Source organism: Aquarana catesbeiana, linkage group LG03 (genome assembly GCF_042186555.1).
Source record: "Aquarana catesbeiana isolate 2022-GZ linkage group LG03, ASM4218655v1, whole genome shotgun sequence".
NCBI classification, from domain to species: domain Eukaryota; kingdom Metazoa; phylum Chordata; class Amphibia; order Anura; family Ranidae; genus Aquarana; species Aquarana catesbeiana.
Genome location: NC_133326.1, coordinates 613644156 through 613788334, shown reverse-complemented (window position 1 = coordinate 613788334; position 144179 = coordinate 613644156).

Below are 144179 nucleotides of genomic sequence, written 5' to 3'. Positions count from 1 at the left end.
AGACGACGGTCTGAACACCAGGCAGCTACCAGCAGTGCCAGCGGCGGTAGACCCCAGGAGGAGGGGCCCAGTACAAGCGCTACTAGACCCCAGGAGGAAAGGCCCAGCACAAGTGCACGCCAAAGAATTAGGGCCCAAACCCAGCTTCCAGATGCCTTGGCGAACCCATTGTGGCTGTCTTCTACCACAGGGTCAGCCACAATCCCCCCCTTTTACAGCACAGCCAGGTGTGCAGGTCAACACTGCAGGTTTTTCCCAAATTGTTTTTTTTAAATTTATTTTTCCCTAACGAATTGATTCAAGGCATCGTGGACCAAACCAATCTCTTTGCCCAACAATTTATTGCAACCAACCCCAGCTCCAGCTATGCCCGCCCTTTTGAATGGAGACCCCTAACAGTAGTGGAGCTAAAATTGTTTTTAGGCCTAACCCTCAACATGGGGCTTACAAAAAAAATGAAATGCATAAATATTGGTCGACCAAACCCATCCACCATATGCCAATTTTTTCATCGGCCATGTCCAGGTCCCGATACAAAATCATAATGCGCTTCTTGCATTTCAGTGACAACTCACAGTGCCCCCCCCCCCCCCCGAAATCACCCAAACTTTGACAAACTATATAAAGTTCACCCCCTAATTAATTTTTTTTCCCAGAAGTATGCCGAACTTTATGTCCCTGACAAAAATATATCTGTGTACGAATCCCTGGTGCATTTCACAGGCCGGCTGGGAGTCAAACAATATATCCCCAGTAAGAGGGCGAGGTACGGCTTGAAGCCTAACAAGCTTTGTGAAAGCGCCACCGGTTATGTGCACTCATTCCGCGTGTACGAAGGCAAAGATTCCCAGCTCCAGCCCCCTGAGTGTCCCTCGTACATGGGAATAAGTGGAAAAATTATTTGTGAGTTGGCATTCCCACTCCTCCAAAAGGGGTACCATATTTACATGGACAACTATTATACTAGTTTGCCCCTTCTCTGCCACCTATATCTAAAACAAACTTTGGCCTGTGGTACAACAAGAAAAAACCGAAAGGGCTTCCCACAGCGTCTTGTCACCACAACCATTCAAAGGGGGGAATCGACAAGCTTGAGAAACGAAGAAGTGTTGGCTGTGAAGTGGAGGGATAGGAAAGATGTGTACATCATGTCCACCATCCACGATGACACCTCGGTGGAACTTCACAGAAGACGCGGTACCGTTCGCAAGCCTTCCTGTATCACTGAGTACAATAAATACATGGGGGGGTGGATTTAAATCTATCTTTCAACAAGAAAATCCCTCTTCTGGTACAAAAAAGTCGCAATTTACTTTTTTCATTTGGCCCTTTTAAATTCTTTCATCATCTACCAAAAATCAACAGAAACACCCACCACCTTCATAAAGTTTATTGAAGACATTGTCACTGCCCTGATTTATCAGCAAGTATCTCCCCAGAAAGCATTCGCTCTGATTCTGTCAGCAGACTACATGAGCGCCATTTCCCGGACCATATTCCACCAACAGGATCCGGAAGATGACGCCAAAAAAAATGTCAGGTGTGCACCAAAAGAGGAATTAGGAAAGATACCAGCTTCCATTGTCCCGACTGTCCCTCCCAACCTGGCCTTTGCATCGGAGAATGCTTCAAGAGATATCACACTCTGGAAAATTATTAGTCCATATTTCTACTACTGCCATTTCCCCGTTTTCAAATTCTGTCCTGAATATTTCCCTTTCTCAACCAACCATATCATTGCCTTTCATGTGAACCGACCCTGGTTTCTCGACTATGCCTCTGCCTACCGTCTGCATTGTTTTTCCGCCATGTTTTTGCCTTTTACGTGAACTGACCCTGGACTGTATCGACTATGCCTCTGCCTACCGTCTATTTCTGCCTTTTACCTGCACTGACCTCGGCCTGTTAACCATGTTTTTGCCTGCCCCTTGGATTGATCTTTCACCCTGCTACACAGGGGTCTCACATATGTGAGGGGCTCCAGAATAGTGTTCGGAGTTCAGAAAAACAGTTTTTGGTTTTCTGTGTTCCCAGAACAGGGTCTGGTTGCCCGGAGGCTTCAAAGCGACTTGGGTGGGAGAAGCCTCTACCCCTGTCCCCATTCTTTCCTGACCGATGCCCTAAGCTTGATGGTACTGCCTGCTCCCTGGACAAATACTCTGACTGTGCTGACCATACCTCTGCCTGCTGCATGTACTAACTATGGACAGTATTCCTGCCTGCTGCATGGACGATCCTTTGATCCTTTTGCTGCTGCTGACCACATCTCTGCCTGCTATCTGAACCAATGCTTTGGCTGTGCTGACATCTCTACCTGTACTGACTATTCCTGCCTGCTGCCTGTTTTGCTGTTGCTGTCCATGTTCCTGCCTGCTGCCTGGACCGATATCTCATAAACAGACAACTTTGTGTAAAAAAAATGCGTTTTCATTTTTTTTTCCACATTTTCCAAAAACTTCTGTAAAAAAATGAACCATTCAAAATGCTAATTATGCCTCATAGCTTATACGTTGGGGTGTTAGCTCTCCAAAATGGGGTCATTTTGTGGGCATTTCCATTGTCCTGGTGCTCCAGGGTCTTCAAAATTGTAATAGGTGGTTGAGAAATGAGATGTGTAATTTATGCTTGTAGAACGCCTGACGGTGCTACTTGGATGTTGGGCCTCTGTATGTGGCCAGGCTGTGTAAAAGTCTCACACATGTGGATTCGCCATACTCGGGAGGAGTAGCAGAATGTATTTTGGGGTGTCAGTTTTGCTATGTACATGCTATGTGTTGGTAATATCTTATAAATGGACAACTTTGTATAAAAAAAATGCGTTTTCATTTTGTTCCACATATTCCAAAAACTTTGGGAAAAAAATGAACCGTTAAAAAGACTCATTATGCCTCATAGATTATACATTGGGGTGTTAGCTTTCCAAAATGGGGTCATTTTGTGGGCATTTCCATTGACCTGGTGCTCCAGGGCCTTCAAAAGTGTGATAGGTTGTCATCAAATGAGATGTGCAATTTATGCTCGTAAAGCGCCTGACGGTGCTAGTTGGATGTTAGACCTCTGTATGTGGCCAGACTGTGTAAAAGTCTCACACATGTGGTATCACTATACTCAGGAGGAGTAGCAGAATGTATTTTGGGGTGTCATTGCAAGTATGCATGTGCTGTGTGAGAGAAATAACTTGTTATTATGACAATTTTGTGCAAAAAAAAAAATTTCCAAGAATTGTTGGAAAAAAAATTACAACTTCAAAAAACTCATCATTCCTCTTACTAAATACCTTGGAATGTCTGCTTTCCAAAAGGAGGTAATTTGGGGGGTATTTGTACTTTCTTGGCTTGTTAGGACCTCAAGAAATGAGATAGGCCTTCAGTACATCAGGTGTGATCAGATGTGATCATTTTTCAATGATTTGCACCATAGCTTTTAGACTCTATAACTTTCACAAAGACCAAATAATATACACTAATTTGGGTTATTTTTACTAAAGATATGTAGCAGTATACATTTTGGCCCAAATTTATGAAGAAAAATTACTTATTTGCAAAATTTTACAATAGAAACGAAAAAAGTGTTTTTTTTCAAAAATTTCTCTCTTTTTTCGCTTATATTGCAAAACATAAAAAAAAAAAAAAACAGCGGTGATTAAATACCACCAAAAGAAAGCTATGTTTGTGAGAAAAAAATGATAACAATTTGGTTTGGGTACAGTGTAGCATGACTGAGTAATTGTCACTCAAAGTGTGAGAGCGCTGAAAGCTAAAAATTGGTCTGGGAAGGAAGGGTGTATAAAAACCCTGTATTGAAGTGGTTAAGCTGCACTATATTACATTTTTGGTTCTGGGTTTAATATTGCTTTAAATTAATATTAGATGGCCATTCTGTGGACAACTAGATTTGTTTAACTGCATTCTAAGTAAAAACATTAAACTGGTATATATGGCTCATTGTGTGGCTTAGTGGGAATCCCTCTTCCTATGCTGCACAGATCTTCTTGTAAAGGGGCACTGTAAACTAAAGGGGACTACACTGGAATCATTACAGTGCAGCCCCCTTTACATCACAGTTCCCCTCTTTACATTACAGTGCCCCTCTTTACATTACAGTGCCCCCTTTACAGTGCAGTTCCCTTTACATCACAGCCCCCCTTTACAATACAGTGCCCCCTTTACAGAGCAGTCCCCATTATATTAATGTAAAGGGGCACTGTGTGGTAAAGGTGCTGCACTGTAAAAGGGCACTCTATTGTAAAGGGGGGCTGTGATGTGAAGGAGGGCTGAGGACAGACTTGTGAATGTCCTATCCCTTGACCCATCCACCAAACAATCCCCCTCCCCCGGTCCTTGGGAAAATTGGCTGCCACAAAACCGGTCCTTGGTGCCGAAAAAGTTGTATAGAACATGCCGCAGCAGTGACGTGTACGGGACAGGTAACAGCCGCACGACGCATGTGCGGGCGTCCATATAAAATCACAAGCAGACGCGTCTGCAAGATGCAGTTGCCGCTGATCTGGAGGTCTGTGTGTACACGGGATTCTTTGCATCCAGGACATATGAACCAGGTAGGCTTTTCTAAACCCTTATTGGACTTTTATTGGTAGGCATATCTTATAGGCAGTATACATATCTACATAACTGACCAATGGAACGTTCTGCACACCACGATGGCTCTATTATGACTCTACTTTTAAGCCAATCGCCAGTATATCTGAACGCAAGTATAAAAAAATTCTCCCCAGAACAAGCCTCTGTACAGGGCACTTTTGGAATAGATATATACTTTTATCATACAGTATTGCAGTCATTTATTGGTCATCTTGGTGTCTTTTTTCAGATTGCTTCCATAGTCTACCCCTATGTATTTATATTCTTTCTAGGTTGAGCCATTCACCTACCTATTTATCTATCCTTAAGATCTCCTGTTGGCAACCTTAGGTTCCATTTGTGAAGCCTTTACCTCTCGCTGCTTGGGGTGGCTGCTACCTTTTTGTGGATCCTTGTGAGGGCCTTAGGGGTTCCCCATTCACTTGGGTGGTATACCCATAAGGAAACCGTGCGGGGTACACAGTACAGTAACTGGAAATACTTCAAAGAGCCTACACAAGCACCTGGCTGCAGGTAGCTATACTGTAGGTGCAACTGTGCGGGGTACACAGTATGGTAACTGGAAATACTTCAAGAGCCTACACAAACACCTGGCTGTAGGTAGCTATACTGTAGGTGCAACTGTGTGGGGTACACAGTACAGTAACTGGAAATACTGTAAAAACACATGCCTGCCTGTCAGTATATTAGGAAGAGAAGAACAGGATCTAGCTAAACTGAATACAGTGTATATATATATATATATATATATATATATATATATATATATACAACACCTGGGATGCATATATATACACGATACACTGTTAGTGCAGCTAACGGACTTGACCTGCCTACTCTATCTAACTTAAATCAAATGACTGTCAGGAAAAGCCCTCTTGCAAATATCCCAGCAAACTAAAGTTTAAAGGAATGCCTGTGCACAGAAGCGCCATCCGGCGCTCGCGCGCGCGCAATAGCGCCAATAGCGCCAATTGCGCTAACGTGCGTACGCGCATGCGCAATAGTGCCACTAGCGCGAACGTGCGTACGCGCAATAGCGCCAATAGCGGCGCCCTGTGACAGCACTTGGCGCCAAAGGGGCTATTTAAAGAGGACTGTTCCACTGCTGCCTTGCTGTCTGGTCTACAGCGTTCCTGAAGATCCCTTGTGCCCTGTTACTTGCATTTGCTACCTGATACCTGTTGGACTGTTCCTGACTACTCTGTTTGCTGCCTGCCCTGATCCCGGCTTTTGGACTTTGACTACTCTGTTTCTGCCTGCCCTGATTCCGGCTTTGGACTTTGACTATTCTCCCGGATTTACCTTCTGTACCTGATCTGCCCGTCTGTGTTTGACCCGGCTTGCCTGCACCCTGCTGTCTACATCCTGCTGCTGGACTACAAGACACCTCCCTGCTGTCTGCATCCTGCTGCTGGACTACAAGACACCTCCCTGCTGTCTGCATCCTGCTGCTGGACTACAAGACACCTCCCTGCTGTCTGCATCCTGCTGCTGGACTACAAGACACCTCCCAGCTGTCTACATCCTGCTGCTGGACTACAAGACACCTCCCTGCTGTCCACATCCTGCTGCCGGACTACAGGACACCTCCCAGCTGACTACCTGATTCAGCTCTCTGCTCCAGCCTTCCAGTCAGGCACTTGTGCCCCTTCGCACTCCCGAGCCCCTTTCATCACTACCAGGGGTTCCCGAGTCGGAGGTATACGAGAGGCCGTTCCCTGCATTCCGGGCTCTACCTACCAGGTACGTGACAGTACCAGACAGCCATGTCCGAGCCCATGCAGGGGACGTCGCCCATGGAGGACTTATGCCGTCATCTAGCCGGACTTACACAAGCTGTCAAAGACTTACAAGACGGTTATAAGCAACTAGAGGAGCGTGTCCAAGTTCTCTCTAATCCAGCTCCGGGTCCATCTACTGCTCCCTCTGTGGTCATGCTGCCGCCTGAACCCAAAGTACCTACACCAGAAAGGTTTTCTGGGGACCGCAGCAAGTTTAGAGCATTTCGTAATGCCTGTGAACTCTTCTTTGCATTACAACCCAGGACTTTTTCTTTGGAAACCACTAAAGTAGGGTTTGTCATCTCCCTCCTACTAGGCGAACCTCAGGCATGGGCCCATCGACTTCTGGAGCAGAAGAACAATTGTCTCGACCACTTGGGAACCTTCTTCCAAGCCATGGCGCTCTTGTATGAAGACCCACAACAGGCAGCCACCGCAGAAGCAGCACTGTTTTCACTTTAGCAGGGCCGTAGGGCGGCGGAGGACTATGCCTCTGAATTCCGACGTTGGAGTTCCGACACAAACTGGAACGACGCCGCCCTACGCTACCAGTTTCGCATGGGACTTTCTGAACCATTAAAAGATGAATTAGCCCGGGTAGGCATTCCTGCCACACTTGAAGACCTTATCAACCTGTCAATTCAAATTGATAGACGTTTAAGAGAACGCAGGGCTGAACGCGCAACTGGTCCCTCTCGCCCAGTGTGGATGTTACCACGTGTACCTAACCCTCCTGCACACTCCTCTACCGATACTTCTGAACCAATGCAACTCGGCCTGATCCGTCCTTCTCTCACCCCTGAAGAAAGACAGCGCCGGCGGGCTAACAACTTCTGCCTGTATTGCGGGGAATCTGGACATTACGTGAGGACTTGTCCGGCAAAGACCTGTAAGCATACTACCCTCTATTCAACTTCCTTATCTGCTATGTTTAACAATGCCACTCACCTGGCTGTTCCCATTTCTCTGCAGCTTCCAGGGAACATCCGGGCAACCGCTATAATTGATTCCGGGGCCTGTAGCGGATTTATGGACTTATCATTTGCTCACAAGTTCCAGATCCCCCTACGACCCAGAGCACAGGGACTGTCTGTACACCTGGCCGACGGATCGGCCATCAAATCTGGGCCCGTAACACAAGAGACAGTTCCTCTAGACACCATCATTTCTGGCAACCACCGAGAAGTACTCCGCCTGGACATCATTGAGTCACCCCTGTTTCCCATCATACTGGGTATGCCCTGGCTCAAAGCTCATAACCCACAAATTGACTGGTCTACTGGAAACATCAGCTTTTCCTCTCCTTACTGCCGTCAACATTGTCTACAAGGATTTACTACTGCTCCATCTCCCCTACTTTGTCTTGAAATCGATGTTGAAAACTGCCAAACCGTTCCAGAAGCATACCATGACTTTCTGGATGTGTTCAGTCAGAAAGGGGCAGAAACACTTCCCCCACATAGACCCTATGACTGCCCAATCGAACTTCTTCCCGGGGCAGAGGTCCCCTTTGGGCGAATCTTTCCCTTAACCGAGATGGAGCTTGCCACACTTAAGAAATACATCGATGAGAATCTGGAAAAGGGGTTCATACGGCCTTCCACTTCACCAGCTGGGGCAGGAATCTTCTTTGTGGAGAAAAAGGACCATTCCCTACGCCCTTGCGTAGACTACCGGGATCTTAATAAGATTACAATCAAAAACCGGTACCCTTTACCCTTGGTACCCGAACTATTCCAGAGGTTGGGAAGTGCAGCCGTATTCACCAAACTTGATCTTCGGGGAGCATACAACTTAGTCCGGATCCGAAGCGGGGACGAATGGAAGACTGCCTTCCGCACCCGCTTCGGACACTTTGAATATCTGGTGATGCCTTTTGGGTTATGCAATGCTCCCGCCACTTTCCAGCACTTCGTGAATGACATTTTCAGAGACTATCTTGACCTGTTCGTCATAGTATATCTGGACGATATCCTGATCTTTTCCTCTTCTCTGCCTGTCCACCAAGAGCATGTCAAGAAAGTTCTAGCCCGGCTCCGCCAACATGGCCTATACGCCAAACCCGAAAAGTGTGAATTCGAACGCCAAAGCATTCCGTTTCTGGGTCTAATTATTTCCATAGATGGCATCAAGATGGACCCGCAGAAGGTCTCTGCCATCTTGGAATGGCCAGCTCCGACAGACAAGAAGGGAATACAGCGCTTTGTGGGATTTGCAAATTTTTACCGTAAATTCATTAAGGGATTCTCTTCCATCATCGCTCCCATCACAAAACTGACTCGTCAAGGCACCCGGTTCCAATGGTCTCCTGAAGCTCAAGCTGCTTTTACTTCCCTGAAAGACCAATTCGTGTCGGCCTCTGTCCTGAAGCACCCCGATCCGGCCTTACCCTACATATTGGAAGTAGATGCCTCCGAGATAGCGGTGGGAGCAGTACTCTCGCAGAGACAGGGCCCCAAGGCCTTATTGCACCCAGTGGCATTCTTCTCCCGCAGGTTAACAGAACCCGAAAGAAATTACGATGTTGGGGACAGGGAGCTACTAGCAATCAAGGCCGCACTTGAGGAGTGGCGCTACCTCCTGGAGGGAGCGGCTCATCCTATTCTTGTATACACCGATCATAAGAACCTGGAATACCTTAAAGTTGCCTAAAGGTTGAAACCACGCCAGGCCAGGTGGGCACTTTTCTTCACCAGGTTCACTTTCCACATCACTTACAGACCAGGATCAAAAAATACCAAACCTGATGCCCTGTCCCGGATGTTCAGTGAACCTGAAGTTCCTCCTTCTCCAGACACCATCCTTGCTCCTGGTAATTTTCTGATGCTCCAAGGAGACTTGCTGTCTCAAATTAGACAGGCGTCTTCAGCAACTCCCCTTCCAGCAGATGTCACCCTAGAGTCCAGAGATGAATTACTATGGTACAAGGATAAAATCTTTGTACCCCAACAAACACGGGTTGCTGTTCTTAAATCTTGCCATGATCACAAATTAGCTGGCCACTTCGGGATACACAAGACCTCCGAACTGCTCCAACGCACATTTTGGTGGCCTCAGCTAGGGGAGGATTGTAAACTCTACGTGGAATCATGCACTACCTGCATCCAAAACAAAGGCAGCAAGACCAGGACGTGGGGGTTGCTAAGGCCTCTTCCTGTTCCAGAAAGACCATGGAGGATGATCTCCATGGATTTTATCGTTGAATTACCACCATCTGAAGGCTACACCACTATTTTCGTAGTGGTCGACAGACTTTCCAAGATGAGCCACTTCTTACCCATGAAAGGTACCCCCTCTGCTTCAGAGACTGCAAGAGTTTTTATTAAAGAAATCGTAAGGCTCCATGGCATACCAGCAAACATTGTGTCTGATCGAGGGGTACAATTTACCTCCAAGTTCTGGAAAGCTCTATGTGGATCTCTAGAAATTGACCTCTCCTACTCTTCTGCTTACCATCCTCAGACTAATGGTCAGACTGAACGAACTAACCAGACTTTGGAGCAATACTTACGGTGCTATTCCTGTTTTTCACAAGATGACTGGGTTTCTCTATTACCTCTGGCTGAATTCGCCTACAATAACTCGGTTCACTCTGCAATTAATCAGTCTCCATTTTTTGCAAATTATGGTTTTCATCCTTTATTTTTGTCCAACAATGTTCCGGAATGTTCGGTGCCAGCTGTCCAGGAAACCTTGAGTTTTTTCAGTACTAACAACAAGCTACTCCAAGAGACCATGTCAAAGACCCAGGAACGGAACAAGGCGACTTTTGATAAGAAGAGGAGAGGGGAGCTTAATCTGAAGATAGGGGATCATGTCTGGCTGTCTACCTTGAATCTGAAGTTGGCTTGCCCTTCCAGGAAATTGGGCCCTAAGTTTGTGGGTCCCTTCCCAGTGATAAGGAAGATCAACGATGTGGCCTACGAATTAAAATTACCGGAGTCATTTCATATCCATCCAGTCTTTCATGTGGCCCTTCTTAAACCTTCAGTCCCGGATCCTTTCCTTCACCGAAACACTGGTCCTCCTGAACCTGTACTCATTGACGGTGAGCAGGAATTTGAAGTGGAATCAATCATAAATTGCCGGAAAAGACGCAACCAGATTCAATATCTGGTCAAATGGAAAGGGTATGGGCCTGAGGATAACTCTTGGGAACCAGAGACTAACATCCATGCCAAAAGATTAATTCTAGCCTTTAAGAGAGCCCATCCTAGTAAAATGGCCCAGTTGGGCATCCGGAGGCTGCCCATTGGAGGGGGGCAATGTCAGGAAAAGCCCTCTTGCAAATATCCCAGCAAACTAAAGTTTAAAGGAATGCCTGTGCACAGAAGCGCCATCCGGCGCTCGCGCGCGCGCAATAGCGCCAATAGCGCCAATTGCGCTAACGTGCATACGCGCATGCGCAATAGTGCCACTAGCGCGAACGTGCGTATGCGCAATAGCGCCAATAGCGGCGCCCTGTGACAGCACTTGGCGCCAAAGGGGCTATTTAAAGAGGACTGTTCCACTGCTGCCTTGCTTTCTGGTCTACAGCGTTCCTGAAGACCCCTTGTGCCCTGTTACTTGCATTTGCTACCTGATACCTGTTGGACTGTTCCTGACTACTCTGTTTGCTGCCTGCCCTGATCCCGGCTTTTGGACTTTGACTACTCTGTTTCTGCCTGCCCTGATTCCGGCTTTGGACTTTGACTATTCTCCCGGATTTACCTTCTGTACCTGATCTGCCCGTCTGTGTTTGACCCGGCTTGCCTGCACCCTGCTGTCTACATCCTGCTGCTGGACTACAAGACACCTCCCTGCTGTCTGCATCCTGCTGCTGGACTACAAGACACCTCCCTGCTGTCTGCATCCTGCTGCTGGACTACAAGACACCTCCCTGCTGTCTGCATCCTGCTGCTGGACTACAAGACACCTCCCAGCTGTCTACATCCTGCTGCTGGACTACAAGACACCTCCCTGCTGTCCACATCCTGCTGCCGGACTACAGGACACCTCCCAGCTGACTACCTGATTCAGCTCTCTGCTCCAGCCTTCCAGTCAGGCACTTGTGCCCCTTCGCACTCCCGAGCCCCTGTCATCACTACCAGGGGTTCCCGAGTCGGAGGTATACGAGAGGCCGTTCCCTGCATTCCGGGCTCTACCTACCAGGTACGTGACAATGACACTGTCTCTCTCTCTGTCTATCTCTCTTTCAAGCTGGAACACACTACACAGGGCCGACGTGCAGGCGGCCTTATATAGTGTGGGGCGTGTACTAAACCCCCTGAGCCATAATTGGCCAAAGCCTTCTTGGCTTTAGCCAGTTACGGCTCTCTGTACACACAGCGCTGTGATTGGCCAAGCATGAGGGTCAGAGTGCATGCTTGGCCAATCATCAGCCAGCAATGCACTGCGATGCCGCAGTGAATTATGGGCCATGACGCGCCACTCGAATTTGGCGCGAACGGCCCATATCATTCGTAATTTGGCGAACGACCGAACACACGATGTTCGAGTCGAACATGGGTTTGACTCGAACACGAAGCTCATCCCTACTCAGGAGATTGATGTCCACTCCATTAACGACACCCATCCCAGCTCCTATTCCCCCTAATATAGTGCTGAATATATCCCTCCTCTTTCGGTTACTCCTCAGAAATAATCGTCCTGCATGGACCTCATTCTGCGTCCGCCCATCTCTGGGAGCAAGCCATTGATATACTGACCGCACTTGATTCAGTGTATATTTAGCACATATCGGGTAATAGGATTTTACCAACCATTGCGAGACATTGAAGTGCCATGTGGTGAAGGCATACTGTACCCTGGTAGCCAGCGTTTGGGACGAGCTCAGATCTATTTGTAGTGGTTCCCTTTTCTCTAACGGAGCATGCCCCCGTGTGTAGTCACTGGCATTACCTGTACAGGGTTTCAACCTCTCAGGTGAGACATCAACCAGGAGTATCTCCCCCATGTCCAATTCTGGTATCCCACATGTCCAGTAACCGAGAGCTTCTCTGTAGGACTGACAAGACTGAGATACCGCCCCCACAAGGAAGTTTTTACCCGTTGATGTATCACCTGGCACCCTCTAGTCTGGCCAACCGACACCTTATTATGTATAAGTGTCAGTCTCCTGGGTACCTGCACCATATTACTTCCATTACGTCAATACATGCCATACATTAAAAACCTTTTCTTCTTTCATTTCCTCCCTCCAACAAAAAACATATTTTACATTTCATGTTCCGACAGATTGGATATGTTATATTCCCTCCCCCAACCTCCAACCCATCGCATATGTATTAATAGCACATTTGCATTCATCAGGAGAGATTCCGGCAAAAATGTTTCACAAGTCTTGTTGATAGGCACAGTCTTTCATATTCAGCATCAGCCATAAATTGTCCATAAGAAAAAGTATTAAACTGAATCTTTTCGTTTGTCCCTTCTCTCCTGATGTTTATCAGAACAAATTTGCGTTGTGGTATGGAACAGACAAACTGCCAACCTGATGAACATCTGTTATCTATGTTCCAGAGACCTCTCCAATCTCGCTCCACCAGGACTCTGGAAGTGAAACACAAGAGCAGAATCAAATTCTTATCCATAATATCTGCTCACTTGCTACGTTTATTTATAGTTCCTTCCTTGGAACCCAGGAACTTAGTATTCCTGGCTTCTACAACTCTGACCAAACTATCAAAACAACCATGCTTCTTAAAAATTCTCAATTTAAACACTAAAAAAAAACAATGCATTTATCTGTATATTAAGACCTATGCACTAACACCCCCTTTCAGGTGGACAAAGCGTGAACCTTTTGGAACTCTTTGCACCTGAATGAAAATAAAAACAACGAAAGAGGCTACCAACTCTTGTCTTAAACAAACAAAATGTATCCAGCTGGAGGACATAACCCATGACCATCTATTCAGCTGCTAATTGACGGAATAGCCAATTACCCCCCTTTCAGGTGGACTAAACAATAATTTTTCCACCTGAACAAAACAAAAATAAAATAGATGACTAAACAAATACCAAAAAAAAAAAAAAAAAAAAAAAAAATTCATAACAAAAAAAAAAAATTAAAATTCTGGCCATTATCACACAAAGACAACATGACAAGACAACCACCATAAAACAATGACAAACACTCAACTTTTAACTAAAGACATCCATGGACTTTCCTCCTGAGAAGAGTAAGTGCTCATTTCCATCTGAAAGAGAATTAGTTAATGGAAAAAACAAAAAAACAAAACATCTGTACCTCATCACAACATTTGTAACTTCATTTGTAACACTTGAATCCATTAATGCCTGACTATTGTTTATCTTATTTTTTCATTGTTTGCAAACAATTACTAATTAATGAGCTTATGGTACCATATGATAATCGATTATGCCTTTACAATAACCTAACCCCTGTTTTGCTAAATTTGCCCACTGTTGTTCTCACTTTGAAGGACATGGAAACAAAACACAGACATTAGTATCCAAACCAGTTTTAAAGCGGGGTTCCACCCAAATTTTGGACAATATCTGTATGTATTCTCTTCCTTGCCTAGATGCTGACATGCCGTTTAAAAAAATTTAAATCGCCGTAATTACCTTTTATTTTTCTATTCTTCTTTGCACTTCCTGGTTCTCCTCCCGTGGGAGTAGGTGTGTTTCTAGCCTCTCCCAGACTCCTGGGAGCTAGTCTCAGGCTTCCCAGGATGCCACTGAGCATGTGCGGGAATGAGCAGTGAATGCTGGGAGCACAGCATTCACCACATCCAGGAAATAAATGCTTGTGGGCTTCAAATGCCCACAATGAAGATGGAAACCGCCTGCAGTGAATAATATAAGTTATTCTTTCCGACGACATCTGACACAGGCGGACATATTACACACAATATATGAGTATGTAATGCTGAGAAGAAAAGTTTGTGAATGAACTCAAAAAAAAAAAGAAAAACGATAGATAGGTGGACCCCCCGCTTTAACTTCTTCCAAGGTCTCTGGAAAAGGAACACAAAGACAGTGATTAAACACAATTATCGTGACATTTGACTTTTTGAGTCCCCAAGCCTTTTCCCATTAATTGCAATGCTAGGGGAACAATTTCCATATTTTATTTAAACATGAAGCTCACATATAAACCTTATTCATAGCAAGGAAACATTGACCAGAAAATTCTTAGCATCCATGCAGCTCACTAAGTGCTGCTAACATTGTTTCCCCCACTGCTACATTTGAATAACCATGCGGCTACCTCCATTTTGACTTCACATAACTGTTCTACATATTGATGATTTTCAGTTTGTAGTCTCCGCATTTGGGTCTTAAAAGGGAAATGGGTTTGATTACTATGGCCTCCATGCTTTGGATTGCTACCCCATTGGGCAGAATACACTTCATAATGCTTTGGGGTCGTTTTCGGGTGGTGCGATCTTCTTTTGATAACATTATTCACCGCCCAACAATATTTTGCGATGTGACCCCACCTTTTACACACAAAAACATTTGAGCTCTGGTCTCCTTGCATAGGCCCTTCTTTAAGCATATGGCGCCAGAAACTCACATTGCTGGACATTATTGCTGCGATTACTATGATTGGAATAAACAGACTTTACACTTTCATCGTCTGAGGAGTCATCAGAAGTTTCCATTGTTTCAACTCCTGAATCAATTTCAAGCGCAGTTATTGTACTTTTATTTAAATCTCCAACATTGATTTCTATCATAGCAACATCACTTGCAGCAATAAGAGCGTCTGGTTTTTCTGCATGTTGTTTCACTTCTATCTTTGCTGAGCACTGCGCATGTGTGGAGAGTACCTCCACCATTACACATTCGGCTTTTGCATGTTTGGAGGATAACTCCATTATGGCTGCCTATGCACCCTGTAATTCCTCCCTAAGCAGTGTGATAGCATGCAAATTCTCAGCCTCTTTTTGATTCAAAGAGGCAATGCAACTTTCTCTTAATTTACACGTTTGTTATAAATCATCTAATCTCTGTTCCAATACACATCTCTCAGTCACTAATTGTTGAATGTGATCAGCAACATTTGCATCTGCTTTTGCAACTACTGCTAATATATTTTCAGTGACACTTTGTACCTGTTCCAAAAATTGTTTTCTCTCACTATACCATTCTAATTCTTTTTGTTCCGCAATGTCTTTAATTTTCAACAACATGCATACAGCATTGGCCATTCTCTGTTTCTTGCCTCTTTTGGAAGACTTTTTGTACTTTATGGCATCATTATGAGTATTGCATTGTTTTAATAGATCATTGTATTGGTGTGTTAAGGCATTCTTTTGTATAGACTCAAATCTAACACAGCCATACTTGTTAACAAAATCTTCAATGGCTTCCATTGATATGCTAATCTGCAACTAGCTACACTGAAGTTGCTCAACCAGTTGCTTACACAATGCACACAGCTAAACAAAAACAGAAAAAGAAAAAAACAGATACAAAGCCGTTTAAAACGAACTTGTTACTTGTAGTTCTACAGCCTACAAGACACAAGGCACATTCTAAGACACAAGGCAGACTCTTAATTAATGCCTTCCTGTTAGGTTGCTGTCCACATTGAACTTCTATTGGAACAGAAAGCTATTTCACTCTCACGTGAGTAAAAATAAAAAAATAAAAAACTTAACAATCTAAATTTTTCCCACTTTTTCCTCAAAGATGTATGGTAATTCCTGTCAATCTCTAACCAAGGGTGATCAGCCCTTTACTCGCCAGGCCACTTGACCAGCTACACCGGATTATAACAAATTGCATTAGCAATACAATAAACGTTCAACATATATACATATATCAGCCAAAAATCTCACCAGATTTTCGCGCGTCCGCTAACTGATGAAATATTTCACGAACCAGCGCGAATCTTGTGTACCGTAGTGAAGGCTTTCAGTTCTAGGTTGATTCCTTAGCTTATAGGGACTCAAGACAAAAAAATGCATTAGGATTTGTGGATTCGGTGTAAAGATAGATTCTACATGCCTTCTGGGGTGCCAAATTATGTAACCGATACAATAATTAATATCATATCTGTGTATTAGTTTGTCTAGTCCCTACAGTTAGCTAGTCTATCTATCAGAGTCTGATAAGCACAATGATATAACAAACACATCTGCTTAGTAAGTAATCAAGTCTTATTTATTTCCCAAGGAATTAGGAAACTAACTTATAACACAATATAAAAACAGCAGATATCTACAACATATAAAAACAATCAAACATGTAATACAAGAATATACTTATCACATCCTTGGCTGGTCAGTCTCAAGATGTTGAAAGAGAGAGCTCTGTGCTGCATGGAGTTTAGGCCCAAGCCAGCATTCAGAGCAAAGTCCCAAGATGGCAGCGAGACAACCTGATGGTAAGGTTTTGCAGCAAGAAAGAGAAAGAACAATTGCCTGTGTGCTCCTTTCATTCAAACATACCTGCCCACTCGTAGCCACCCCCATTTGCCTTCCATCCAATCGATATTGCCGAGAGGTATTCCTTCAAATGTCTGCCCATTCTCCAGGAAGCATGCTGTATTGTTCACTAGGGGCAGCTCCATTAGCCCTGTGTCAAATCTCCACAGCTCTTTGAAGCTTGCAATCACACATATTACAGCAGGTGGGATTGAGCCAAGCCATTGTTCATTTGAAGTGTGATACTAAACCATGTTGCTATCCAACAATGTGCTAGCTCCCATCATGGGGGATCAATGGACATGTTTCGGGGATACAACCCCTTCCTCTCAGCTACTTGAGTTGCGAGGAAGGGGTTGCACCCACAAAACGCGTACATTGATATCCCGTGATGGCAGATAGCACACGTTGACACACTGTGTGCATCTTCAAAATTTGGCTTTCAAAATTTTTATAAAAATTAAGAAAAATAAAAACAATTAGTAAAATTTTGGTGTGTTTTATATTCTGCCAAAAACATCAATGATGTTTTTGAGTATTTTTTTAGTCTTTTTGTCACATCATTGATGTCTTCCTTGATCTTCTGTAAATCCCTATTGCACACCATGATCTTCCCGATGAGGATGTGTGCACTTGCACTTGTGAAATGTGTTTCTTCTTCCACAACATCCACATCACCTAAAAATAAAAAACACACCATGTATTATAAATATGCAGGCATACATCTATTACCTGAAGCTGTGGTCTCAGACACTCACCTGTTGTGGTCACTATTTCACCCACTTCATAAACCTCTCCTTCCTCCACATCCTCAGGTTGTGATGTGCTGAGTTCCCCTTCTTTAGGAGGTTGGGGGTCCCTGGTGTCCTCAGATGTCCCGAGTCTTTTCTCCCCTATGTGAATAAAAACAAGGTATACTTAGCACACAGATATTTGAGGGCAGAAATAGGAATATGAAACGTTGCTTGGAAGTGTCGTACAATTGTCTGTTTTGGCAGAGTTCCAAGCTGAAGACATGATTTTTTTCCCTTTCTTCAAGCTGGAATACTTACCTTTATTGGTAAAGTATCACACAAGTAGAGATCCCTAGTATCCACTGGAGCACCTGTGTGGGACACCCTAAAAAGTTTGTTCTGGCGTCCCACACTAGTGCTCCTGTGTCCAGAGCAGCTGTCGAGTGTCCTCTCTTTTCACTGAAGTTTGCATTTCATTCTAGTTACAAACCCATCTAGACAACAATGTCATAAACTTCTTTGAATACAAATAGGCATGACCAAATGTAGTTAACCTGCATCTGCCAAAAAACATTGTATTAGTGGGCGAACGAACGATGTTTACCACGAACGATTACTGTGCCCACAAACCTGAAAGTTGCCATTTTAAGCTGTACATCAGTAAAGAAAAGCACATGGAGCATCACTAAAGTAATAATAATAATATGAACACACGACAACTACTTACTTTTTAGAAGCAGTTTCCTGATCCGTCTTTACTGATCCTGCTCCCTCAATTTCAGGTCTGACCAGCGTTTCCTCAATTAATCCTTGGATTGCCGTACCCCAATATTCCTGTGCAGACTTTTCACAACTTTATTCATGATCTTGGCCTTTTTCACATTTGGGTATGGGTACAGTCCATACTTCCCATCATAGTCGGCCCTCTTCAAGATGTTCACCATCTCTACCATCTGTACAAAGGACATATTTGAGGCCTTAAATCTCCTCCGGGATCGGGACGTTCGTGGCTCCGGCCTTTCATCATTGTTGCTGCTGCTGTCTGCATGCACTTGTTCTTTCTCCTCCATGTGCTCTCCCACTACGCCGAAAGAGAAGGGGCGAGGAATATACTAGATAGAAGGTCAGGGGCGGGCAGAGTTTTATGCATGCGCAGTGTATAAAAAGCTGCACACGCGTGTGTCGTACGTGCGATCTGTGAGCGGAGGAAGGAGTATCGGAAGCGCCGATCGTTCTAACGAAGGTACAATTTTAATGTGGGGCATCAGTGGCCTATACTGCTTAGAAGTTGAGGCCTATATTGGGACACAATTAGGAGAGTTTAACCTGACATTAGGGTTTGCCTTATGTTGTGTCTTGCAGATAAAATGGATCGATTCAACAATCATGATTTCCTCCCACAGTTCATTGATTTGTGCAGAGAGCTCCCCTGTCTGTGGCAGACAAAACACCCCTTTTATACAAATCGACTAAAGAGGAAGGCAGCACTGGATAAATTGCTGGAATTTGTGAAGCCGCAGATCCCCACAGCAGACATCAACTATTTGAAGTGCAAAATTGGTGGCCTGAGGAGCACTTATAATAGGGAGCGCAAGAAGGTCCAGGATTCCCAGAGATCAGGAGCAGCAGCAGATGACGTTTATGTCCCCAGGCTGTGGTACTATGACAGACTGCGTTTTCTGTCAGACCAGACTGAAATCAGGCCATCACTCTCAACCCTTTCTTCCACTCTTTCTTCCATCCCAGCTGAGGCTTCCGACGTCCATCCTGGGCCTTCCACCCAGGAAGAAGATGTGGAGGAGCCCAGCTTGAGTCAGGTATAGCATTGTTCAACATATTTCTCAAAATTGTGTGTGATTGAACAAACAACTAAAACTATGTCCCTTTTTATACACAGGAAAGCCTCAGCCAGGAGGAGGCTGTGGAAAGTGGCAGCCAGGAGGTGGCGGGGAAAAGTGGCAGCCAGGAGGTGGCAGGGGAAAGTGGCAGCCAGGAGGTGACGGGGGTAAGTGGCAGCCAGGAAATGGCCAAGCTCAGTAGCCTGACCGAATCCCAGGTCCCTCCCCTCCACCTTAATGAAAAAAGGCCCAGGAAGGGGCGGAGCATGGAGGAGTCAGCACTTGGGTTAATTCGCCAGGCTTCTGCGGCCCTCAGAACCCCCCCTAGTCTTCTTGAGGCCTATTCCTGCATGGCTGCCAACAAAATGCAGGAAATGGAGGTGGGCCAACGCCTCATTTGTGAAGAGGTGATATATATGGCTCTAAATAAGGGTTTGAGGGGTGAACTCACAAGCAAAACCCACCTGTGTGAGTTGGACCATCCTCTTCCTCCTCCGCCTCCTCCACCTCCTGCCACAACTCCAACACCAGAGCCACAGCCTGGAAGAAAGTGTGGAAGCAAGCGTGGAAGTAAGACAAGAAAGTGATGGGCTGGGTTCAGTCTGGTTTGGCAAAAGACGCAGGCTGTTGTATGACCACAGCCTGGGGACACATATGTCATCTGCTGCTGTTCCTGATCTCTCAGAGTCCTGGACCGGATTGTGTTCCCTATTAAATGGACTCCTCAGGCTATCAATTTTGCATGTCAAATAGTTGATGTGTGCCCTGGGGTACAAAGGCTTCGCTAATTTCACCAGTTTATACAGCGTTGCCTTCCTCTTTATTTTGTTATGACCCCTTAATAAATGTATATTTTTTTGCACAAATCATTGGCTATGTGTTTGAATTAAAAAAGGACTGTTTGTGAGTAGGCAGGTACATTTCAAAAATACAAGGTCAAATTAACAAGGGACACCAACCAACCTCCTTGAGGTTAAAAAATACAAGATCATAATGGTGTTGTGGTAACTTGACACACAAAACGCCAAAAAATATTATGGAGATCACTAGAAAAAAAAAAACAGAAGATCTTTATTTAAAAAAACGGAGATCACTAGAAAAATAAATTCTAAACATTATTATGGAGATCTGATGAAAAAAATAACAAATATTATTCAGGAGATCACGAGAAATAATAAAGAAATCAGTTTGTCAGAACTGTGTGAATATCAGCAGCAAAACAATTTCATAATTCTAGCATTATAAAGAAGAAGAGAATGCGCTGCATTGAAAGACTGAACACTTCCGTCTCATACTTGATTCAGAGCATGTGTGGAATTTTGTGCGTCGGAATTGTCTACACACGCTCAGAATTTACGAGAACGGATTTTGCTGTCGGAAAATTTGAGAACCAGCTCTCAAATTTTTCTGGTCGGAAATTCCGACAAAAAATGTCCGAAGGAGCCTACACACGGTCGGAATTTCCGACAACAGGCTCAAATGGAACATTTGTTGTCGGAATTTTCGATCGTGTGTACGCGGCATAACTCTTCACACAGACCTTTTTTTTAATTATAATCAGCCGCTTATTGAACTGTCTGTTTCTATGGGCTTTGCTATACAAACAAGGACATACTAGCCAAAAAGATTCTATATTCAGATAAAAGGAACATATGATTTGTGGCACTGTTCAGCTATTTATACATTGCATTGGCACAAGCAGTAGCTGCAATTGATTTACATTCAAACCACATGGCTGTTACAAAAACATGCAAGATTTTCTGCTAATGAAAGCCAAGTTCAAGAAATTGGAGACTTTCAGTGTTCAAATAAAATAAGTTTTATAATCTTTACTGAGTTACATAGTTGAGACCAAATGTATGAGTGGGTAGTCAAACTGCTTAAAGGGAATATTTAATGCTTTATATAAATGCATTCTTCAATTATTATGGACAAGAAAACAAATAAAAAACATTTTAGTCATGAAAGTATAATACAATGCTATATTAAAAAAAACGCACATATGTGAATGAACCAGGGCTACAGCACCTCCCTCTCCCTGTCTGCCCTTAAAGAATGGTCTTCAAAGTTTAAATCAGAAGGAGAAAATGGAAGAGTAGCATTTGGTAGAGTGTTTTCTACTTTTTCAAAGAAAAGAGTAAAAAAAAATTAGGAGTAGAGAGTCTGAAGGCAAACAACTTCCACTGCTACCTTTCTTTGAATATTGTGTCATGGATGCACCTTGTATAGTAAAAAAATAAATAAAACATATGATTATCTATCTATCATCTATCTATCTATCTATCTATCTATCTATCTATCTATCTATCTATCTATCTATCTATCTATCTATCTATCTATCTATCTATCTATCTATCTATCTATCTATCTATCTATCTATCGATCTATCTATCTATCTATCTATCTATCTATCTATCTATCTATCTATCTATCTATCTATCTACACTATATTGTCAAAAGTATTGGGACACCTGCCTTTACACGCACATGAAATTTAATGGCATCCCACTCTTATGCCCCGTACACCGGTTGGATTTTCCAACAGAAAATGTTCGATGGGAGCTTGTTGTTGGAAATTCCGTCCGTGTGTAGGCTCCATCGGACATTTTCCATCGGAATTTCTGTCACACAAAATTTGAGCTCTGGATCTCAAATTTTCCAACAACAAAATCCGTTGTCATAAATTCCGATCATGTGTACACAATTCCGACGCACAAAGTTCCACGCATGCTCGGAATAAAGCAGAAGAGCCACACTGGCTATTGAACTTAATTTTTCTCAGCTCGTCGTACGTGTTGTACGTCACCGCGTTCTTGACGTTTGGAATTTCCGACAAGATTTGTGTGACCCTGTGTATGCAAGACAAGTTTGAGCCAACATCCATCGGAAAAAATCCATGGATTTTTTTGTTGGAATGTCCGACCGTGTGTACGCGCCATTAGTCTGTAGGGTTCAATATTAAATTGGCCCACCCTTTGCAGCGATAACAGCTTTAACTCTTCTGGGAAGGCTTTCCACAAGGTTTTGGAGTGTGTCTATGGCAATGTTTGACCATTTCCAATAGTGTATTTGTGAGGTTAGGCACTGATGTTGGACAAGAAGGCCTGTCTTGCAGTCTCTGCTCTAATTCATCCCAAAGGTGTTCTTTTGGGTTGACATAAGGACTCTGGGCAGGCCAGTCAGGTTCCTCCACCCCAAACTCACTCATCTGTGTTTTTATGGACCTAGCTTTGTGCAATGGTGCGCAGTCATGTTGGAACAGTAAGTTTGGAGTATTATTATTATTATTATAAACGATTTATATAGCGCCAACAGTTTACGCGGCGCTTTACAATGTAGAGGAGGGAAAGCACAATTACAGTACAGTTTAATACAGAAGGGACAGGAGGGCCCTGCTAGTAGAGCTTACATTCTAAAGGGAGGGGGTGGTGGTACAAAAGGTAATAGCTGCAGGGGATGATTTGAAGGGGGTGGCTCGGGTACAGTTCTTAAGGGATCTCCTAAAGGTGGATAGGTTAGGGGCTGATCGGACATGTGGGGGAAGGGAGTTTCAACGTTATTTTTTTTTTTTACGTTAGTCAGGAAGGGTCGAATCCTGGAGATGTTGCGAAAGTTACAGTAGGTGACCGCGATATTGTGTCAATCTCGCCGCTGCTATCGGCGAGATTTGACACCTGCGAGCCCCTTCGTGGGAGCCAGCGCTGAGCTGGCTCACTCATCGGGAAAGGAAAACTGTGTTTTTTCCTTTCGCGATGAGCGACAAGCATTGCTGACAGTTGTCTGGTATGAATCATGAGGGGGAAAGCCGCGCCAAATTTTAAATTAAAAACCGGCATGGGTTCCCTTCCAGGGGCATACCAGGCCCTTAGGTCTGGTATGAATTTTAAGGGGAACCTCCTACACCAAAAAAACGGCATGGGGGTCCCCCCAAAATCCATACCAGACACTTATCCGAGCATGCAGCCCGGCCGGTCAGGAAAGGGGGTGGGGACGAGCGAGCACCCCCCCTCCTGAACCGTACCAGGCCGCATGCCCTCAACATGGGGCGTGGGCGATTTGGGGCAGGTGGGCACCTTGCGGCCCCCCCACCCCAAAGCACCTTGTTCCCATGTTGATGAGGACAAGGGCCTCTTCCCGACAACCCTGGCCGTTGGTTGTCGGGGTCTGTGGGCGGAGGGCTTATCGGAATCCGGGAGCCCCCTTTAATAAGGGGGCCCCCAGAATCCCGGCCCCCCACCCTATGTGAATGAGTATGGGGTACATCGTACCCCTACCCATTCACCTGGGGGAAAAAGTGTCAATAAAAAAACACACTACACAGGTTTTTAAAGTAATTTATTAGGCAGCTCCGGGGGTCATCTTCCGACTTCGGGGTCTTCTTCCGACTTCTCCGCTCTCTCCAGCCTCTTCTCCCGGTGTCCAGTTCTTCTCCCGATCTCCGTCCTCTTCTCCCAGTGTCTTCTCCCGCTCTCCAGTTCTTCTGCTGGGCTCCTCCGCTATCTTCTGCTCTTTTGCCGCTCTTTTGCTAGCGGTGGCCCAGTCGTTGTCTTGTTCCCTCTTCTCTTCTTCCGATGTTGACACGACGCTCTCTTCTGCTGTAATGCCGTGTGCGAGGTGCGCGATGATTTATATAGGCATGGGGCGTGGTCACCGGGTAATGTCACCCTGTGACCCCACCCCCTTATGACGTCACAGTCCCAGGGCATGATGGGCCTTAGGGTAGAGTGGGCTGCATCTGTGTCTGCTCTACATAAGCAGAGTGAACACAGACCTGCCACCCGCCCACTACGCTCATTGTGGCCCGTGACCTGTTACCAAGTAACTAAAGTGGCCCTCGCTCCTCAAAAGATTGGACACCCCTGGTGTAAAGTATACCTATAAAGAAACAAGTTAGTGTTTATAATTTCCTCACCCCTGTCCTCTGCCCACAGTGCCTAGACAAGGATGTTGACAGCATCATTCCAGTTGGATACTGGGGAATACAGAGCAGCTGAAATCTCACGAGAAGTCTCTCTTGCAATGTACTGGAATATCTTCTTTTCTGTTCTTTTTTACTGTCCAGAGATATTTGACAGTAGATAAGTAGATGAGATCTCACTTTCCATTAAAATTGACCTGTTGTTTAAAAATAAGATCCTCGACTTCAGTAATAAACAGAAGCTCCCACTCCCCTAAAGAAGAACTCCAATTAAAAATATGTTTATTATAAATCTGTAATGAGGTGTATGCCACCTCCTAGATCACCGGCTATTCTTTATAATGTACACTTTTATTTACACTTTCAATTTATAAATGATTACGTCCAATTTACTCATGAAGCACCTCTCCTCTCCCGTTGTCTATTCACAGACCAGTTTGTGTTTTGTGAATTAGTTCATAGGATACAAAGCATTTTGTGAATGTACGAGAGGAGAGGAGGGACAGAGAAACAACAGTGTGTCTTGTGTGTAGGAGAGCAGAAAGTCTCTGTGGAAATATAGTGAAAGCTATACCTTATGGCATGAATTTTTCCACCAGAGCATGTTGGCAGTGTTGCACACAATGGTTTGCTGCGCTGCTATTCATTCTGAATGACAACTCAACACATGCTTCCAGCACACCTGCATTGCATATACTGCATACATGATTTGTGGTCAGTGGCGACTGGTGCTCAATATTTTGGGAGGGGCATCAAACAAACCTCCCCCCCTCACTCACACCACCGCCTCCCACTGCTGGGACTCTGTAGAGAGGAAAAGGAAGGTCTGATCCTGGGCTCATGGCAGATGTGGTGAGAACATTGTGGGAGACAAAATGTATGTCACTGCATCAGGAACATAGAGAGGGGGAGTAGCAGATATCTCCTGGTACATGAGAACTCCACTGTTGCTAATGATAGGGGAGAGTGCCACTGGTGCTTATTTTGCTGAGCTGCCGCAGAAGAAAAGAGAGCGACCAGCTGTCACTCCAGGGGTTGGTGAGAGGCCACTAGCCAAACCCTAGTAAATAGGTGCAGTATTGTTTGCTTAAAAGAGCAGGAGCCTACACCTAGGTTTGGAGGAACTTTATCTAAGTACTCCTATGCTGGATTTGGGCCCTAACACACTGACCAGTAGGGAAGAGGTTTGATAAAGACCACCAAACTAGTATCTTTGCATTGCCCTTAGATAGGTCCTTCCTAAGCATAGCATTTAGGAGTCATTCTCTGGTCTATTTGCTTATTACACCAATGAGTATATATTGCTCGCTCACCTTAATGGATGGACCCCTGAACTAACAGAAGGTCAACTGCGCATGTCAACCCTTGGGGTAAATGTGGGACTCAGTGATGATCTGGATACTCCAGCAAATCCCAAGTCCATGTGGATAAAAAGTAAACTAAGGGCTCGCTGCTATTATAGCTAGGACTTGTTGTGTGATATGAGTCAGCTCCATCTCACAGGATGGCAGAGGGTGGCGTCATCCAAAGTGTAGCTCCTCCACCTGCATGCGTTACATCCACCCTTACGCGTTACATCCAATGGAACTTCATCAGCAGGTACCCCGCTGACGAAGTCCCGTTGGATGTAACACGTACGGGAGGAGGAGCTACGCTTTGGATGATGTCACCCGCTGCCATCCTGTGAGACAGAGTTGTTACCGAATATCGATATCACATTTGAGCCTTTTTAATGTTCGTTGACATGTGAGTGTGCCATTTATATTTTAATAAAGTCCTAGCTATATTAACAGAGATCTCTTAGTTTACTTTTTATCCACATGTACTTGTGATTTGCCGGAGTATCCAGATCATCGCTAAGTCACACATTTACCCCAAGGGTTGACATGCGCAGTTGACCTTCTGTAAGTTCAGGGGTCCATCCATTAATGTGAGCTAGCAGTATACTCATTGGTGGAGGGATTGTCACCTATGCTCTGTCACCGGACTATTTTCTCACGTGGATACATCTGCTGCACTCTGGGCGTTGTGGTTCTACTTAGAATTAATTGTACTGATTTACCTCTACATTTTTGGACTCGATTTTATTGTTGATAGCACTGCACTCTTTTATTTGTATTGTTCACATATACAAATAACACACCTGACTCCACACACTTGGAATCTCTCCTCCTCTTTGTGGTTCCTCATCCACACAGGTATATCCGCACTATGGCAATTGTCTCACTGGTATTTAGTTTCCTTTTTCACTTACTCACTGATCCTGGGTTTCTGTTTTCACTCTGGTAGCCTCCCGGCTACCAGTTTTCACCCTTGCTCCATTATTTCCTCACTTGCACGGATCCCTCACTTACCATCTTCACTATTCAGTCACTGTTGTTGCTCATTAGCTCATCTCTATTACCCTTCACTCCCCCCAGAGTCGCCTCGTGGTCCCATGCCTGCCCTGATAGCTGCCTGCTTGGTCGCCCCCGTTGGGCTGTCTACCACGGCCCCCAGTTGGAGGTGTATTTTGATGAGTTTGGCACCCCGCCGCTACACCATTAACCAACGTACCTCAATTAGTAAGTACGCACTTCAGTGCTACTTGGGGTTCTACTCTACCCCTGTTTAAATCTTCAATTGTGACTGATTATATTTTTTATATTATTTCCACTTTAGACTATCACGTGCATGCTCCTGATGAGTGGCATATCAGCCACGAAACGCGTAGAGCTACTTGATGCCGTGTTTCCATTTATCTATACTGAGATCTTCAAGCTACTATGCAATCTCTACCTCCACAGGTTTAATGAGGCCTCAGGTCCTGCAGGCATTACCTGGTAATTATATCTTATCCAACCTTGTCCTTGTTGAACTATGGAATTTTATTATTGTCTCACCCACGACATTTCTTGTTATTCATTTATCCATTTTACTATCATGTATTTACCTTCTATTATTGACATCAGTGGTCATATTTTGAGACTATTGTGTTATCATTACGGGTATTATTGCTATTGTGTGTACCATTTACTATTTATCTGATATTTACATTATATGTATGTTTACCAGTAATTTTTTATCAATAAAATGCCCTTGTTCGGCTCTACTACTTTTTCGCTACCATGTACTTCCCAAAAAGTCCCACTTTCCTTGCTCCCCTCTTCTTCACATATACAGTATGTATTATAACTGTGTATTTAACCAGCAATCTTTAATTCCTCTTTATCGTAAGAGCAAAAAAAAAAGTTGTTGATCTTTGGAAATATAAAATTTGGTAACAAATGCAAAAGGTTACAAAAAATGTTGCAGTTTTCCATGTCTTTCTACAGTAAGAATAAATGAATGACAAATGGCAACCATTCTTTGTCCATACTGGCATTGCTAAGTATGCCTGTGAATTGTTCAGCTGTGGTTTACAATCTGTATTTTGGCCTCCAGGAACAGGAAAGGGACAGTTTTCCTGTTCTTTTAGCATTTATCTGCCAACCAATTTGGTGAAACAATTCATTCTATGCCTCCAGAAATTCTCTTGAGCCATGGCAGATTGGAGTGCTTTGTAATAATGAACGCTGGGACAAGTAGTAATTGCTTCCTTTCAAAGGTACATGTTCATTCTCCAACATAAATGTAATTTGTTTACAAGTAATATCTTACTATTATTGACTTTTTTAATGCTTTGCTTGGAATGTCCTTCTGTGTTTGTTACGTCAAACAAAAAACACTCCTTTTCCATTTCTTTATCCATTTTTGTCATTAATGTTGAATTCCAATAAAACAGCTGATTACATGGTGGAAATAGACAGACATGCACTGTTTTACCTGCCAAAGGAACTGTATATGTGTTCATCCAGTTTTGTGATATGCACATCCTTGCCAGAAAGCAGGAGACAGATTGGAGACTTCTCTTCTCTCCCCTGTGGCTAAACTGTAGTACAGCTGGTCACTAACCTGCACCAGCCTGTGAATGAATAAGTGAGGCTCATTCAGACAGCCACGTAAAAAAGTTATTTTTTACTTTATTTTTTTAAACAGTAAACTTTTTTTTTGCTACAAATGTTTGTTACAGGCCCATGCACACAGCTGCAAAAAGACCAATAAATGTGTACTGCATTCAGATCCAATAAAAATCATGACTGAGGTCCTGCGTATGGACTGTATTTTACACATGTAAACACTTGTGCTAATGTTTACATGCGTGCAGTGCAAATGTGCCCTATTGGAGTGCAAAACCACCTGCATCCTAGCAATGGAGGACACTAGATAGCCCCCTGCATCCTATCAACCAATAGGCTGCATTAACGTTGTACACTTGAACGCATGTAAATGTTGCTCAAACATTACATGTGTGCAGTGTACGGAGTACTTTTTATGCAGCATCCTGCATACTAGTGGCCATATTATCAAACAACCATGTGGATGTTACCCTTAAAGAGAAGCAGAAGACTGATGATGTCTCTATTTTCCTGTATGCATGTTCAGACATTGACTGACAGCTGTCCATAAAGCAGTGGAGTCCTGATCTACTCAGAGTGCTGCCCTTCCCTCTCCCAGTGTATGTGTGCTATGCAGAGGATTACTGCAGTTGACATCAAGGCATATACACATGCTAAGCCACAATTTACTCAATTTATTTTTCTCCTCACGTTTGTCACTTTTGTTTGTGTTTCTTCTCACTGGATGGAGAGTGTGGGTCCTCGGTAGGGATGAGCCGAACACCCCCCGGTTCGGTTCGCACCAGAACCTGCGAACGGACCGAAAATTTGCACGAACGTTAGAATCTCATTGACGTCTATGGGACTCGAACGTTAGAAATTAAAAGTGCTCATTTTAAAGGCTAATTTGCATGGTATTGTCCTAAAAAAGGTTTGGGGACCCGGGTCCTGCCCCAGGCGACATGTATCAATGCAAAAAAAAAGTTTTAAAAACGGACGTTTTTTCGGGAGCAGTGATTTTAATGATGCTTAAAGTAAAAAAAAAAAAAAAGTGAAATATTCCTTTAAATATCGTACCTGGGGGGTGTCTATAGTATGCCTGTAAAGTGGCGCGTGTTTCCCGTGCATAGAACCGTCCCTGCACATAATTTTTAAAGGAAAAAAGTTATTTAAAACTGCTTGCGGCTTTAATGTAATGTCGGGTCCTGGCAATATGGATGAAAATCAGTGAGACAAACGGCATGGGTACCCCCAAGTCCATTACCAGGCCCTTTGGATCTTGTATGGATATTAAGGGGAACCCCGCACCCAAATTAAAAAAGGAAAGGTATGGGGCCCCCAGGCCCTATATACTCTGAACAGCAGGATACAGGCGGTGCAAACAAGACAGGGTGTCAGACTTCCACGTACCAGACCTATGAGCCCGATGTAGCAGGGGGAGGCCTCCCTTACGTATCTGGCCCATACTACAAGGGCCCGGGAGCACAGAATGGTATGAGAGCCTGGCGGGTTAGCCGCAGGAGGATCCCAGTAAAGGTGGTTCTGGAGATCACCAGTCAACTGAAGCACAGGCAGCAGGTGCAGAGCAGGAGTGGAGCAGGCAGGTCGGGTCACAAGCAGGGTTGGCAACAGGCGAGCAACGCGGTACAGAGGAGCAGGCAGATTCGTAGTCAGGACAGTCCGGGATCGGTGGCAGGCAGAAAGCAAGGATAATCAAAGGCAAGCCGGTGGTCAGGAGATCAGGTTCAAACAGGAAGCAGGTGCAGGGATACAGGGAGCTGTAGATCGGACAGCACCGAGCCCCTTGTGCAGACAACCTAAATAGGCAGATTGGCGCCAAACACCGGGCGCGCGTGCACGCCGACGCGCGCCCCCGCACACACGCACACGCCCACACGCCATCACCCGTGTCGGCGCTCACGGGAACGCGCCCCAACGCACCCCGACGCACACCAGCAGCACACCTGCCCAGGGGAACTCTCTGACACAGGGACTGTAGGTTTGTTGTTAAGTAGAATCTGTTTGTAATTTTGAACTGGTACATTTTTAACGTGTTTAGCTCCAGCCAAAAAATCTATTTTAAGCTTTTTGGAAAACTAGGGAAGGGTTATCACCCCTGTGACATTTGTTTTGCTGTCTGTGCTCCTCTTCAGAAGATTGAACCTCACTTTTTGTCCCAATGACAAATGTTTTTTGAAAATTTGGGTTTTTTTTGTAAAACAAGGATTGGTGATAAAGCATCAGTGGAAAGGAGAAAAGTTTTTCCCATATTAACTCTTACAGGAGAGAATTTCCCTTCCTAGGGGTAGATTGCATCTCACTTCCTGTTGTCTCCTTCCGTTTGCAAGTAGGAGTCGTTTGTAAGTTGGATGTTTGAAAGTAGGGGCCTGCCCTATATACTCAGCAGAAATTTTGGCCTTAGGTGTTGTTGTGGCCACAACACTGTAAGCCCTCACAGGGCCCTGCTGTGAAATATTAGATCAAGAATTGTAATTACATGCCCCTGTTGAACAGGGGCAGAAAAATTGGGCCTTTGGTGGTGGTGGTGGTGCTGGCGCCACAACACTGTAAGTTCTCACAGATACTCTAGGTGGGTGCAGAAACGGGCCCTGCTGTGAAATATTAGATCAAGAATTGTAATTACATACCCCTGTTGAACAGGGGCAGAAAAATTGGGCCTTTGGTGGTGGTGCCACAACACTGGAACCCCTCACAGATGCTCTAGTTGGAGCGCAGGAACTAGCCCTGCTGCAAAGAATTGCATCAAAAATTGTAATTACATGCCCCTGTTAAACAGGGGCTGAAAAATTGGGCCTTAGGCACTGGTGGCGGGACTGGCGGCGCCCAGAACCAAAAATGTTCTTACAAGCTATAATCATGATCATTGAGGAGGAAGAGGATAATTACTCAGTATAACAGGATAGTCACTCAGCATCAGCATAGGCAGTCTTTGAAGGGATCTGACATTTCAAAAAAATGTATTCGGTTACATCAGCATCAGGTGCTTGGTAGCTGGTGGTGATCCAAGACTGATTACTTTTTATGAAGGTCAGTCGATTGACCGAGTCGGTGGACAGATGCACCCTGTGATCGGTTACAAAGCCTCCAGCAGCACTGAATGTGCGTTCAGAAAGAATGCTGGATGCAGGACAGGCCAGTAGCTCAGTTGCATACTGTGCAAGCTCTGGCCAGTGATCCATCCTCAAGACCCAGTAACCCAGAGGATTTTCGGTGGGAAAGGTGTCCAAGTCAGATCTTGCCCATAGGTATTCCTGCACCATGTAAAATAGACGCTGGCGATGGTTGCTGGAACCGATCATACCTTGGGGCTAACTTGTAGCTTTAGCTGAACACTGTTCAGAGGATGCACTACACTAACTTGTAGCTTTAGCTGAACACTGTGCAGAGGTCGCACTACACTAACTTGTAGCTTTAGCTGAACACTGTGAGGAGGTTGCACTACACTAACTTGTAGCTTTAGCTGAACACTGTGCAGAGGTCACACTACACTAACTTGTAGCTTTAGCTAAACACTTTGAGGAGGATGCACTACACTAACTTGTAGCTTTAGCTGAACACTGTGCAGAGGTCACACTACACTAACTTGTAGCTTTAACTGAACACTGTGAGGAGGACACACTACACTAACTTGTAGCTTTAGCTGAACACTGTGCACTACACTAACTTGTAGCTTTAGATGAACACTGTTCAGAGGACGCACTACACTAACTTGTAGCTTTAGCTGAACACTGTTCAGTGGACACACTACACTAACTTGTAGCTTTAGCTGAACACCGTGCAGAGGTCTCACTAAACTAATTTGTAGCTTTAGCTGAACACTGTGAGGAGGACGCACTACACTAACTTGTAGCTTTAGCTGAACACTGTGCAGAGGTCACACTACACTAACTTGTAGCTTTAGCTGAACACTGTGAGGAGGACGCACTACACTAACTTGTAGCTTTAGCTGAACACTGTGCAGAGGTCACACTACACTAACTTGTAGCTTTAGCTGAACACTGTGAGGAGGACGCATTACACTAACTTGTAGCTTTAGCTGAACACTGTTCAGAGGACGCACTACACTAACTTGTAGCTTTAGCTGAACACTGTGAGGAGGACGCACTACACTAACTTGTAGCTTTAGCTGAACACTATGCAGAGGTCGCACTACACTAACTTGTAGCTTTAGCTGAACACTGTGAGGAGGACGCAATGCACTAACTTGTAGCTTTAGCTGAACACTGTGAGGAGGACGCACTACACTAACTTGTAGCTTTAGCTGCACACTGTGCAGAGGTCGCACTACACAAACTTGTAGCTTTAGCTGAACACTGTGAGGAGGATGCACTACACTAACTTGTAGCTTTAGCTGAACACTGTGAGGAGGACGCACTACACTAACTTGTAGCTTTAGCTGAACACTGTGCACTACACTAACTTGTAGCTTTAGATGAACACTGTTCAGAGGTTGCACTACACTAACTTGTAGCTTTAGCTGAACACTGTGAGGAGGACGCACTACACTAACTTGTAGCTTTAGCTGCACACTGTGAGGAGGACACACTACACTAACTTGTAGCTTTAGCTGAACACTGTGCAGAGGTCACACTAAACTAACTTGTAGCTTTAGCTGAACACTGTTAGGAGGACGCACTACACTAACTGTAAATAGTCTAGCTGCCTGACTGTGGTACTAATAGGATCAGAAGAACACCAGCAATTTTCTTCAGGTAGCTGTAAATACTGTAACAACACAAGCCTGCCTGTCAGTAGGAAGATAATAACAGGAACGGATCTAGCTAAACTGAATACAGTGTATATACATATATATATATATATATATATATATATAACACCTGGGATGCATATATACACAATACACTGTAAGTGCAGCTAACTGACTTGACCTGCCTACTCTATCTAACTTAAATCAAATGACACTGTCTCTCTCTCTGTCTATCTCTCTTTCAAGCTGGAACACACTACACAGGGCCGCCGTGCAGGCGGCCTTATATAGTGTGGGGCGTGTACTAAACCCCCTGAGCCATAATTGGCCAAAGCCACCCTGGCTTTGGCCAATTTCAGCTCTCTCTACAGACGGCGCTGTGATTGGCCAAGCATGCAGGTTATAGTGCATGCTTGGCCAATCATCAGCCAGCAATGCACTGCGATGCCGCAGTGAATTATGGGCCCTGACGCACCACACGAATTTGGCGCGAACAGCCCATATCGTTCGCAATTCAGAGGACGGGCGAACAGACGATGTTCGAGTCATGGGTTCGACTCGAGAACATGGGTTCGACTCGAACACGAAGCTCATCCCTAGTCCTCGGGCTTGCCCTAAAGTCTAGGAGAGGATGTGTGACCATCAGGTTCCTTCCCCACTGCCAGAAGGTCTCCTTTCGGGGGAGCCCCTCATCTAGTACTCAGTGGTTGTTCGGCTGACAACGAGGAGCGGGGCCCGCCAAGCCTTTTGGCTAGGTGTACCAAATTGAACCTTGTTCTTGTCAGGAGCCCTGTGCCCCGGGGGTTCAGGATAAGGTTCTACTTCTTCGGAGGTTGGACAAGAATCAAACCCTTAAGTGCACTTTTTTGTGTGTGTTTCACATGCACTTTTTTTGTTTACTTATGGGTTTTTGTTTTTGCGCACCAGTGCAGATTAAAAAAAGAAAACAAAATTAAATGTCTAATGCCGCGTACACACGAGCGGACTTTCCGGCACACTTGGTCCGGCGGACCAGAGTCCGCCGGACAATCCGATCGTGTGTAGGCTTCGGCAGACTTTTTTCCCCAAAAGTCCGCCAGACCTAGATTTGAAACATGTTTTAAATCTTTCCGTCGGACTCAGTTCCTGACAGAAAGTCTGTTCGTTTGTATGCTGGTCCGACGGAAAGCCCGCTCGTCTGTATGCTGGTCCGATGGACCAGATGCGACGCAAGGGCAGGGTATTGCATCTCGCGCTCGCTGCAATAGGAAAACCAAATTTTCCTATTGCGGCGAGCGCAGGGCATACCAGGCCCTTAGGTCTGGTATGGATTTTAAAGGGAACCCCCTACGCTGAAAAAACGGTGTGGGGTCCCCCCTAAAATCCATACCAGACCCCGATCCGAGCAGGAAAGGGGGTGGGGACGAGCGAGCGCCCCCCCCCTCCTGAACCGTACCAGGCCGCATGCCCTCAACATGGGGGGTGGGGGGGGCGCCCTGGGGGTCCCCCCCACCCCAAAGCACCTTGTCCCCATGTTGATGAGGACAAGGGCCTCTTCCCAACAACCCTGGCCGTTGGTTTTTGGGGTCTGCGGGCGGGGGGCTTATCGGAATCCGGGAGCCCCCTATAATAAGAGGGCCCGCAGACCCAGACAACCAACGGCCAGGGTTGTCGGGAAGAGGCCCTTGTCCTCATCAACATGGGGACAAGGTGCTTTGGGGTGGGGGGCCCCGCAGGATGCCCCCCTCCCCCAAAGCACCCACCCCCCACGTTGAGGGCATGCGGCTTGGTACGGTTCAGGAGGGGGGCCGCTCGCTCATCCCCACCCCCTTTCCTGACTGGCCGGGCTGCGTGCTCGGATCGGGGTCTGGTATGGATTTTAGGGGGGACCCCACGCCGTTTTTTCAGCGTAGGGGGTTCCCTTTATAATCCATACCAGACTTAAGGGCCTTGTATGCCCCGCGATGGGGCTCGCAAGGTGTCAATCTTGCCGATAAAAGCTGCGAGATTGACTTCCTTTTCTAGTCCTGTCGTACCCGAGTCACGTTCAAAATGAACGGACTTGTCCGTGTGTGGGCAAGTCCGTTCATTCTGAAAGTCCGCCGTAACTCCGGCGAAAGTCCGTCAGAAAGACGGGCAGACTTAGCCTGCCAGAAAGTCCGGTCGTGTGTAGGCAAGTCCGTCCGTTCAGGTAGTCCGCCGACCGTCGGACCAAGTCTGCTGAAAAGTCCGCTCGTGTGTACGAGGCATTATTCTAGTTCTATGTTGAATGGATGGATTTGGATTAATGTTTTCCTTTATATGTGCTTGCTGTTGAGCTTTAAATAAATAGAATTGTATATCGTGCTCCCACCACAACCATTCTTATGATATACACAAATAGGGATGAGCTCAAGGTTCGGTCTAAACATAATTTTGGGCCAACCTTTTGCTGTTTTGGCATTCAGACGAATGGCCGAACATTTACCCATCTGGCAAGAGCCGGAACGTCAATGGTTGTTAAGGTTACCAGCGAGTTTAGGTTCAGTCCCTAACAACCAGTGACGTTAACAGCCCCATTCACTTACATGGTTGGGAATCACCGGCCATGTAAGCAAAAGGGTTGGGACAGTTTAATAAAAAAAAAAATATGAGGTGTTCCCCCTTTTATCATACCAGAATACTTAAATCCGGTATGAATTTTAAATGTTAAGGGGGTGCCCTATGAAAAAAACACAAAAATGCGTGATGCCCCTCAGGAAATTATTATCAGACTTTTTGAGTCTGTTGCGGATTTTAACCACCTCAATACTGGGCACTTACACCCCCTTCCTTCCCAGATCAATTTTCAGCTTTCCCTGCTCTCGCACTTTGAATGACAATTACTCAGTCATACTACATCGTACCCAAATGAAATTTTTATCATTTTGTTCACACAAATAGAGCTTTCTTTTGGTTGTATTTATTCACCACTTAGTTTTTTATCTTTTGCGATATGGGGAAAATGTGAAAATTTGGAAAAAATAACAATATTTTTTACTTTGTTTTAAAAGAAATCAAAAAAATCAAATTTTGTCATAAATTTAGTGTATGATGATTGGTTTGTGTGAAAGTTATAGAGTCTACAAGCTATGCTACGCATTATAGAAAATGTATCAATCCTGATGCACTGATGGCCTATCTCATTTCTTGAGGCCCTAAAATATCAAGACAGTACAAATACCCCCCAAATGACTCCTTTTTGGAAAGAAGACAGTCCATGGTATTAAGTAAGAGACAAAGCGAAGTTTTGAAGTTGCAATTTTTTTACCCACAATGCTTTGGAAAATGAAGAAATATATATATATTTTTTTTTTCTTCACAAAATTGTCATATTTACAATTTTCCACAGCCTGGCCACATAGAGAGGCCCGACATCCAAGTAGCACCTTCAGGCGTTCAAGGAGAATACATTGCCTATCTAATGTCACGACTACCTATCACACTTTTGAAGGCCCTGGAGCACCAGGACAGTAGAATTACCCACAAAATTACCCAATTTTAGAAAGCAAACACCCCAACATGTATTTTATGTTTCATAATGAGTCCTTTGAACATGTCATTTTTTTCCACAAGTTTCTGGAAAATGTGGAAAGAAAATGAAAACGCATTTTTCTTTACACAAAGTTGTTAATTTTTACGATTTTTCTAACACAGCCTGTACATATCAAAAGTGACACCCCTAAATACATTCTGCTACTCATCCTGAGTATGGCAATACCACATGTGTGAGACTTTTACACAGCGTGGAAATTACTATATAATTTCCTGACTAGTTATACATTTTGAAGGCCCTAGAGCACCAGGACAATGGAATTACCCACAAAATGACCCCATTCAACAAATGTTGATCACTGGGACAGATGTGTGCAGATGTTAATCACTGTGGCAGATGTGTGCAGATGTTGATCACTGTGACAGATGTGTGCAGATGTTGACCACTGTGACAGATGTTGATCACTGGTACAGATGTGTGCAGATGTTGATCACTGGTACAGATGTGTGCAGTTGATCACTGGTACAGATGTTGGTCACTGTGACATGTGTTTTACTGTGTGGGGACACTGTGTGGGGACACTTACTGTAGGATCAGTGAGTGTAAAGTGCCTTACGCTCATTGATCCCCACCAGCAACACAGACCGGCTCTGCTTCTCTTCACTGACAGTTTCCATTTGAGGAGAAGCAGAGCCGATCGCCTAGCAACCAGTTCGGTTTACATCACACAATGGCTGTGATTGGACACAGCCATCATGTGATCAGGAGGGCCAATCACAGAGCCCTCCTGCCGTGCGGCGATGCTCTGTGTCCAGGGGACACAGACACATCGGAATCGCGTGGACGCGCGATCGCACTCCTTCTGAGGGGTGTTCAGGTACTCAAAAGGACAAAAAGCCCACCCAGCCGTATAGTACAGTGGCTGGGTGGGAGGCGGTTAAGGAGAACCACATGCAAAAAAAATGCATGGGGGGCCCCTTAAAAATTCATACCAGATCCTTAATCTGAGTATTTAGTTTAGCTTGCCATGAAAAGGGGGGGGCGACTGTGTGCCCCCTCTCCTGAACCATACTGGCCACATGCCCTCAACTTGGGAGGGTATCTTGCAGAGGGAGCCTCTTCCCCACAACCCTGGGTGGTGGAAGTCTGTGGTTGGGGAACTTACTGGAATTTGGAAGGCCCCCTTTAACAATAAGGGAACATAGTACCCCTACTCATTCACAAAAAAAAGTTGTAACCTAAAAATAAAGACACCCAAACATTTTAATAGTCCTTTATTAAAAATAATAATAATAACAATCCTTGAAAAATGTCCCTTATTGTAAATCCATCATTAATCAGCGATACAGATCCAAGTCAAACATGATGCTTGACAACTTCCGATATGTCAAAAGAAAAAACATGCTGCCAATGATACACGTCCTGTGTGTTCACTTGAAACCTGCTGAATGATAAATACATTTATTACAAGTTCTTATATAGTCCCATCAATTTACACAGCGCATTACATACAGTATATATTGCACATTCACATCAGTCCCTGCCCTCAAAGAGCTTACAATCTAAGGTCCCCAACTCACATTCATATACTAGGGCCAATTTACATACCAGCATGTCTTTGGAGTGTGGGGGAAACCGGAATACCCAGAGAAAACCCATGCAAGCACAGAGAGGACATGCACGCTCCAGGCAGATAGTGCTGTGATTGGGATTCAAACTGACAACCCCATTGGTGCCAGATGGAAGTGCTGGCCACTTACCTACTCTGCTGCCCGGTTATGTACACAGGTTGGGGTGGAATCTGCACAAATATTTTTTTCATTCTTGCTGTAGCATGTACTACAACAAACAGTGACATTTACAAAGAAAAAAAATGATACAGTTAAAATTGTAGGTAAATTACATCTGGGGAGCATGGACCTTGTAGGGATCTATCATTTATCATGTGTTTTTAACTCCCTAGCAGTGGCGGCCCGTCCATAGGGGGCGCATGGGCGCCGCCCCCCCAAAGCCAGTCAAAAAAAAAAAAAAAAAAAATGTCCCTTTAAAAAAAAAAAAGTTTCTTTAAGAAGTGCACTGTGTTCCGGGCGGGCGCCGGACACGGTGCACTATGGAAGCGTCATGCCAATGCAATCCCGCGATTGAAGGCAAGATGCTTCATTTGCTGTTTTTTTTGTTGCCCTGTGGCGCTGTGCAGTGCGCCTCTAGATGCTGATTGGGGCATTCTCCTTCATGGGCGGTGCTGTCACCGGGCGGCGTGTCACTTCCTGTTTCGGCTGGTGTGAATGGAGAAGCAAGGTAAGTTTATGTGTTACTATCAGCCTTTGTCTGTCCACCGTGTTATACTCTTAGTATGTGATCGGAGGGTGGAGGGAGCTGTGCTTCACCTCTGCCCTGCCTGGAATCAACCTCCGGTCCAGCCCTTCACCCAACAATCTGCTGGAGCCTTAATTACACATCTCCTGTATGTGTATATCACGGGGCTCCCAGCACTGCGACCTACAATCATGCTGTGCATTCTATCATCTCATCTCATCTCTCCCTCTCTCTCTCTCACTCTCTCTCTCTCTCTCTCTAACTGCATATCTCTCTATCTAAGTGTCTATCTATCTGTATATCTATCTATCTATCTGTATATCTATCTGTATAACTGTCTATCTATCTATCTATCTATCTATCTATCTATCTATCTATCTATCTATCTATCTATCTATCTATCTATCTATCTATCTATCTATCTATCTATCTATCTATCTATCTATCTATCTATCTTTGTGTATAACTGTATATCTATCTATCTATATAACTGTATAGATATCTATATAACTGTATATCTATCTATCTGTATAACTGCATATCTATCTATCTATATAACTGTATAGATATCTATATAACTGTATATCTATCTATCTGTATAACTGCATATCTATCTATCTATCTATCTATCTATCTATCTATCTATCTATCTATCTATCTATCTATCTATCTATCTATCTATCTATCAGAAAGGTCCTGCTAGAACATGGGTGCTCAAAGTGTGGCTCTCCAGCTGTTGCGGAAGTCCCATCATGCCTCTGCCTTTAGAAGTCATGCTTGTAACTGTCAGTGGCTTGCAGCTTAATGGGACCTGTAGTTCTGCAACAGCTGGAAGGCCACAGTTTGAGCACCCATGTGCTAGAAGGAGACAGATTTGTGACTGACAGCTCTGGTCTCTGGTGGCAGGGGCCACCCTGGAGACTAGCACTACCATTCACAAAAATATCACACAGTCTGTGGTGCTATGTGTCAATCAGAGCTGCTTTTACATATACACAGCTCAGCCAATGGATGACAGCTGAAATACTATGTGATCTTTAAGTTTTGTGAAAGACCAATCAGCAATGTTGGACTGTGTTGTATATCACACCGGTCTCAACATTGTTGATAGTTCATTCATAAGAGTGAAAGCTCGTATAGCGCTACTTTGTGATCAGGACTGTGTATGTTTAAAAGCAGCCATAGTAGACACAGAGAGAACTGTAGCTCTGAGTGATCTGCCACTATTATGAATGAACCATCAGGGCTGTCTTTTCATTCATAGTGACGGAGCTGCGGCTCTGTGTAATGTATCTACAGCTACTTTTTCTTCATACAGGACACTGGCAGATGCATTACACAGAGTGATCTTTTACCATTATGAATAATTGATCAGCGCTGCTTGTTCATTCATAATAGTGCCAGATCACTCAGGTTAGAGAGATGGCAGAGCTCTGTGCTGGCTGTACCTCCCCCCCACAGTAATGCCCATAATTTGGGCTTCAAAATGGGGTGCAGCTACCGTTAAAGAGAAACGCAGGCGCCTCTGAGTATAAAGTATAAACAGAATAGTCAGTGCTACTACCCATACACCACATAGATAACAGAGCTCCCAGGTGATCGATCCACAGTCGCTCGCTGAGTAGAGTAATGTGGAAAAAATTATCCACACTCCGTTTGTTGCTCTTAAAATTTCTTCAGATTATTGAATAGCCACAGTGAACAAACGCAGATTAAGTTAGTTGACGTGTTTCAGCCTATAAGGCCTTAGTCTAACCACATTACAGACATAAAACATTGAAATAAATACTTATGTTCGGCTAGAGGTAGAACATCCAAGTAATTTGCACCTTATCCCAAACAGCTAATTTCATGGAGTCAAGAGGGAGAAGGGGGATTGTTGCGGTGCTTACAGATAATAATGGAAACCATTTATTTTAAAAAATATATAATTTTAATGATAATAAAGTTAAAACAAAACAGGGCCACTTGGTGCATAAATAATTAACATTTCATAGTGAGGGTAGTCATTTGGCAAGTATTCAGCTCTAATAGAGGTTTCATTTTTGTATATTAACCCGACATGTTTCGCCAAATAGCTTCATCAGGGGTATACGAATCAAGAAAATGCGTAAAACTGTACAGAAATACAAAAAGAAATGAAATAAGTACAAAATATGCAAAACATATATATGTCATAAAATATAAAGGTATACATCTCTTTCCAATGCCCGCCCCTGAGGAAAGTGAACCTACCGTGCCAAACCTCCCGGAGGTAACCACTGCCAATGGGAACCAGCCGACCCAGAGGAAAGGAGCCCTGCGCGGCCACAGAAGACACACAGTGACCAGGCTATGCATGGGTCAAAAAAAGATAAAATGGGTCTAAAAAGAGTTATTTAATATATCCCCACTGGATTTAAATTCCTCTTATACCTCAGACGCCCTCCACCCCATGTTCTGAATTTATTCATTTTAAGTGAGTATTTATTTCTTATTTCTATTTTTTCCTTATTTTTGTTTTATCATCTTGGCTTACTTTGGCACCTCATTACGATCTTGGTGCCAAACCTTTTCATATGGTATACTTTATAAGCAGGGCTTTTTTTCTCGAAGAATAGGTGCAGGAACTCCCCCCGTCTGAGTCACCCCTTGTCTCTGCCCCCTACCCACCTCTGACCACCGTCCCTTGATTCCACCCCCTACCCACCTACCAGTACCGCCCCTTTTAGAGAATCCAGAACCAAGTATCATTTTGTGGTGCTAAATCATTTGTATGGAACCTGTTAATGATAAAAAGAAAAGCAGTAAAATAGATCCCCTGCAGCCAGCAACAATAGAATCTCAGCAATAGATCCCCACACAACAATAGACTCCCCCAGCAACAATGGACTCCACCCCAACAACAATAGATTCTCTACAGCAACAGTGAACCACCCACAACAAAATATCACACCCAGCAACAAAATATCCACCCAAGCAACATTAGACCCCCCCCAGCAGCAACAACCGATCTCCCAGCAGCCAGCAATCAATAGATCCTCTAGCAGCCAGTAAAAATAGACCTTTCCCTCAACAGTAGATCCCTTCCAGCAACATAAGACCCCCCTAGCAACAATAGATTCCCCATCAACAACAATAGACCCTTACACAAAATCAGATCCCCACCAGTGACAATAGATCCCCCAGCAGCCAACATCAATAGACCCTCCAGCACACCCCACACCCCATGCTATTACATACATTCAGTGCTGGAGGTGCCGGAACTGCGTTTCCCCGCATTCCTGCTGAAAAAAAGCCCTGTCTATAAGTATATTTTATATATATTTTATACACTTATTTTTCCTCCCCTCTCTCTTTTTTTGACCCATTCGTAGCCTGGTCACTGTGTGTCTTCTGTGGCCGCGCAGGGCTCCTTTACTCTAGGTTGGCTGGTTCCCCTTGGCAGTGGGAGGTTTGGCGCGGTAGGTTCACCTTCCTCAGGGGCGGGCATTGGCAAGAGATGTATACCTTTATATTTTATGACATATATATGTTTTGTATATTTTGTACTTATTTCATTTTGTTTTGCATTTCTGTACAGTTTTACGCATTTTTTTGATTCATATAACCCCTGATGAAGCTATTAGGCAAAACATGTCGGGTTAATATATAAAAATGAAACCTCTGTTAGAGCTGAATATTCGCCAAATGACCACCCTCACTATGAAATGTTGATTATTTGTGTACCAAGTTGCCTTGTTTTGTTTTAACTTTATTCTCATTAAAATTATATATTTTTTTTAAATAAATGGTTTCCATTATTACCTGTAAGCTCCGCAACAATCCCACTTTTCCCTCTTCGCTGCATATAATTTGAAATAAATAGTAGCTCTAAAGATCACAGGCTCTACCCATTGATTGTCTTGATTGACCGCAGGCAATTATCCAAAAAATAGAATCAGCTGTAATACATATAGGGTGATCCATGTGTATGCCACAAATTTTCACACACCTTGTAGTGATAATATGCACATGTATGTAAACACACGCATGTACACACACGTGCATACATTCATACACGTATAGACATATGCATAAGAAAGCACACCATAAAATTAAAAAAACATTAAATAAAAAATATGAAAATAATAATCCAGGTATGTGAAAAAAAAAACAGAAGAGAGAAAGGAAAAGAGAGATAGGAGGCTCTGGGGAGAGGCATTCTTAATGTAAGTGCAAGTCCGGATCCCACCTCAGGTTTAACCCCTGAGGCGATCTAGTTTTTAACCACTTCCCACCTAGCCACTGCATATGTATGTCTGGGTGGGCGCTCTCTCCTTCTGAGTGGACGTTCAGGAAAGTCCCTCAGAAGGAGGCGGATCGCGCACGTGTTCGCGCAGCGTTGTGATCCCGATGCGCTCGTGTCACCCGGACACGGCGCATCTCCGATTGGCAGGAGGGCTCTGTAATTGGCCCTCCTGATTACATGACGGCCGTGTCCAATCACAGCCATCATGTGATGTAAACAGAGAGCCGGTTGCTAGGCGTTCGGCTCTCCTCTGCTCACACAGAAGTTGTCAGTGAGGAGAGGAGAGCAGATCACTGCAGCCAGCTGGTGATCAGTGAGTATGAGCTGTTTTTTACAGCTTTTTACACACTGATCACCAGTGTAAAACACACATGTAAAACACACATGTAAAACATGTACACAATGTAAAACACACATGTCCCCAAAACACATGTTCCCACATAGTAAAAACACCTGTAGCAATAACTCTCGGTGGAGCTGCTGGTTTATTATTGGGCCTGTCCTCTATTCTCTTCACCCCTCTTAAGTTGTTCAATCCCCTTGCTGTAGTGCAGTGTTGTAATGATATTAGTACCAACTTTAACCCACAATATACACTTATATTTATATTTACCTCTACCTGGGTGCTTGTAGCTCCACCTGCAGGAGAAATAACAACACTGCACACAAACTTCTGTAATAACCAAAATAACTTCTTTGTTTGGATAAATGATATATTTATATCAAGAATTATTACAGTGACTACAAACAAACACAAATATACCTAATATATATCTGTACCAGGGAGCTCCCCCTGCTCTAAACCTTAAAGTCACTACCTTTCGTAACTAAATGCAGGGCCCTGCAATAAAAGAGATAGTCTTGATGTCTTCAATCTTCGCTAGCTACAAATTTGTAATTGTAATCCACAGAGGCTTCTTCTTGGGTGTTGTGTAGTGTAAGGTAATACACTAAGACAATTATAATCCAGAAGATTGATTAAGTGTTCTTATACGAAGAAGACAAACATCTAGTATCAGTCCTTGAATACTGAAATCTATGCAAATGTATTGTTCTCCAACTTAACTTGTTCCGTAGGACTATCAGTCCCAGCAATACTCTGTAACCGTCCTAAGTGTGTGTAGTATTAAACAAAGTTCCGGGTGTTAACCCTCTCACCACACGGGATCTGGGCAGATGGATGTCTCCGTTCCAGCAGTTCTCAGTCTGTATGGAGCCACCACCACGCCGTCACACTGTTCCGTTTACTAACGACCAGGAGTCCTTGGTTACCTCCCCCACGGGTCTCCGGAACAATCACTTCTGCTGCTTCAGCACACTGTGATACGATGGCAGGATCCCTGCTGCTGCTCAGCTCCTTCACAAGGTAGGCTGCAACCCTGTGGGACACACACACACCCACAGAGTCCTGCTGGCAGGCCACGCAACAAGAGACTTAAGATGGCCGCTCCCAGCCCTTTTATAACCTCCCACAATGCAGTTCAGTTCTTCTCTTGTCCAGGAGCATTGTGGGTAGGTCATAGTTAATGTTCAGAAGTAAACAATCAATCACTTCCATGTCACTTCTCTTAATGATGAAACATAAAAGTCTTGTACCTTCCCAATTGTCCACAAGATGGCACTGTATCAACTTATGTTCTTTTATAACACACATATGACTAAAAACAAAAGTTGTCAGTGCTACACACCTGTCCCCCACAGATTTACCAGTATAATCACATGTCCCAGTGATTATCCGCACACATATGTCCGTGATCACCTGCGCACATCTATACATGATCATCTGCGTACATATGTCCGTGATCACACTAACCAATTATTATACACTTACCAGGATTTTTTTTACCAAAGACATGTAGCAGAATATATTTTGGCTTAAATTTATGACAAAATTCGATTTTATTGGATTTCTTTTAAAATAGAAAGAAGAAAATATAGTTTTTTTCCAAATTTCCCCTCTTTTTTCGCTTATATCGCAAAAAATAAAAAACATTTCATGAATAAATACCACCAAAAGAAAGCTCTATTTGTGCGAACAAAATGACAAAAATTTCATTTGGGTACAGTGTAGCATGACCGTGCAATTGTCATTGAAATTGCGAGAGCGCTGAAAGCTGAAAATTGGTCTGGGAAGGAAGGGGGTGAAAGTGCCCAGTATTGATGTGGTTAATATAAAAATCCACCATGTTTTCCTCTGGACGAGTGAGACAACCGTTCTATTCGTCTGAAGCTAAAAGCTAAATGAGGAAAGATCGCCCTGATGACATTCTCTAAAGTGACGTGTTGCATTCAAAATATTTCTAGCATTTGGGTTATTTGTGTCACAGTAATGTTCCCCTATACGGGCTCTCAAGGGATGTGTACAACAACCTACATATTGGAGGCTGCATGAAATACAGGTGATCAGGTAAACTACATAGTTTGTGCCACAGTTGATGTATTGCTGTATAATGAACTCTTCATCTGTGGCTGTGGCAACAAACGTTTTACCCAATACACACAAATTACAGTACCTACAGGTTTTTGTATTACAAGGGTAACTTCCAGGATAGGAGAGCCAGGTGGGTTGGCATTGTTTAGATGAGAAAAGACTAGGTGATAGTGCAGTCCCTAATGAGGGCGCACGTCGGCTAGAAAAATGGCAACCTGCTTGCAATATCCCATTTAAATCTTTATCTATATACAGTATTGGCAGATTTTTTTTTTTATTATTCTGACTATTTGATGATATTCTTGGGAAAATGTAGTTACAAATGTAATAGGTTTGCCCATTCTTCTATTTCTAGAGTTGTGAGGTTTATAAGATTTATTCTTATTTTTATACTCTCTCTTGGTTTTAGGCTTATCTGACAGTAATTCCCCTCTGTCCATTATCAAAACCCTTTCCAGTCCTCTGAGTATAGACTGCAATATTTAATAAACAAGGTGCATAAAAACTCACATAGAGGTTACTGTATACAGGCACATCATGGTCCAGTGGGCCACTCCGTCAACCATCAATGCTGTGTGTGTTTTCCGCATCCCCATGTCCAAATTGAATAGCATGTTCTGACCAGCAGGATACTGTGGTGCTCAAGCGTGATCCAAAATGATGGTTGGAGCGCAGGTGAGGTCCGATGAGGAGGGCTGGAACGCAGCGCTGGGTGTGGTGGTCTCACTGGCGTGCTACAGTTATCATGTGTGTTTAGGAGACAATGAGGTCACTAATCAGAATGGGTTCAAGTGCACTTGGTCCCCTAGGTATCACGGTCAGGGACCACGCTTGGAGGCCAATGGCTGTAACAGTAGAGAGGTTCACCAAGTAATTAGCAGATCCCCCTAGTGGATGGCACAGGCTCACCCAAGGTGCGGGGTCTAAGTACTAGCCAGGCTAGTCCAGAGCTCCTGGTGGTGGAGATGGGCTTTGCTGCATGCTAATACCAGGTCACGTCCCTCTAGATAGCCCCACCAGGAAGAAAGCAAGTGGGGGTCAGGTAGCAGATGTAGCAGATAGTAAACAAGCAGAAGCATAGTCGATTAACAAACTAAAAGATCAGAAATGAGTAGTAGTGAAGATAAGGACAGCAGCAGGAATCCAAGGGGCAATATATAAGCTGGAGAGAGCACAATGATCTGGCAAACAGGAAGTGCAAGGACATGGCTTGAATAGGAAGTTCATGGCAGGAGCAAATAGTTCAAGGTTCAACAGAGACAAGGTATAAAGCAGGAATGTCCATGGGACCAGACAGGGAGCTGTCCAGGATTTCAGGTGGCACAGTGTGAAGAGCCACAACCAGACACCACAGATCTTGATCCTAAAACTGAGGAGTTAAATAAATAAATTTAAAAATTCATGCTAGTTCTTCATTAGGAATTACTCCTTGAACATACTGCCACCTGTTAATTTAGAATACCTATTGCCTTGCTACAGAACTGGAAAGTGCCTTACTATACATATGGATTCTTCAGACTGTTATACCATATTGCTGTACTGCTCATTATTCATAACATAAAAGCTGAAAAATTCCAAAACATGTTGTCGCGCTTGGTCACTTTAAAGTGATAATAAACCAAAAAACATAAATGCAAAACATTGCAGCTTACCAATGTTCAGATGCGATGGCTGCATTTGTTTCCTTTTTAAGTGTTTTTTTCCCCTCTGTTTTCCCCTGGTGATCTGATCAGTAACACAACTCCTGTATTAGCAAGCCCCTGCTTTGGATAAAGGAGCACAGGGGCACCTTTGGGCAGCAGTATTGTCAGTCTGGTGGGAGGGAAGTGATAGATAGACTAGCAGATTTAAATACACTAAACAAAGTGAGGCCAAACTCCAAGTCACACTGCAGTTACAGAAATGTTTTTTTCTTTTTGGGATAAAGGTTTTACATGATCAAATAAAAGCTGACCATTGTAAGCTCCCCTTTCAGTGTTAAATGATTTGTCTCAACACTCTGCTAAAGTAGCAGGAGAAAAACAATATACTTACTGGCCAGGGCACCAGGTGAAAATAAAGGAAAGAAAGCTAAAAAAGAAAATGAATGCAGCAACCACATCGAAGAATTGGTAAGCTGAAATATATTAAATGTTTGCTTTTGGGTTTAATACCGCTTTGACCAGGCCAGTTTTTGCAATACGGCAAAACTTTGTGGTCCTGCAATGCTGTACCCAAATAAAATTTATGTCATTTCCCATAAACAGAGCTTTCTTATGGTGGTATTTGATTATTTGATCACCTCTGTATCTGTTATTTTTTGCGCTATAAACAAAAAAATAATTGAAAAAAAAGAAACTTTATTTTTTATTTTCTGCTATAAAACACATCCAAAAAAAACAAAAAACAAAACAATTCTCCATAAATTTCAGCCAGTATGTATTCTGCTACATATTTTTTGTAAAAAAAGATCCCAATAAGTGTATATTGATTGGTTTACATGCATGTTATAGCGTCTATAATCCATGTGATGTATTTACAGAATTTTTATTTATTTTTACTTTTTATACTAGAAATGGAGGCGATCAGCGACTTACAGCGGGGCTGCGATAATGCGGCGGACAATCAGACACTGACACTTTTGGATAAAAGAGTTAATTAAAGTGATATATGTTGAATATAGCCGTGAGTGCAGGTGCCCCTTTTTAAAGTGGAACAAACCACCCTAAATGTGATCAATTAAAAATAAAAAAGTTGTGGCGCTAACTCAAACACAAATGCAACTAATCATCAACATAAATTCAAAAAATCAGTGATCATCAGGATAAATTATACAGTCCATGGTATAAAAATTCCATTATTTGACAGTCCCATAAAAAATATGATTAAAAAATCGAAGTCAAAAAGGTCTTCACAGAATGATGCTAATCACTGTGACGAAAAGATGGGTGCAGAAATGAATTATTCCTTTACTCCACCACAAACCGTGTGTGAGAATTACAAACTCACCAGAAATTTGAAGCAAATGCGTCTTACAACAATTAAAATTCCTTTGATCAATAGGGTGTATGGAGGTGATGATTCTGAGTCCCAGAGATGTCTCCTTACATTAATCCATTATTAAAGCTCAGGGGAGGCATAATAAAGTTTATCACGCAACATGTTTATTAAAAATCAAGTTAAAACAGATAAATAAAAAATGCGCACTTACATTTGTGGGTGCTGTAAGTCAGCACCAACATGTACAGCTTAGTGCACTTGCCATCTCTCCAGGATGCGGCGTGCGCTCCAAAGCACTGGAGGTAGGAACCAAGAAGCCAGAAGTGACGTCAATACAGACGAACGTGCAGCCTTAATGCATTTTGTGATCAACACGTCATCAGGACACTATTAACACTTTGTGGGAACCAGTAACACTAATGCCCTGTACACACGGTCGGATTTTCCGATGGAAAATGTGTGATAGGACCTTGTTGTCGGAAATTCTGACCGTGTGTAGGCTCCATCACGCATTTTCCATCGGATTTTCCGACACACAAAGTTTGAGAGCAGGATATAAAATTTTCCGACAACAAAATCCATTGTCGGAAATTCCGATCGTGTGTACACAAATCCGACGGACAAAGTGCCACGCATGCTCAGAATAAATATAGAGATGAAAGCTATTGGCTACTGCCCCGTTTATAGTCCCGACGTACGTGTTTTACGTCACCACGTTTAGAACGATCGAATTTTCCAACAACTTTGTGTGACCGTGTGTATGCAAGACAAGTTTGAGCCAACATTCGTTGGAAAAAATCCTAGGATTTCGTTGTCGGAATGTCCGAACAAAGTCCGACCGTGTGTACTGGGCATTATACAGTAAACAGTGCTAAAAATATGCAATGTCACTGTACTAATGATACTGGCTGGGAAGGGGGTTAGACATCTAGGGCGATCAAAGGGTTAAATGTGTGCCTAGCCAGTGTTTGTGTGTACTGTGCGTGCTTCTTTTACTAGGGGAAGAGATAGTTTATAGTCCATGCTTTGCAGAAACAGAGGATCCATGCCTTCCCCCCTGTCAGAATTGGGATCTGCCTTGTTTACATAGGCAGATCCCTGTTCTGTGTTGGTTACACATGAATGGCGGGTGCCGGACAACATCGAGACCCCAGGACCCGCAGATTGGCTTCAGCTGTGAATTTTTACAGAAAAAGTGGCCCGGCGGCGGCGCGTGTGCACCCCCCTTCAGGCGGAAGTGCAGGATCACATATATATACATAATCCAGGGCACAGCTGCTGTCCTGTAGCAGTAAAACTGCTATGGGGCGGACGGCAAGTGGTTACCACTACCTAGTTAGCTCCATGTACACGCCGGCCAATCAATGCTCACTGCCCACCTGTTTTGGGGAGTGCGAATTGCTGAAAAAGAATAGTTATAATCACGGACTAATCACAACTGAGTTTTGAAATTTCAATTTAGGGCGGCTGTATCCTTCAATGGTGCCGCTTTTTTTCAAAATTCCAGCTCTCCTATGTACCAATATAGCATTAATGTACTTTTGTTGCAAAAATAAAACAGCTTTCCGTTAATTCTACAAAGGCTCACTCTTTTCAAAGCTGTTTAAACACACTGCTCGATGACTTCTGCCTTACTTCCTGGACAGACTTTAGGTCATGACACAGGAAGGAGTTGACCAGCTTATCTCATTAGTACACACCCTGCATCATCTATACTCAGCTGGTCAACTCCTTCCTGTGTCATGACCTAAAGTCTGTCCAGGAAGTAAGGCAGAAGTAATCAAGCAGTGTGCTTAAACAGCTGTGAGGTAAGTGTGTGTTGAATTAATGGAAAGCTGTTTTTTTTTTTTGCAAAAGAAGTACATCAATGCTATATTGGTACATAGGGGAGCTGGAATTTAAGAGAAAAAAGGTGAACTTAGCCTTTAAATATCTGTTTCTTTGAATTTTCTGCATTCAACTGACCTGCAGTAAAAGTGCACCTGCCGCCAGTAAAGAGTTCCAGAAAACTGAAAAGCCACAGCCAAGGTTTTTGTGTAGACACATCCAAATGGAAATTCAGCAGCCTAATTGTTTTTCTTTTTTCTGCGGTCCAGACGGTGTCAGGTATAGCTTTACACACTTTGGATTCATGGAATATGTTGGAACAGTTGCTAAGTAAAAAATAGCTGAGTGTTGGCATGTATGATCAACACGTTTAATATGCTGAAAATCCATATTGCTCTAACTGTGCGTCCTAATGAAACTTTCAAAGCCTTGTTAACAAGCCTGAAGCCACTTCAGAAAAAGATCTGCATATGATACTTGTCTCTAGTTTGTGTCTACAGCAACCAGGTCAAGCTATGTTACAATAACAGTCAAATATTATACATATAGAATTACAAGGTCAATAAGGTACTTAAAGTGATACTAAAGTCTTGTTTTTTTTTCTTTAAAAATAACAAATAAAAATAATAAAAATAACAAACATGTCATTCTTACCTGCTCTGTGTAGTGGTTCTGCACAGAGCAGCCCCACTCCCTCTTGCCCCCAGAGCAAGCAGCTTGCAATGGTGGCACCCAAGCAGGCTTGTTCCTGAGCCGCAGCTCTGCATGGACATTCACACACAGAGCCGTTGCTTGGTCCTGCCCCCTCTATCTCCTCATTGGCTCACTGACTGTGATTGACTGTGAATTCCTGTTGAGTGCCCCCACAGCAAGCAGCTTGCTATGGGGGCACCCAAGCCGAGCCGCAGCTCCCTGTGTCCATTTAGACATGGAGCCGCAGTTCGGTCCCACCCCCTCTCTCTCCTGATGCAGACAGTGACACAGACACCTGAAGCACCCTGCCTCTTATAAACAGAAGAAGAGAGACAACTCAGGTCAATAATGTCAAGTGACCATAACTTTAGGTGGGTAAAAAGGGCTTGTATATATATATATATATATATATATATATATATATATATATATATATATATATATATATTTATTTATTACACACACTTTATTGTCAAAAGTATTGGGACACCTGCCTTTACACACATGATCCTTAATGGCATCCCAGTCTTAGTCCACAGGGCTAAGTTGGCCCACCCTTTGAAGCTATAACAGCTTCAACTCTTCTAGGAAGGCTGTCCACAAGGTTTTGGAGCATGTGAATGGACATGCAGAGCCGCGGTTCAGGAGCCTGCTTGGGTGCCACCATTGCAAGCTGCTTGCTCTGGGGGCAGGAGGGAGGGGCCAGGGGAGGATTGGGGCTGCTCTGTGCAAATCCACTGCAACAGAGCAGTTGAGTATAACATGTTTGTTCTTTTAAAAACAAAAAAAGAGTGCCTTTAAAGTGATTGTAAAGTCTCCTTTTTTTTAGTTACCTACTCTGTGTAATGGTTTTGCAAAGTAGCCCAGATCTTACTCCTCTCATGTTCCCTCTTCGGTGCTCCTGGCCCCGCCCTACTGTTGAGTGCCCCCACAGCAAGCAGCTTGATATAGGGGCACCTGAGACGATCCGCAGCTCCCTGTATCCATTCAGACATGGAGCTGCGGCCCCACCCCACCCACTCTCTCACCTAATTGGCTCGCTGACTTTGATTGACAGCAGCGGGAGCCAATAAGGAGGGGAGTCCCAGGAAGCCGAGACACTCCTGCAACATCGCTGGATCTAGATGGGGCTCAGGCAAGTATTAGGGGGGCTGAGGGGGACTGCTACACACAAAATGTTTTTTATCTTAATGCATAGAATGCATTAAGATAAAAAACCTTCTTCCTTTACAACCCCTTTAATATCACTTTATAGAAAAAATCGAATCTAAACAAAAATCCTTTTGTTGCTTCCCCATTAGTTCTTACAGTAGAGCTGTATGGTGGTTTACGCACAGCACAGCATCCAGTCGCAATGTATTTCAGCCTGTCATAGATTTTGACAGGCTGCTGGAGTTTGAAGCTGCACCTGTGCCTTTGGTGTGCATGGACCCTAGTGTACACGAGGTCATCACAAGTCCATAATAGCAGAAAGTTGCTAAGTTCCTTAGTTTTCATTCAGCCTCTCTGAGACCCCTTGAGAACATCTGATTGGACGAAATGCGTTAGCCAGGGGCATAGTGCTCATAACACGCTGCTGCGCGATTCTGTGTGGCTTTCATTGTGAGTGATACACTTTATTTTATTCCTGATGTATTTGCTCTGTATGATATCTGCCCAGTTGCTTAAAACATTTATTTAAAATGCTACACTATGATGGTCTCTTTGCTGGCTTCATTGGAAGCTATTTATTCTAGTGAGACTACTTCTTGCTGCTGGTGTAAGAGGTGGTTTTGTGAAGGAGAGACACATATGTCTGTAAATGGCTTGTCACCTGCTGTGTTTGTTGGGCTTGATACAACTCATATTTTGGTGAGTGTCTTTTTTTTTTAAAGGTGGCAGTGCTCTACACTTGAAGAAAATTTGCTGGACGGTGGAAGATTTTTTTCTTTCCTGTATACACACTGACTGCTTCATTCAGTATAGACTTTTTGCTTTATTTTATATTGATTCATTCACTGGCGCTACACTATTTTATAGGACTAATAGTACTTACTTGTCTAGTCCACTGCTGAAGGCTGTGATCCCCCATGTGTGGGCCCCAATGTTAGTATTATATCCTGATATCAGTGCTTGCTGGTGGATGAAACAACAGAGAGCAACAAGGGACCAGGCAACTCGACAATCCCAGAAGTGTGTTACTTCAAAATGCATAGCTCTGCAGGAGAGCAAAGATCAGAATGTTGGCCGCATTGACAGGTGAGTTTTAATACTTTTTGTTTTTTAAGTTTTTTAGAAGCAAAAAAGTTTAGGTTAGGTTTAGGTACCTCCAGAGGTTGCCAGGGGTTCCTTGAGGAGTGAGCAAGTGTTACCTCTTAGATAAGTAAGCACTGACATCAGTGAACTTTTTTAGCTATCTGTAAGGATGGGATTCTTCTACTGACCACAAATATATGGAACATTCCTAATACTAACCATCATGCTAATGTAAATATAGTAATTGGAAACAGTGGTTCCCTGAGATTGAAAGTTATTTTAAGGGTTCCATCGTGTTAAAAGATTGAAAAAGATTGCACAACTTAAGGCTGTGCTGTGGGGTCGTACGCTGAGCACTTGCTCTATAAAATAGACTTGTTCTTGGTTTATTCATGGATGTTCTGTGTAATTCCATGTTTTTCACCTCACCCCACTGCGTGGGTGACCTGTTGTTCTGCACCTGTGCATTTCTCAATAAAAAAAAAAAATATTGTACCAGAAAAGGATTGCACTAAAGCAAATTCTATAGAATAACAAGTTGTGTATAAGTCCCCAAACCAGTCTTTATTGTTTGACTACCCCATATGAAAACAGTAGGCTGTTTCCTTTCTGACCTCTGAACTTTGTGCTCCAGAGTATTCTTGACCATTGATGTTCTAGTTTTCATGTTGCACCCAGTTTGGAGTCCTGACTTAGGTTCTGTGATAACCAGCTTTTGATTGGTTTAAGCTACCATCATTTATGATAAAATGGCCTACTAATCATGGACTAGAAGGTCACCAAATGTTTTCTTTGCTTATTAAACAACTCTAAAATGCATGATGTCATAATTTATACACAAAGTTGGGCACTTGTGCCGAGAGAACCACCCTCCAATTGTAACTTATTTGGTATCACTGCAGAACAAGAACATTGACACTTTGATGTTACAATGCCTAAGCCTTATCGAAAAATGTTTTTTCCTGGTAGTAATGTGAGTGAAATATCATATAGTGGCCTCCAGAGAACATTCTCTTCTTTGTTTCTTGAAATGGTTATATAAAACGAAAGGTCATAGGATCATAAAAAAAGCAAAAAGAAAACAAATAAAAATACAGTAGTTTCCTTTCCTTAGTAAATTTCCCCACATGCTTCCTCTTATTTACAGTCTAAATGATCTCATATCTGGGCACCAGAGGACACACAAAAGAAGTCATTGTTACGTATCTCCATTTCTTTGGTTAATAAAAAGGCTTTTGGGTATGTATGTACAGAAAAGCAATGGAGAACACGACTATGAATGTTATCTGGGAATCATAAGGGTAATGTTTTGGACTGATCTTCCTAAAACACTTTTTACATTGTGGATGTTTCAGATCTTTCACAATGGTGGGCCTATGATGCAGAAAGTTAAATGTACCTTAGAGTACCCTGCTGGAAATATGTTTTCTAAAAAAGGCACAACTTGGTATACAAGTGGTAAAGTGCAAGGACACCCATAATTACCCATATTGTTAGTACAAACAAGGGCTCTTGCACAATTAAAATCTCAGACAAAAAAGTAAACATTGTAAAATTATTAAACTAACTATGATTCGTGGTTTATTTGTCATAATTTCAGCCATGTGGCAAATATTTTTAGTTGTCTTTGGTCTTTGAAAAAATGATCATTGTGGCATATAACAACTCTATAATTGTATGTATAGCCAAACCTTTTGTTTAGTTTTGAGAAGAGTATTGAAGGCTTAGAACCCATGTCAGGATTTTTTTGGTGGTCTGGGTCCCTGCTGGCATGATCCACCTTCTCTATTTTACTGAGACAGAAAGTGATTGAAAGTCCAATATTTTACAGTCTCCAGAACAAGAGGTGACGGAATGGTTATGGTGACAACAATCTAAGATGGGAACTCACCTCAGTTTGTGGAGATTTCCTCTCACTTCTTGCTGTGTCTCTGGGGTGGAAAGTAATGGAAAATCTCCTAACAGGAAACACACAACCCCGCCCCAAGTTTTTAAAAAAATCTGATAGCAGTTTTTGTCCTTCTCTATTCTAAATGTGTCCATAAATGGAACAAAATTAGTCTGGTTGAGTAGGCCCCAGCTGAATTTTGATGCATCTATGGCCATCCACCGTTTATGAAAAGTTGCTCTAATGATTGATTTCTCACTAACGGGCTTGTTGGAAAGTTTTTGTTCAATCAGCATCCAATCCGCTACAGTGCTGATCAGTGTATTCTAACAGCAGAGGAGTCCCCGATGTCAAAATAAAATAGCACAATGAGGAGGATTCCTCTAGCCACTTTGTGTGGATAGGGGAATCTATTCAGCCTGCTAGCTGATCGAACTAACTGGTCCATGTATGCCCAGCTATACTATCTTCATTGCATTTCAGAAACCAGCCTGATAAGATGTCAGTCACAATAGTTTTTCAGTGCAGGCTTGAAGCTAATTAGTAGCTTGTGGTGCAATAGAGACAGTATTTGTTTGAAAATGATAAAATAAAAAAACAAAATATCATTTTAAAAATGTGTTTATAAGTCGCAACCATTAGGGCTGTTTAAACGCAATGGAGGGTCAAAGGTAAACATCCCATGGGTGGGCTTCCATCCCATCTGTTTATTTTCACAACATAAAAAAGAATGCCTGTACCAAGTCCTGGCATGCCAGGACTTCAAGTCTCACATAATTCTTTACCATGTCATATACTGGACAGAAGGTCAGGAAAAGTGTTGATGTTTTTTTTATGGTCACCCAGTAGCTTTTTTTAAAGCAATCTTGCCAGGGTAGCAAAAAAATCCTAAGGGAAAGTGCCCTACAAGGCAATAGCTGTTATGCTCTTTAGTGGCTCTTGCCTTCTACCTCTGCTCTGTTCTAGCACTGTAGCCTGCATTAACTATTTGACACTTTTTAAATAAATGGAGACGAGTTCTGGTAAATGTTCCCTCCAGCAGGGGTGCTATTGGTTTTGCGTGAACTAGAGCAACTACATGTCTCAGAATGACCTTGGCTTACATGTTAAAACATGTATATAGTGTATATTTATATAATAAGACCATAAGTACTTGGTGGTGCAGCTCCAGGCTGAGGTGTGAAGCCCCATTGACACTCAGCATAATAGGGATGCCAGCATAAGAAAAACTCATCCAGGAAAGCAATGAGCTTGAAACCGCCACTTGCCTTAGCTGATCCTAGTATGGATAGGTACATCTGAAAACCTCATTCAATGCCGCTCCTTGGGCCATGTCTCCTGACATGTTTTGCCCTACCCAGCGGGGCTAAAGCATTTATATACTGTATATATGTATTTCCAGACAGTGCCAATCTTTACTGTAGATTACATACTCCAGAGCGCACAATTCTGACTGCAACACTGTGTACTATACTTTACATACTATATCTGGTGTTCATGTGGATTCTTTGGCTTTATTATTTTTGTTGTCACTCATTTAGAACAACTACATTATATTGCCAAAAGAACAACTACATTATATTGCCAAAAGTATTGGGACACCTGCCTTTACACGCACATGAACTTTAATGGCATCCCAATCTTAGTCCGTAGAGTTCAATATTGAGGTGGCCCACCCATTGCAACTATAACAGCTTCAACTCTTCTGGGAAGGCTGTCCACAAGGTTTAGGAGCGTGTCTATGGGAATGTTTGACCATTTTTCCAGAAGGCCTGGCTCACTGTCTCCGCTCTAATTCATCCCAAAGGTGTTTTATCGGGTTCAGGTCAGAACAAATCAAGTTCCTCCACCCCAAACTCGCTCACCCATGTCTTTATGGACCTTTCTTTGTGCACTGGTCTAAATCATTTGGTGGTTGGGGGATTATGATGTGGGGTTTTTTTTCAGGGGTTGGGCTTGGCCCCTTAGTTCCAGTGAAGGGAACTCTTAAGGTGTCAGCATACCAAGACATTTTGGACAATTTCATGCTCCCAACTTTGTGGAAATAGTTTGGGGATGGCCTCTTCCTGTTCCAACATGACTGTGCGCACCAGTGCACAAAGCAAGGTCCATAAAGACAGGGATGAGCGAGTTTGGGGTGGAGGAAATTGACTGGCCTGCACAGAGTCCTGACCTCAACCTGACAGAACACCTTTGGGATGAATTAGAGTGGAGACTGATAGCCAGGCCTTCTCGTTCACATCAGTGCCTGACCTCACAAATGCGCTTTTGTAAGAATGGTCAAACATTCCCATAGACACACACCTAAACCTTTTGGACAGCCTTCCCAGAAGAGTTGAAGCTGTTATAGCTGCAAAGGGTTTGCCAACTCAATATTGAACCCTATGGACTAAGACTGGGGTGCCATTAAAGTTCACGTGTGTGTAAAGGCAGGTGTCCTAATACTTTTGGTAATATAGTGTATGCGGATCAGGAATTCTGACATCCCTCTGACTTTACCTTCTGCGTGCTTGTTGAGTTCAGCGACTTCCATTCTTCCTTTGATACTTTAAACATTTCTATAGTCAGAGTAGTCAGCATAAAACTCTTGTCCTTTCTACTGTAAATCCATTAGGAGCACAACATGTTTTTCACAGTAGTTGTGAATTGTTTGCATGATCTTGCTTTTATCTCATGCTGGTAATTGGTCCATACTGAATCCATGATTTGCCTTTCCACATATTTGTTCTATCTGTTTTGAGGATCTCAGCCTTTGATGTGCTGGAGATGAATTTTCAGTATGTTTCCCTTTTAGAACTTAAACAAACTGTGGGCTTTTTTTAACCCATAAGCTGCTGCAAAGGAAGTACTTTGTAAACTGACATTAGGAGGGAACCATGTCGCCATATATACATTGATTTCCTGGCATTCCTTGTTTTGCCCTGTGAACGTCTGCTCCAAGAATGCATTAAATAATAGTTACAGCTGCACTCAGGAAACAGACAGCTCCTTCGCTGGCATAGTAGGTCACAATATATGCCTTTAATTAAACGTGGCATGAACAACAAAGATACATGTGACATAACCACCTAATAGAATGCATCAATAGGTTCCCTAACTTGGCCTCATACAATACAATATGAGCACCTCTCAACTGGCATCTGAGAAGGCCACCCTGCATAACGGGATGTTGGGTGGAGAATGTCCAGGGGCACAGGATCAATTTTTAGATAACAAAATGTATGTGAAAGCACCTTATGGCACTCGTTCTTAGGTGGTTGCTAGAGCTATCTGACTTTGAAACTGAACTTAAAGAAAAACCAGCTTAAGATTTTCATTTCAGTATTTCATAAATATGTGCAGTGCGTAAAAAAACAATCAATAATGTGCATTTCAAGACACTAATAAAAAGTCTGTAAAGAATTCCAAAACAAAGGTGTATAGCTCTAGCAACCACCTAAGAACGAGTGCCATAAGGTGCTTTCACATACCTTTTGTTGTCTAAAAATTGATCCTGTGCCCCTGGACATTCTCCACCCAACATCCCATTATGCAGGATGGCCCTACAACAAATATGTATAATATTAATAATACAGTGACATGATATATCCTCTTAAAGCGGAAGAAAAACCCATCCATAAAACAGTTTCATTTCAGTCACGTGCCAGAAATGTAACACCCCCATTGGTTGTGCTCTCAACCAAACTGTCAAACCATCCAATGGCTGGTGTCATAACTGATCACATGTGCAGCATCATGTTAGTTGTAGATTAAACAGAGGCAAAGATGGCAGCTTCCTTTGGCTGAAAACAATAGGGGGGTTTAATTACACTTTAATTAATTCTTCCTTTAACCAAGAGAGGCAAGAAACACTCCACCCAAACACCACTGAGTTTATATGACTCAACCTTACCAGATAGGGAGACCACCTATGACAGATGGTCAAGACACGCTTTTAGTGTGATCAATGCTGGGACATCATGGACTCTCCACAGAACCTTCCATATGCATATCACTCGAAAAAGGTGTCCACTGGGAATCATAAATGAGTAGAAAAAGCTCTCATGGTGTAGTAAGTATATATTCCAATTAATTTAAAAGGGTTAACAATACCCATAAAATATTGAAGTAAAATCAGCTTAATATAAATGTGCATCTCGGTACAAACATCCCAGTCCTTCCTTGTGCTGCAACCCACTTCTGAGTCCCAGCCTGCGTGTTCAGGTCACCTTCATTGGCCTTGTCGGACGCGTTTCCGCACAACGGACTTCATTAGGGGAAGTGGCCATGAGGTGGCATCATGCACTGAGCTGTCAGCGTCTGTGAACCACGCGACAAAGCACAAACAAAGGGACAGGGCCGAGCACTTCCAGGTTACGGAAGACAAGAAAGGAACCTGTTTGACTTGTTGTGATAACTGCTATTTCACATATTGTTATATCATTTCACATATTATTTAATATTATTTAGAGTTTACCTAAGCACAGAGGTGGTCCGCTTGTATAATATGTAGTATTAAAATGGGTTTGGAGACTTCTCTACCTGCCAAAAAGGATTTGCAACTCTACTTAGCCAATCCTGAGCTTCAGGCATCCCTACCAGACAAAAAGAGCCAGGTCATTGACCTTAATTAAGCATTTCAGCTTTGTCAAGGGCCAAGTTGAAACATCCAGGCTGATGAGTCATGCTATTCATGCATATTAAAGCAGAACTTTACTCTCTCAAAAATGAACTATTTGTAATCCTTATGCTGCTAGCCTTAGTATATACAGTCAGGTCCATAAATATTGGGACATCGACACAATTCTAATCTTTTTGGCTCTTTACACCACCACAATGGATTTGAAATGAAACGCACAAGATGTGCTTTAACTGCAGACTTTCAGCTTTAATTTGAGGGTATTTACATCCAAATCAGGTGAACGGTGTAGGAATTACAACAGTTTGTATATGTGCCTCCCACTTTTTAAGGGACCAAAAGTAATGGGCCAGATTAACAATCATCCATCAAACTTTCACTTTTTAATACTTGGTTGCAAATCCTTTGCAGTCAATTACAGCATGAAGTCTGGAACGCACAGACATCACCAGACACTGGGTTTCATCCCCGGTGATGCTCTGCCAGGCCTCTACTGCAACTGTCTTCAGTTCCTGCTTGTTCTTGGGGCATTTTCCCTTCAGTTTTGTCTTCAGCAAGTGAAATGCATGCTCAATCGGATTCAGGTGAGGTGATTGACTTGGCCATTGCATAACATTCCACTTCTTTCCCTTAAAAAACTCTTTGGTTGCTTTCGCAGTATGCTTCGGGTCATTGTCCATCTGCACTGTGAAGCGTCGTCCAATGAGTTCTGAAGCATTTTGCTGAATATGAGCAGATAATATTGTCTGAAACACTTCAGAATTCATCCTGCTGCTTTTGTCAGCAGTCACACCATCAATAAATACAAGAGAACCAGTTCCATTGGCAGCCATACATGCCCACGCCATGACACTACCACCACCATGCTTCACTGATGAGGTGGTATGCTTTGGATCATGAGCAGTTCCTTTCCTTCTCCATACTCTTCTCTTCCCATCACTCTGGTACAAGTTGATCTTGGTCTCATCTGTCCATAGGATGTTGTTCCAGAACTGTGAAGGCTTTTTTAGATGTTGTTTGGCAAACTCTAATCTGGCCTTCCTGTTTTGAGGCTCACCAATGGTTTACATCTTGTGGTGAACCTTCTGTATTCACTCTGGTGAAGAGTTCTCTTGATTGCTGACTTTGACACACATACACCTACCTCCTGGAGAGTGTTCTTGATCTGGCCAACTGTTGTGAAGGGTGTTTTCTTCACCAGGGAAAGAATTCTTCGGTTATCCACCACAGTTGTTTTCTGTGGTCTTCCGGGTCTTTTGGTGTTGCTGAGCTCACTGGTGCGTTCTTTCTTTTTAAGGATGTTCCAAACAGTTGATTTGGCCACTTGAAATGAACTTGAAATGAACTCTGGACCTTTTATCTGCTCCTTGTAAATGGGATAATGAGGGAATAACACACATCTGGCCATGGAACAGCTGAGCAGCCAATTGTCCCATTACTTTTGGTCCCTTAAAAAGTGGGAGGCACATATACAAACTGTTGTAATTCCTACACCGTTCACCTGATTGGGATGTAAATATCCTCAAATTAAAGCTGAAAGTCTGCAGTTAAAGCACATCGTGTTTGTTTCATTTCAAATTCATTGTGGTGGTGTATAGAGCCAAAAAGATTAGAATTGTGTCGATGTCCCAATATTTATGGACCTGACTGTAAATAGGATGGTACATTTACTTCTTTTAAACTATTGTTTACATTTTTTCAGTTACATCCTGGTTTCTGGCCTAGGCTTTAATGATGTCATACATCTCAGGAGGCTTAATGGGCCTTTTTCTTTCATGTGGAGGAGGGGTGGAGGAGCTCTCTCAGCTAAGCACACCCTCCTGTCCACAAGCCTGAGCCAAGGGCAGGTGGATTCCAGGAAAATGAATCATCTGCCCTTACTCATAGGGGTTAAAGTGATTTATCAACAAAATAAAAGCACGGAGACCTGAATGGATGGGTGAGTTTACTTTGAATATTAAAAATAAATTAAATAGTCTTTTTGGTTTGTTGTGATACAGTAAAATACTGTTTTAACCACCTAATGACCGCCCGATTGTAGCTTTACTGTTACAGGGCAGCCGCTGTGCACAGGATCACATATATACGTGATACCACACTCCCGGGTCGTGAAGTTGCGCCGCCAGCGGCTCGCTCCCGCTGTAATTATGCACAGCGGGTACTGCGGACTCAATGCCTGCTGGCACTCGCCGATCATTCGGTACACAGGCAGAACAGCTGTCTGCCTGTTTAAACAAGGCAGATTGCCGTTCTGTCAGTGCAGAAGGTATGGATCCTGTGTTCCTGTAAAAGCACCTCCCCCGCATTAAGAAAACACCAGCTAGTCACACAATTAACCCTTTATTGCCCTAGATGTCACTCCTTCCCAGCCGGTGTTGTTAGTACAGTGACAGTGCATATTTTTTAGCACTGATCACTATGTGTCGCTAGTTCCCAAAAAAGTGTCAAAAGTGTCAGTTAGTAGTGTCCGATTTGTCCGCCACACAATCGCAGTTCTATAAGTCACTGATTGCCGCCATAACTAATAAAAAATAAATATATAAAAATTCCATGAATCAATATACACTTATTGGGATTTTGTTTTACCAAAAGCATATAGCAGAATAACTATCTTCCTAAATTGATGAAGAATTTAGATTTTTTTTACTTTTAATAAGTAAAAAATTATTTTATTTTTTTTCAAAATTGTCGATCTTTTTTTGTTTATAGCACAAAAATAAAAAACGCAAAAGAAAGCTCTATTTGTGGGAAGAAAATGACATAAATTTGATTTTGGTACAGTGTTGCAATTGTCAGTTAAAATAACGCAGTGCTGTATTGCAAAAAATGGTCATGAAGGGGGGTAAATCTTCGGGAGCTGAAGTGGTTAATATGTAGCCTTCAATTTAGCCAGCAGGTGGAGCTCTAGTCACTTTTTCACACATGAAGCACCATTGCTCTTGGTGTGCTGGAAAAAAAGTCTGATCACCCTATTATTCAAAAAATCTGTGACTTATCACTTATCAGACAGCTCAATCCAAAAGTATTATGCCACGTACACGCAATCGGATTTTCCAACGGGAAATGTTGGATGTGAGCTTGTTGGCGGTAAGTCTGACCGTGTGTATGCTCCATCGGACATTTGTTGGCGGACTTTCCGCCAACAAATGTTGGCTAGCATGCTCTCAAATTTTCCGCCAACAAATATCTGTTGTCGGACTTTCCAATCGTGTGTACACAAGCCCGTCGGACAAAAGTCCAAAGTACAAACACGCATACTCGGAAGCAGAAGCGGTCGGTCTTGTAAACTAGCGTTCGTAAAAGGAGAATTAACATTCGTGACGTGGCAAATTATGAAGTCTCCAAATGCAGCGCACAATTCTCTTCTTCTTTATTGGGATAATAATGAAGCTGCTTTGCTGGTGATACTGATGGAGTTATTGCAAACAAATTTTCAAAGGCTATTTTTTTCTAGTGATCAAGAATAATATTATTATGTTTTTTTTTTTTTTTTAATTATTTGTGCAAGTTACCACAACACCATGATCCCATAGTTTTTAAGATCACAGATACAACTATGTTGGTATCCCTTGTCAATTTTACATTGTATTTTTTAAAATGTAATTGCCTACTCCCAAAATGTCATTTGAAGTAAAACACATAGCCAAGTATTATTCTCAACAATGTTTTTATTGCGCATTAAAAAAAGAAAACAAATAAAATTAGACATGCTATCTGTCAACAGAACTTAACCAAAAAGTGCATTCTATGCATCCAAAAATATAGAAAATATACCAAATCAAATCATTATTCAACCAAAAAAATTATGTCAAAGCAATAACTCCAAGGCCAATAATAAATAACACGTTATCTCCTCCGATTCCGCAACGTCTGGTTGACGAACGGCCATTCAGAAACAAACTGAAAAGCGCAAATTAACACTCACCAACACAAAATATCAGAAGGAGCCCAAAGTGTGGCGCTAAAGAGCTAAAAGACCACTTACTATGTTTAGTACGTCACTACGTTCATAATTGTCGGCCAACATTTGTGAGACCGTGTGTATGCAAGACAAGTTTGAGCCAACACCCTTCGAACAAAATTCCACGTTTTTTTTTTGTCGGAAAGTCCGATCGTGTGTACGAGGCATAAGTCAGACAATAAAGCTTCAAAGCAAACCTCTTCTGTTTTGCTGTTTCTACAGCTAACCCCTAGTGCCTGCTGAATCCTTTGTCATATATTTTTATTTATTTGCCAAACAAAGTTTGTATATTTTAGGATTACATTTAAAAAAGTTAAAAAATATAATAACATTGATGCAAAACCATTAGTTCCCCTTAAAGGATTTCTTGCAGTGTGATTTTTTTTACATATTTCTCTATTATTCCTATGTCTATACTATAATACTACAAGCACAGGGAAAGAAAGGAACCGTTTAGGAGATGTAGACCCGTTTCTTGAAAAATAGGATCTCATGAAATTAACTGGTTAATAGCTTTTTGTATAAGACAGGTTCTGTTTGAATATTACCTGAGAGCATGTGCCTTAGAGTGTGTACATGTGGGTCATATATACACATGTGAGAGGGGGTGAGAGTGTACAGGTGTGAGGAGGGGGGCTGAGAGTTTACAGGTATAAGGGGGGCTGAGAGCGTACAGGTGTGAGGAGGGGGGTTGAGAGTGTACAGGTGTGAGGAGGGGGGCTGAGAGCGTACAGGTGTGAGGAGGGGGGCTTAGAGTGTACAGGTGTGAGGAGAGGGGCTGAGAGTGTACAGGTGTGAGGAGGGGGGCTGAGAGTGTACAGGTGTGAAGAGGGGGGCTGAGAGTGTACAGGTGTGAGTAGGGGGGCTTAGAGTGTACAGGTGTGAGGAGAGGGGCTGAGAGTGTACAGGTGTGAGGAGGGGGGCTGAGAGTGTACAGGTGTGAGGAGGAGGGCTGAGAGTGTACAGGTGTGAGGAGGGGGGCTGAGAGTGTACAGGTGTAAGGGGGGCTGAGAGCATACAGGTGTGAGGAGGGGGGCTGAGAGTGTACAAGTGTGAGGGGGACTGAGAGCATACAGGTATGGGGGGGATGAGAGCATACAGGTGTGGGGGGTGAGAGCGTACAGGTGTGAGGAGGGGGGCTGAGAGCATACAGGTGTGAGGGGGGACTGAGAGCATACAGGTTTGAGGGGGGCTGAGAGCGTACAGGTGTGAGGGGGGCCTGAAAGCATACAGGTGTGAGGCGGGCCTGAGAGCATACAGGTGTGAGGGTATTGGAAGGGAGCTGAGATCGTACAGGTGTGAGGGGGGCTGAGAGTGTACAGGTGTGAGGGGGGCTGAGAGCGTACAGGTGTGAGGGGGGCTGAGAACGTACAGGTCTGAGGGGGGCTAAGAGTATACAGGTGTAAGGGGGGCTGAGAACGTACAGGTGTGAGGGGGGCTGAGAGCGCACAGGTCTGAGGGGGGCTGAGAGTGTACAGGTGTGAGGGGGGCTGAGAACGTACAGGTGTGAGGGGGGCTGAGAGCGTACAGGTGTGAGGAGGGCCTGAGAGCATACAGGTGTGAGGGTATTGGAAGGGAGCAGAGATCATACAGGTGTGAGGGGGGCTGAGAATGTACAGGTGTGAGGGGGGCTGAGAGCGTACAGGTGTGAGGGGGGCTGAGAGCATACAGGTCTGAGGGGGGCTGAGAGTGTACAGGTGTAAGGGGTGCTGAGAGCGTACAGGTGTGAGGGGGGCTAAGAGCGTACAGGTGTGAGGGGGGCCTGAGAGTGTACAGGTGTGAGGGAATGGGAAGGGGGCTGAGAGTGTACAGGTGTTAGGGGGGGCTGAGAGCACACAGGTTTTGAGGGGGGCTGAGGCACTGAAGGACTTGGTGGGATGGCTATTGGCGGATTTGGTGGGCCAGTGGGCGGGCTCTGGGAAATGTTGGTGGTCAGGCTCAGGGGGGCCCAGGCCTAAAGCTGTGTAAGGGGCCCCACAATTTCTGATGGGTGCCCTGACTATGGGCAAAATAAAAAAGGAAATATATAAGTCTGTCACATTAACATAGCATTTTTGTTTTTTTGAGTCTCCCCTGCTTTAACCTGCTGATCCTGACAATAGACAGGTCATCCCTCTATTCCCTTTAACAGGGTGAAAGCACTGGTCAATGCTGATTTACAAAATTTGAATATCATGATGTCACACTGTATTAGCCTATATAGAATGTCTCTGAACTGTGTGCTGTATTTTCATATGGAATATATATGATGCACAACTTTGACCCAGAAAGCCACACAAGGGAGAAGGCAGTAAAATAGAGTTTTAGAGGGTCATGACCATGGTTGATGCCTCCAGCAACATTACACATCTCACTACAAAAGGTAGAAACTCCCAGGAATGCTGGACCAGTGCAACTGATAGATTGCTTTAATCACACCTCTGCTATTGAATTTCAGTCATCCGTTCCCTAGGTGAGGGTGCAGGCTCCAACACACAACCATAGACTAAGCAATGGCCTGACTCTGCTAGGTGTATGAATAAAGGGAAAGCCTTGTGTGAATGAGATAAGGTTTATTTGGGATAGGAATGGGAGATGAGGGCTGATCCTTTACCAGATTACACAATGTTTTGCCTGCTGTGAGGAGTGTGTCACTAACTTGATATTGTCTGGGTTTATTTATTTGGTTTAGAATGCTAAGCTTAGCACTTCTATAAATGCATTGCAATTGGTGATCTTTCCAGGAAAAAAATCAAGTTAAGAAATATGAGCATAAAGGAAAACAAACACATCTTAACACTTTATCTTCTTAGTGAAACACACACTTCCTAAAGTGGTTTTAAAAGCTCAAGGTTTTTTTATCTACATGCTATGCACGAAGGTAAAAAAACCTTCTGTGTGCAGCAGCCCCCTTCAGCACCCCCTAATACTCACCTGAGCTCCCTCACGATCCAATAATGTGCACGAGAGCACATCGCTGCACCAGGGCTGTTCAAATGCTGCAGAATTTTTATCTTGGGCTACAGAGTTTGACAAGCTCAAACTCCCCCATTGAGTTCAATAGGGCTGCGCTGCCACCGTGCGCACTGCACACAATTGCAGCATGGTTGTGTGGCAGTATAGAGTTAAAACAAGCAGTAAGGAGGTAATATAACACTTCCTCACTGCATGTCAAATGACCTTTGAAAAGCTTTGTGACCTTGAAGGAATGAGCCTGAGATTGGTACAGAGGGGATTTTTGCAGATCCTGACCTGGAGTGAAGAAGGTGCATGACTCCAGGGGTTTCAAGTGTGCAGGTGCTAACACAGGAAGAACTTGGATAAGTAGCAGAGAGGCAGGAGAGAGTCGAGATGTTTCCTATGCAATACTCGCCCACCAGAACCGAGCCGCCCTGCTGTAGCAATCAGCTCCTCAGCCCTCTCCTTCCAGTTCCTGTAGCTCTCCACATGGATATCAGTCAGCACTCCTATCCGAACCTGTCAGCTTTCTTAGAGAGGAAGCTGACAAACTCAGAGAGGCATACTGACAGTGGAGGTATTGTGGGCCAGATAGGGACAGCCAAAGGGCCCAATGTGGCCCTGGGGACGCAATTTGCCTAGGTCTGTCTTAGAGGATCCTTATGAGCACCAGCCAACTGACTCCACAGTATATTCCATTTGAGTTTTATCTAATAACCTTGTACCCATATGTAGCACCCTCTAGTGTGCTAGGTGAGTAACGTGTTCTTTTTTTAGCACAGGTAAATTTGGTGTGTTTTGTGGTCTGGGTTGGGAGTGGCTCAGAGTAGTGCTGGGTGACTCACAGGTGGCATCACTAAGACCTCCTACTTCTTTCTATTGGCTGCCTAGGAGCCTGCAATGCAATTTTACACTAAAAGGTTCCCAACCCTAACTATGGCAACATCTAGTGGCCAATTTGGAGAACTACACAGGGCATCTCTAGGCCCCTACGCTACAGTGAATCTGACCATTTTAAACACCCAGAGAGAGCTCCATCCAGGGGGTGCCACTACTTCACCTGCTAGGAGGACAGAGAGCTGCCAAGAGCCGGGCAGTCGTGGAGCCTTCAGTTTGAGGCTGCGGGGACGGATCATCCTAACCTCTATCTATCTAGCTGGATTTCCATCCGGTGGTTAAGACATTTGCCTTCTTGAGTCTGCCATCTGGTAAGCAGGCTCTTTGTGTGGTGTTGGTGCACTTACTGATCCCTTCACTGGTTGATGTTCCACATATCTGCAGGATTCAACACTTGTTATTTACCATCTGGTAAGCAGGTTCTCCGTGTGGTGTTGGTGCACTTACTGATCTCTTCACTGGTTGATGTTCCACATATCTGTAGGATTTGCACTCATTATTTGTTATCTGGTAAGGAGGCCCTCTGTGTGGCGTTGGTGGTTATCAATTTTTCAAACACTGGGTGTCCAATATATGCACTTTTTTTTTTTTTACTTCACAATGTGAGTGTCACTCCTATTCATTTATATTAAAATAATGTATGTGTCAGTATTACGCTATGTTGTTATTCTATATTTTTTTGGGATAAATATTTCTTTCGTGGATTCAACGCACATCCATCGTAAGTGGAATATCGCTATACCCTACTGTGACTGGTTTACATCAAGACCCAGGCTGGGTTAAAGCCACCCGCTTGATTGGCTTACACTCTGGTAAGCATGCCATTCATCAGTTGGGGATACAGTCTGCTTTATCAAATCACTGAGTGTTATTATTTGGAAAGTTGGGACTATTAATTTGGACTTCAACTAGTTTTATAATCACCATTTATATAATAATTTTTCACAGAGATTATTTTATTATACCCATGATTTTTATTTAATTTTTAAGCGCGGCTTTTCTATTTCCTATTTGTTTGTTGTGTTTATCTCACTGATAGCTGCTGCTTTATATATATATTTTCTAGCGCAGTTTTTTCTTTTTCTGATTTTAAACTCTTGCCTGATTTTTGAACTTTTTTATAAGGACTTGGGTTCCCTGACTAGTGGAGAAAGCTTCACCTGTCTGCATCCTGTCCAACAAGAGTTTCCTTAATTATCACTGAAATACTCTCATTGGCAGTTGAGAAGAACTGATTGTGTTGAAGTGGTTATACCAGGGCCATGGCTGCAGCTGTTAGCCACAACCACGGTATTACAATTTTCAGGAGGTGATTCCCTTCCCCTATAAAAGTGATTTGAGTGGCTGATTAGCAGCTGGATCACTTTTACAGGCAGTGCGAGGTGTTTTCTCCCTTCCTGCCACCTGCTGTTGCCTCTCTCAGCTCTCCCATGTGATCAGAAAGTCTGGCACTGAGGCCAGCGATCATATAGTTGATTGGAGATTGGAACGTCTCCGATCATCTCTATGGTTTAGGAGACCGGAAGCGGTGAGCATTTGGTCACTTCCGGTAAATGTAAACATAGCCATTTTTTTGTTGAAAGTATGGGATTGTTTTATGTTTTTTTTGTTTTTTGATCTCATGCTTTCAAAGGTAGAGGAAAGTTCTTGGGTCTTAAAGACTCCAGATGTCTCCATAAAGAGGGCCTGTCATGCTTTATTGTTATCACAAGAGGTGTTTACATTTCTTATGACAGCAATAAAAGTGATCAAAACAAAATTAAAGGGACAGTGTAAAAATATTTTTTTTCAAATAAAATAATAATAAAAAAATGTAAAGCACCCCTGTCCCCCCATGCTCATGCACAATGGCAAATGCATGCATAGGTTGCGCACGCATATGGATTACATATTGTGTTTTATTACATTAAAATTCATTTTTTTTATTGCATTTGAAAAACTGCTGCGCAAATACTGTGTGTCATAAAAAGTTGCAATGACCACCATTTCATTCTCTAGGGCCTCTGCTAAAAAAATGCTAGCAAAAAATACAGATTTTTAATTGTAAACAAAAAGTGCCACAAAGTCCTGGTTTTCAAGTGGTTAAATTAACATTTGCTTAAAGATTGTATTATAACTATCCCTAAGACGACTGTCTTCTTAGCCTGATTCTGAAGGTGAATATGCTTTTCACTATATATATATATATATATATATATATATATATATATATATATATATATATATATATGTATATATATATATATATATATATATATATATATATATATATATATATGTATATATATATATATATATATATATATATATATATATATATATAACTTTAAATGCTCTTAGTTACGTGCCTTAGATATTTTAACAAAACCCTTAGAACAAAGCCAGCACAGTCCACATAATTATTTAGGATTGGCACATAGATTTTGAAAAGCAGGAGTGAAAGATCTTTGTAGTCAATGGGCAAAAGAAGTGGTAAGGAGGGTGACATGGCTCTTTTGACTTTTTTGTTTAAAAAAACACATTCACCAACAATGACCGGTGAGATGTTGCTAGATTATTTAACTTCATCTCCTCAGTAAACTGGAGGTCAAAGTCATGTATCATACCTGCTTAAAGCTTAAAATAACGCCATTGTTAGCTGTGCTTTCATGGAGAAGAAAACAAAAACACACCGCCCTTTCTTAAAGGGAGACATGTTGCTACAGAAGCACTCAACACGTGTCAAGATGCCCTGATGACAAGTTCTGATGGATGATGAGAAAGCCATCTCCACTTTTACAGACTGACTGAAGGCACTGAAGCATATCTAGCCTGGAGCTAGATTTGTGTGATAAATGCAGAGACACCTGTGACTCAATTATTTTACTAATGGAGGCCTGTAAACCAATAATTAGATGTAATGCTATGGTCACCTAGGACAGTGTTTCTCAACCTTTTTTCAGTCATGACAGACTTTGAAAGTATGCAAAATCTTAAGGCACCCTGTCTAAAATGTGGTCACCAATCACACATCTGTGAACATGATGTTACTATTCTATGCATACCTACAATAGGATAACATTTATTTATTGATTTCTGTATATGAATTTTACCATTGTTTTTTATTCATATAAATTATGCACACGTACAAATATGATAATACTTAATCATTGACTTTCCTATATAAATTCTATTATTGCTATGTATTTATATAATTTTTATTTCAACAATAAAATTGACTACACTTATCTACACAAGTCTACCACCTTATTCAAAGTCCCAAAATTCCCTTTTTTGTCTCAACTGAATCCGGGATGGAGGCACATTATGTGCCTCATCTAAAGTCCCAAAACTCCCCAATTTTACTCCTGATGTATGGGGGTGCTCTCTGGGGACCCTGATGTATGGGGAGGCTCTCTGGAGACCCTGATGTATGGGGAGGCTCTCTGGGGACCCTGATGTATGGGGAGGCTCTCTGGGGACCCTGATGTATGGGCAGGCTCTCTGGGAACCCTGATGTATGGGGGGCTCTCTGGGGACCCTGATGTATGGGGGGCTCTCTGGGGACCCTGATGTATGGGGAGGCTCTCTGGGGACCCTGATGTAAGGAAGGGCCTCTCTGGGGACCCTGATGTATGGGGAGGCTCTCTGGGGACCCTGATGTAACTAGGGGCTCTCTGGGGACCCTGATGTAAGGGTAGGCTCTCTGGGGACCCTAATGTAAGGGGGGGCTCTCTGGGGACCCTGATGTAATGAAAGGACTCTCTGGGGACCCTGATGTAAGGAAGGGGCTCTCTGGGGAGTCTGATGTAAGGGGGGCTCTCTGGGGACCCTGACATAAGTGTGGGGCTCTCTGTGGACCCTGATGTAAGAGGGATCTTCACTCAGATTTGTAGCAATATTTTTTTATATATATACATATACAGTTGTGCTCATAGGTTTACATACCCTGGCAGAATTTATTAATTCTTGGTTATTTTTCAGAGAATATGAATGATACCACGAAAACTTTTCTTTCACTCATGGTTAGTATTTGGCTGAAGCCATTTATTATCAATCAACTGTTTTTACTTTTTTTAAAAATCATAATGACAAAAGAAACTACTCAAATGACCCTGATCAAAAGTTTTCATACCCTGGTGATTTTGGCCTGATAACATGCACACACGTTGACACAAAGGAGTTTGAATGGCTATTAAAGGTAACCATCCTCACCTGTGATCTGTGTGCTTGTAATTAGTGTGTGTGTGTATAAAAGGTTAATGAGTTTCTGGACTCCTGACAGACCCTTGCATCTTTCATCCAGTGCTGCACTGACAATTCTGGATATTGAGTCATGGGGAAAGCAAAAGAATTGTCAAGAGATCTGCAGGAAAAGGTAGTTGAACTGTATAAAACAGGAAAGGGATTTAAAAAGATATCCAAGGAATTGAGAATGCCAATCAGCAGTGTTCAAACTCTAATCAAGAAGTGGAAAATGAGGGGTTCTGTTGAAACCAAACCACGGTCAGGTAGACCAACTAAAATTTCAGCCACAACTGCCAGGAAAATTGCTTGGGATGCAAAGAAAAACCCACAAATAATTTCAGGTGAAATACAGAACTCTCTGAAAACATGTGGTGTGGCTGTTTCAAGATGCACAATAAGGAGGCACTTGAAGAAAGATGGGCTGCAAGGTCGAGTTGCCAGAAGAAAGTCATTACTACGCAAATGCCACAAAGTATCCAACTTACAATACGCCAAACAGCACAGAGACAAGCCTCAAACCTTCTGGCACAAAGTCATTTGGAGTGATGAGACCAAAATTGAGCTTTTTGGCCACAACCATAAACGCTACATTTGGAGAGGAGTCAACAAGGCCTGTGATGAAAGGTACACCATTCCTACTGTGAAACATGGAGGTGGATCACTGATGTTTTGGGGATGTGTGAGCTACAAAGGCACAGGAAATTTGGTCAAAATTGATGGCAAGATGAATGCAGTATGTTATTAAAAAATACTGGAGGAACATTTGCATTCATCAGCCAGGAAGCTGCGCATGGGACGTACTTGGACATTCCAACATGACAATGATCCAAAACACAAGGCCAAGTCAACCTGTCATTGGCTACAGCAGAATAAAGTGAAGGTTCTGGAGTGGCCATCTTATGCCTCGTACACACGTTCTGAATATCGTATGACCGCTCATACGACCGTTCTCGCTTAATAGTCGTTAGTATAAATTGAATAGCTAAATAAAGTCACGAAAATTCTCGTACGACAGAAAAAAAAAAAGTAAGTGATGTCATGTGTTGTAATGTATTTGTATTGTATTTTCGGGCGACAACTATACTGACTAAATGAAAATAGATAAAGAGCCTCATCCACAAATACCACAAAAGACTTCAAGCTGTCATTGATGTTAAAGGGGGCAATATACTGTATTAAGAACTGGGGTACATAAACTTTTGATCAGGATCATTTGAGTAGTTTCCGTTGTCATTATGATTTAAAAAGAGTAAACACAGTGGATTGATAATAAATGGCTTCAGCCAAACACTAACCATGAGTGAAAGAAAAGTTTTTGTGTTATCATTCATATTCTCTGAAAAATGGGCAAGAAATCATAAATTCTGCCAGGATATGTAAACTTATGAGCCCAACTGTATATAAACACACACACATGTATATTATATACATGTGTATGCCCGCTCAAGCGTATAACTTTCTTAACTTCGCTGCTGTGGGCTCTAGCCTCAGATCTTTTATAGACCTAGCAATGACCCTGCTCTTGGGTATGGGATATGCATACTTATATTGTGCCAACCTGGACCAATTTAGGTATGCAACATGTATCATACCTAGAGTTCAGCTTTATTGAGGCTTAGGTATACATCTTTATAACAGATAAGAGGGGGCTGGTGGGCAGACTACAGAGTGACAGTGTTGCAGTACCAAAAACAGTCCACCAAAGGGGATGAGAGCAATTATAGCAACTTTAAATCTCTAAAACACTACAAACACTTTATGTGCAATAATGTGCTCAAGCGCTGATATGTGTGGAATAAATCAGTAATAGAAAAAACCAAATAATCAAGCCGCAACCATTCTAAAAGTGATCTGACACTTCTATAGTGAATAATAATACAATTAATAGTGCGCTAAAAATTAATTTTCTAATATTTAAATAAACTCCTAAATAAACCGTGAGTGATATATATAGATATTAAGTCATGAATGATAAATAAACAGCAATAAGCAATCAATTATAGGCTCTTAATTGATCAGCTGTGATAGATCATGGTGCATTGTCCTGCACCAGGATGGATATAGCCAAAGTCAATAATACCCAAAGTGTATGTATAAAACCAAACCAATTTCTGGATATAAAAAAATCACTCTCAGCGGATTACACAGCCTAGGTCACACACTGCTGCCGACTCCTGCTCCACCACTTCAATCCTCCGGTTCAAGATGTTTCATTCATAAAATGAGATAAATATATCATTGCGCAATGATCAGCATAAAGCACCAAAGAGAACATAAATTGATCCACTCACGTGTGCTAGTATGGTGTACAGCGCTATAGAACACTTTAACCACTCATGATCTATGACCTAAATACAGCTGCAGATGGACCATTAGCCCCGGTTCACGCTATGGGGTTGATCAAAGCTTAATTGAACAAGCTGAAAGGAATTGTAAAGGCAGAAGGTTTTTTTTATTTTAATGCATTCTGTGCATTAAGATAAAAAGCCTTCTGTGTGTATTAGCCTCCCCAGCACCCCCTAAAAATTACCTGAGTCCCCTTAGTCGTCCAAGACTCTCCCTCCTGATTGGCTAAGACATAGCAGTGGCACCATTGGCTCCTGGGGCTGTCAATAAAAGTCAGTTCACCAATCATGAGAGGGAAGGGGCGGGGCCGAATGGCAGCTTCGTGACTGAATGGACACACAGAGCTGCAGCTTGGCTCGGGTTCCCCCAAGCTGGGGTGAGTGGCCAGGAGTACAGAAGAGGGACCCAAGAAGAGGAGAATCCAAGCTGCTCTGTGCAAAACCAACTGCATACAGCAGTTAAGTATAACATGTTTGTTATTTTTATAAAAAATAAAAACGAGACTTTACAATCACTTGCAGTTAGAAGCTGATTGGCTGCTGTAATAATATGAATAATATGGACTCCAATTTAATAATCCCCATCATTTTATTTGTCCCTGCTATGTTCAGTATAGTCTCTCGTTGCTTCTGGTTTCAGGTTGTATATGATTATGTAGAAATGTCTGTATAAATAGCATACACCCTATAATTTGTATTTATGGTCAAGCCCTTTCAAGTTTGTATATCCTGTTTATCCTTAGGAATCATTTTATGACTAAATGACCAGGTGTGCAGTTTACTGTTTTTTGGTATCTGTAAAAGTCTCTCTCTTCCTGTCACTAAAAGCACACCCCCCCTCCCTTTTTCCTTTCATCTGTATCCCATATAAGCTGGATGATCTCCCATTAAAAGACAGAGACCCTATGAATACACATCTTGCTTGCTTCCTGGATTTTTGGGGTGTCTCCGGTTCCCGAGGGTCCAAAGTGGCTTGCTGAATTAACCAAGGATGGCTGTCCAGAACCAGAATTCCTTTCAGCTACCATACACAGCTGCGCCAGATTTTGCACTCTCCAGTTTTAGTAAATCCAGGGCTTTTTTTCAGCGGGAACGCGGGGGAACGCAGTTCCAGCACCTCCTGGACTAACTGTATGTAATGGCAAGGGGTGCTGGGGTGTGCTGCAGGGTATTGATGCTCACTGCTCAGGGATCTATTCTAGCTGGAGGGGATCTATTTTTGCAGGGGGGTCTAATGTTGCTGAAGGAGGTCTATTGTTGCTGGTGGGGGACCTATTGTTGCTAGGGGTGGGTCTTATGTTGCTGGGGGGTCAGTTGTTGCTAAAGGAGATCTATTGTTGGGGGAGGAGTCTATTGTTGATGGCTGCCAGAGTGTCTATTAATGCTGGCTGTGCGGAGATCTGTTGATGCTGCCAGGAGTCTATTGTTGCTGGGGGGGATTTTGTTGTGGGTGGTACATTGTTGTTAGGGGGATCTATTGTTGTTGGTTGAATGGGACCTATTTTACTGCTTTTCTTGATACCATTACCAAATTCCATACAAATTACTTAGCACCACAAAATAATACTTGGTTCTGTATTGTCTAAAATGGGCGGTACTGGGAGGTGGGTAGGGGGTGCAACCAAGGGACGGTACTCGGAGATGGGTAGGGGTGGGGAAAAGGGGTGATTCAGAAAAGGAGAGTTCCTGCACATATTGTCAGAGAAAAAAAGCCCTGAGTAAATCAATCCCAATAAATTGCACAGGAAAGCTGCACTTTCCTTGAATGGGCTGAAATTGCACTGTGTCGCAGCAAAAGTAGTGCATGCACTACTTTTTGAAACACACTGCAAATGGATTGCATGGTACATTTGTACCATGCGATCCAGTGTCGGCAAACGCTCTGCGACCTGTGTTTGGGGTTTCGTTAACCTAACATTGACGCCTGCTGCAGCTCGCAACTATAGAGCATTGTGAATGCGGAGGGGGAAACGCACACAGATCGCGGGTTTGTATCACCACGTTGTAGTGTGAACCTAGCTTTAAAAAACTTCACTTACCCTCTAAGATTTTTTTTTTTTTTTTAGTCAACCCCTAGCTGGGTTCCATGTCTTCCAAAAATTTCAAGGCTGATACATATGTAGCAACTGGAGAAATACTTTACTAAGAAAATGTAATTATTCATACTTCATCTTGGGACTAAATTACTTTGGTTGTAAACAACTTTTTTTTCCTATCTCAATCTATTTCTGAAAATATTTTAAAACAGATTAATAGATTGAACATTTCTTCTCATAGTTTCCTTTATTGATACCAGCCTTGTAGTTCTAAATATACTAAGCTGGAACATAAAAGTTAAGACTTTTCACTGGAGTTTGAGTCCAAAACAAGCATTCGGTGAAAGACGAGAGCCCTTTACTGCCTTTGGCATATCCTGCGGGACTTTACTGGGAAAACAATAAAATCATTGCGTGAAATTGCCTGCCGCACTTTCAAAGAAAATATTGACAACTGGATTTGGACATTACTATAACAAGATTAACACGGTTAATATTTTAAACCAACTAAACTTTTATGAGTCATTTACAGTATGATGACATAAGAGATTAAAGTCTAACTGCTCCTTAGGTGCAGTTACACTTATAGTGAAGCTTCTCCTCCCCTCAGAACCCCCTGCTAGCCTTAATGCCACGTACACATGGTCGGAATTTCCGACAACAAATGTTGTGAGCTTGTTGTCGGAAATTCCGACCGTGTGTAGGCTACATCGGACATTTGTTGTCGGAATTTCCGACAACAAAAATTTGAGAGCTGGTTCTCAAATTTTCCGACAATAAAATCCGTCGTCGGAAATTCCGATCGTGTGTACACAATTCCGAAGCACAAAATTCCACGCATGCTCGGAATAAAGCAGAAGAGATGCACTGGCTATTGAACTTCATTTTTCTCGGCTCGTCGTACGTGTTGTACGTCACCGCGTTCTTGACGTTCGGAATTTTTGACAACATTTGTGGGACCGTGTGTATGCAAGACAAGTTTGAGCAAACATCGGTCGGAAATAAATCCTGGATTTTGTTGTCGGAATGTCCGATCGTGTGTACGCGGCATTATACCCATCTGTACCCGATCCAGCGAAATATCACCCAAGAAGCCCCAGAGAAACTATGGGTTGTGTACTTTCTTTTAATACTATAAAGCAGAGGTGCTCAACCTTATTGAGACTAGGGCACTACAGTGGCAACACTATGGTTGGTATCACCCAGTGACGAAAAAATTGGTGTCACCCCCCCACAACCAACTATAGTCCTCCCTCAGTACAGACCACCCTCTCTTAGTATAGATCCCCCTCACTAAGTACAGACCCCCCTTCCTCAGTATAGAACCCCCTAACTAACTACAGACCCCCCTCCCTCAGTACAGACCCCCTCCATCAATATAGACCCCCCACTACGTACAGACCCCCTTCCTCAGTACAGACCCCCCCACTAAGTACAGACCCCCCTCCCTCAGTACAGGCCCCCTCCATCAATATAGACCCCCACTAAGTACAGACCCCGCCATCAACATAGGCCCCCCCACTAACTACAGACCCCCCTCCCTCAGCACAGACCCCTCTCCCTCAGTAAATACCTCCCCCTCAGTACAGACCCCCTCCCTCAGTATAGACCTCCCCCTCAGTACAGACCCCCCTCCCTCAGTATAGACCTCCCCCCTCAGTACAGACCCCCTTTCCTTAGTACAGACCCCCCCCTCAGTGCAGACCCCCCATCAGTATAGACACCCCCCCTCAGTGCAGACCCCCCCATCAGTATAGAATCTCCCCCTTTGTGCAGACCCCCATCAGTATAGACACCTCCACTCAGTGCAGACCCCCATCAGTATAAACCCCCTCTTAGTGCAGACCCCCCCTCAGTATAGACACCCCTCTCCCTTCCCATAACCCCCCTGCACATGTCCATCTACATATACGTCTCCTAGCTCACTGACTATTCAATACACATTACCATAAACATCAACACAGAACTCCTTCATACAATTGCAGGGTTAATTAGCACAAACAACAATGGGTGGAATACTCTTAGAAGCTGTGGTAAGCCAGACTAGACTCATTTACACTATAGAGGATAACAGATGGCTGGAGTTGATGATATTAGCATCTCCTCACAGTATGTCCCAACAGTATGAATCAGTCACTATTTCTAATATGGCAAATACAGGGTCCCCAGAGTCTTTGTGTCCTGGGGGACAAGGATCCAAATCCAAAGTAACACCACCTCAGCTCACAAAGCACACCGTTCCCCCAAATGCCAGGGCCCATAATCGGTAGGTAAGAGGCTAGCATTCAGTCCCCTCCAAAAGCCTCTGTCCCAGGTGAGTCTGTCACACTCCCCCCTTAGTGCAGACCCCCATCAGTATAGACACCCCCATTAAGTGCAGACCCCCCATCAGTATAGAATCCCCCCTTAGTGCAGACCCCCCCCCCTCAGTATAGACACCCCTCTCCCCTCCCATAGCGTGCCCCCTGCACATGTCCATCTACATATACGGTAGTAAAGTTTACAGACCTCAGAATAGCGCGGACAGATACACACAGCAGTGTGTGTCCCTCTGGCTCCTCCTGTGTGGATGTAAACAGAGAGGAGAGGGAAATGAAAAAAGAGGGGAGCTAGGGGCATAGTGAGTCATCAAGTATAGATAAAATAAATATTTATTAATAACTCATGAGAGCATAGTGCAGTAAATGATACAAACATTAAATCAATAAGTATGGTACAGAGTAATTGAAACATGATAATTCCATCACATAGTATAGTGAAATAATAGTTTTTTAGACACTGTAGCACATGATAAATGGTAGTAGCATCAGCATTACATCCAATATGTGAATACACAATCAAAATTGTATTAGAATAAAAATGATGACTCAAACATTGAAAACCCATGGTAGATGTAGGATTGCTGTGACATGACATCAAATATGTATGCTCGATGTGTTTCGTGGAAGTTTGTCCACTCATCAGGAGCAGCTATCTGGAAGTACCTTTAATATAGTATAAATTGGTAAATAATGGTACCGTATATACTCGAGTATAAGTCGTTCCGAGTATAAGTCGAGGCCCTAATTTACCACAAAAAAAAATGTGAAAAACTTATTGACCCGAGTATAAGATGAGGGTGAGAAATGCACAGCTATTGTAAGTGGAAAAGAGGGTCAACAATGCCCATTTGCAGCCTCACTGTGCCTATTTGCAGCCTCACTGTGCCCATTTGCAGCCATAGGTCCCCCGAACTTCAAACTTGGTAGTTAAGGGTTCCTAGATGCCCCCTAGCTGCAGCCAAAATTTGGGGTCTCTGAATCCAAAGGGTCCCAAAATGACATTGCTGCATATGGACACAGTTGACCGAATTTGGTATCTTGGGGCCACTTAGTGCTAAGAACCCCAAATTGTGCAAACCCACTGGAACTAGCACCATAAAATATCCAAAGCTGGGGTTTCTAGCACCAAGTGGCCCCGAGATACAGGGCCCCAAAAATAATTTCAGAAAATGTCAAGCACTTTTCTGTAGCAGAGAATGACATTTTCCAAACCGGGTTTGGGGCCCCGTATCTTGGGGCCACTTGGTGCTAGGAACTCCATCTTTGGATATGTTATGGTACCAGTTCCACTGGGTTTGCCACCCAAATTTGGGGTTCCTAGCACTAAGTGGCCCTAAGATACGGGGCCCCAAATTCGGTTCGGAAAATGAAATGTTTTACTGCAGAAAAGTGCTTGACTTGAGTCGACTGGGTACTTTCAGCACAAAAAAATGTGCTGAAAAACTCGACTTATACTCGAGTATATACGGTAATTAATTACAATGGGAAGAGAGGGAGCAGAATATCTGGTCCTAACACTCTTACCTATGGGTATATAGTATAATGATAGTAAGACATATATGATGGTGTTCATAGTGATAGGAGGTATCGGGGGTGAGTATAGCTCCTCCTCCTCCTGTGTGGATGTAAACAGAGAGGAGAGGGAGGTGGCTTCAGTCCGCTCTGCTGAGGGACACAGCGCGAGACTCGAGGCGCAGATCAGTGCAGTGGGCGGTGTTAGCGGTGTGTCCTGCTACCCATGGGTGTCACCCCTCTGGCGGGTGTTACCCGGGTGCGGCCCGCACCCCCTGCCCACCCCCAGGGATGCCACTGGGGCACTACAAATTTTTACAAAACCTTTGATTTTCCAACAGTATAAAAACAGTTTATGCTCACACAATAAATGTATGGAAATACATAATATGTATTGAAATGCTGGACAGCTCTGGATGGGGCTGGGTGTCACTGTAAAGGGGGTAGAGTTCTAAAGGGGTTTAGGGACTCTGCAGCAGACTTGACAGCCCTGTATGGGATGTGGTTAAGGGTCTCTCCAGAAAGCTAGGGGCAATTCAGGGGCTAGGAGGCACCATGGGAGGTTGGGAGGCACTGTGAGACACTGTTGAAGGTTGGGGGCATTACGGGGGGGCTGTAGGCTCTACAGCAGACTGGAGGGAACTGTGGGAGACTGGTGGGTACTGTGTGAGGATTTAGGGCACTATGGGGGCTGAGGGTTCTCAGGAGGCTTAGGGGCACTGCAGGCAGTTATAAGAGGTTATGGACACAATGGGAGCCAAGAGACACTATGGCAGCTTAGGTGTTTTGCAGCTGGCTGGTGGCCAAAGAAGTGGGTTGTGAGCCACTAGAATTCATACTCTGTATATGGTAGAACATATACTCTGGATTATTAGATTTTTGAATGGGTATTAGATCAGCATTAAAGACAGGGATAGTATCTTCTGTGCCTCTTCAGTCCACATTTTTGTAAAAGTGTAGTAATGCTTGAAAGCAGGCAACTAAAGGTGTCTTCATCAGTTATCAAAGTTGCTATGGTTAAAGCTTAAAGGGGTTGTAAAGGTAAAAATTTTTTCACCTTAATGCATTCTATGCATTAAGGTGAAAAAACTTCTGACAGAACCGCCGCCCCCAGCCCCCCCGTTTTACTTACCTGACGCCTCGAAAGTCAGCTTCGCGTTCCCGACATCTGTTCCTCCGCTCACCCTGGCCGCTGATTGGCTGCAGTGGATGGATTGAAAGCAGCGCAGCCATTGGCTCGCGCTGCTGTCAATCACATCCGATGACGCGGCGCGCCGGGGGGCGGGGCCGAGTGATACAGCGAGCGGCTATAGCCGCCGGCTGTATCACGGGAGCGCGCCCGCAAGCACTCACCACCGTGCGAGGGAGCTCGCATTAAGGTGGTGAATGCTTGCGGGGAGGAGCTGAAACAGCCGCCGAGGGACCCCAGAAGACCAGGTTCGGGGCCACTCTGTGCAGAACGAGCTGCACAGTGAAGGTAAGTATAACATGTTTGTTATTTAAAAAAAAAAAAAAAAACACCTTTACAAACGCTTTAACATTAGCCAGATATAAAAGACACACACTCATGCAGCATTGTAATCATTAATGTATCATTTATTGTTAAACCCAAGCAGTGTAAGTCTGTGGAATTGACCTGGTATTAGCCTCCTTTATTTCCTGTTCTGCAGGACTACATACCTCGCAACATTTTGAGATGGGAATGAGGGACGCCTACTAGCAAACATATGTAGGCATAAGACACGCCCCCTGCCACACCCCCTTAAAGAAGAATTAACCAAAAAAAAAGGTTAATTGAATCCACAAGGGCTTTTTTCTACCACTACTATTCCTTTATATTGGCTTTTAAAATTTACAAATGCAGCAATTTAGAATTTGGATGAAAGGTTTAGCACTGGGGAACACTTTTTGAAAGATAAAAAGTCCATTCTATATACAACTATATAGATCAGATCAAATTGAGGGACAAATGAGGAGAAAAGAGGGACAGAGGGACATTGCTCCAAGTCAGTGACAGTCCCTCGAAATTAGAGACAGTTGGGAGCTATGGGGCTATAGTGTGTGGAGAGGTAGCAACATTAGGAGCCAATCAGTCCATGTGCTGACAAGAAGCACGCTGATAGGAGGAGAAAGCAGAGTGACAGAGAGATGAGCTCTGTTCCTTTCACTGTCCAGTCACAGGCTGAGGTTGCCCCAGGATGACCTGGGCTCAAGGAAGTGGGTTTAATGATGCTAGACATTAGAGAACATTTAGCTAACTGTGGGTGAAATCTCTGAATGCAAGGTAAATATTGGCCCCTCCTGCTGCTGTCAAACAAATCCTGTAAGGAGGGAGAAGGAGATGGAGCCGAGCTGTGCTGTGTGTGTCCATAGACACTAGGAGGAGCACCTGCCTGTGTGTGTGTCCCTATAGCAAGCAGCTTGCTGTGGCGGCACACGGAGACGAGGAGGAGTGGTTAGCACCAGCGGGGACCCCAGAAGAGGAGGTAAGAGCCACTCTATGCAAGCAGAGGAGTTTATCAAGACTGGGTTTTCAAGGGCCCTGAACTGCTGTAAAGCTACCTGATGGCATAGACATCTCTAGATACCTTCTTCCCATCACCGGTGCTGACTTTATACTTCTGAGGCTTGCGTTAATGGGAACATGCAGTGTGCTTTCAGGTACAGTGCCTTGAAAAAGTATTCATACCCCTTTACATTTTCTACATTTTGTCATGTTACAACCAATAGCGTAAATGTATTTTATTGGGAATTTATATGATAGACCAACACAAAGCGGCACATAATTGTGAAGTTGATGGAAAATGATAAATGGTTTTCCAAATTTTTTACAAATAAATATGTGAAAAATGTGATGTACATTTGTATTCAGCCCCCTGAGTCAATACTTTGTAGAACCATCTTTTGCTGCAATAACAGGTGCTAGTCTTTTTGGGGATGTCTCTACTAGCTTTGCACATCTAGAGAGTGGCATTTCTGCCCATTCTTCTTTGCAAAATAGCTCGAGTCCTGTCAGATTTGATGGAGAGTGCCCGTGAACAGCAATTTTCAAGTCTTGCCACAGATTCTCAATTCGATTTAGGTCTGGACTTGACTGGGTAATTCTAACACATGAATATGCTTTAATCTAAACCATTCCATTGTAGCTCTGGCTGTATGTTTAGGTTGGTTGCCCTACTGGAAGTTGAACCTCCCCCACCCTGTCTCAAGTCTTTTGCAGACTCTAACAGGTTTTCTGCAAAGATTACCCTGTATTTGGCTCCTTCCACCCTCCCATCAACTCTGACCAGCTTGCCCGTCCCTGCTGAAGAAAAGCATCCCCACAACATGATGCTGCCACCACCATGTTTTACGTGTTATGGTGTAATCAGGGTGATGTGCAGTGTTGGTTTGCCACCACACATAGCGTTTCGCTTTTTAGGCCAAAAAGCACAATTTTGGTCTCATCTGACCAGAGATCCTTCTTCCACATGTTTGCTGTGTCCTTCACATGGCTTCTCGCAAACTGCAAACAGGACTTCTTATGGCTTCCTTTCTTTCCAATATTTTTATTGAAAATGGTGCATGGAAAATATACAATATACATTTCTTGAATATAAAAAGTTATTGAAAAAGGGGAAGACACATCTCGGACAACATGGCCTGCAAAAGTTACATTTGGCAAATTATAGCATCTCTACTAGCATCTCTGCATCTGCCTATCCTTATAATTTAACTGCCCCAATATCATTTCCATATCACTTGTGTGTTCCTTGGCAAGAGGGCATGACGCCGGGCACCCACCCGTCCACCCCATTTGGGATCTACACTGTGGACGGGAGGCCCCCAGCCCCACCCCCCCCAACCTGCAACCAGTAATTCTGTTATCACATCTTGATTTTCTGCAATATTGCGAGGGCAATAACATGAGGCAGGAATACCTACAAAGACTAACAAAAAAGAAGAAGGAAAGGGTAAGAGAGAGGAGGAAAAAGAAGAATAAGAGAAAATGTGGGGGAAGGGTTGGTTTTGAGTGCACCCCTAAGGATCTTCACCAAGATCCATTATATATCGAAGCCCGTGGACAGATAGGTCCACCATGGTTCCCAGATCCTGTCGAAAGCCCATTGTTTATCCAAAAGAATCGCTGGCAGACGCTCATTAATCATGATCCACGTCAGCTTCGCTTTTACCAATTCAAAGGGGATCAGAGGCTTTCTCCAAGACCTAGCAATCGCGATCCTAGATGCTGTGAAGATAAAAGATATGAGTTTTTTTGTGTGCCTGGGCACTCCTACCACTGGACCCCCCAGTAGTGCCTGTTGTGGAGATTTGGTTAAATTAACTTGGGTCAGTGAGTAGATAAAGTTATAAATGCGTATCCAAAATCGTCTGACTTTAGGGCAAGTCCACCAAGTATGGTATATTGTACCTTCCCTGCCGCACCCCCTGAAACATAGTGGGGAAGCGCCAGGGATGTATGTAGCAATTCTCCCTGGAACCATATACCACCGTAATAAGACTTTATAATTCGCCTCTATCAGGGAGGTATTTATATAACCTTTTGAGGCTAATTGAGCCATATTAAACCATGTATCCATCTCCATCTTTACCTCTATATCCTGTTCCCACTTTTGCATATAAAATAGTTTTTCTGTCTTGGAGGTCAGGATACCATAAATTTTGGATATGTGGCCTTTATGTTTATCAAAAGACCCGCATAAATATTCCATTGGTGAGGAAGTCGTGATATCGGACTTGCGCTGTAGAGCTTTCAGGAAGTGGACTATTTGGAGGTAGTGATAGAATTCTGTATTAGGTAACTGATGCTTTTCTATAAGAGATTGTTTACATAATATACCTCTATGGTCATATAGATCAGCTATACGAATCAGACCCTTGTTGGTCCACCATGATAATCTTTGAGGATTAAGACCCGGGGTGAAATCTGGGTTGCCCGTTAACGGGGCTAAGGGAGCATGAGACGAGCGAAAAGTGAAAGGTTTTTGTAATCTGTCCCACAAGCTTAATGAAAAGGATAATGTGGGGCACAATATGGTTGGTCTGTCTTTAATATGAAGCCACAAAAAATGGCTAATCGGTTTTGTGGGATATGGGGATGATTCCAATTTCATCCGGGATGGTTGAGGTAGCCCAGAGTGGGAGCGGATTAACTGGCCAATTGGGCTGCCTCAAAATATTTGGCCAAGTTTGGGACCCCCAAACCCCCTTTAGATTTGGGGGTGTAGAGGGTTCGCTGATTCACCCTGGGTCTTGTCTCTCCCCATATGAACTTCATTATCTTTTTCTGAAAAACCATAAGATCAGGCCTATTGATTGCTATTGGGAGAGTTCTGAACAAATACAACAGTCTCAGCAAGAGATTCATTTTGATGGAGTACAGTCTGCCAAACCACGACGGGGGGCTTTTAGCCCATGACAATAGGTCAGCTGTCAGTTTCCTATAAAGAGGGGGGTAATTGGCTTGGTACAGAGTCTGTAGAGTGGGGGTTAGAAAAATTCCCAAATATGGGAGTTTATCTTGCTGCCATTTGAACTGAAATGATTTTTGGAGAAGTTTTACAGTCTGTGGTTCTAAGGTTAAGTTTAGGGCTTCAGATTTGGAGTGGTTTATCGTGAGACCCGAGAAAACGGTGAAGCGTTGTAGAACCTGATAGAGATTAGGGAGGGACGTGATCGGGGAGGAGAGGAACATTAGGATATCATCTGCGAACAGAGAACATTTCTGTTCCCCGTGTCCGCACCATATCCCTTTTATCTCTTGGTGATGTCTAAGCTTGATTGCCAGGGGTTCCAATGCTAAAATAAATAAAATAGGAGATAGGGGGCATCCTTGCCTCGTTTCCCTGTGTATATCTATTGTGTGAGATTTGTAGCCTTTTATCTGAAGTTTGGCCGTGGGTGTGTTGTATGGTATCTGTAATATAGTCACAAAATGGGGTCCAAACCCATATCTTCTCAATGTATAATAGATATATTCCCACGTGACCGAGGTCGAACGCCTTACAAAGATCTAACGACAGTAGCATTCCCTTCCGTGAGCCTAGATTGTCCCAGTTTGAGTTAAGTGCTGCTATAATATCTATCGCCCATCGGGTTTGGTCCGGAGCCTGTCTATTGGGGACAAATCCCACTTGGTCGGGATGGATATATTTGGCTAGAAAGGAATTCATTCTGGTCGCCAATACTTTGGTCATCAGTTTGAGGTCCACAGTGATGAGCGATATCGGGCGATAGTTAGCAGGATCCCCATGATCCTTTCCCGGCTTAGGAATTACTTGGATAAGGGCCTCATTTTCATGTGTAGCTAAAGGGTTACCTTTCTGTATCGCATTGAAAAAGGAACATAGATGAGGGGTCAATATGGCTGCATATTTTCTATAATAGTGGCCAGTGAAGCTGTCTGGGCCAGGTGCCTTTGTGGGGTTCAAACATTTAATAGCTGCTAATATCTCTCCCTCGGTAAAGTCTGCTTCCATTAAGTCTATGTGTTCTTGTTCTACTTTTGGTAAGGGAATGTCCTGAAAAAATATAGATCAGTAAAGAACCTTGAAAATTCTTTGAGTATCGCTTGGGGGTTTTGGGTAAGTTTCCCATCCCGTGTACGTAATCTCGGCATTGCAGGGTTAAATGGTCGCGGGTTAGTTTTCTAGCTAAAAGTGTGGTAGGTTTATCTCCTTTGGTGTAAAAACGATGTCTGGACCAGCGTAGATATTTCTCCGCTTTGGTTGTAAGGCTAAGATTTAATGCTATTCTAGCTGTATCTATTTTATGTCGCAGGTCCAGATGAGGGTTAGATTTTTGTTCCTGAACTATTTTTTGTAGCTCGTTTTCCTGTTGTTGAATCTTTTGTGTATTCTCCCTTTTTTTCCTAGAGGCCACTTGAATCAGTTTTCCGCGAATGGTGGCTTTATGTGCCGCCCAGTTAATGCTAGGGGATGTGGCGGTAACTCGGTTATCTGTAAAATATTGTTGGATAGTCTTCTCTATCTTTATGGCTTCCTTTCAACAATGGCTTTCTTCTTGCCACTCTTCCATAAAGGCCAGATTTGTGGAGTGCACAACTAATAGGTGTCCTGTGGACAGATTCTTTCACCTGAGCTGTGGATTTTTGCAGCTCCTCCAGAGTTACCATGGGCCTCTTGGTTGCTTCTCTGATCAATGCCCTCCTTGCCTGGCCTGTCAGTTTAGGTGGACAGCCATATCTTTCCATTTTTGGATGATGGATTGAACAGTGCTCCATGAGATGTTCAAAGCTTGGGATATTTTTTTATAACCTAACCCTGCTTTAAACTTCTCCACAACTTTATCCCTGACCTGTCTGGTGTGTTTCTTTGCCTTCATGATGCTGTTTGTTCACTAAGATTCTCCAACAAACCTCTGAGGGCTTCACAGAACTAATGCATTTATACTGAGATTAACTTACACACAGGTGGACTCTATTTACTAATTAGGTGACTTCAGAATTGGTTCATCAATTGGTTCCACTAGATTTTAGTTAGGGGTATCAGAGTAAAGGGGACTGAATACAAATGCATGCCACACTTTTCACATATTTCTTTGTAAAAATTTGGAAAACCATTTATCATTTTCCTTCCACTTCACAATTATGTGCCACTTTGTGTTGGTCTGTCACATAAAATTCCAATAAAATACATTTACGTTTTCGGTTGTAACATGACAAAATGTGGAACATTTCAAGGGGTATGAATACTTTTTCAAGTATTTCACTGTACATTGGTCCTATATTTGAGCTCAATTTGAGACTCATCTGAACTTTGTTTCTCTGAACAAAGTTTCTTCACAGATGCATTTGACCTGCAGACCTCCTTCAGATTGTATTAACCTCCTTTATATTACCTTTTTTATTTTCATTGACTTGTATGGGGAGAGTAGCAGTTCTGATATGAACTAAAACCCTTGTACACAGGCCCCTAAAGTGACCACATTATATCTTGCAGGTCAAGAAAAATATTGATTTGTGTTGTGCTTGTTGCAGGTTCACAATTTCGAGGGGTGCAGACATCCAGCTTTGGGTAATCTTCATTTTCTGCGTAGATACCACCAACCAGCCTCTCAAATGACTGAACTGCCTGCCACTGCTCCAAGCTGTACCTTCTTTCGGTACTCAGGATTAAATATGGCTCTGCTTACCACAGGTGCTCAACACACTTATTTTACTTGTATCCCTCTTAAAGCCCACTTATTATTCTCTGCCAGGGGTGCTCTGATCTTTGTTTAACCCCCCTGGCCGTATGATTATTTCATATTTTTGATGCTGAAAGTGGTACAATTATTTTGCATGAAAATGTTGTGTTTTATACTGTAGGCCTGTAATTCTTAGGAATAACTCACTTAAATCTGTCCAAACAAGAGTCTAGTAGACATCTCGGGTATGATAAAGTTTGAAACACAAAATCATAAATTCTAATATAATAAATAACTATAAATAATTATACCAAATAATAATATAATGATAATAATAAAAATTATTCAATAATGTAATCAAATCAAAAACACTGAAATTTGCTCAGTTGCAGAATTGTCGCTGTCATTACTTTTCAGTGTTTGATGACGGATTTCCCCACAAATCGCTATCGCTCAATTCTGTGAGTGATTCTAATTTATTATCGCTGTTTTCTAGCTGGACTAAAACCACTTTTGATGTAAAGGGATGGTTTTGGTTGCTATGGACAAGCTGAAGTTTCCAGGCAGAAGGAACAGTTTTTATAATATAAAACTGCATGCAGGACACTGGACAGACCACTAGGGACAAAAGGGAGGTGAATTAATTTCATACAGTAATGTAATCTGTAAGATTACAGTATACTGTATGTATTGTCTCGCAACGCTCACAGGGAATGGAGATCAGCTCTGTGATGAATCGAGCTGCTCACATAGCAGGGAGACATCATAGGATCCAGGGGACAAGGTAAGTAAGCTCTTCCTGGATCCTGAGATGTAATCCCGAGTGTGGCTCGGGGTTACCGCTTTTGGTTCTGAAATTCCACCCCGAGCCACACTCGGGAATACCGCCAAGTCATGAGGCTGTTCAGGATATTTCTATGTGTAGGGTCAGTACACGTAGCAAGTAGAGACTTGGTCAGCAAACAGACAAACGTCGATCCAGGAGGGAGGAGAGATGTAGTATATAAACAGGCAAAGTGTCAGTTTGGGTGGCTGGCAGATATGTGGTTGGTATACAGGCAAAGGACAGTCCAGACAGCAAGCGGAAATGTTGTCAGAAAAAAGGGTCAGTACACAGGAGATCAGATACAGGCAAATGGAAGCTAGTCATGCACGACAGAAAACCGATAGCTAGCTTTGGGCACAGGGTCAGTGAGGCTTAAATAAGGCACCTGGGCAGCAAGGACCAATCAGGCTGAAGGCAGGAGGAAGCTGAAGGTGATGCCTTGCAACCAGAATGCAGAGAAACTGAATCATAGGCATACTACCAAATGCAGGAGCCGTGGACTGGTGAAGGACCAGAAGGAGGCATCCAAGGTGCAGCTGCTTTGCCTGGGTACCAGGCCACCAAGGGGAGTGACCACATGAGTCATGAGAAGTGGATAGGAGCTGGGTGAAATAGTGAGGAAAGTAGAACTGCAGGAAGCTTTTTGGAAAAAGTCTCTACAGTTACCATTGAAGGGTTGCCCTGTTTGATTGTGAGCTGCCTAACCAGAGCCAGTGAGCTCTCCAAATTATTTATTTTGCATTTAGTGCTTTGTATAAAAGGTATTGATGTTCCAGCCCCTCTTGGGCTATATCAGTGTTTCTCAACTCCAGTTCTCAAGGCGCCCCAACAGGTCACGTTTTCAGGATTTCCATTATTTTGCATAGGTGATTTGATCAGTTGCACTGCCTTAGTAATTACCACAGCCTTTTCATATCTGGGGGAAATCCTGAAAACATGACCTGTTGGGGCGCCTTGAGGACTGAAGTTGAGAAACACTGGGCTATACAACATTATAACTCAATCAGAGGGCAGGCTTTTTCTGCACTGGACTCCTTATGGCCTCATGTCTTCACACTGTCAGTGCAAACCCAATCTGCCCTCATAGAGCAGTACTAATCCATGTCTACTTTTCCCACACTCCACTCCTTTGTGGATCCTTCAATAAACACAATTTTTTTTTTGAAGATAAGTGGCCATTGCTCTAAGAAAATAGTATCTTTTATCCTTTGATAGTAAAAGGAATCCCATAGATGAAGATTTGAAATGCGAACATTCCATTCATTTGGCGCTGTGTCATCTTTATATTTTCCACCGTGATGGCTTTTTAATACTTGCCAGTTGGCTTATGTATTAATCTAAAGCAGCCATCCCTGCACAGAAAATAATAAGAGCTGTGAGAAAATTATAATTACAAGCATGTTGGTATTTTTATGTGTGGAATCAGAACAACATCCAAGGGAACACATTGCATGTCGTCATATTCCTTTTATCTTGAGTTCTTAGCCACTTGGTACAAGTGTCATTTCCCATGGAAGTAAATAATCTGTCAGGGCTCTTCACATGAGGACTGATAATAAAAAGTGAAGAGGATAATAAATTAATTATTATTGTAGAGTTTGGCTGAACATGACTGAATATGTCTCAGAAGGTCAGTACTTTCCAAATATGTCTAACACTTAAAAGACTTGAAAGCTGTTATCTGCAACATGGTGGGCTCACTCCATGCCCAAATCATTCAAATGTATCATGGAGCAAGAAAGAAAATCAGTAAGCCTGGCTCAGTCAGATTATTCATTTCAGTTTCTAATTTCTTCTCTTCCCACCTCTTTCAAAGCCTTAACCACTTGACCTCTAGAAGATTTACCCCCCATCATGACCAGGCCATTTTTTGCTATACAACACTGCGTTACGTTAACTGACAATTGTCCAGTCATGCAATGCTGTACATGTCATTTTTTCCCCCCACAAATAGAGCTTTCTTTTGGTGGTATTTGATCACCATTGAGTTTTTTATTTTTTGCGAAAAAAGGCTGAAAAGTTTGAAAAAAAAAATATATATTTTTTGCATTCTGCTATGGAACCAAAGCTCCTAACTGTCGCCAATTTCGAGGGACTGTCCCTGATTTGGAACATTGTCTCTTTGTCCCTCTTTCCTCCTCATCTGTCCTTTATTTAGCTCTGATCTATATAGGTGTATATAAAATGCAATTTTTATCTTTCAAATAGTGTTTCCAGTGCTATACCTTTCAAGCAATTTCTAAATTCCTGCATCTGTAAAATTCAAAAGCCAGTATAAAGAAATAGTAGTGGTAAAAAAAGTACTTGTGGGTTTAAGAAATTTTTTTTTTGTATAATTCTCTTTTAAGGGACGTGGCAGGGGGTGTGTCCGATGCCTACATAGTTTTGCTAATAGGTGTCCCTCGTTCTCATCTCAAAATGTTGGGAGCTATGTAAAACATATCCAATAAAAAAATTTTAAAAATCGCATTTTTTCATAAATTTAGGCCAATATGTATTTTGCTACATATTTTGGACAAGAAAATCCCAATGAGCACATATTAATTGGTTTGCACAAAATTTATAGCGTATAGCGTGAACTATGGTATATATTCAAGAATTTTTATTCATTTATTTATTTTTTATACTTGTAATGACAGCGATCAGTGACTTATTGCGTGACTGCAATGTTGCGACGGACAATCTGACACTAACTGGCATTTTGTGGGAACCAGTTACACTAATACAGTGGTCAGTGCTAAACATATGCTGGGAAGGGGTTAAACATCTAGGGCGATCAAAGAGTTAAATGTGTGCCCAGCATGCACCAGTGACGTCACCAGGTGGCCCTGCCCCTTATCTATTTAAGAACTGTCAAATGGCGGAGCAGGCATTCGGCGGTCAGCCTTCCTCGCAGGCGAATCGTTTTTTTTTTTTTTCTTTTTTCGGGTCCGGCGGTGTGGCGGGCATCATGATTGATGATGGATCTACATCAGGGGACATTTTTTTTTAACTGCTTCAGCCCCAGAAAATTTTACTCCCTTCCTGATGCGATTTGGCACTGCGTCGTTTAACTGACAATTGCGCGGTCGTGCGATGTTGCACCCAAACAAAATTGATGTCCTTTTTTTCCCACAAATAGAGCTTTCTTTTGGTGGTATTTGATCACCTCTGCGGTTTTTATTTTTGCACTATATACAAAAAAAAGCCCCAATTTTGAAAAAAAAAGCAATATTTTTTACTTTTTGCTATAATAAATATCCCCCAAAAATATATATAAAAAAAACAAATTTTTCCTCAGTTTAGACCGATATGTATTCTTCTACATATTTTTGGTAAAAAAAATCACAATAAGCGTATATTGATTGGTTTGCGCAAAAGTTATAGCATCTACAAAATAGGGGATAGTTTTATGGCATTTTTATTATTAATTTGTTTTATTAGTAATGGCGGCGATCTGCGATTTTTATCGTGACTGTGACATTGTGGCAGACACATTGGACACTTTTGACACTATTTTGGGACCATTGTCATTTATACAGCGATCAGTGCTATAAAAATGCACTGATTACTGGCAGGGAAGGGGTTAAACACTAGGGGGGGGGGCGATCAAGGGGATAAGTGTGTCCTAGGGAGATCACTGCTCCCGATGACAGATAGCAGTGATCTCTGTCATGTCACAAGGTAGAACGGGGAAATGCCTTGTTTACATAGGCACTTTCCTGTTCTGTGGCTCCGTGACACGATCGCTGGGAGACACTTTCACTTTAAGCCTCATTAAAATAACTGCTTCTGTAAAAATAATCTTTTTAAAATTTTTTTTTGCATTGATGCTTGTCCCCCCAGGGCAACTTGGCCCCATACCCTTTTTATGGCCTACAACTTGCATATAAGCCTTCAAAATGGGGACTTTTGATTTTTCAAATTCGGGTCCTATAGACTTTAATGGGGTCTGAGTCCGAACTTTTGCAATGTTTCAGAGTGTGGGGGGGGGAGTTGTTTGGTCAACTTAGAATGTTCTGGGTGGCATACAGGATCTTCAATACACAAGGAATAGAATATAGAATATGACAGGATGTGATTTAGCTTGCCAGCAACCCAGCAAGTGAAAGGATAGTACCCCTGTTGGATGTTTACTGCGATCCTCAACTTACTGTAAGGCCACAAGATGCAGCCATTCCTTCTGTTGCTTTTTACTTGCACCTAGCGTCCGTCTCCTGCACTTGGTACTTTAACCCACTTGTCTTGTATCAAAGCTGTATCCCTCAAAAAACATTTTTTTGCCCAACCTACACTTTTAATATGGACTCTCATGTTGCAGGAGATCATTTTGGATGCAAAACTGCATCCTCATTAACTGTTTAAAATTTTTCATTTTGTAAATTGTTTTTGATAAAACTAACATTGTGGGGAAGCACAAATTGGCAGTTTATATGTGAATGGTTCTATAAAAATACACTGCATAATACTGTATATTGATTCTACAGTATGTAAATATAAGAAATGAATGTCTGCGGTGGTAAGAATTATGTAGAAGTTAATAATCTTTGTTCATTCAAATTTGCTTGTGACTTTAAAACCTATGGTAAAAAAATGACTAATTCCTATAGTTGTCTTTTCTTTCTTGTAGTAATGTACACCTGGGCCTTCGTGACTGCTAGAGATGGGTGAAATGAGAAAGGAAAGTACTAGCTCCAGTGTGATAAGATAAAGATTGCCAGAATAAATATGGAAAGGATTAAAAGCGAGGCCAAAGCAAACACATTAGGCAGCTTCCAGAGTCTGTGCACTCATCTAAAGTAGTTAACTCTCAGTTAGTGGTTTACTGGCGAGCTTCCCTAAGCCAAAACTCATAAAATGTTGAGGCTGCAGAACACAGAGGTGCTGCAATGCTACAGTGCCTTGCAAAAGTATTCACCCCCTTGGCTTTTTACCTATTTTGTTACATTACAGCCTTTAGTTCAATGTTTTTTTTAATCTGAATTATCTGTGATGGATCAGAACAAAGTTGGTGAAGTAAAATTAGAAAAATATATACATAAAACAATTTTTCAGAAATAAAAAACTGATAAATGGCATGTGTGTATGTATTCACCCCCTTTGTTATGAAGCCCAAAAAAGCACTGATGCAACCAGTTACCTTCAGGAGTCACATAATTAATGAAATGATGTCCACCTATGTGCAATCTAAGTGTCACATGATCTGTCATTACATATGCACACCTTTTTGAAAGGCCACAGAGGCTGCAACACCTAAGCAAGAGGCACCATAAACCAAACACTGCCATGAAGACCAAGGAACTCTCCAAACAAGTAATGCCGTGTACACACGACCGGACTTTTCTTCGGACTGAACTCCGAAGGACTTTTCAACGGAGTTCCGACGTAGTTCCAACGAAACGGACTTGCCTACACACGATCACACCAAAGTCCGATTGTCTTGAACGTGATGACGTATGACCAGACTAGAATAAGGAAGTTCATAGCCAGTAGACAATAGCTGCCCTTGTTTCATTTTTTGTCCGTCAGACTAACATACAGACAAACGGATTTTTCGATCGGACTCGAGTCTGTTGGAAAGATTTGAAACATGTTCTATTTCCAAAGTCCGACAGATTTTTCGACAGAAAAGGTCTGATGAAGCCCATACACGATCGATTTGTCCGACGGATTCGTTCCGTCGGACTAGTTCGGTCAAAAAGTCCGGTCGTGTGTACACGGCATAAGGGACAATGTTGTTGAGAAGTACAAGTCAGGGTTAGGTTATAAAAAAATATCCAAATCTTTGATGAACCCTAGGAGCACCATCAATTCATAACCAATGGAAAGAACATGGCACAACAGCAGACCTGCCAAGAGACGGCCACACACGAAAAGAAATTAATCAGAGAGGCAGCACAGAGACCTAAGGTAACCCTGGAGGAGCTGCAGAGTTCCACAGCAGAGACTGGAGTATCTGTACATAGGACGACAATAAGCCATACGCTCCATAGAGTTGGGCTTCATGGCAAAGTGGCCAGAAGAAAGCCATTACTTTCAGCAAAAAAACAAAATGGCATGTTTTGAGTTTGCGAAAAGGCATGTGGGAGACTCCCAAAATGTATGGAAGGAATGTATGTATGGAGGAAGGTGTTCTGGTCTGATGAGACTAAAATTGAACTTTTTGGCCATCAAAGAAAACTCTATGTCTGGCGCAAACCCAACACATCACCCAAAGAACACCATCCCCACAGTGAAACATGGTGGTGGCAGCATCATGCTTTGGGGATGTTTTTCAGCTGTCAGGACTGGGAAACTGGTCAGAGTTGAGTGAAAGATGGATGGTGCTAAATACAAAGATATTCTTGAGCAAAACCTGTACCGCTCTGTGTGTGATTTGAGGCTAGGATGGAGGTTCACCTTCCAGCAGGACAATGACCCCAAACACACTGCGAAAGCAACACTTGAGTGGTTTAAGGGGAAACATGTAAATGTGTTGGAATGGCCTAGTCAAAGCCCAGACCTCAATCCAATAGAAAATCTGTGGTCAGACTTAAAGATTGCTGTTCACAAGCACAAACCATCCAACTTGAAGGAGCTGGAGCAGTTCTGCAAGGTGGAATGGACAAAAATCCCAGTGGTAAGATGTGGCAAGTTCATAGAGACTTATCCAAAGTGACTTGGAGCTGTGATAGCCGCAAAAGGTGGCTCTACAAAGTATTGACTTGATTAGTTATACACATTGACTTTTTCTGTTATTTTGTCCTATTTGTTGTTTGCTTCACAATTAAAAAAAAACATCTTCAAAGTTGTGGGCGTGTTCTGTAAATTAAATGATGCAAATCCTCAAACAAACCATGTTAATTCCAAGTTGTGAGGCAACAAAACATGAAAAATGTCAAGGGGGTGAATACTTTTGCAAGGCAATGTAAATGGCTTAGGAAAATATATATACAATATACATATACCTCCAAACTTTTTGACTTTTTGAGATGGGAACGAGGGACATTATGTAGCTATAGGACACACCTCATGCCACACTCCCCCTAAAGGAGAACTATACAAACCCACCAGTTCTTTTTTTTAAATACTACTATTCCTTTATACTGGTTTTTGTAATTTACAAATGCAACCATTTAGAATTTGGATTTAGCACAGGGAAACACTTTTTGAAAGATACATTTTTTTGCGGTGGTGCAAAAACCTGAAACGGAAAAACCATTAAGTGAACCAAAAAAGGTGCATATGAAACACAATAAATAGTGCACTTAAGAGCGTGCTTTAGTCCACCCCCAAAGGGGTATTACCTCTACCCTGATCCCCCCGGGTGCAAGGCTTCTGACAGGAACACAAGGTTTCCATGGTCTGCCTTAGCCAGGAGGCCTGGCAGACCCTGTTCTTCAAGGTCAGCCGAAGCAGACCATCTAATACTTGGTCGAGGGGCTCTCCCGAAGAGAGACCCCCAGTGGCAGGGGAGGAAATAACCCGAGGGCCACACATCCTCCTCCTAGACATCAGGGCAAGGTGAGGGCTCACATCCTTCATCCAGTGAGAAAACACACACAAAAGTGAAAGTGAGACAAAACATGGGAGAAACATATATATAAGATAAATAAGTGGCCGTGCAATAGTGCACTGGCCAGGCTCTCAGGCCTGGTGGAAAAAAATTGCCCCCGGACTTAGCCAAAAGGTCCAGCCCTCAAGGGCGCAGTGCAGAAAATAAGCTTTGGTGACTGTGACCATATGCCTTTTTTTACACAATGGGGTCCCACACCCAAGTGTTACTAAGAGCAACCCTAGGGCAACCACTCCCATAGGGCACAGACACCGCGGACCTTCTGCCTTCCCAGCCCATGGCAAGACAAGGTAGATCATTCAAACCAGGAGGTAATGGGCTCTTCCAGCTTTCACAGGGGGATTACTCCAGCGCCCCAACTGCCCGTGGGAACCCAGTTTCTGTCCCAGCTGGTTTTACCTTCCAAGCACCCATCAATCCAGCAGGGATTCATAGTCACCACTCCAACCTTGGTCAAGTGAGAATGACAGCACAGAACCCCTGCTGGATCACTGATATGAACATCTACTACACTTGATCTTAGCCAAAAGGCAGGGAAGTGATTTTTGAAAGATAAATAGTGCATTTTATGTACAACTATATAGATCAGACCAAAATGAGGGACAAATGAGGAGGAAAGAGGGACAGAGAGACTTTGTTCCAAATCAGGGACAGCTCTTTGAAATCAGGGACAGTTGGGAGCTATGTATACAGTCTATATAGCTCTAGCAGGCTGCATTATGCCACTCAATATATAAAGAACCATAGGGTACAGCACTTCTTAAATACTCATAGTATTTTTATTCCAATGAAAAGCCGTACATCAGATTGTACAGGAATACAGTTTCAGGCATCCTTACCTCTCATCACGTTTAAGGTCATGTAAATAATCATTCATAAGCATTCATCCAGTTGAACATTTACCAGTATATTAAGTGGAGGAGAGTGCCACTCTTCCATCTTCCCCAGCAACATTTATAGGGCCTTTGAATTCCATTACCCACAATACCCTGGGCTCCCATGATCCCCTGGATTAAAGGCTATGCTACTCCCACTTTCCTGTGCTTAGTGGGGCTGTGCCTGATGGAGCAGCCATGACTGGGCTAGCTAGCTGTGTCCAGGTACAGGGCCCCCATGTCAGAATCAGTGACAGGGCCATTGTAGGGCATAAGAACATGCAGCACCAACCTGATTCCTAGTCATATTGATGGATATTGTCAGAACAGATTCCCCAGTACAACCATTCAAGGTGGGGTGGCATTGCTCATAGGTACCATGTCTTCATGGAGTTGGCTTTGTGTACAGTGCCACAGTCAGGCTGGAACGGAAAAGGGCCCTCCTCCAAATGCTGCCACAAAGCTAGAATTGTGCAATTGTCTTAAGTGTTGTAGCATTTGTAAATGGGTTAAAAATAGCCGGTTAGGTGCTGTCCCAGACTGGAGGGTAAGAGTTAAAGCTTTTCCCATTTATTTGGGCTTTTGGCAGGTTTTTTCTAGGTCCAACCCACTGATCCTGTGTTATAAAAGAGGGACAGTGGTTCAATAAACAGAGTCCCCCTTTCCGGAGAGTTGGGGGTTAGAGAGAGAGACCCGGTGCCCGCAAGGGAGAGAGATGGAGAACAGCCCCCATGAGGATAGGAAGAATATTGCTCACTACTACCTGGATGTGAAGTCATCAGAACTTGGGGTTCACCCTGAAGACACCAACTGCTGGAGAATGCCTCTGATGGACTCTGTATTTACATGGACACTACCTTTGCAGGTATGCCAGGGCAGCACATAGTCTGAGTTAGGGTTAGGGATGTAGGGAAGAATTTTGGGGTTGATTTACTAAAGGCAAATAGACTGTACACTTTGCAAATTGCAGCTGCACTGTGCAACAGCAGTTGCTCCAGAGCTTAGTAAATGAGCAAAAGCTCTGCTGACTTCCATCATCCAATCATTTGCAAGCAAAAATGCAGTTTTTTTTATTTTCCTTGCATGTGATTGGGTAGTTTTTGGAAAATAAAGCTTCACCTCATTTACTAAGCTTTGGAGCAACTGCACTTATGGAGTGCAAGTGAACTTTGCAAAGTGCACAGTCTATTTGCCTTAAGGAAAACAACCCCTATGTCTCCGAATGTTGGACTTTGTAATGCCTTTTGCATTTTTTCAATTAAAGTTTTTGAAACCTTGTTCCCACCTGGTCTGAAGTACTTGGGGTATGGAGACATCAGTGTGGAGAGAGGCAGTGTAAAGACACAAGTGGTTACCTAGACTAACAGAAGTCTTTTTTTTTTTAAATCAAAAAGGTGTTTACTGAACAAGTTTACATAACTTCCATTGTACAAGCATCATGCATCAATATACATTCACGTGAGCAGTACATTCCAATCATCATTTATTACCGAAAACTCTATAACATTTCAGTGCTCTACCACTCTATGGTCAATAATCATTTAAAGAACCTCATGGGCCTCCCCCAGGACATTGTAGCAGTCTGGACATTACCAATTCCTTAGGACTCAGTCCAGGGGTGTCCAGCCATGGTGCCCAAATCCTCTCAAATCTATTAGAGCTGCCCCTATGTTGGTAAATGCATTTTTCCATATTGAAGGTGTTACCCATATGCGTTATCCAAGATTTTACTGATGGCGGCGAAGCTGATTTCCAGCCAAGCAATATAAATTTGCGTGCCTGGAACAGGGCCCTAATGAGCGCTATTCCAGTCATCTCTTCCGGAACAACATCTTCTAGGACTCCTAATATACAGTGAATTGGGTCTAGGGGAATGTTAGTCTGGAACACTTGATTAAGTGTCCCCATAACCTCCCTCCAATACCTATGGAGTTTTGGACATCTCCACAGAAGATGAATAAGATCACCTTGATGTCGTTCACATCTACTACATAAAGGATCAGGCATTCAACCCATATTATAAAGTTTAAGTGGGGTGTAGTGCACTCTAAGTACTATATATAGCTGGGATACCTTTTGGGCCACATTGAGAGAGCATATGTTAATGGATTGCAGAACTTCTTCCCACTGATCTCCCGTAATTGGACCTATATCCTGCTCCCATAGGGATGGTGCCCTAGTCGGGTGCGCTTTTAAAAGTTGCATCAGTAACAATTGATAGCAATATGAGATAAATCCTTTAGTTTCTGTGCTGGACTGTATCAAATGAAAAATAGGGGTGGTTGACAGAGTCCAGGGAGTAACTTTTCCCTGTGCGTCCACCGCATGCTTGAGCTGGATATAGGAATAGTACATAGTATTTGGCAAGTTATATTTAGCTTGTAACTCTGAGAATGTCATCAGCCTGCCATCTCTAAATATATGGGATAAGAGAATAACACCAAAGGAGCACTATTTGGGACCCTATTGCAGCTTTACTAACTCGACGTACGAGAGATTCCCCCATATTGGACTATATTCCGTGAAACCTGTCACTTCCTGCAGTTGCCTTCCCTTGTTCCAAATTTTCTGTATCAAAGAGAGAGTGGGTGTCAGTTTGTTGGACTTGTGAAACAACTGAGCCTTAAGGCCCATCGGGATAGTTTCCGCTCCTGTCCCAATCAGCATTAACTGTGCCGATGAGCCAGTCAGGTCCCGGGCCATGGAGCCAACCAGATGCTGCAGCTGAGCTGCTATATAGTACAGCCAAGGGTTGGGTACTGCCAGCCCTCCGCTGTCCTTAGGGTTTTGTAATTGTTCCAACTTAATTCTAGGGGTGCCTGTACTCCACAGTAGTCTTTGGAAAAGAGTGTTAACCACCCTAAAAATCTTTAAGTGAATCACCACTGGGGAGTTGTGTAAAAAATAGAGTAGCTGTGGCATTAGTATCATTTTTATTAAATTTGCCTTACCCGCCAGTGAGAGTTTGAGTCTGTTCCATGTATTAATTTTGTCCCTAAATCTAGATAGCAGGGGGTGTATATTTAAAGGACAGTATTCCGCTAGTTTAGGCGAAATTTGTATGCCTAGATATTTGAATGATGATGTTACCGGAACCGAGCAGGAATCTGGCAAATTTACCACTCCCCCCTCGTCCAACAACATCAGAGCCGATTTAGACCAGTTAATTGTCAGGCCAGAAAAGTGGCCGAATCCGGCAATAATTTTTGTCACCTCCATCAAAGACATTGTGGTGTCCGCCAGGAAAAGCATCATGTCATCAGCATACAGCATAATCTTTTCGTGGAGGTCCCCATATTTAAAACCTGTGATCCCCTGACTGGCCCTTACTACAGCCGCCAATGGCTCAATGGCAATAGCAAAGAGCAGGGGAGACAGGGGACAACCCTGCCTGGTGCCCCTGCCCAGAGCAAACGCATGAGACATCCTACCTGACATCCTAATGGCCGCCTTCGGGGAGGCATACAACAGTTTAACCCAAGCTATGAAGCGATTTCCAAACCCAAACCTGGATAGTACCGCCCAGAGATATCTCCAGCCCACACTGTCAAACGCCTTGTTGGCGTCTAGGGATAGCAGAGCCCTGTTTCCCTCATTATCCGATTGTAACTGCATATTTAGGAATAGGCGTCTGAGGTTGGTGGCCGTGGATTTTTGCGGCATAAAGCCGGCCTGGTCGGGATGTATTATGGAGCCAATGATCCGGTTGATCCTGAGCGCCAGGACCTTAGCCAGGATTTTAACATCACTTTGAAGTAGAGATATAGGCCTATATGAGCCCGGGTCAACCGGATCCTTCCCAGATTTCAATAATAAAATTATATTAGCTATAGTCATGGAGGTTGGTAAGCTACCTTCCCCAAGAGAGTCATTAAACACTTCCAACAGGTGAGGCATTATCCACTCGCCATACTGGGCAAAAACTTCCATGGGGATACCATCCTCTCCTGGAGCCTTACACGTGGGAAAGGAACATGCCGCATGTTGTAGCTCTTCTAATGTCAGGGGAGCTTCCAGTGACTGTCTAGCCTCCTCAGACAGAGAAGGCAGGTCAATCCCCGAAAGGTATGTCTCTAGCTTGTTATCTGTGTAATCATCCCTTGCTCCATAAAGATCCTTGTAGAAGGATGCTAGCTCTGATAAAACTTGATCCGGGTCATTGACCACCCTCCCACTGGCTGTGCGAATCGCTCCAACTGCCGGGGACAGTTGTTGCGACCTGGCTATTTTTGCCAACAGACGTCCCGTTTTTTCCCCTTCTTCATAAAATGCCTACTTGCTAAAAAACTTTTTGCGTTCTGCGGCGGAGGATCTCAAGCGGTCCAGTGATGCTTTACATTAAGGTTACGTATGCGCCATAGGTCGGTCCAACCTAGTTCCACAATTAGGCGACTGAGTGCTGTACCCCTGATTCCCCTAGGAGAAGGGACTGGGGGGTGTCTATCCAGTTTAGGATCTAGGTAGCAGTTAAAATCTCCCATGATTAGCAGTGGGACATCAGGTTTGCCCGTCAGGTATGTCAGCAGCAACTGCAACACCTCCTGTGAAAATGGGGGTGGGATATATATAAAGGCTATCAGCAATGTTAAGGTATATAGCTTACAGTAGATGAATACAAATCTACCAGCATTATCCACTAGCGAGTCCAGTTCCTGGAATGTCAATGCTTTGTGTATCAGTACACTCACCCCACGGGAATAAGCAGTGTGAGTGGAATGATAGGATTTGCCCACCCAAGCATACTGCAAGCAACTCACATTGTCTCCCAGGAGATGTGTCTCCTGAAGGGCAATAATGGCTGGATGGAATTTGCGCAAACCAGAGGAGATCATGGTCCTTTTTAAAGGGTCATTCACTCCGCGCACATTCCATGGTACTATGGGTGTGGATACCATTGCAAACATTCAAAAAAACATTGGAAGGGAATTCCTCTGGAGGGCAGAGCAGTTCTGGCTACATGGTTGCCCAAGTGCATTGAATTGTGTTGCATCGAAAAGCACTTTTTCGGCAAAGGGTTTGCACAATGGAAGCTCAGTGTTCGTGAAGGGTGGATAATCTTGCGCAACTGCGCGGCAAAACAGTAGAAAACAAGACAAAAGTAAAAATAAACTGTGTTGAGAGCCCTGGATCCAGCCATGCCGTAGCGCACACAACCAGAACTGTCCAGAAGCTGTAGGGTATGTGGTCTGTTCTGAATAATAATGCCAACAGGGCCTTGTAACAGTAGCCATGTAACCCATGACTTCATGCATCTTTTAAATACCCGGCACGGTATCATCACCCGTGAGGGTCTGTGCTTCAAGTGAAAATAATGGGTGTGAAAGAAATAACGATATTTCTGCTGTATTCACTCGCTGTGTGAGCAACTAGTATAGGTCCTCTTCAGACTGATAAACATAGAAGGGAAATAGGCGCCCCGCTTTCCCCTGCATCTCTTCCGCCATAACTGGTTTATCCGGCTCCGTCATCACGGCCCTGGCGGCGCAGAGCTTGCTCGTTTTGATCCAGCTATATCGCAGCATCTTGCGCATTTTCAAAAAAGTGGTTCTGTCCGTTGGTCGTCACTCTGAGCTTGGCTGGAAACATCATTGCATAGGATAATTGCAGCCTTTGTAGCCTCTTCTTAACACCTGCAAATTTCGATCATCTGCGTTGTACTGCGGCGGAGAAATCTGGATAAAATGAGATTTTGGTGCCGTTATGTTTGATGTTGCCCTTTTCTCTGGCTAGTCTCAGTATCACCTCCCGGTCCTTGTAATTCAGGAGCCTGGCCAACACTGATCGTGGGGGGTTCCCAGGAGGAAGAGGGCGTGGGGGTACTCTATGTGCCCTTTCCACTGTGTAAATGGGAGAGAAAGCTTCTTTACCAAAAACTTCCTGTAGCCATTCTTCAATAAAGGTTGTGGGGTCACGTCCTTCCACTTTTTCAGGGAGTCCCACTATGTGCACATTATTGTGTCGCAGACGGTTCTCAATTTCGTCAGTTTTACTAAGGGCTTGAAAGGCATTTTGAGTGGCCATCCTGACATCTCTGTAGGCAACTGGTCCTCCACGTCGCTCACCTGACCCTCTACTGCTGTGGTTCTTTCCCTGATCTTTTGGAGATCTTGGCGCATAAGGGACACTGTTTCTTTCAGCCCACCAAATTTCTCCTTTAAATCATCTACTGAGGCAGTACATTTGTGCACAGCATGCAGGATTTCACTCAGAGAGGGCTGAACATTGTCCTCTGTGGGGGAGTCAGAAGGATCAGACATGAGGTCCTGTTGCATGTCTAATGGCACTGTATCATCTAGCATGCTTGTATCATCCCTGTTAGCCAGCTCAGAAGTGTATAAGGGCTGGGGGGAGCCATGCAGGGGGAATCAGAACGCCCAGCCAGCTTTTGAGCATAATAAAGCATGTCCCTGGATTGCTCCTTGTTTTTAGGGAGTTTGCTGGACTTACCCCCCTGCTCGGATTTCTTCTCCAGGCCGCGCTGTGCTTTAGGAGGCTGAGACTGGCCGGCGCCATCTTGGTCAGCTTGGGACTCCCAGGCCTCGGTCTCCATTCGGTTCCCCCGGGTCATCATCAGCTCAGGACAGTTAGCCAACAGCACCAGATGTCTCCAGGAGGTATCAGGCAGCACTCTGGGGCAAAAACGAGCGAAAACGGTGGTGAGGAGAGGATATTAGACAGGATCATCAGCGGGAGCTCCGTGCAGCAGGTCTGCTCACATGCCTCATCAGGCCATGCCCCTCAGACTAACAGAAGTCTAACAAGCAACCTGCTGCAGGGTGGAAGGCCTCTAACAACGAAGGAAATGTTGTTGGCACTCCTTCCGCTAGTGGTCTGCCTCCCACAGGAACAGGAGCGGATTTGTGCTGCAGAGGTTCAAGAGTTAAGTGTACCTGTGGAGCCTGCTCAGGCTGGACAGGTGGATGTGGACAAGGCTCACTCCTAAATGCAAATTACAAAGAAGGTGTACAATGTCACGGGGACCCGAGAGTTAACTGGCGAACACTTGCAGTGCAAGTGTACATGGTGTACGTTCATCTCTAACAACAGAGGCCCGCCTTAAGTTCGAGTATTTCCCCACGGCTGGCTCAGCCTTTTTCCAAGGCATTGGTGAAAACAGCACAACAGTAAAGGTAATGTGTAGTAAAGCAATCCTATTGCGCAGTGTGACCCGTGCATGTGCAGTGTGCGCCCGGCCGTGAAGCCGCAAGCTGTCTGGGTGCCCACAGTTCCAATGGATGCGCTGAGGAGAGGAGAGGGAGAGGAGCGGGGCTCTGTGCGGCCGCATCTCTGGACCGTGGAACAGGTAAGTGTCTGTTTATTAAAAGTCAGCAGCTAAACTTTTTGTAGCTGCTGAATTTTAAGAAAAAAAAAAAAGCCTGGAACTCCGCTTTAAGAGGGAGTCCTTTGGCCCGCCTATAACTGTTACCCTAATGAAAGGTCAGACTTAAAGGTGATAGTATAAGGGCCCTTATAGCAGTAATGACAGTAATGTCCCCATTGTAGATCTGATGTTCTTCACCGGCATGTAGGAGCTCATTAACTGTAATCCAATAAGGTGTGGTAACAAGCAACAGGTTCCTTGTAAAGAAGAAACTAAAGATGTCTATGCACAGCGTTCAAAGCGAGTTCAGTAAAGGATTCCTAAGGTAAAGATGTCTGTGCAAAGTGTCCCAGTGGAACCGTGATAAAGGATTTGTAAAGGTTGGGCGATTGCCCTCTCACCAACAACCAGATCAATATGATGTCTTCCGGACAGTGACTCGTGTAGCAACACTCGTGTAGCGGATCTGCCATCTCGATCTCCCTAGGTGAAGCTTGGTACACCGACTGGCAGGCAACCGGAGTGGTGCTGGATAGACGTTCGATGACAAACAGCAAAGCTAGGCCCCTCTGGTACGGGTTGGAAGGTGGAACACCGCGTGGTAGGCCACGACTCCTCTCTCTATGCACGGAGATGTCCATCTTGCATCAGGCCCAGGAGGAAGAAAGCTTTTGCTTCTTTTATAGCTACTCCCAGCCATCTTCCTGATGGTAGCAAAGATCCCTGGGATATGTAGTCCAGGCACATAATCATGCGAAGCAATTAACAGTCAGGAGAACTACTCATCCCACAATCCCTTTTTGTTTGGCACACAAATATGATGTCACCTGTTACACTGATCACTAGAGGGACATGCGATGCATGGAAATGCCAGAGGGTACTGTTCTTTACGATTGTAGTCCATATTGCTACACAAAAAAGCTGATCTATGGTAATTATGGAAAAAATCAAGCATATAATGAAAAGAAAACTATTTAAGGACAACTATACAAGTTTGGTTATGACATAAGGTCCACTCATTTTATGTTAATATGAGATTACAGTGCCTTGAAAAAATATTCATACCTCTTGACATTTTCCACATTTTGTCATGTTACAACCAAAAACGTAAATGTATTTTATTGGGATTTTATGTAATAGACCAACACAAAGTGACACATAATTGTAAAGTGGAAGGAAAATGATAAATGGTTTTCAACATTTTTTACAAATAAACATGTGAAAAGTGTGGTGTGCATTTGTATTGAGTCAATACTTTGTAGAACCACCTTTCACCAGCTTTGCACATCTAGAGAGTGAATTTTTTGCTCATTCTATTGTTTATGAGATGATGAGCCCTAATAAATATCTATGGTATGAATTGAAATGTCAGTTGTGAGCCAGGTATTGCCCAATATCAGTACCTCATGTCACAGATGCTCTTTGTGGATGAATGGGCACAAAGCCACTCCAAAATCTTGTGGAAAACCTTTACAGAGGAGTAGAGGCTTTTATTGCCACAAAGGGGCAACAACTCCATAAAGCCCATGGTTTTGGAATGAGATGTCTAACAAGATCATATAGAATGGTCAGGTGTACACAAACAATTGGCTATATGGTGTATAAAAGCGCATTACTGTGTTATTAGTGGCCTAGTTCTAAAAAAAATTGCTATGTGAACAGCGAACACCCATAATGTGTCTAAAATGTTTATTTTGTATAATCATCAGCTCAAACTATTGGTCATAATGCAGTATTTTCCTAAATTACCTTAATCAGGAAAATTCTGCATTATGGCCACTGGATGGAGCTGACAATCATTGGAAATAAACATATTACACATTACAGGGATTATTTGTGTGAATTCAGTGGGATTTGCACAGTGGATTTTTTAGACAGACTCCATTGTTTTGTTATAATGATTCTCAATGTGCTCAATATTAAAGTATACACTTTTAAAGAGGAAGTAAACTTCCTCTGCAGACTTTTACCTATAGGTAAGCCTATAATGAGGCTTACCTATAGGTAGTGAAAATATCTCCTAAACCTGTACAGTTTAGGAGATATTTCCAGTGCATGTAGCCAGTGACATCACTGGCGCATGCACTCTGAAGGAACAGCCCACGGGTGCCATTCCTTCTGAGCTGGTGCCGTGAACGATGGCTCTCGCGCGTCATCACGGCTCTGGCCAATCACAGCACCGGAGCCCGTGAACCTGGAAGAAGCTCTGGGAAAGATGTTGGCTGTGACACCAGTGTGCCAGGACCACTGCAACAGCTTCGTTCTAAGGTAAGTATTTCATAGATAAAAGTAAGAGTGCAGCGCCAGATAAATACTACAAGTGAGTTTGATATGTGTAATGATAATGTATACAGTATATTACCAGTACAACAATAGTGATCAATAATCCAGTGCAAAAATGAAAAGTCAAGTGAAAAAATAGTCCATATGTAATTACTCCATTGGCAGTAAACATGCATATAAAAACACAAAAAATTGGCGACAAAAAGAATTCATAAATGAAGATATCCAAAAGGAAGATTTCCAATGCGTGACCCAGGGTCTATGTTTTCCACCACTTGTGCTGCCCGTACCTTTCAATAGAAACAATGGAGTCTTACCAGAAAGCCTGCGACCACCCTTACTCAGGGGGGTCTAAACAGGCTTAGTAGAGCAACAGGAATGCTGCTAGGATCTCCCAGACCTCCTACACAGGTGACTGGTCAGCTTCAATGAAGATCATCCTCAATGGCGCACTTCCAGGAGACAATCGCTATACACCAATGGATGTGCACTTCCACGGATCAGGCATGAGCATCCAGTAGATTACCCAAAAGGAGGGAAAAAAGAGACTCCAATAGTGCAGAGATTCCTTTGAAGATTTATTAGTTCCAAAAATACATTGAAAACGTTCCTTGCAAGGACAAATGTAAAAAGCTCTGCTAGTATGTATAAAAACAATTTGAGCATGTGCAGTGCGTGTATACGTGATGTGTAAACGTCACAACTGACGTCTTCAGGGGTACCCATGAATTTATTTGGCGCTGCAATCTTACTTTTATCTATACCCTCTTGTGCCCTATATCAGGGTTATGGTGTTCAGCTGCAGGATATACTTCATGGCCTCTTTTATATAATTTTTCACATTTATCATGCACCTAGCACAATTCTTCTTTTTTATTTTAAGTATTTCATAATGAGCTAGTATGTGATGATTACTAGTTCATTATGCCTTTGTCTTGCAGGGTCTTTTTTTGGGGGGATTTTTTTTTTGCAACCTCTTAAAGTTTTGAACAGAGTAGAGATGGATTAGAATACCTGTCAGGTTTTTATTGCTATCTCAGCCCCTATTAGTGAGATTCATCCTCTTTATTTGCCCTTTTTACCATTATCATTGAAAGTGAAAGAACATCCCAAATTTTGGGTTGTCCCCAGAATAGTAATAGAGGGGAAATCTTTCAAAGTGGCCACTAGTTCTGGTGATCTGCGGGCTCCAAGACATTCCCTTAATTTTCAGGGATTTCCTCTTACTTCCTGTTTTGGCTATGGGACAGGAAGTGAATGGAAATCTCCCTAATAGGACACAGATGGCAAAAAAAAAAAAAGAAGAAAAAAAAAGGGTTTTGTCTATAGTTCTATTTTACCAATAGTTGTTTATTGCTATTATACAGTGTTCTACATACATATATCATATCATATACATATAGCATATTGTTTTTGATTTTTTTTTTCCTTTTGTTATGTTTGGATATATATGTGTGTGGTATTATAGATTGCTCTCATTTGTATTGTGTATCTAACTAGACATGGCAAACTAGTGTTTTGGGCCTTATACCTTTTTTACTTTTTTTCTTACATTTCTTGCCCTTTTAGGAAAATAAATGAAGCTCGAAATTATTCTTCAGCAAATTACTGCTTTTTAAATTTACAGGCAGGTCCTTCAAAAAAATATTGAGGAAAATATTATGGCATCACCATGTACTTTGCAGTTCTAAAACAAACATCTGCATAAGATTACATTCTGAAAAATGATGTCATCATCACCAAACAACCTTTCAATTGATGGAATAAGAAAAGTGTCCAAAACCTCAATATAAACCTGTGCATTTATTGAAGATTTAATGACTGTCATCTCCCCCGTACCGTTACCTGACATGTAACCCCATATCATCAATGATTGTGGAAATGTACATGTTTTCTTCAGGCAGTCGTCTTCATACATTTCATTTTAATGGCACTAAACAAAAGTTCCAGCATCATCACCCTTCCCAATGCAGATTCGTAATTCATCGCTGAATATCACTTTCATCCAGTCATTCACAGTCCATGATTGCTTTTCTTTAGCCCACTGTAACCTTGTTTTTTTTTCAGTTTTTTTTTCCCTCAGAATTGAGTGATTCCATATATTTTTCTTCTGCCTAATCCGCAAAAACAGTTGCAACTGACTAAAGATTTCTCTCTTTTTCTATTTTTTTTAAATGTTTCTTAAAGCCAGAAGGTTGGAATGTTAAATGAAAATAGTTTTGAGGCAAGTCTGTGATTACTTTTTTTTTTTTACACAATTAAAGCATAACCCCACTTTTGTTGAGAACCCCCCCCCCCCCAATCTATGTACATTGCAAGGATTATAACAAATTTTATTGCAGATTCCTACCTTTTATGATTCCGATGGGAGTGGTTTCATAATTAACTGTCAGGTGTGGAGCTACAGGGCACTAATGATGAAATCTGCTGGGCCTGCATCCCTTTGGACGTGTTCCTATTGAAAGTATCTCTCAAAAAAATGACATTTCTGTTGCAGGGGATGCCTGAAATCTGACTTGTATCTTAGGCAGACTTCTGGGAAAATTGGTGAGCCAATCACACAAGCAAGAAATTATGTTTCTGGGGAGTGGTCAGTACACACTCTGGGTACAGAAAACACCAGGTAGCCATATTGCAATGTATTCTCAGAAAATTACAGCGGCTGTAGATTGAAAAGGAAAGGTAATTTTTAATAACATTCAATTACAAAATGATTAGTGTCGCAATCATATGCGCTATATTATTCTTTCTTTATTTTTTTTCCCCACGAAAGTGGAGTTACCCTTTAAACAATTGAATGAACATTTTCCAAGAGTGGTGATTCCATACTTTTTGCCAGGGGTTGTATTATATACCCTGTAGGAGTCTTAACATTTTCAGGGAAATCTCCCATTAACCTCTTCCCTCGTGAGAATCAGGAAACTGTAACTACTTTAATGATCTTGGTTTAGAGACATGTGTTATGAATTACTACGACCCATAAAAGTCTGTGCACAGTCAATTCACACAGCAGATTTATAGATGTATATGTTAGCGGTGCAGAGTATGAAGGAATTAGGGCAGCAAAGTTCTTGTTTGAGATTGATTTATTAATTTGCATTTTGTCGTTAACTGTTTGATTGTGTTTGTTGTCGTTAAATAAAACTGATAAATACATTGCTAATAAATGATTTATAGGTGATTAAAATAGATGTGAACCCTACCTGTCAAAGCACTGGGTATCATAAACAATTGTCATTTACTAAAATACTTTTTTTTTTTTTTTTTACTTTTCATCCTCTGTCACAGCTCAGGTCTGCTGATCTCCTGCAGACTCCTGTAAGCGACTTCCTTTCTACACGCACTCCAGCTATGGCTGTATGGAATTTCTCAGAATGGGTTTCCTGAAGGTGACAACAGTGGATCATGTCTGGGTAATGTGTGTTGAAAAGGCCAGTTGTAGTTTCAATCAGAAAGCTCTGTGACAGGGTGACAACGCACAAGCACAATTAGGAGGTGATGACAAAGCAATGTCACTCTATAACAGGAGACGCCTGAGCAAAGATCAAGGACATGTCAGGATCAATAGGTGTTACTTTAATGGCAATTAAAAAATGTTACAAATTATTTTTTTACAATAACACATTAAAGCCTATATTAGCTTTTAGGGATTGAATTTACATCTAAGTTAACCAAAATAATTATATTATTATCATTAGTTATGGCAACAGTAGTAGTTGTGGAAGCAGCGGTGCTATAAATATGTAATCTTAAATGGGTTGTAACCCTAGTTTTTTTTTTTTAAATAACAAACATGTCATACTTACCTTCACTGTGCAGTTTGTTTTGCACAGAGTGGCCCAGATTCACCCGTTCTGGGGTCCCCCGGAAGCGCTATCAGTTCCTCCCCGCATTGGTAAACCCCCTAGGAGAAGCGTTCTCCCTGAGGGTTACTGTGCGGGCGCTCCCGAGTCCAGTGTTTGCGTCCATGGACACAGAATGCCGGACTCGGCCCCACCCCTCCGGACGCCCGCGTCATTGGATTTGATTGACAGCAGTGGGAGCCAATGGCTGCGCTACTATCAATCTATCCAATCAAGAGCCAAGACAACGGGCAGAGAGGTAGAGCGCATCTCTGCTGAGGGAACAAACGGGCTCAGGTGAGTAAAACAGGGGGGCTGTTCAGTGTCAGGAGTTTTTTCACCTTAATGCATCCTATGCATTAAGGTGAGAAAAAAACGAGGGTTTACAACCCCTTTAAGGTTAAATAATATTTATGTATTAGGTAAATGATTATGTTTTTGTTTATTTTTTAAGTTTTCAAACTGAAGTTTAATATATGTTTAATATATATATATACATTCTTTGTTTTACAAATAAACATTTAATCAATGACAGATGATTCTCAAAGCACCACAGGATTGCTAAAGTGACAGCATAGAAGCAACTGACTGCCTGAAAGTCTACTTTGTTTAATTGCAGCCTCAAACTGGCTGTCTGAATCACATGATTCAGTCACTCGAGTGTGTAAATCTGTGCTTGAGCTTTTGAGCTCTGTAAAACCTAAGGCTTTTAATAACAAAGTAGCTAAGGAAATTAAAGAGATTGTGCTAGTTGGATAGAAGACTATATAATTATCAAATACAATATTTTATTATTATATATTATTATATTATATTTTTTTTTATTATGAAAATGTTCCACATATTAAATGGGACATATTATGAATGTATGGATGTACTTTATTGTCATATTTTTGAAAGAGACACAATATTAAAATAACTAAATATTACAATGTGACATAATTACATTGTATTTCCTAAATCTGCAAAACTCTGTTCTGCATCATTCTTATATTTTCTTTCTTTACATTTTTCTTTGATGGCAGTGCATGGTGTAAAAAACTTGACCTGCCACATCCATGACCACTCACAATTGCAGATGATCAGAGAAGTGTGTTAAGGTCTTTGATAGGCAGAGGACGTAGGTCTGTTTGCTTAGGCAGATTCCTGCGAAGATTTTTAAGATTGACATTAAAATGGTATTAAACTAAAAAAAAAAATAATATAATGCAGCTTGCAAATCATTAGATCTTTCCTTTTGGGATAAAGGTTTTACATAAATAAATAAAATCTGACCATTGTAAGCACCCCTGCTAGTGTTCATTTGTTTGTCGTATCCCTGTAACTGATACATTTGCTGAAGAGCTTATTATCTTGAGAAACAAAAGACTTACTGGCTGGATCACCAGATGAAAATAAAAGAAAAAAAGAAAAAAAAAAATAATGTAGCCATCACAATATTATTAAGAATTGGTAAGCTGCAATATAATAAATATTTGCTTTTGAGTTTAATACTGCTTTAAGGCCTCATGCAATTAAGCAGTTTGAGGTTCTAGTGTAAATTGCGGGCATTTTTCCGCACCCAGGAGAGACAGATGCAGCATACAGCCGCCCATTGTAATGAATGGCTGTACACTAGCTGTATGCTAGTATACACTGTTCTTGCATAAGCTTGCAGTACATGAGGCCTGAAAGCTGGACTTTGGGCAGATATAAAAGACAGAAAAAAACTGCAGCTGTACATTCAAGTATAACTGAAGACGGTTTTGGATAGAGTGGAGAGGGATTAGAACGCCTGTCAGGTTTTTATTGCTGTTTGTTCCCCTATTAGGGAGATTCACATCTCAATTATCCATTATCAATTATCCATTACCCATTATCCATTATCACAGAGAGTAAAAGTAAAAGCAAATGTCAAATTTTGGGTTGTTATCATAACAGAAAGATGCTTGAGAAGGGATATGATTTCAATTTACAAATACCGTACTGTTGTCCCCACAATAGGAATAAAACTTTTCAGTGGAAGAGGGTTTAATAAGACACGCGGCTGCTCATTAAAATTAGAAGAAAAGAGGTTTAACCTTAAACTGCGTAGAGGATTCTTTACTGTGAGAGCGGCAAGGATGTGGAATTCCACAGGGGGTGGTTACAGCGGGGAGCATCGATGCTTTCAAAACATATTAGATAACCACCGGAACGACCACAACATACAGAGTTATACAATGTAATACAATGTAACACTGACATAAAATCACACACATAGGTTGGACTTGATGGACTTGTGTCTTTTTTCAACCTCACCTACTATGTAACTATGTAACTATGACACTAGTTCTGGTGACCCTGGTGTCACCCCAGGATTCCCTCACTTTGAAGCGGTTTGCTCTGATTTCCTATTTTAGCAATAGGACAGGAAGTGAGGGAAATCTCCTCAATGGGACACAGATGGCATAAAAAATAACAGGAATTATAACCCTTCCTTACTCCATCCAAAATGAAAAAAATGTTACTTTAAAACATCATTGTCATTATCAAAAGCAGATTTTTAAATGTAACAAGTGTAAGTACTTGAATCTGGTTATTGAACTTCCTTTTTCTCGGCTCGTCGTACGTTCTCACGTTCGGAATTTTTGGCCAACATTTGTGTGACCGTGTGTATGCAAGACAAGTTTGAGCCAACACCCTTCAGAAAAAATCCACGGTTTTGTTGGCGGAAAATCTGATCGTGTGTACGGGGCATTGGAATGTATTTGTCTGGCTCATTCCCTGTTGATCAGGGCAGCATATTGTTTGGAAATGTTCAGTACTCCTAAAGGTAGCGATGACTTTTCTCCCCCCTTCAGCATGGCTCAGGTAGAATCTCTAGTGCGGCTGTTGGAGGATGGCTCTGCTTATTTCTTTGAGTACTATTCAGCATGTTCCCAACAGGTGTGGAGTGCATTAAAGCAGTGCAGTTTCTTGTCAAACAGGCAGCATGTAAACTGAATTTTGTTCAGCCATTATTACAAGCGTGGTCAGATATATTGTACTCAGCCCCAGTCAACACCAGTTTACCAGTTTACACCAGACACCCACCTGCTCAAGTATATCACTCTCTATCACCTACAACAACCACAGTCACAGCCCAGTATACCCTGCTACCAACTATGTGTCAGTACCCTGTTTCCACTTACTGTACCTATCCTGCCTTTAACCCATTGAAGATTACCTCTTCTCCGTTGCCTGCGGCACCCCCACAGAAAGCCTCCTTAGTTACTGCTCCCTCTTTTTCACCATTCCTCAGTTCTTCTTTTCCATCAGCTGCACCCCTACTTACAGACCTGCGTTCACATACAGAACCTCAGTGGCTAAATCAAAAAAGAAACTGAAGTTTTTCCCAATCCATGCAATGCTGCCATTATCCCAGCCTGCTTCTACACCAGCCGATCTGCTTCAGTCTGCTTCCACACCAGCCTATCTGCTTCAGCCTACTTCCACACCAGCCGATCTGCTCCAGCCTGCTTCCACACCAGCTGATCTGCTCCAGCCTGCTTTCACACCAGTCGATCTGCTCCAGCCTCCTTCCACGCCAGCCGATCTGCTCCAGCCTGCTTCCACGCCAGCCGATCCGCTCCAGTCAGCCTCCACACCAGCCGATCCGCTCCAGCCTGCCTCCACGCCAGCCGATCCACTCCAGCCTGCCTCCATACCAGCCAATCCGCTCCAGCCTGCCTCCATGCCAGCTGATCCGCTCCAGCTTGCCTCCATGCCAGCGATCGGCTCCAGCCTACCTCCACGCCAAGCCGATCCGCTCCAACCTGCCTCCATGATTGCCAATGGGGTTAGGCTAGCCTCTAATGATCCTGAATCTGATGACCCACCTAACCCTGCCAACTCTCTTCCAGCTGTCCAGCCTAATGCACCAGTGTTTGCTGTCCAGCCTGATGTTCCGATGCCTGCGGTCCAGCCTGATGTTCTGGTGCCCGCGGTCCAGCCTGATGTTCCGGTGCCCACCGTCCAGCCTGATGTTCCAGTGCCCACTGTCTGGCCTGATGTTCCGGTGCCCGCTGTCCGGCCTCATGTTCCAGTGCCTGCTGTCCAGTCTGATGATCCAATACCCGATGTCCATCTTGATGATCCAGTTCCTCATACCCAGCCTGGTGTCCTAGTCCCCGTTGTCTGGCCTGATGTTTCAGTGCCTGTTGTCCAGCCTGATGTTCCAGTGCCCGCTGCCCGGCTTGATGTTCCAGTGCCTGCTGTCTAGTCTGATGATCTGAAGCCTGATGTCCAGCTTGATGATCCAGTTCCTTATGCCCGGCCTAATGTTCCAGTTCCCGCTGCCCGGCCTGATGTTCCAGTACCCTCTGTCCGGCCTGATGTTCCAGTGCCCGATGTCCGGCCTGATGTTCCAGTGCCTCTGTCTGCTGTCCAGTCTGATGATCCAATGCCGATGTCCAGCTTGATGATCCAGTTCCTGATACCCAGCCTGATGATCCAGTTCCTGATGACCTGGTTCCTGATGCCCAACCTGCTCATTCTGTGCCTGTTGCCCAGCCTGCTGTGCCTCTGCCTGCTGCCCAGCTTGATATGCTTCTGCCCGCTGCCCAGCTTAATGTGCCTCTGCCCGCTGCCCAGCTTGATTTGCCTCTGTCCGCTGCCCAGCTTGATGTGCTTCTGCCCGCTGCCCAGCTTGATGTGTCTCTGCCCGTCACCCAGCCTGATAATCCAATGCCTGCGTTCCAGCCCACCTCTGATGACCCTTTAACCAAGGATCGGCTTGATGCCATGGACTTTTTGCAGCTACGACTAGTTGAAGCATCTGGAGATCGCTCCTTCAAGGGGGTACTGTCAGGAAAGGTTTCACCTGCTGGTGGCATGGTCTCTCCCAGATCTATGAGCCGCAGTTCCGGTGTCCACCAGCGGGTGTCTCCTGGCAGTCTGGAGCTGACATAATCTCCTGCAAAAAGGTATCACATGAGACTGATTGCAGGAGGTGTATATATACCCGGCAGATGCTTGCACACGTCGCCTTGGTATTGTTTCCTTGTGCCCTGACCTGTGTTCTGGAGGAGAGAGCTTAGGAATTACCTCACCAGTCTTCTTCTGCTCTTTCATTGCCCAATCAGTTGGTTGGGGTTGATGAGACACCACTGTAATTCTGTTACAGAAAAAGTGTTCTCATCAGCTTATGTTCAGCTTTCATAACCACCACTCACTGAAGAAAGCGAAAGGATTAATGTTGCAATCTGGGTCTCTGTTCTTTGCATCATCTGCATGTAAATGTATAGGAAAATCCCCAGCAGCAGTCTGCAGGTAGTCATAGTAGGTGCCATTTGCAGAGGTGGAGTCTCAGCTCAAATGAATCCTAGGAGGCCTCATCTGGAGCAAAATTCTTGTCTTGCTTCATGGAAGGAATGAATTGGCTTATAGCAGAACTGACTACAACATACTGGGCTATAAATGCTTACACTATTGAAAGCATTCGCTATCTGATTGGCTCTGCAGACATTTACTCAGTGCTGCGGGGCATCATTTAGCTGCAGAATTAACATTTCTGTCATGTTTTCTTGCTTTTATCATTCTTGATTAATTTTATTCAGCTTGAAAGTTACTAACAACACTCAGACTTTGTATGAAGCCACCGTGTAATATTTAGCAACCAGTGACTTTACATTAAACTGAATTTGATATATATGATAAGCAGCATTCTCCCTGAAAAGTACATTAATCAAACTAACAGGTCCCCAGTGACTGGTTTTCCCAAGTTGCGTTTCCTTGACTTTACCAAGCAAAGCCTGTTGTTTATTTGCCCATGAAGACAAAGCCATCAGTTATCTCATTAGCTGCCAGTCTTCCTATAAATCTTTATTTAGTTTGAAGAACTTTCACTAGGGAACAGCTGGATTCTAACAAACAGAGAAAATCGCAAACTGCTATCAATTATTTTGATCTGTTTCTGTTCAGTAAATTAATGGTACACTACTATTGAAGAAACAGAAATCATACAAGTGAAAAAAAGGGGCTTGCTTTGTAGTGCCTAGCAGTAGTCCATGACACGTGCGTCTTAGCCTACAGTACACTGGGTTTATATAATAGTCCTAGTTTGGGGGGGGGGGGGCAACAGAGAGGATGGGTAAGGAGAGAGAGAGGGCAAGGGCCATGCTGGCACAAATTTTTATTCTTCAATGCAATTGCACAACACAATGGATTCCTATGTGCTATTGGCAGGCTTTTTTAAATTTTGTAACCCCCCCCCCTGCTTTTTTTTTTTTACACATCCACTGTTGGCAAAAGATTTCATTTCTATTCTCTATTAGTTTCTTGCCTTCTACCTTATATGTCCAAACATTGGTGGACAACCTATCAGTTCATCCCTCACAGTTATTCTCATTATTAATTATGTGGCGCTCCCTTGAAAACCGAATGAGATTACTATATGATAAAAGTCTATCAATAACTACTACCTCATGCGTTAAACATACATATATCCAAACTACAAGGTCAAATTATAAAGTGAGCATTTCAAAAGTAAATAGGCAATCCGCATCCGAATTTGAGTAACTAAATCTTCCATATTATGATGCAAGTCCATAAAGAAAATACTATAACAACCATACCTTCCAACTTTTTGAGAAGGGAATGAGGGACACCTATTAGCAAATGTATGTAGGCATAGGACACACCCCCTGCCACGCCCCCTTAAAGGAGAATTATTCAAAAAAAAGATTAGTTAACCCACAAGTGCTTTTTTTTTTTGACAACTATTATTCCTTTATACTAGTTTTGGAATTTACAAATGTAGCAATTAAGAAATTGGATGAAAGGCTTAGCACTGAGAAAAACTTTTTGAAAGAAAAAAAGTGCATTTTATATACAACTATATAGAGAAGACCAAAATGAGGGACAAATGAGGAGGCAAGAGGGACAGAGGGACTTTGTTGCAAATCAGGGACAGTCCCTCGAAATCAGGAACAGTTGGGAGCTATGTAACAAAAATACAAAATAATCAAGTCCCAAAGTGATGCATTTATGTGTCCAAATCAACTCTTCCTCCACTGTGAGCTTAAACAATAGTATTTTCTTTATGGACTTGCATCATAATATGGAAGATTTGGTTATTTACATTTGGAATGTTCACTTCATAATTTGACCTTGTAGTTTGGATATATGTTTATATAATGTATGAGGTAGTAGTTATTGATAGATTTTTATCACAGTGATCTCACTCAGTTTTCAAGGGAGCACCACATAATTAATAATGAGAATTTAGCTTACTTGCGGCAACGCATATGTATGTGAGCCGCACCCATTAATTATCTGGGATATCACAATATATGTTTATAGTGGTTTTGATGTAGCGTGGAAGCTTTCACGATTGTTGCCCTCACAGTTATTACCTTTTGTTCCACCAGCCCTTCCCTATTATGCCCCGTACACACGGTCGGACTTTGTTCGGACATTCCGACAACAAAATCCTAGGATTTTTTCCGACGGATGTTGGGTCAAACTTGTTTTGCCTACACACGGTCGCACAAAGTTGTCGGAATTTCCGATCGACAACCACGCGGTCACGTACACCACGTACGACGAGACTAGAAAAGGCTGGTTCAGAACCAAGCGCGGCACCCTTTGGGCTCCTTTTGCTAATCTCGTGTTAGTAAAAGTTTGGTGAGAGACGATTCGCGCTTTTTCAGACTCGTGGCTTTCAGATCGTTTTCTGCCGTTCAGTTTGTGCTTGTGGGTTTGTATCTGCTCTTCAGTGCGTGCAAGCAAGTTCCGCGTGACTTTAAGTAGTCATTGTATTCTTGTTCGTTCGTTACTGGTTTTCAGGTCGCTCTTCACAGGCCTTGCTGTTCTTCAGTGCGTTCTGTTACTTCGTTCTGAGCAGCCGACCGTTTTCTAGCCATGTTTCGTATGCGTACTCCTCGTAGAGTTCGTGCTGTGCGGGGGCTTGGTGTTGGGGTCCTGACCTTGACACAAGTCCAGTCCATGAACAGGGTGAGGAGGAATTCATGGACCAAGAATTGGTTGCTTCAGCGTGACCAGTTCTGTCATATGCCTTTGCTCCGTGAGATCCGTGAGAATAGTCCTGATGATTTCAGGAACTTTCTCAGGATGACGGACCCCGTGTTTCACCGTTTGTTGGCTTCGCTGACCCGCTATATTAGCAGGCAGGATACCTGCATGAGGCAAGCCATCACTCCGGAGCAGAGGTTGGTCGCTACCTTGCGGTATTTGGCCACAGGGAGAAGTCTGCAGGACTTAAAGTTCTCGACAGGCATCTCCCCCCAGGCTCTGGGTAACATCATCCCAGAGACCTGTTCTGCCATCATACAGGTCCTGCAGAAGGAGTATATGAAGGTAAGATTTTTATTCTTTTATATCACATTTTATTGTATTGAATGTTTGCTAATATATTGTATTTCTTCCCTCATTCCCTAATTAACATGATTGTAATATGCTGTGAATGTCCCCTTTGTCCTCATGCATGCTGGATTTTTATGTAATTATTATTTTAGGTCCTTCATACATATTTGCCCTTCAATAACCTCTCCAGCAGGGTGTCTCCTGCCCCTATATTCACCTCATGTAGTCACTTAACAATGTATTTTATCAGCTCCATAGTAGTGCTTTACCCCAAACACCCCCTAAAATGTTTGGAAATGTTATTTTTGATTTAAATTCAGGCAGAGTGCCAGAGGCTTTTTTTTGTGGTGTCCCCAAATTTTTTGTAACCCTCCCTCCCCCAACTGCTAAGTCAGCTGATCCCAATTCTCTATCCTCAATCATCTATCTGCTGACTTTGCCAAACCCATACACACTATACCCATCTCTTTACTGGTCAGATTTATGGATGAATTCCCCAAAGCATGTAGTGCAAGGGCCTGCCTGTATACTTTTCAATGGTACTGTTTAAAGTTTTTGTATCCTATTATTATCTTTATAGGTAATAGCAGAATGTTCAAATGTGCTCAAATGTGTACAGTATGTATTTATATCTTTGTATTATGACACTTCTTACCTGTCCAGTGGTCTGTCAATAGTGTAACTAAGGAGGGGCTGTTCCAAGTAATACCCTGTATTTAGGCATTCATCTCTCAATGAAGTGAAGAGGGTTACCTGTCCAAGAGTCCCCCCCCCCCCATAATGTTAGAAATGGCCCATGAGAGGGGGGGAGGGGGAATATGATAGGTTTACCTTATACTTTGTTGTTGTTAAATTCCCCTTAGTAAATGCGATCTGGAGGTTGCCCCATAATGTTTGTGTATAATCTGCTGCCATGTTTCTTTGAAAAAATAGTAATGTTTATTGTTTTTTCCTCAACAGTTTCCTTCAACGCCACAGGAATGGCAGACTGTGGCCTCCCACTTTGCCCAGCGGTGGGACTTTCCTAACTGCGGAGGGGCAATTGATGGGAAACACGTCCACATCATCCCACCACCCAACTCGGGGTCGTACCATTATAATTACAAGGGGTTTAATAGTATAGTGATGTTGGCGGTGGTGTCGGCTAATTACGAGTTCTTGTATGTGGACGTGGGGAAGAATGGGCGGATGTCCGATGGTGGAGTGATCGCCCAGACGGAGTTCTACAGGCGTCTCCAGAATGGCAGCTTGGACTTGCCACCTCCAGAGGACAATGTTGAAGGTCTCCCATTTGTGTTCGTTGCTGATGAAGCATTTGCGCTGGGGGACCACCTGATGCGGCCATTCCCGATGAGGACCCTCACCCCGGAACAGAGGGTTTTTAATTACCGGCTGGCCAGAGCCTGAAGAGTGGTGGAGAACACATTTGGAATCCTAGCCAGCCGGTTCCGATTATTTCTGACGCCCATCCATATGGCGGAGTATAAACTGAACCATATAATACTTGCCTGCTGTGTTCTCCATAATTTTTTAAGAAAACATTCAGCCAACTATGCTGGCTCAGTTGGGCCTGAGGCCGGAATCCCAAATCCATCAACACTGACGGCGCTTGAAAGTGGCCGTCCTGGCTTGCCCTCCCTGAATGCCCGTGATGTCCGGTTACGATACCTGGAGCTCTTTGCGGGTAGGGGGGCTATCAATATGCCAGACAATCTGTGACACCTTTTTCAAATAAAAAACAACCAAAAGAAATTCTTGGTGGACATTTACTGCTTGTGTTTGTTTTAGCTGACCCTGACAGAAATGTGTTGAGTGCAGAAAATGTCGTGATTGGGTAACCTTATAAAAAACAGTGTTGGCTGGTACTTCCTAAATGCAAAAACACATTTCACTACAAGTGCACTTGCAACTGCACTGAACCTGCACTTGTAGTGCAAAGTGTATTTGCCCTTAGGAAATAACCCCCATTTTTGCATAAAACAGCAATTACATCACCCCAAAAGTGTTGTAGTGTTGAGACAATAATCCACACATTCTTGAGTAAGGCACTTTTTTATACCTGCACAATCACATGTGCATTTACCAAAGGTTTTAAAAACAAACCAACATGTTTGTTGTATAACAATTTTTGCAGTAGCATTATCAAAAATCGAAATATCCATTTCAGATAAAACAGGCCTGTGTAAAACCAACAAGAAAGCCAAAAAACTTGAACTTACAAGTTCACATATGGTAAAACCTGAAGGCTATATCAGACATCAGTATTTAGGAACTGGGTTTGATATAGCGTTCAGATGGGGGGAAATCACCCCTGGAAAAGCCAAATTTGGAAGATGCACACCAATTTACGAATGTCAACATGTGCTATCTGCCATCAGGGGGGATCAAGGGACGTGTTTTGGGGGAGCAAGCCCTTCCTCAATGCTACTTTATAATTGAGGAAGGGGTTGCACCCCCAAAACGCGTCCATTGATCTCCCGTGATGGCAGATAGCACATGTTGGCACACTGTGTGCATCCTCCAAATTTGGCTTTTCTAAACATTGAAAACATTTTGGTAAGATTGGACCACGATAAAACAAGTGATTTTGTGGGGTTTAAATTCGCCCCAAAACATCAATGATGTTATTATTTTTTTTAATAACATCACTGATTTGTTGCTTTATGTTTTGCAATTGGAGATTACACCCCATGATCTCCCCGATCAGTATCTGGGCACTTTCAGATGTAAAGCGTTCTCTCTCCCTCACATCACGATCACCTAAAAAGAGATAAAGAACAAAAAAAAAGGTCTCAAAAATCTGCCACCATCCATCTCTTTTACCTGAGCCTGTGGTCGGAGACACTCACCTGTTGTGGTGCCAATCTCCACCACATCTTCTTCTTCCTCCTGCTCAGCTTCTTGGGTTGGTATTTCCCCTTCTTCCAGAGGGGGGGGGGGTCTCTGGTCTCCTGGGATGAGGGGTGTCCGAGTCTTTTCTCCCCTATGTAAAACAAAAATGGTATATTTAGCACACAGATATTTGATGGCAGAACTAGAAATAGGAAACATTGCTTGGAAGTGGGGTACAATTGTCTATTTTAGCCGAGTTCCAAGATGTATATTTTTTATTGCCCTTTGTCAAGCTGCAATACTTTACCTGTTTGGTACAAGCTTCACAGATGTAGCCCCCCCTATAGTATACACTGGAGCATCAGTGTGCCCCCCCTAATAAAAATGGTGTTCTTGTGTCCCACACTAGTGCTCCAGTGTCCAGATGTGAAAACAGCTGCTCAGTGTCCTCTCCTTACACACAATCAAGTTTGCATTTCATTCTAGTAACAAACCCATCTAAACAAACAAATATTTGGCATCCAAGTAGGCCCCCAAAAATGTGGGAAAATGCATATGGCCTAAACAATGGTGTTCTAGAGGACGAAAGAAAAATGTTTGATACGAACGAATAATGGGCCCATGAACATTAAAGTTGACCTTTTTAAACGTTACAATTAATAAAAGCATATGGAGCAGAACGAACGTAATAAAGACAGAAAGAATAGGAACACAGCACAACTACTTACTTTTTTGCAGCACTCTCCGGATCTTTCGGTACTGCTCTGGCTCTCTCAACTTCAGGTCCGACCACCGCTTCCTGAGCTGATATTTAGATCTTCGTACCCCGAAATTCCTCTCAAGACTCCTGACCACTTTTGCCATGATTTTGGCCTTTCGGATGTTGGGGTTGGGGTAAGGCCCATATTTTCCGTCATAGTCGGACTTCCTCATGATGTCGACCATCTCCAACATCTCTCCAAACGACATATTTGTGGCCTTAAAACGTCTCCTTCTGGATCGGGACGTGCCTGGATCCGGGCTTTCCTCCTTCTCCTCCTCGTTGCTAGAATTAGCACGCACCTGCTGTAACTCCGCCATCATGCTCTTCCCCCACTGCGCAACGAAAAGGGGCGGGGAATACACTAGAAAGAACGTCAGGGGCGGGCGGAGTTACACGCATGCGCAGTGTGTATAAAGCATAACACGCGTGCGTATTACATACGATCTGTGAGCGGAGGAAGGAGCATTGGACGTGCCGATCGTAAGAACGAAGGTAAGAGACAAACTTGTGCCTATACTGCTTCTAGATTGAGGCCTATATTGTAACAAGATTAGGAGAGTTTTGTCTGACATTAGGCTTTGTCTTGTGTTGTGTCTTGCAGTGAACATGGATATCTTAATGAAAGACAATTACTTCATGTCAGTATTCATAGATATGCTAAGTGAGCTGCCCTGTCTGTGGGAGATTACCCACCCCCATTTCAAGAACCAAGCAAAGAGGAAGGCAGCACTGGAGCAATTGTGTGAAATTGTGAAGCAGGTGATCCCCACGGCAGACATCACTTATTTAAAGATTTTCATTGGTGGCCTGAGGAGCACATATCTAAGGGAGCGCAAGAAAGTCCTGGATTCACAGAGATCCGGAGCAGCAGATGACATGTATGTGCCCAGGATGTTGTACTACGACAGGCTGCACTTTCTAGCAGGCCAGACTGAACCCAGGCCATCCCTCTCCAGTCTTCCTTCCACGCTTCCTTCCCCCCTGGCTGAGGCTTCTGATGCCCAACCTGGGCCTTCCAGGCCACATGTGGAGGAGCCCAGATTGAGCCAGGTATAGCATTCTTCTAAATATTTCTGCTTGTCCAATCAATGATGTTAACTAGATGTTAGTTGGGAGTACTAATTTAGGATTGTGATTGATGATGCAAAAACTAAAACCATGTCCCTTTTTCATACACAGGGAAGTCTCAGCCAGGAGGTGGCCGGGCCAAGCCGGATGGCTGATATCAAGGTCCCTCCACCCCCCCGAAAACAGAAAGTGGCAGTAGCAGGAGTACCCTAGAGGAGGCTGCTATAGCATTCTTTTGGAGGGCTACAGAGGTCCTGGGAGCACCCCACACCATGCAGGAGAACATTGCTGCCTTCATAGCCTATAAAATGCAGAGGATGGAGGAGGGCCAAAAAGTCATGTGTGAGGCCCTCATATCGGAGGCTCTGAAGAAATGAGGTATGAGGGGCCAAATTACACCTCACACACATCTTTGGGATGGTCCTCCTCCTCCTCCTGCAGGTCCTCCTCCTCCTCCTCCCTCTCCTCCAGGTCCCCCCAGTCCTCCTCCAGGTCCCCCCAGTCCTCCTCCTCCTCCAGGTCCTACTCCTTCTCCTGCCACATCTCCAACTGCACAGCCACAGCCCGGAAGGAAGCGTGGAAGGAAGACCAGACAGTGATTGCCCTGGATCCAGTCTGGTCGGCCAAAAGATGCAGCCTCTTGTGGTACCACAGCCTGGGGACACTGATGTCATCTGCTGCTATCCGAGTCTCTATGAATCCCGGACCAGACTGCCCTCCCTTAGATATGGACTCCTCAGGCCACCAATTTTGATGTTGAAGAATTGATGTCTGCCGTGGGGGTCCCAGGCTTTGCTAATTTCTCCTGTTGATCCAGTGTTGCCTTCCACTTTGTTTGGTTCTGATCCCTTAATAAAGGATTTTTGTTTTGAATTATACTCTCCTATGTGTTTTACTTCAAAAATGACAGTTGGTTTGTGAGGATTCAGGTACATTTCAAATATACAATGTGAAATGAACAAGGGACACCAACAACAAACAATCTCCTTGAGATTAAATAATAAAAGATATCAATGGTGTTGGGGTAACTTGACACACAAAACACACACAAAAATATTCTGGAGTAAAAATAAACAATACATTGAACAAAGATGAGCCTTGGAAAAAATCCAAACATTAAAGAAAAAAAAGGCTTAAAATCCAAAAAAAAAAAAAAAATTAAAAAATATAAAACTGTCAGATGTGACAACTAATAACAATATATTCAGGGAATCCCACTAAAAAAACACAAATAAAAGTTTGTGAGAAGTGTGTGTGAATATGAGCAGCAAAATTACTTAATTCTTGTCACATTATAAAGAAGAAGAGAGTGCGCTGTATTAAACCATTTTTAACATTGCAGCGTGACGAAAGTGCTGTATCCATTGCGAACGCTAAGTTTACCAGAACGAGCTGTCCCGTGTCGGAATTTCTTCTGAGCATGCGTGGCACTTTGTGCGTCGGAACAGGCCACACACGGTCGGAATTGACGTGATCGGATTTTGTTGTCGGAAAATTTTATCTCCTGCTCTCCAACTTTGTGTGTCGGAAAATCCGATGGAAAATGTCCGATGGCGCCCACACACGGTCGGAATTTCCGACAACATGCTCCGATCGGACATTGTCCATCGGAAAATCCGACCGTGTGTACGGGGCATTAGAATGTAAGCCTCGCAGGAGCAAAGCCCTCCAAACCCTCTTGTATTAAATTGTATTGTTACTGTATTTTCCCCCTTTATATTGCAGCAAAAACTTTTTGCGCTATAGATCCTGTGTAATACTAATATAATAATTATTGAGTTCAACTGTATTCACTGAAGAGTATTGTCAATGTTACAGCATGCAAAGACATATTGGACTATTGTGTGCTTCCAATTTTATAGATACGGTTCGGCAAAATCCCTATTCTGTACCAGCATGACTACGCCCTGTGTACAAAGGCAGGTCCATAAAGACATTGTTTGATGAGTTTGGTCTTCAGGACCTTGAGTAGCCTGCACAGAGTCCTGAGCTCACCCTACTGAATGCTGAATTGAGAGCCCAGTCTTCTTGTTCAATATCAGCACCTGACCTCAGATATCTCTATTGGATGAATGAGGTTTTGACAAAGCAACTTTTTGCAGTGTGAAGCCTCCCCTGTTTGCTTCTGCATTGCTTTTATTTAATTATACTTCAATAAAGTCTATTTCAAGTTATCCATGTTGAATGTGCAGCCATCCCGAGTTTTGATTTATGAATCGGCTACAGTCATGACTGGGCTAGCATGACATACGATTGAACCGACCCACCTTGGAGCAGCGAGAGTGTTTTGGTGAATGAGCAGTTGGGCACAAATATCTACAGGCAAACTTAAAAATCCTGTAAAAAGCCTGACTAGAATGATGGAGGTGGTTATAGCTGCAAAAGGGGGACAACTCTATATTAATGTCCATGGTTTTGGAATGGGATGTCCTACAAGTTGATGGAATAAAATGTCAGGGAGGCAGAGGATGCAAGGTCAGCAGGGGAGCGTATAGGAGTTGTGGTGGAGAAGGTCAGTATACAGGAGAATAGGAGGGAAGATCGCCCTTACATCGGGCTGTACAGACACAGTTTGATTACCGGCCCCTTATTTCCTCCAATGGTTCTTTATCTCCCGGCAGCAGGAAATGTGGATAGGTGGCAGGTAATCAAACTATGTACAGTAAGAGTGATCCTGTGTCATCTGTTGCAAGGAGGAGCGCTGTTCTGACAGAAGGGGGAGAGCACAGCACTGCCTGCACCTCCTCTTGGCTCTCTCCTTGTCCTGGCCCTGAGTGCGGGGATGGGGGAAGGAGCTCAATGGCCAGGCACACTATCCTTGGGTGTGGGTGGCCTGGGGAGCACAACTGAAATCTGGAGAGGGCTCCTAACAGGTCATGTAGGTGTGATGGTCATGTGTCCACATACGTTTGGCCATATACTGTACATGTGGAACAGCCATCAAGCAAATTTTAAAGGCACGCTGCAAGTAAATAAAAAATGCTTGTTTCTTTTCCCTGTAAAGTCCTTTTACCTGCATTTTTTTCAAGTTGGTGGCAGGGTCTCCTAAAGTGTTTAATTTGCTGATTCCCCCAATCTAATGATCTCTATATGAAGCCTTTTGCACCTTCCAAATTCGTATCATTGTATTTTAAACAGGCCCTGATTTTAAACATGTATTTTCCCAATTATGAACACAGTAATTAGATCAGTTGCTTTGTACAGGGTTTGACTGGTCAGATGGCTGGTAGTAATTATTCAATTTTACAAAACATAGCTGTGTCAAGCTTAGACTAATTACACGTAGGATATAGCCCCCCATCTAATGTGTACAGCACGTACAGGCACACAAATTACACCTGTAGGCTGTTTATGGGTGTTGTGTACAATTGTGCACTGAACTTCTCAGTCATTTAGACTGATTTTCCTGGTCGAGACCTGACAGATGACACCGCCCAATGCCGTTTCAATAATGATAGTGTTCTCATTACCAGACAAAACACATGCTGTACTCACTCCTCTGTTACAATATATTAAGTGTAACTATAGTTATAATTGGCCAAAGCAGGGCAGTTATGTAACTTTTTATGTATTGTAAAGTGTACATAGCTACATACACCTGTTCTTACAGAGCACAGGAGGCCTAAGACCCAGTGGGAAATAAGACTTCAGATTAATAACTGTGATATTGAGAGCTATCCGTGACAATAGGGCAGTTTTATTACTATTTATTTACTATTTATACTATTTATTAAAGGGACAAAGGAGATGTCTGCCTCCTTCCTACTAAATAGCTTACTAAGGCACAAGTAAGTAATAAATTATAGGGTTATAAAGGCACTCACAGCTCAACCCCCAAGATGTCCCAGAAAGTCAAAGTATTCCTTGTATCAAAGAGGTGTGGAACAATGAAATGAAAAGGAAAACTAACAAAAAAATTTGGTTTGTTCTTGTGGGTTTTGGGAGGTTTCCTCCCGATGCTCCAGTTTCCTTCCACAATCCAAAAACATACTAGTGTGGCGGTGACTTTAGACTGTAAAGTTGCTGCCAAAGACTAGATGGTGGTCAGGTCAACCTGCTCCTGGACAGGCTCTTACCAAAATTCTGCTGAATGCTTATTTAACCTTTTGCCACCAATGTAATGCATGGCTTTGTTGGTCACATGCCGCACAAATCATATGCGTCCATGGATGGCTGAGGTCTCTTTGCTAATAGAGCGCTCAAGTCTCTCTTCATGATTGGGAGCCAGCAGAATGGGTTCCTAATCATGTGACCACTGTGTGAGTCAATCACAGTAGTTACATGATAGGGAAGTTCATCCACCCCCTGGGAGTTTAAACCCAGTTAAAGGGATGCTGAGGATGGATGGGAAGGGTCAAGCTTAAACGTATTTTCAGAAGCGATGGGATTGATTAGGAGGAAGGTGGAACCACCTTATCAAAGAGACAGTAACAACAACAGAAACTGTCATGCCATGTCTATGAGTACACTTACTTCAAGGGGGAAGGGTTGATGTGAATAGTTCTATGTAATATGCTGTTCCATAAAAAATAAACACATTGGGGTTGATTTACTAAAACTGGAGAGTGCAAAGTCTGGTGCAGCTCTGCATAAAAATCAATCAGCTTTCAGTTTTTTGTCAAAGCTTAATTGAACAAGCTGAAGTTAGTAAATGATTGGCTGCCATGCACAGCTACACCGAATTTTGCAATATCCAGTTTTAGTAAATCAATCTAACCATATATATTTTTTTAATTTAAAGTTTTTCTTTACCACCATACCAATGTCTACATATAACATATTTGCTGTGTGTTCTTTATGTTCTCAGCTGTATTTAAAGTGTATTTCCACCTTTGCAGCCCAATTAGGATAATGTCTAAATTATTTGTGTTACCTGTTTCTAGGCAGGCTGCTCTTTACCATACACGTGACCAGCACATGCAGCTGAGCATTCCTCCTACAGACAGAGATTCAGGCATTTAGTTGGTTCCCTCACCAAGCTCACACTTTAACCACCTGCATAGATGCAGGCCTGAGGCCACTTTCTTTCTCTCATCCTCCTGGTCACAAGAGCCCAAAGCATACTCCTGCATAGCTCTATGTCTTACCCGTGGTCTAGGTCAGTGCTTCCAAAGTCAAACTGGATGCTCGGGGCCCATGTTATATAGGGGCCAGAATAACCTGAAGGAGTTATCTCTCACTGTCAAGAGGGTGACTTTGTTCCTTCAACCACCATCTGCTCTGTGTTAATCCAGGCTTGCACAACACTTGACACTACTCTTAAAGTGGTTGTAAACCTTTGATTTAACCACTTCAGCCCCGGAAGATTTTACCCCCTTCCTGACCAGAGCGTTTTTTGCGATTCGGCACTGCGTCGTTTTAACTGACAATTGCGCAGTCGTGCGACGTAGCTCCCAAACAAAATTGATGTCCTTTTTTTCCCACAAATAGAGCTTTCTTTTGGTGGTATTTGATCACCTCTGCGATAGTTTTATGGCATTTTTAGTAATAATTTTAAAATTTTAAATGGCACTGGGAGTGAAGGGGTTAACCACTAGGGGGCGGGGAGGGGTTAAGTGTGTCCTAGGGAGTGATTACTAACTGTAGGGGGATGGGCTGTATGTGTGACGTCACTGATCTCTGCTCCGATGACAGGGAGCAGAGATCGAGTGACACTTGTCACTAGGCAGAACGGGGAGATGCTGTTTACAACGGCATCTCCCCATTCGTCCTCTCCGTGAGGCGATCGCGGGTATCCCCACAGCGATCGAGTCCGCGGGACACGCGACCCGACTCATGGAGCTCCCGGCCGGCGTGCACGCAATGGCAGGGCGGGCAATTCAAATGGACTTACAGGTACGCCCATTTGCCCAGCCGTGCCATTCTGCCGATGTACATCGGCGTGCGCCGGTCGGGAACCGGTTAAAAAAATAACAAACATGCATATACTTACCTGATCTGTGCAATTGTTTTGCACAGAGCAGCTCCAAGCCTCTTCTTCTGGGGTCCCCCACCGGCGCTCCATGCCCCTCCTCTTCATTGTGTACCCCCATGGAAAGCTGCGTGTAACCACACCAGCCCAGGACCTCCACATTCAGCATCTTCACCTTCAAGATCGTCGGAGACCAGCCACCCAGACAACTGCTGCAACAATCGGTTTGCATAACCAAAGAATTTCTGCACAAACTGTCAGAAACCGTCTCAGGGAAGCTCATATGCATGCTCGTCGTCCTCATCGGGGTCCCGAACTGACTGCAATTCGTCATCGTAACCGACTTGAGTGGACAAATGCTCACATTCGATGGCGTCTGGCACTTTGGAGAGGTGTTCTCTTCATGGATGAATCCCAGTTTTTACTGTACAGGGCAGATGGCCTTGTGTGGGTGAGCGATTTGCTGATGTCAACATTGTGGATCGAGTGGCCCATGGTGGCAGTAGGGTTATGTTATGGGCAGGCGTATGCTATGGACAACGAACACAGGTGCATTTTATTGATGGCATTTTGAATGCACAGAGATACTGTGATGAGATCCTGAGGCCCATAGTTGTGCCATTCATCCGCGACCATCACCTCATGTTGCAGCATGATAATGTATGGCCCCATGTTGCAAGGATCTGTACACAATTCCTGGAAGCTGAAAACATCCCAGTTCTTGCATGACCAGCATGCTCACCGGACATGTCACCCATTGAGCATGTTTGGGATGCTTTGGATCAGCGTATACGACAGCGGGCTCCAGTTCCTGCCAAGATCCAGCAACTTCGCACAACTATTAAAGAGAAATAAACCAACATTCCACAGGCCACAATCAAAAACCTGTTCAACTCTATGCGAAAGAGATGTGCTGCACTGCGTGAGGCAAATGGTGATCACACCAGATACTGACTTGTTTTCGGACCCCCCGACCCCCCCCCAATACAGTAAAACTGCACATTTTAGAGTGGCCTTTTATTGTGGCCAGCCTAAGGCACACCTGTGCAATAATCATTCTGTCTAATCAGCATCTTGATATGCCACACCTGTGAGGTTGATGGATTATCTCGGGAAAGGAGAAGTGCTCATTAACACAGATTTAGACAGATTTGTGAACTATATTTGAGAGAAATAGGCCTTTTGTGTACATAGAAAAACTCGTAGATCTTTGCGTTCAGCTCATGATAAATAATATAATAAGGCTTACATGTAGGTAAAATTAATATCTCCTAAACCTGTATGGTTGACGTTGTTTATGGTTGACGTTGCTGACGTCAGCAGCGCATGCGCGCTGAATGCTGGCTGAAGGTCAGCCAGGAAGAAAACTCCTGCGCGCGTGGGTGGGAGTGACGTCATCACGGCTCTGGCCACTCACAGCGCCGGAGCCCCGAACCTGGAAGACACGTCGAGGGCAAGATGTCAGCTCCATCGGCGTGGACTGGGCTCTGATACGGGGGCTTCATTCTGAGGTAAGTATTTCATAATGAGCTAGTATGCGCTGCATACTAGCTCATTATGCCTTTGCCTTGCAGGGTTTTAATTTTTAATGTGCGGGTCAATAGATGCAAAATGTAGGACTCAGCCCTGCCCCCCAGCGCCCGCATCATTGGATTTGATTGACAGCAGCTTGAGCCAATGGCTTTCCTGCTAGCAATCTATCCAATCAAGAGCCGAGAACCCAGGGCAGAGGAAGAGCGCGTCTCTGCTGTGAGAAATTCCAGGGCTCAAGTAAGTAAAACGGGAGGGGGGGGGGCAGGGGCTGGGGACAGGTCACTGCCAGGTGTTTTTCCACCTTAATGCATAGGATGCATTAAGGTAAAAAAACACAAGGGTTTACAACCCCTTTAAAGTGTTCCCCAATGAGAACATTGCAAGTTATTCTGAACACTACAGGCTGCCTACAGTCCAATGTATATTCCTCATTCCAAAGAAACAACTAGAAAGGTAAGAAGTTGTAGACATGCTGTGTGAATGAGAATACATAAAAACATAGTAGGTGGGGAAAGTTCTCAAATTTGGCTTCACTGGTGAAAATAGACTTTAAAGTCTTATCTTTCTCCATTGTCAAATTTCTAGTCAGACCCTGGTAATAAAGTGAAATGAAATCAGAGAGAGAAGAAACTTTTTTGGGTAATAAAGGTAACATTTTTAAAAAAATAACAACCGTAATACTTACCTGCTCTGTGCAATTGTTTTGCGCAGATCAGCCCTGATCCTCCTCTCCTTCAGTCCCTTGCTGGCCCTTCGGTCTGGTATTGATTTTGAGAGGAACAAAAAAAAATAACGGTGTGGGGTCCCCCCCAAAATCCATGCCAGACCCTAATCCGAGCACGCATCCCGGCAGGTCAGGAAAGAGGGGGGAAACGAGCAAGCGCCCCCCCTCATGGACCATACCAGGCCACTTGTCCTCAACATGGGAAGGTGGGTGCTTTGGGGCAGGGTGGCTTTGCGCCCCCCACCCCAAAGCACCTTGTCCCTATGTTGATGGGGACAAGGGCCTCTTCCCGAAAACCCTGGGCGGTGGTCTCTGGGCAGGGGTCTTATCAGAATCTGAAAGCCCCCTTTAATAAGGGGGCCCCCAGATCCTGGCCTCCCCATGTGAATGAGTTTGGGGTACATAGTACCCCTACCCATTTACCCTTCCAAAAAGCAGCGTAAATAAAAACAAGAGACAGTTTTTGACAAGTCCTTTATTAAAAGTGAAGAATGTCCCTTGTCATAGCTCCAACATATCTTCTTCCTCCGGGCCTTTTCCCTCTGGTGATGTGTTCTTCCTCCAGTCTTCCCCTCCGCTTGCTGTCTTTTCCTCCGATTGCTGTCTTCTCCGCTGCCTGCTGTCTTCTATGCCGCTCACCCAGGCCTTCTCCACCACTGACCCAGTGCTTCTTCGCCACTGGCTCCTGCAGTTGTGTCATCTCTGATGTCTTCCGATGTCTATTGAGAAGACAGCAGGTGGAGGAGAAGACAGCAAGCAGAGGAGAAGACCAGAGGAAGAACACATCACCGGAGGGAGAAGACCAGAGGAAGAAGATATTTTGGAGTTACGAGGGGGGAACATTCTTCACTTTTAACAAAGGACTTGTTTTTATTTACACTGCTTTTTTGGGGGATGAATGGGTAGGGTACTATGTACCCCATACTCATTCACATGGGGGCAGGATCTGTGGGCTTCCAAATTCCAAAGAGCCCCCCTGCCCCAAAGCACCCATCCCCCATGTTGAGGGTATGTGGCCTGGTATGGTCCAGGGGGGATTTTGGGGGGACCCCATGCGTTTTGTTTTTTTTTTGGTGTGGATTTCCCCTCAAAATTCATACCAGACCGAAGGGTCTGGTATGGTCTTGGGGGGGACACCACACCATTTTTTTCAAAATTTTGGCGTGGGGTTCGCCTTCGGGATCTCCTTCCCCTTCAAGATTCCCACAAGTCGGGTCAGTTAAGATGATGATCTGAATTTGATTCGACTTCCATGATATTGAATGGGCCTCAAAACGAACCAAAGTTGGACCAAAGTACTTTAGTGCAGGAACCTTTTGCAAAGTCGGACCGACTTGTGTCAGACTGGTTAAGACGGCTCTCATAGGGAACCATTGATTTATACACGTCATGTGACATGTGCTCTCAAAGTCAGAGCGTATGTCGCACCAGTGTGAACCGGGCCTATAAGACACACAGAGCGCGGCTCTGCCCGACCCCCCACTTCCTCCTCACTGGCTGTGATTGACAGAGTTTAACTTTGAAGAAAATTATAATGGTTTGGGTCCATTTTGTTATTTTCAAGGTTTTAAACTTTTTTTTTATCAGTTTTGTTGCTACATATGCAATTGTCGATTTACAAATAGACATTTAACACAGATGGCACCTTTAAAGCAGGATTTACAGAGTACCGCAGGTTTTCTAAAGAAATAGCACAGCAACTGTGTCTCTGTATGGAGGAAGGGTCAGGGAAAGGGAGGAGTCACTGCTCTGGCTCATTTACTTGTGTGTAAATTTAAGTTTGAACTAAGTAGGTCGGTTAACAAGTAGAGAAAATAAGGAGTGCCAGAAAAACAGCAAAATATTTTTTTCTAATATTTCTAAAATTGTAACTTTTAGCCCCGGCAACAATAAAAAAAAAGGAACTATATACAAAACTAGTTTACATTTTCTTTAAAGTGTTACTAAACCCACAACAGTAAAATCAGTCTGTATATGCAGTAAAGCATGCTTTTTATACTCACTGTGGAACCTAAGGAGTTAATCTTCTGCACTGTGTAAAAAGGCTGTTTGATCCTGTCTTCTCTAATCCTCCACTTCTTCCACTGTCCCCAATCCATCTCCTGATAAGACAGAGCCTTTGGAGACACTCTGCTCATGCTCAGTTTGGTGTGTATTTCTAGAGAGTTTTTTTTTCTCTTGGTAGGATGCATGTGATCAGCACAATTGACACTGTCCAGTTAGAGGGTCAGGGGTCCTGAAGCCTCATAGGACAGTTAGAGTAAAATAAAAACTCCTTCTACAATCTCAACCAGACACTTATAGAAGTCACAAGACTGCTATTTACAGTACCACTGATGAGAACAGGTATTTAGCAGTTTATATTTACTAAAATAATTGCATTTCCATGTTCTGTGTACTGTGGGAAACCAGATATGGTGAATGCAGGGTCCTGGGTTTAGTAACGCTTGAATGTTAAACTCCAGACAAATCTACCCTCATACCTTGGGGCCAATGCGAGGCTTAAATGGTTGTTTAGTCTAGGAGTGCAGGAATAAAATGTATTACTTACCATATCTCTTGGTCTAGCAGGCTTCAGCGCTGTTCTCTGTGGGCAGTCCTTTGGTGTCATTATGTACAATGCGTAAAAAACTCTGGATTGCACATAGAGGATGCAAACCTGTGACTGCGGTTGAGAGTGCCTTAAAATGGTTGCAAAGGCAGAACTTTTTTTTATCTTAATGCATTCTATGCATTAAGATAAAAAGCCTTCTGTGTGCAGCAGCCCCCCTCAGCCCCCCTAATACTTACCTGAACCCCATCTTGATCCGGTGATGTTGCACGAGGAATTCGACTGTTCAGGACTCTCCCTCCTCATTGGCTGAGACAGCAGCGAAGAGCCATTGGCTCTCACCGCTGTCAATCAAAGTCAGTTAGCCAATGAGGAGAGAGAGGGCATGGGGGCTGGGCAGCGGCTCCGTGTCTAAATGGACACAGGGAGCTGTGGCTCAGTTCTGGTGCCCCCATAGCAAGCTGCTTGCTGTGGGGCACTCAACAGGAGAGAGGCACCAGGAGCACAGAACAGGGACCCAGAAGAGGAGACTCTGGGCTGCTCTGTGCAAAACCACTGCACAGAGAAGGTCAGTATAACATGTTTGTTTATATTTTTATTTTTAAACAAGACTTTAGTATCACTTTAACCACTTTCCGACCAGCTGCCATTGTTATACGGCGGCAGGTCGGCACGCTACCGCAAATCGCCGTGGGTGTACATTGGCTCCTTTAAGGAGCCGTAGCAGGCGCTCGCACGCCCGATGTACAGCGGACATGAGAGCCAGAACGGGGATCTGTCAATGTAACCAGACCCCTGTTCTGAAAGGGGGAGTTAGAGATTAGGAACAGCGTTCTCTCTCCTCCTCCAGTCAGCCTAGCCCCTATACAGTTAGAAACACCTCCCTAGGCAACACTTAACCCCTTGATTGCCCCCTGGTGTTAACCCTTCCCTGCCAGTGACATTTATACAGTAATCAGTGGCTATTTTTAGCTCTGATCACTGTATAAATGTCAGTGGTCCCAAAAAAGTGTTCAATCTGTCCGCCGCAATGTTGCAGTCCCGCTAAAAGTCCCAGATCGCTGCCATTACTAGTAAAAAATAAAAAAAAATAATAAAAATGCCATAAATATATCCCCTATTTTGTAGACGCTATAACTTTTGCTCAAACCAATCAATATACGCTTATTATGATTTTTTTAACCAAAAATATGTAGAACAATCATATTGGCCTAAACTGATGAAGAAATTTGTTTTTTATTTTTTATTTTTCTGGGGATATTATTATAGCAAAAAGTAAAAAATATAGTTTTTTTTCCAATATTGGTGCCTTTTATCGTGCAAAAAACAAAAACGTGGAGATGATCAAATACCACCAAAAGAAAGCTCTATTTGTGGGGAAAAAAGGACGTCAATTTTGTTTGGGTACAGCGTCGCACGAAATTGTCAGTTAAAGTGACGTAGTGCCATATCGAAAAAATGACCTGGTCAATAAGGGGGAAAATCTTCTGGTCTGTAAGTGGTTAAAGAGACGGCAGCACTGGTTGTATGGATGGAGGGAACCTGCTGGAGCCAGGCCTCCTGCACGCCTAGATTAAACAAGCATTACACCGTATTTGTAGACCCCTAGATTAAATGAGTATTTAGCCATTGCAATGCAAGTGGTGCACTGTGCAGAAGCAGATTATTTTCTAACTCCTGGAGTTCTGGTTGAAATGAAAAGTATACTTTAATTTGGGAAATCAGCATTCCCACGTCACACTCTACCTACGCCCAGAAATCATTCTATTCATTACCCTGTAAGAAATATAAAACTGTATTTTGGTCACATCTTGAAACAAAATAAAAATGAGAACACACTGATATCAGAATGTACTCACTTGCAAAAGATAACAGGAAATTTAACTCAAGTGTTCATAATCGTGTTTGGAGTCATCCAACATTCATCTAAACCTTTCAAATCTGGGAATTCCCTTTAGCCACAAGGGAAATGCTTGATGTTTTATTTTCCAAGTCAGTTAGCTACATTAATCAAAGGTAACGTCTAAGTGCTATTTACATGAGTGTACGGCCAATTATTTTTACAAGGAAGATTGTTTGAAAAGGAGGTTGACCCGGGCTCTGATTATGGAAAGGACATTTTCTTGAACAAGTGATGATTTTGCAGCGAGTTCTCTGGATTTTTGGCATGCGTACTGATTGCATGACTGGCCTTCACCTTCCACCGCAAGCACAGGTATCTCTATATATTGCCAGGATGTTTTCAAGGATTAAAAAAAATAAAAAGAATTCAGAATTGAATGTTCTATTGATTCCTAATTAGAGTCTCAGGACCAGTTTAAAGTGTGCGATTGTTTATTTGTTAGTCACTCTAGTAGATTTGTATAATACCCCATAAATAAAATGTTATAGATCTACTTTCCCCAGAGACAATCCACCCTGTCACAAAGATCCATATTTTTATATTGCCTGTTGCAAACAACTGAACGTGCTCTGTTAAACCTCATTGTATTATTTTTTTTAATTAACAAGGGGTAACATGTTTAACATATTATATGAAATTACAGTGAATGCTTTCACTTTGAATACCACTCCCATGTACTCCTGTACAGGCGGGAATCTGTGTTTATCTATCTATCTATCTATCTATCTATCTATCTATCTATCTATCTATCTATCTATCTATCTATCTATCTATAAGATTTTTAGAGCCTGACTTTGGGAATGTGTGTTTATTCAGCCAAATTATTTGTGAGATCAGGAATTGATGAGAAGACTTGGCCCACAATGGACAATGGACATTCCGATTCATTCCAAATGTGTTCCATAGGGTTAAGTTCAGAGTTCTGTGCAGGCTATGCGAGTTCTTCCACAACAAACTCATCAAGCCATGTCTTTAAGGACCTTTCTATGTACACAATTGAAATGAAACAAACAAGATGTGCTTTAACTGCAGACTTTCAGCTTTAATTTGAGGGTATTTACATCCAAATCAGGTGAACGGTGTAGGAATTACAACAGTTTGTATATGTGCCTCCCACTTTTTAAGGGACCAAAAGTAATGGAACAATTGGCTGCTCCGCTGTTCCATGGCCAGGTGTGTGTTATTCCCTCATTATCCTATTTACAAGGAGCAGATAAAAGGTCCAGAGTTCATTTCAAGTGTGCTATTTGCATTTGGAATCTGTTGCTGTCAACTCTCAATATGAGATCCAAAGAGCTGTCACTATCAGTGAAGCAAGCCATCGGTAGGCCGAAAAAACAAAACAAACCCATCAGAGAGATAGCAAAAACATTAGGTGTGGCCAAATCAACTGTTTGGAACATCCTTAAAAAGAAAGAACGCACTGGTGAGCTCAGCAACACCAAAAGACCCGGAAGACCCCGGAAAACAACTGTGGTGGATGACCGAAGAATCCTTTCCCTGGTGAAGAAAACACCCTTCACAACAGTTGGCCAGATCAAAAACAATGCAATGGCCAAGTCAACCACCTGACTTGAATCCGATTGAGCATGCATTTTAATTGCTGAAGACAAAACTGAAGGGAAAATGGCCCAAGAGCATCACCAGGGTTGAAACCCAGTGTCTGGTGATGTCTATGCGTTCCAGACTTCAGGTAGTAATTGACTGCAAAGGATTTGCAACCAAGTATTAAAAAGTGAAAATTTGATGGATGATTGTTAATCTGTCCCATTAGTTTTGGTCCCTTAAAAAGTGGGAGGCACCTATACAAACTGTTGTAATTCCTACACCGTTCACCTGATTTGGATGTAAATACCCTCAAATTAAAGCTGAAAGTCTGCAGTTAAAGCACATCTTGTTCGTTTCATTTTAAATACACCACCATTGTGGTGGTGTATAGAGCCAAAAAGATTAGAATTGTGTCGATGTCCCAATATTTATGGACCTGACTGTAGGTTCAATTCTTTATCCCACATCAGGGTCCAACTACAGGATAACCACATACTGGGTACAGTGACCACATCTCACATGCATGGTCACACTCCCATCTCCCAAGAAAGACCACAAGGCCCTACCTCTTCCTGCATATATCCCTTCTTAAAGTGATGCACCATTAACCCCCGAAGAACCAGACATGAACACATTAGTGCAATATGCAATAACATTTAGACACCTGCCTACATCTGTACTGTTTTACCTTCAGAGTAGAGCTACATGAATGATTTTTAGTAGCTCGGTCAAGCTCCTATATTACTAAGATAGTGATTGTTCACTAACGAAGCTGTGATTAACAAAACATCCAGGGACCTACAGATCCTTATTTAGAAGGGCACTCCAATGTACAAGTACGGTAGGAGCCAACTGACCCATGTTGCAGTGCACTGCAATGCACATGTTGTACATTCTGGTAAGTTGCATTAACAATAAACTTTGCGGATCCGGTGTTTTGCCTGATCTCCTGTGTTTTGTTCCTTTTGGGATAAAGGTTTTAACTAAATAAATAATAGCTGAGCATTGTAAGCACCCCTGTCAGTAGCAAATGGTTTGTCTCAACCAGATGAAAATGAAGGAAAGAAAGTCAAAAAAAGAAAATTAGGAATTGTTAAGCTGCAATATGGTAAATGTTTTGTTTTTGGGTTTAGTACTGATTTAGTCTGCAAAGGCAGTGGATGGCTGTATACACATGTGGGGCAGCAAAACCCCCCCTGTTGCATTCAGCCAACAGTAGCGCCCTCTGAATACGACCTATTCAAATTAATGGGACCACAGCGGTTGCAGCATGGTGGTGTGGATTTTTAGGGGTTAAAATGGGTGGCAAGGAGGCGACATAATGCTTGTCAAAAGCCCTCTGAAAAGCAATCCACCATGGGTTGATTTTCTAAGGGCACCACAAGTGTAAATGAAACCTTAAAAATCTTTTGTCAGGTCAAGCATTTCATATGTATACATTTCAACCATGTATTTAGGCTTTTGTGGGTTTTTTACTTTAATTTAAAAAGTTTGTTAAAACACAGTTTGCCTTTGTATAAGTATAAACGTTCAAGATGTTTGGTGGTAAAAGTTCTTTGCAATGTGTATAGGGAACCAGTGAGATATACCTATGTTAAGAAAGAATCCGTACTATATTACATAAGCCATAGGATATCTTAACACTGTATGAAGGGTTCTACATCGAGTGTAAAGCCCATTAAATGGGCTCATTATACCATAGCTAGCCTCGTTTATTTAAACAACCTTCATTTACATAACTCTGCTGCACTTAGGAACAGGCACCACTGTTAAAAGGAACCGTAGTGAACGCGACTGCTTATTTTCCCAGTGTGAAATGCCGCATAACAAATTGAAAATGCAGAATGATTGGATTAAACGCTCAGATACAGAAACAGATTTCTGGAAATACAAAGTGTCAGTTTGTGTTTAGTCGTCTGATTCTTCAATAGCTTTGTACACTGACACATGAATAGAAAGAATAACAGAACATAACTGCAAGACTATACACTTTCTTACAAAATGTACTTTGTAGAGTATTACAGTTAGATTACATGATATCTGAGATGTTACAACAATATACGGTTACAGTACAAATCCCATTACAAAGGTACCTATGATGTCATTGGAGTTGTACTGCTTGATGGTTTTGATATAAGATCATCAATGAATATCTCCTTTTGTAAGAGTGTTTAAAAAAGTTATTTTGATCTAATTAAAAGCTTAACTCCAGCATTACCTTCAATCTTGCACAGTTGTACAGTCTCTCCTCCTATATTGAAATTGCTCACTTTGCATTCACTACACACTGTGAGCTTCTAATTTTCTGGCTGGATGGTGTACAGCATCATCTACCTCAGTTGCCCCATAAATGATGTCCATAAGGACGAAACGTACGTTGGGCGGTAGGAGTAGCGGTGACGTCAGTACGTCCGCAGGGCTGCCAGACACTGATATTTTGAATGCCTGATTTTATCTATATTCTTGGAAGTATATTACTTTATTAATAAAACATGGATTTTATGAATGTTGCGCAATGAGTTGTCCCTTCCTCTTTTTGTGTGCATGATGTCTCGCTTATGGGACTGAGGATTGAGGAGTCCATCCATATTAATGTATAGATTCCAGTGAAGTACTATTTTATGCCTGAGGGTGGCTTGTTTGCTAATGGCATGTTCTGACTTGCAAGGGTCAGACTCTCTGGTAAGAGGCTAATCCCCTTGGTTTGCAGTGGAGCACGGCGTGGTGACCATTCACAACATAATCCTATCTGGAATATATCTGGAGTATACTATTTACTGAAATAATTGGCTGTTGGGACTGTTCTTTATTACACTCTATTGTTGCATGGGACTTTGCTCTGTCCCTACATATTAGCAAGGAATAACGCACATGTTATATCTATACCTTTTTATATTTATTGGAACATTTCTTGCACTTTATGGATTTTTATGTCAAGTATGCATTTTTTTTTAATTTAGAAATGGAATAGCACTGTTGCACTTTAAAGATTGAATGTACAATAAGCTATACATGAATATCCCTTTATTATCTATGGATAGCGCATCAGTTTCATATTAATTATCTTAATTTATTGGTATGTTCAATTTCTGAGATTGCAGCTGTCCTCATTTTGGTTTATTCTAATTATTTTTTCACCTATTTGATTATTTGATTCACCGAGCACAGTAACTTTTACATTTAAATAAGGTATGTAATGAAAATGGAAAGGTTTTACTTAAAAATGTCATTAGCATGTTGATAAGGGGAGATGAGGAGCAAAGGAATGGTAAAATATAAGCAGATTAAACTTCAGCTTTAAAGACAGCAGCAGGATGGAAAATGCTTCTTGAACAAACAAATTTCTATATGGTTTTCCTTCGGGAAGTCCATTCATTCTAAAATCAAATGTTACAATTAAACAAAGTACTTTCAAATGGCATTCATCGACTCATCAAATTTTCATAAGAATGTTTATATGATTGTTCATTCCAAAATATACTGGTATATGGCAAGACTCTTTCGTTCATTATTTACCCCTCCCCCAATTTAACCCTTTTACTGCCACCGTATACATTGATGTCTTTGGGGGATCGTACACACAGGCTCCCAGCAAACTGCAACCACCAGAAGTGTGTGTAAATCTGGAAAGCCACTGTCTCTGTCAGATGGACGCAATTCAACGGTTTTGCAGCTGTCGGATCACTTCCACACATCCCCATTAGTACCCCCCCAGAGGAAGGAGATTGAAAAACATCCATTCACTGATCTCCTCTTCATGTTACTAAGCTGGAAGTGACATGTAAAACAGGTACTTGGAAATTCCCCCCTCCCTCACAAATTTTTCCACCAGCATATACAGGCATATAAGAATGCAAAAACATGCTTCGGGGGTGCCTACGCATGAAAATGTTGATTGGACTACACATGTTACATATCACCATGTACACCAAGGTGAGAGCAAGAATTCTAGGCCCATTACTCATGCTTAAAGTGTAACTAAACCCACAACAGTAAAATCAGTCTGTATATGCAGTAAAGCATGCTTGTTATACTCACTGTGGAAGCTAAGGGGTTAATCCTGCACATTGTGTATAAAAGCTGTTTGATCCTGTCTTCTTGTCTTCTCTGATCCTCCCCTTCTTCCACTGCCCCCAATCCATCTCCTGATAGTACAGAGCCTTGGGGGCATTCTGCACATGCTCAGTTTGGTGTGTATTGCTAGAGAGTTTTTTTTTTCTTGGGACATAAGCACAGGACCAATCAGCACTGTCCAGACCAAGGGTCAGGGGTCATGCAGCCTCACAGAACAATCAGAGAAGAATTAAAACTCCTCCTACAAGCTTTAACCAGTGGTCAGCCAGACACTGGTAGAAGTCACAAGACTGTTGTATAATGCTGATGATAAAAGGTATTTAGCCATTTATATTTATTAAAATAATTGCATTTCCATGTTCTGTGTCTGTGGGAGACCAGATATGGTGAATGCAGGGTCCTGGGTTTAGTAACACTTTAACTCTAAACTTGTGACCTGTAGGAGCCCCTAAAGTGTCGCCTATAAAAAATATAGGGTGTTAAATTTGTTATTATTTCACAGGTGCATACAATTTTAAGGTTTCACGTGTTTGGTATCTATTTACTTGGTGGAACCTCCTCTTTTATATTTGTCAAAAAAATTGGGTACTTATGTGCCCTAAAATTTATTTTAGTGGATTTTTTAATTTTATTATGTCTCTCATAAACCATTGCGCTAATTTTGCGTAACATAAATAATTGAAATTTACACCATTTTATTCTCTAGGATGTCTGCTTTCAGAAAAGACATAATGTTTTTTTGGGATTTACGTAATCTTCAGGCCTAATATGTTTTTTTAACATGTGTGCAAAAAAAAAAAAAAAAAATGGCGAAAGGGTTAAAGCCTCCCACCTTTTCAGTACCCACTCGTATCACAATTGCTTAATTTAATTTAACTAGGGCATTGATGTCCAGATTAGGGCATGGGGACCAGAAACATTTTTTTATGGTCAAATACAGTGGGGACGGAAACTATTCAGAACCCCTTAAATTTTTCACTCTTTGTTATATTGCAGCCATTTGCTAAAATCATTTAAGTTCATTTTTTTCCTCATTAATGTACACACAGCACCCCATATTGACAGAAAAACACAGAATTGTTGACATTTTTGCAGATTTATTAAAAAAGAAAAACTGAAATATCTCATGGTCCTAAGTATTCAGATCCTTTGCTCAGTGTTTAGTAGAAGCACCCTTTTGATCTAATACAGCCATGAGTCTTTTTGGGAAAGATGCAACAAGTTTTTCACACCTGGATTTGGGGATCCTCTGCCATTCCTCCTTGCAGATCCTCTCCAGTTCTGTCAAGTTGGATGGTAAACGTTGGTGGACAGCCATTTTTAGGTCTCTCCAGAGATGCTCAATTGGGTTTAAGTCAGGGCTCTGGCTGGGCCATTCAAGAACAGTCACGTGGTTGTTGTGAAGCCACTCCTTCGTTATTTTAGCTGTGTGCTTAGGGTCATTGTCTTGTTGGAAGCTAAAGCCAGTCTGAGGTCCTGAGCACTCTGGAGAAGGTTTTTGTCCAGGATATCCCTGTACTTGGCCGCATTCATCTTTCTCTCGATTGCAACCAGTCGTCCTGTCCCTGCAGCTGAAAAACACCCCCACAGCATGATGCTGCCACCACCATGCTTCACTCTGTATTTGACAGGTGATGAGCAGTGCCTGGTTTTCTCCACATATACCGCTTAGAATTCAGGCCAAAAAGTTCTATCTTGGTCTCATCAGACCAGAGAATCTTATTTCTCACCATCTTGGAGTCCTTCAGGTGTTTTTTAGCAAACTCCATGCAAATATATGAGTGTCACAGCAAAGGGTCTGAATACTTAGGACCATGTGATATTTCAGTTTTTCTTTTTTAATAAATCGGCAAAAATGTCAACAATTCTGTGTTTTTCTGTCAATATGGGGTGCTGTGTGTACATTAATGAGGAAAAAAAATGAACTTAAATGATTTTAGTAAATGGCTGCAATATAACAAATAGTGAAACATTTAAGGGGGTCTGAATACTTTCCGTCCCCATTGTATGTACAACTTTTCAGTGCCCGAACCCAACTTTAAAAGCATGCAGGATATTCAGATCAGACTCAAAATTGTTTTATGACTGCAGTTGGCATTCTGTAGATTCAGAGGACTTTGTTGGACAGAAAGTATGATCAACCATGTCTGAAGAAAGTTTATGGACCTGATCTTCAGTAATTGTCTGCCTGTAAGGGAGGTACAC